General features: G+C 44.0%; 1 protein-coding gene across 2 annotated transcripts; it reads left to right on the forward strand.

Annotated features, from left to right (window-relative positions):
* The first annotated feature begins 30,143 nt into the window (after positions 1–30,143).
* Positions 30,144–100,389, forward strand: Foxo1 (forkhead box O1). 2 transcript variants are annotated; one of them, XM_055596793.1, is made up of 3 exons: positions 30,144–31,183; positions 95,274–96,625; positions 97,188–100,389. In XM_055596793.1, exons 1-2 carry the CDS (start codon positions 30,563–30,565, stop codon positions 96,609–96,611), a joined length of 1,959 nt encoding a protein of 652 aa, XP_055452768.1. In that variant the 5' UTR covers positions 30,144–30,562; the 3' UTR covers positions 96,612–96,625; positions 97,188–100,389. The 2 variants fall into 2 exon arrangements, with proteins under 2 accessions (XP_055452768.1, XP_055452769.1); XM_055596794.1 differs by having other exon boundaries at positions 97,316–97,333.
* Positions 100,390–144,179: the final 43,790 nt, after the last annotated feature.

The raw sequence follows: 144,179 nt of genomic DNA on the forward strand, positions 1-144,179 counted from the left end.
AGACACTGTCAGCCCGCCTGTTTCTGTGTCCCGCAGAGGCAAGGGGGACAGAACACTTACCTCTGGGAGCGCCAGCTGAGACTGGTGTCACCCACCTCAGGGAGGACGGTGAGAAAAGAATGCCATGTGAGCTCAGGTCCTTGGAGGTTGTGAGTTTCTATGCTGCCGTTCGAAAGAGTGTTCCATCGCCGGGTTTACCGCTGCTGTGTGGGCGCTTCAGCTCTGTCAACTGCGAGAGGCAGAGAGGCAGAGGTGCTACCTGGCTGGCTGCGCTATGAAAGAGAAGAGCCAACGCTAAAAGCTCACGGTGGAATGGTGGAGTCTCATCATAAGGTCCTGGGTCACTGGCTCTTCGGGTCCTCCCCTTATACCAGCAACACGGAGTTGCTTAAGAACACACCACTGCCACCCTGCTAGGAAAATGTGGGGACTTCTTTCTTTTTTCATTGATGCCCTGACATTTTTCACAAAGAGCAGCTTAGAGAAGTGTATACTCGTTGGTTTTTTTGTTTTATTTTATTTTTCAAGGATGTGCAGAAAGCAGAAGGAAAGTTTATCATCTGAGGGTTAGTTCTTCATGGTGGGAGGCGTGGTGGCAGGAGCTTGAGGAAGCTGGACACAGCATCTCTGCAGTCAGAAATACCCACCCAGCACCCACATGGCAGCTCACGACCATCTGTAACTCTAGTCCCAGGGGATCCTTTTCTTGTATCTGTGATCATGACACATGTACATGATACACATATTAACAAGACAAAAGAAAGCAAAACAAAGGAAATACCTAGTTGGGAATCCCTCCTAGTGAACGGGTCAAGGTAAATGTGGTTGCTCCAAACAGCAGGCATCGCGCTTTGGGGACTGGGAGTTCAGGCAGGGCTGGGCACTCAGTGTCAAGGTGGGTCTAACCTCCTCACCCTGGAAATGCCCTTCCAGACACTCACACAGCACTGAGTCTCCTTGATGGCTGAGTTAGAAATCCTGTCAAGCTGACAGTGGAGACTAGCCGTCACAACTTGGGTTCTAAAGGTCCGATCAGTGGGCCTGGAAAAAGGGCAAGAGTGGCATTCGAGCGCTGCTATGGACTGAGTCCAAAGAGGTGGAAAAGTAGGGGTGACTCCAGGAAACCGGTCATGACAGACCCTCTTGCTTTCACAGAACTTTAACCTGCACAGGTGTCTGTCAACCCTGATTCCAGGACCATACTGAAAAGGCCATGAAGGGCCTTCGGTGGACAGTGCTAGCGGAACCCAGCCTTCAGACGGTTCCTGTGCAGTATCAGTGCCCTGGATCAATCAACCCACTGGTCAGTTAAGTGTTCTGAGTGGCTTCCAGCAATGCCTCCTGAAGCACACGAGCCAGTTCAGCCTCAACGCCTGACCCACAAAACCATGAGCCGTAACGCGATGGCTGCTACTTCTAGCCACCTATGTCGGTGTGATTTGTTATGCAACAGTGGTCAGCTGGAACACACTCCTAACTAGTATATTTTCTAATCAAGTCGAAAAGGTGACTTAACAAGCGGAGCCTCTCAGTTTGTCACACTTGCGTGTCAACAGCATCTCCTAGCTGTTGTCTGTGGGGAACTCCCAGTAAAGTGGGGACATCTATCACCCACAAAGGCTACTCCGGGAACTTAAGACTCTGGCAGAATAATGATGGGATTGCTGTGAATTAGGTCAAGGATTCACAAAGTGTCTCGCTGAAGCCAAAGCTTCAGCCGCACCTTGGTATTTGTTAGGAATGCAGACTCTCGAATGCTAGCTCAGACTCCAAATTAGAAGTTCTGGGGATATGCCAACAGTACACATCTAAACAAGCCTCAGTGATTTCAGTGCACAGGACAGACGGAAAATCCCACTACGAAACATAATGGCACCTCTGCCTTGTGGATCAGTCCCCTGTAGCCCAGCATTTCTCGGCATCGACATTAAGACCAGGCAGTTCTTTGTTCCCTCCCTGTATGTCATGGGACATTTAGCTACATCCCTTGCCTCTACTCACTGAATCCCAGTGGTGCTGTTTCTCCTAATTTCAACAACTACAAATGTCACAAGATTACCAAATGTCCCCCGGAGGTCTGAAATCGCCCCTAGCTGAGAATTGGTACCGTGACCCTCAGCTGCAGTGTTTTAAAATGTCCTCTGGATTTGTGGCAATCACACACACAGACACATACATGCAGATACAGAGACGACTGTCCTAAGAAAGATGCTTATATCCAGTCTCCCCTAGATGAGCGATCACAGCAAGAGATGGTGGAGCTGGGGGATGAGCAGGGCGACCAGAAATGATTGGTGAGTTTGTGAGTTGCAGTTACCTGTGACAACCAGAGCCTCATATCAAATGTCAGGTTCACTGTTATGCCGTATCTGAAAATATCTGGGCTTTGGCAGGTCCGGAGAGAAGGGTGCCTAAACAGGCAACAGCTCTATCAAGCACTAGGGGGCAGGGGACAACAAAGGGGGGATGTGGAAATTAAACAGTGCAGGGTGGGGACCAGCTGTCCTGTGGGCAGGCAATCAGTTTACCCAAAGAACTTCTTTCATGCAAGAGAATAATCTGGGGGTGACTGTATTGTGGGGCACACCCAGCATCCTTCTTTAAAGCGTTTCACCCCAAGAAGCAAACTGTGCAGATGCCCAGAATGGAAACCTGTCAACTTGACTATCATGGAAATAGACTTCCTGTGTACCAGGGCAGAATTACATGAACCGTTGAGTACTTGGAAAAGGTGAGGACGGCGAACAACTTACACAAATGATGGGTCTTTCTGTTAGTCCTTGCTGGTGCATTTTTTTTTAACCTCCCCATATCGGGGATACCAAGACCAATTTTCATGCACTTGGATGAGTCAACAGTGGATGCTCAGGCTAGACATCACCTTCACAGCCGCCCTACTTGTCGTGTGATGACAGTCCGGGGCCTTCCAGTATCACCGTGTCTGTGCTCTGTGAAAGCATCTTATTACATGATGACGCAGTGGTAACTTTTGAGTGTTTCGCAGATTTAGAAAATCATCTGAAAAAGCATACGAATACACTTAAAACAAATGCTGATGAGAGATGTAGCCACAAAAGGGTGGGGCAAGTGAAAGAAAGGTCCTTTCCATCAAAGAGGTAAATAAGGCCAAGCTTCACTCCAGGGCTGAAGAGACTGATCAGTGGTTAAGAGCTCTTCCAAAAGACCAATTACCAGCACCCACGCCGGCAGCCTACATGGTGGCTCACAGGGGTGACACCATCTCCTGGCCTTGTGGGTGCCTGTGCTCACATGCACATACCCAGCAAAACACACACACACACACACACACACACACACACACACACACACACACACACTAAATACGGTTTTTTATTTAAATTTTGAAAAGTTGTAAAGAAGCTACTTGGCAAAAATTCAATTTCCTCCAGGGTCAGCCCTTCTGGAGATGAGAACATGTCTCCCAGTTGCATCCGACTTTCAAAAGTTTGGGCAGCACACTTTCACCCAATTTTGGCTAACTAACGTTTATTTGTGTGGCTTTTAAAAAGCAGTGGCTCGTATCATCATTATCATTTTGCCAGGTTGGCAGACTAGGGCACCGTCAAAGCCGGTCTTGGGTGGACTCACAGGCTAAGAACGGCTGCTGAATTTTAACAAGTAAAGCACAAACGAGAACTATTTAGCTTTAAGGTGAACAGTTACTTCTAAGGTTGAATCTAAGGTGTTTGATGCAGTATATGGCCCTTTGTGAAAAGGATTGGTCAACCTTGTATTCTTAGTTTTCTTAGGCTAATTTCTCATATGCTTTACCCTCCTGTGAGGGCTAGGTGGGCCTTATAATATCAGTAGCTAACCTATAAACAATATGGCTGGTAACCAATCACTGACCTAAGGAAGCTTCATAACTTAATCATTAGAAAGAAGTTATGAGTCATGTGATTTTAGCATTTTTCAGATGAGAAAGCGGGACCATACATTCATTACTAAAAAATTAATTAAAAACTTATGCATCGTGCCACTAAACTATACATTCCCTACTCTATTTAGGAAGGCTATTAGTTAGAAAACTTTCAGAGTTCCTCATGGGATTATATGTAATTGTACAAAACTTTAGTTCCTAGTGGGAGAAAGTATTAAACGGACAAACGCTGTAGTTGTGGGTCTTTGGTAGCTTTTAGAGCCTGAATGAGTGAAGACAGGAGAGCCAAATGATTTCTAGCTCGTTCTGTGCTATGGAATGCGATGTGTCCAGGATGGGGACTGCTCAGGCCACTGGCAGACAGGCCAAGGCTGCCTGCAAAGTGGTCAGAGGCTTTGTGTTAATTTCTAGGTTCACTGATGAGGGCAATTATCCCACCAAAGATCATAGGGGGTGCATTACCCCATCACAGGAGAACGATCTAGAGGCAGCTATGTGGCCAAGGCCTACCTTGCAAACCACCACTGGGGAATTTGCTCTGATGGTGCAAATTATAAAGTAACAGAAATGGGAACCTATAAACCTATCGCCAAGAAAGTGGGGAATATTAAACAGTATAGACTGGCTAGAGACCACGACCCATTTATATAATCCCTCAAGGAATCAGAAATGGTAGAGATTATTCACCTAGTCCAAAGCCTTTTAAAAGCCAAGTAAGGTCGCTGAAGAAGTCAGATGGCCTCTGGAGAATGACAGCGGATTATAGAGCTAACTAAAGTATCCCCCCTCCCCCGGCCATCCATGCCTTCCTGCCCAACATTACTCTGGCTGAACAACTAACGCAGTAGTAGGGCTTTTCATGCTATCTTAGACCTGATGCTTTTTTTTTTTTTTAAATCATCTTAACTGTTAACAGTGGACCTTAAAGAGCTTATCCAAGTTTCCCTTCATGGTACCACGATCTGTAATGGCCTAGGACTTGCTTCTAAAGTCTGAGTTTCTTTATGTAGATGACATCATGCTAAGCTGGGAGTGTTTTCTCACAGGCAGACAGGGACACCAAAAGGACAGAAGGTAGGAAATAAGTCTACGCAAGGGGCAAGGGCTAGACTCAGCTGGAGAAGTCTTGAGAATATTATGGCCTGGTAAAGGGCATATGACACCTGCCAAAATTATTGTGAAAATTCTACAATAGCTGTGCCAAGGTACTCTCCTAACACTCTTCATCCAAGTTGAACATCATCTGGATAAGTTGATAAACAGGGGTGCCATGTTAGGTTGGCGTCGAGAGGGTCAAAAAGCTTCTGAACAAGCCCACCGGGTCCCATCCAAGCCACTTACAAGAGTGTGCTATGTGGACTGACCCAGGGACCCTATTTGTGGGAAGCACACAGGTGGCGGGGGGCCCCTGACGGACTGGACTGAGCCCCAAGCCCAGGCTTCCACTGTGGGGAGAGTCAGGGCATCACTGGTACCCTGTCCCTCAGAACTGAGGATCCTCCCCTGGGTCTTTCAAGTCCCAGCCCACTGCGCAGATGCAGCAAGTGGTTTGTTGGGTTTTTGTTGTTGTCTTTTTCCCCATTTTAACTGCAAGAAAAGTGCAAGGATGGTAATGTCAGACCCTGCGCTTCCGACCCTGCAAGAGATAAGAAGGGAAGGCAGCGTGAACCCCAGCTTGTAGGCAGTAAGTTAGCTCTTCCAGGCTAGAGTGGAAGCTCTTATGTTGGCACCCACAGGAGTGAGGAGAGACGGGTCCCTCGGGCTGCTGAGTTGAGCAAGTTTGAGGAAGGGGCTGCAGGGCGTCTTCCGGCGAAAGCGTCCAGTGTATCACATCACATCCCCAACCTCAAGCTGCCGCCACCTGACGGGTGACTGGCCACAGGAGAATTTAAACACTTAAATAACCACTTACTCAAGGATAAAATCAGCAGCGCATGAACTTCTACTGCCTCAATAGCCTTACCACATATACACGTGTACGCACACATACATACACATCACCATGTATGCATGCGTATTCACACACACACACCTTTGATCAACTTTCATGAGCCAACCTCAAGCCACCACCGGTCCTACTTCCGGAAGAATCCTGTTGCTAACGCCACACATTCAAATAGAAGTTAACGGAGGAGGAGGACGAGGACAGTCCATGTCCCAGACTTCCTGGTCTTAGCCAACACTGATCTGTCCAAACAAGTTCAAGAGAAAGCTCCTACAGGGCATGTCCACTTGCAACATTTATCTTCCTGTGTCCTGGCTGTGGATCAGTTTCCGCCTTCCTACAATATTGAAACATTACAGACTACAGGGACCAGAAAGTAATCAGCTCAAAATAGCTTCAGGAAGTCCCCGAAACTGACAAAATTCATGAGGCCCGACCTTCCCAAGTACAAACGATAAAGATTACTAAGAGTCACTCTCAGACCAGCCAAGCTGCAAAGAAGTCTCTGAGACCAGACTAGCTGCCTGAATGAAGCAGAAACCAGCTGAGTGCTGTGGAAGAAACGAACAACTGATTCCTTTGAAAGGACACTCCAACCTGTTGAGCTGCCTGCCGGCTGTTCAGTGTGCTCCAGGTTCCCAGCTTTTGTGAGCTGGTGGGTTCTGGTGAAGCATTTGTCTTTGAGTCATTTCTGCTCCTGTCAGTAATCCCAATAATACTCATTGGTTCACCAAGTCGGACTCTGGTGCTATCCATACTTTGGTCCATCCTGGACTCTCTGTCTGGGATGACTAGATGTGTGTGTTGTGTCTCCCCAGGAAAAACCCAGTGATAACATTTGTAAAGCATATATACCAAGTGGATACTGTACTGGAGATGTTCAATGAGGGTCCAGTTTGTGTGTGTGGGTGCGTGGGTTTTTATCCGAACAGAAAGAGTAAAAGCCCCTGATACAAAGTTTTGGGAAGATTAAATTATAAAGCCTTCTTAGGCCAGTGGTTCACTACGTATATCACTTAAGGTCAGCTACTGATATCAGTAAACAAACAAACAATATATATATTGTTTATTATATATATATATATATATATATATATATATATATATATATATAATAAAAAGTAAAACTAGCTTAACCTTACAGAGGAGACTAGGGTCTGAAAGAAAATAACCTAGAGCGGTAGTGGGATCACTGGGTTGACAAACTTTTTTTGGAAAGGTTTGTATACTAGGCCTTCATAGTGTAAGCATGTAAACATGTTAAAATATGCCAGCCTGAACTATAACCTGACACTCACCATGAAAGCCAATAGCTTTTGTTTGCTTACACTTTACACTTGAAAACTGAAGGAGCAGTCTTAGGTTACTTACCCACGTGAAAATAGCTTGGGTTTGGGCCTAGCTTGCCCACCAGGCAAGGGGATGATAACACAGCCACGATTTATGGTTTCTCAGGGCAGCAGAAAGCAATGTAAGCTGACTAAAACTGATGGGAAATGTGCTTCTTGGTTAGCTGTTCCCTTGATAGCTCCATGGGTTACTAAAGAAATGTGTATTCCACTTCTGCCAGATGGAACATTCCATCAATATTTGTCAAGTACATTTGAGTATGGTGTAATTTGACTCTGGAGTTTCTGGGTTCCTGTGTTTTGTTTTGTTTTTTGGTATGGAGAATCCAGGTGAAGGTGAGTGTTGAGGATCACAGCCATTCACTATTATTTCATCAGGCCTGTGGTAGTTTGAATGGAAGTCACATTATTTGAAAGGATTTGGACATGCTGGAGTAGTGTGGCCTTGCTGGAGGAAGTGTGTCACTGCTGTGTTGGTATAATGTTCTTTTGGAATGTATACACCTTACCCTTGTTGATTCAAATGCTGATTTTTCTCTCCCACTATCTGGTTTCAATCCGGACATTGCTTTGTGATACTTATTCTAAGCATCACCTGTCTCAGGTTTGTGTAAATATGCCTCCATCTGTTCTCTAAATTGTCAATTAAAACAGCCAGCCACAATGTTGAGCAATGGAGAGGATAGGGTGGGACATCCTGGTTCAGAGTGGGAGGAGAGGAAGGAAGCAGGAGGAGAGAGGAGGAGCCAGAGGAGAGGAAGGAGTAAGAGGAGGAGAGAGAAGCTAGGAGAGAAGTCTTGGAATGCCGTGGAGAGATGAACCGGACCAAAGATATCACTAAAAGCAAGTATAATGGGTGATTCTGAATGGTAGGAAACTATGCGGGCTTGGAGGTTTAGGATGGAGTAACTATTGCCCAGCATTATGTTCTAGGTTAATTAATTAAATCCTGGTCTCTGTGTGGTGATTTGGTGATTTGGTTTTACAGCTGTTTAGGATTAACCGCGGCTTTACTAAAAAGATAATTAATAGTAAATATTTAATATAATACAATACTGCTGGTAGGCTTTGAGAGTTGAGAAGTTCAAGCCAGGTCTAGCGGCTCACTGTCTCTTCCTGATGCCGGCTGATTGGGTTATAGGACTCTTGGATCCTTCTCCAGTGACCTGTCTTGTGAGCCACCATGCTCCCCACTCTGATGACAGTGTACTAAACCTCTGAAACTGTAAGGCAGCCCCAATTAAATGTTTTCCTTTAGAAGAGTTGCCTTGGTCATGGTGTCTCTTCCTAGGAATAGAATGCTGACTAAGACAAGGTCTAATCTGGCTTTTATGCTCACTAAATCTCTGTTTTATGAAGTTTAGTGCATATATTTACTTGTTGAACATGAAAAGAACTAAAAAGAACATTTTATGCAAGTACAGTATTGTGCTCATTAAAAATCAGATAATATAGAAATATTTTCTGTATAACTTTTCGTGCATATAGATCCATACAACTGATCTGCACCCCTATAGTTTACTAATCCACTGAAAATAATGTATCTTATTTTAGTATTACAGTTGACCTTGAAAGTATTGATATACAGCCGATATGATTATATTTTGTAATTATAGAATCATTTTGTGTACACACTGCCCTTGTCTTGCTTTATATTTGGTTGCTTTAAATTACATTTGATCTTGTTCTGCTGTATAATACAGAATTAGTTTATAATTAATATAAGTGTAGGTTTATATTAGCTAATAAATACAAATTATGAAAATTTTATTTAAATAACATGAAAAACTCCAAAACACCTTCCGCTACAACCAGAATTGAATTTGCCTAAATATATACAGCACTACTAGACTACAGTGAATTTCATTTTTAAAAAATTGAGAAGAGACCAGGCCATTGGTACATGCCTTTAATCCCAACACTTGGAAGGCCGAGGCAGGTGGTTCTCTGAGTTTTGAGTCCAGCCTGGTCTATAGAGTGAGTTCCAGGACAGCCAAGGCCATGCAGAGAAACCCTGTCTCGAGAAAACAAAAACAAAACAAAAAAACAAAAATCAAGAAGAGGCGCAGCAGTTGGAAGCATTGGCTCGTTAGAACAGGAATTGGTCAGTGGGCCCTCTAGTCAGGTGCTTCTAACCACACTGCCTTTATGTCCTTATTCCTCAGACTGTAAGTGACAGGATTCAGGGCGGGTGTGCACAGAGTACAGCCAGAATAAGGTTGAAAAACTGGTTTTACACAGGCAACACTACCTGATACCAGATGCAGAACACGCCTGGAAAGTGTTCTTCATCTACTGTCTTCGGTTGGAATCTACTCGGCGGTAGAGAAAATGTGCACATGTGAGAGGGTGATTGCAGCCAAAATTACTGCAATGCTTGTAGTGAAAACCATGGCTCTAGTCCCCTTGATTGTCACCTGGTGGGCTGAGATACTTAAGAGCTGTGGAGTATCACAGGAAAAAAAAATGATGAAGTTCCTCGGACCCACAGAACGGTAATGGGAATGCCGCAGCTACTTGCAGGAACCCAGATGTCATCCCACTGAGCCATGACTGCCATTATCTGGATTCAAGCACCTTGATTCATGATGACTTCACAGTGTGAGGGCCAGTAGATGGCCACATAGCAGTCACAGGGCAACAGTGAGTGCAAGGGTGGCCATCCCGGTAGAAGTCAAGTCCACAAAAAGGAAGGCTTGCAGAGCGCATCCAAGGAAGGAAATGGAGATTCTGTGAGTAAAAGAACTGACAGCAGAGTGGGAACTGTGACAGGAATGTAGCAAAAGTCCAAAACCGTCAAGTTTCTTAGAAAGAAGTGCATTGGGGTTTGTAGATGAACATCCAGAGTGATGAGCAAAATTATCAGGTGGTTCCCGGTGAAAGCTGCTGTGTAAACAAGTTAAAAGAGAAGAGCGTGTGCAATCTGAACTTTCCAGGAGCCCGAGAATCTCCTAAGCAGAAATTCAGCTGTTCCTGCGCTGTTCCTGCCGTGGGTAGTTACTCCATTTATTCCTGAGGAAGAAAGACAGTGGATTATAGGGGTCAAAGGTGGCTCCCAGAAGCAATTCAGTTTGTGATAATTAAATAAGATTGTGCATATGGGAGTGTAAAATTCTAAGCAGATTTCAAGGGTGCAACAGATCTCAATAAATACTTTCAGTTATTTGAGGAGTATGTGAGAGCTACACACAAAAGGCAAGTAATAGGAGACAGTAAACATTTGTGAAATAACCAACAAAAAATATAGAGACAGCAAATATTTGTGAAATAATCAACAAAAATAGCCTTAACCAAAGAATGCTGAAAGGGACTCATTGGGGAAAGTCTTATAATTATTCCTACCTATTGAATATGCACATATAAATATTTCGATGCCTATTGCCTGCTCAGAAGTGGAACTGTAGCCTGGCAAATGCTTTGTTACAGTTCAAAGGATCAGTAACAACACAAGCAAGGTGATGTTAGTAATATGTAAATATTCTTTATCTCATAACTATTCAGTGACACTGTAGTCAGCTTTCATAATGATGTTGAGACACTTATCGTAAGGATAATATCAGTGTAGAATCTAATTGTTTCTTAGGAGTAGTTACGGAAGTTAAAACTTAAGCAAAGAAATATAGCCGACTTCCAGGCGGCCTCTGGTGTGATCAAGAATCCAGCAGAGGGGGTGAGAAAGTGTGAGGCTGGATATACCAGAAGGACGAATCGTTCTTGCTTTGCATTGTTAAAAGAAACCTGTAGAGGACAGATGTGCGCTATGTTCTAAGAAACACAGCCAAGTTAGTTTCAGGCTTGCATTTTGAAGGAAAACCATCTACTGAAAAGCAGTGGGATAAAGGGGTCTACAATGTAACTAGGATCAGATATGGGTGCACTGGAAAACACGTGCTCGAGTCAGGGGGTTGTGGCTTGCAGCAGTGAGACCAGAATAGGACTGAGTATGTAGTCAGGACCTGGGTTGTGAAGAAATCTGTATTGTGAGCACCTGTCACACATCTAATCGTTTTGGTTTAGTTTTGTTTAGTCATGCAAATGGAATCTTAGTTTAGCTCCCAAACCGGAAGTGTGGTAAACCAAACTCTGGAAGATGTTTTACCTTTTCAGTTTATACAGCGATAATTTATATGCAAGAAACTGTATCTATTTGAATTGTAAAGTTATAGGAGTTTAGAAAGTTGTGTATACCTATAAAACTACCACTACAAACGGCACAAACACACTTGGTTGTATGTAATGTCTTCCTCGGTCCGTTTCTACGCCAGGCAACCACGGGTGTGCCGCCTTTCTAGAGTGCGTCAAGAATGAAACAGGAAAAGAAACCGGTGTCTTCATACTGGAAATCTTTATTTTCATAATACCTTCCTCATGCTGATGGGTATATTCTCTGTTGTACCCTGAGGCAGATGCAGGCCAAAGGGGAGAAAAATGCTTGTTGTAACAAAGATTAGCCTTAACTTTGGGCACTTATGTTCTGTGTGCCTGACCAAGTCACAATCATCTAACCATGTTTCACCAAATGTAATGAACATTATTGTGACATTTGTCATAGCAGCTGTGAAACCTTTTTTTTTTATTTAAAAATATTTAATATTAATTACAGTTTATTCACTTTGTATCCCAGCTGTAGCCCCCTCCTTCATTCCCTCCCAGTTCCACCCTCCCTCCCTCATCTCCTCCCATGCCCCTCTCTAAGTCTACTGATACAGAAGGTCCTTCTTCCCTTCCATCTGACACTAGCCTATCAGTTCTCATCAGGACTGACTGCATTGTCTTCCTTTGTGGCCTGGCAAGGCTGCTCCTCCATTAGGGGGAGGTGATCAAAGAGCCAGCCACTGAGTTCATGTCAGAGACAGTCCCTGTTCCCATTACTAGGGAACCCACTTGGACACTGAGCTGCCATGGGCTACATCTGTGCAGAGGTTCTAGGTTATCTCCATGCATGGTACTTGGTTGGAGTATCAGTCTCAGAAAAGACCCCTTTGTCCAGATTTCTTGGTTCTGTTGTTCTCCTTGTGGAGCTCCTGTCCCCTCTAGCTCTTTCTGTCTCCCTCTTCTTTCATAAGATTCCCTGCACTCTGCCCAAAGTTTGGCTATAAGTCTCAGCATCTGCTTTGATACCTTGCTGGGTAGAGTCTTTCAGAGGCCCTCTGTGGTAGGCTCCTGTCTGTTGTGAAACCTTTAATGTGAGGCCTAGCACGCACTTTGAAGAAAGGCATTGGAACAACTTAATTTATTCTGAATCTTTTCACAGTTCAATCAAAACAAACATTTTAATATGTTCATAGAACATTGTTTTATTAATATACACACACTCAAAACTTTCCCCGATAAAAAACTAGCTTATAAATGAGGATGTATGAAACTCCATAAGGGCAGTCAATTAAAAATAAAGGATATGTTTATGGTTTTCTCTTACATACCTACCGCACGTAGACTGGTTTCTGTTGACCTGGGTCATTGAACAGTCCAGCCAGAGACGCTTTTCACAATTCTGAGGTCTCTAGAGGAAGGATTCCTAGATTTTACAATGCATTCATTGGGAGAAAGGAGCAGTTAATCCCAGTGGTTAGAAAAGAAGAGAAATACCCCTTTTTGATGAAAGACAGAAGAATAGAAATTAATTGACTCCTATAATATTCCTCATACCTAGAAGATAAATTAGAAAAAAGTACTTGTGTTGGTAGCAAAAGGAAATATAGTTAAAATTATAATCGGAAAACTTATAATATGGAAAATATTTCCATAATTAATACTTTCATATTAACATTCTTCCCTAGTATTCATTCTGTAACATTGCTCTGCTCCTTTCACATTCCTCCCTGTCTCAAGTCAACGTGTAAAGTGTAAGTTTTTTTGATGGAAAATCTAATTTGTTACTTTGCTTTTAGACCTCTCTATGGCTTTCTTTGGTATTGAAGGCAGCGCATGACACAGCCGGTGTGTGTGTCTCACTGGTGTCGCTCCTCACCCAAGTGGGCTGCAAAGCCACAGCTGCCTTCTTTGGTGAAGCGTTGGTGGTGCCGGCCTTTGATCTCATCCCTTGGGAGGCAGAGGCAGGAGTATCTCTTTGAGTTTGAGGCCAGCCTGATCTACATAGCAAGCTCCAGGCTAGCCAGGGCTACATATAGAGACCCTGCTTCAAATAAATAAATACAAACATGCATATATACATGCATAGCAAGTGTATTTTCATGTAAAATTATTTTGATTTTTATTAGTGTGTGCAAATCAGTTTTGTACTAGAAATGCTAATTCCTTTTTGACAGTAGACGTTACAAGTATGTTTTCTACTTTGTAGTTTCGTGTTTATTTAATAAAATGTTTGAAAAATATAAATTATAAATTTTGCTATAGTGTTATATAAATTCCTTACTTTCTGTGTTTGTTTTAGCTTCTGCCTCTTTTCTTTTTCTTTGCAAAATTCTTCCATAGGCAAATTATAAAATTGAATATTCCATCTCATGTCTCCTTATGGGAATATCAGCTCAGTCCAGTTCCACCTACAGAAACACCTTCATTTGAGGAAACAAACAGTGGTTATCTGATGAGAAAATGTAGTTGCCAAAATAATTACAAAAACTCTTCAAATATGGAAATTCACGAAAAATTAAAGAACATTAAAGAGAGTAAACATAATAAAATCTTTATTTAGATGCTGTGTAAGAAAGTTCAACCCTTTGCTACTTCCCGGGATCTCACCTTGCCTTTGACTTTTGGGAACTTTTGTTAGGTTGAAATAGCTATGTCCTATAATTCCCAAGGTCTCTTCCACCTTACTTTAAGCTTGTTTCTTTCTGTTCATTAAACCTAGCAACTGCAGATAACATCTCTGAGCCCACTCATCCCTTTTCTATTTTATTTTTTGAGTCTGCTCTTGAAGAACTATATGAAATTTTTCATTCAAGTCACTGTTTTTTTGCTTTGGGGCTGGAAATGGACAATTCAAGTTGAAATTCTTCCTGCCTTCTTCATTTCGTGGGCAGAGCATGCAAGAGAATGAGAAACTCAGGGTCGTCCTGGGTCACTGGAGAGTCTTGTCTCAAAAACGGACAAATAAGCAAACAAACTGTAGGTAATGAATGCTGGTGGTTAAAATATCCCTTGATAATGAGTAATTATTTTATTCTTACTAATTAGTTAATTATTGTCATTTCTGGTTTTTGTTTTTGTTGTTGGTTTTCAATGTACAAAGATTGCCTACCTCTGGTTCCCAAGTTCTAGGTGTGCCCCACTATGACTGGTTTAAGGTGAAACAGCCAGCCAGATGGTGGTTGTACATACTGTTAATCCCAGCATTTGGGAGATTGAGGCAGGAGAATCTCTGAGTTCGAGGCTACCCTGATCTACAGAGTAAGTTTCAGGACAACCAGAGCTACACAAAGAAACCTTGTCTTGAAAACCAAAACCAAAAAAAAAAAAAAAAGGAAAATGAAACAGACCTTTATAATTTTAAAAAACATTATCCTATAAATATTACTTGTTCCACCAGGTTTGGTTTGGCTTTTTTGGTTTTTTTGAGAGAGAGTTTCTCTGTGTTGCCTTGGCTGTCCTGAACTCCATTTATAGACCAGGCCGGCCTTGAACTCACAGAGACCCGCCTGTCTCTGCCTCCCTAAGTGCTAGGTTAGGTTCAAAGGCATGTGCCACTGCAACTGGCTTATTCTACCTGTTCTAAAAAAATAAAATAAAATAAAATAAAATAAAATAAAATAAAATAAAATAAAATAAAATAAAAACTATCATAGTGCCAGTAGAGGGTGATAAAATACTGCTTTCCAATATTATAGAAAACATTTTTAAGGGAACTTTCTCTCTGTGTGTGTCTCTCTTTTCTTTTTGCCAAAGAACTTGACCAGGGCACTGGGAGGGAAAGAGGTATAGGGGAGTGGGTAGGCAGAGGCAAGTGAAGGGATCCGTGTTTGAAACCAGCCTGGTCTACACAGTGAGTTTGAGGCCAGCCAAGGCTACACAGTGAGACTCTGTCTCAAAGGAAAGAAGAGAAGAGAAGAAAAACCAAACCAAACCAAACCAAAACAAAACAACAACAAAAAAAACCCCACAGAACAAAAAAGCAAAACCACAAACGAAACAGCAGATGGCAGATCCCAGTTTAGGATTGGCTGAGGCAATAGAATGGTAGAATGGCCGAAGCAGCCAAGGCCATTCCTGGCTATGTTGACTCCATACAGCCGGCCAAAGCAGCAAGATCAGATCTCAGAAACAAGTACCATGACCTGAAGTTGCAAAAGAATCATGTTCTTTTCTTTCTCCCTCTTTTTCTTTTATGTACATGGGTGTTTTGCTCGAGTGTGTGTCTCTTCCCTACATACATGCAGGAGCTGTGGAAGCCAAAGGAGGCCTTGAGAGTCTCTGGAACTGGAGTTACAGTCACCCGGGACTCAAACCTATATCATCTAACGGAGGAGTCAGTGCTCTTAACCTCTAACCCATCTCTCCAGCCCCAGAGTCCTTGCTTTATACAAACCCAGTGGGACAGCGATGGTCAGTGTGAATGAGGAGCGGGGATCTCGTGGACACTTCACGAGCAGCCTGGTACAGGGTAAATACTGTAGCTCTGTGGCCAAGTTCAGACAAAGGACAAATCGCGCATGACACATTTTGACATCATAAGAAATCTATATTGCACTAGATTCCAGAAAGGTTGCGTAAGGAGCGCTTAGTAGTCCCATTTGTGTCAGATGGTGATGAGCGATCAGGTGTGGAGAGACGGGGAGTGGACAGCCTTGCTCATTGAGTCAGTGCTCCTCAGAAAAAAATAACTATTTGGAGCTTAGATTGGTAGTTTAATAGACAAAGGGCTTGCTATATAAGCATAAGGCTCTGGAGTGGGCTCCCCCGGCACCCACGTAAAAACCAAGTGAGAGGGGCCAGCTCTGGTAATCTCAGTGTCATAGGTATTCAAGAGCCGGATTTGAACACACACACACACACACACACACACACACACACACACACACACACCCTGTGGAGTAGAACTAGAACGCAAGCATGACGTCCTAGGTTCTGTCACTGCCTACTACATAATGGGGCTGCTGCTGCAGCTCATGTGGCAAAGCACGTGCCTGCTTAGCATGCAGGAGAATCTGCTCAGCATCCTCAAGGCCGCAGAACAAAACAAACAAGCAAAAAAAAAAAAAAAAAAAAAAAAAGTAAAAGAAAACAAACTCAAAAAACCCCGTGTTTACAGGCCAAAGGTACCAGAAGCCCTAGAGAGGCCGTTTGGCCATTAGATGGCAGCCGAGCCCCTGTGACCCGCCCGGTCTGGCCTTGGGGGTGTCTCACTGCAGACGTCGCGGTGGGGACTGCAGCTTCAAGCTCCACCCTTGGTGGAATGAGGCCATAAGAAGCCCCTCCCAGCAGAGAACTCTTCTGTCATTTAAAGGAAGATAAAAGGACCAGTCCACGGGGTTAGGGCTGGCTAACCCGGGGGCTAATCCTACCGGCCCCCTCCCGCACGTGCCTATTGGCGTGGCAGTTACTCACCAGGAGAACTTCCGGGGATGGGGGTGGGGTGGGGTTGAAAGTGAATTTAAGCCTCTCGGCTGCAGGCCTAGTGCCACTCCTACCTTGCTGAACTGCCGAGTGCCTGGCGGGTGTGGGGGTTAGTGGTCAGTTAGCGTAGGGCCTGGATTGGTAAGTGAAGATGCCGAGTCTGGGTCACAGCTCTTTTGGAGTTTTCACCTGTGGGCTTGTGAGAGAAAGTTACAATCTCTCAGATTCTTAGGGGCTCACCGAACCTGGAGCTGACCGATTGGCTAGCCTCTCTAGTTAGGAAATCTCTGGGGACTTCTGTTTCTGCCCTGCCGAGGTTATGGGCATGTTGTTGCGGTGTTCAGTTTTTACATGGGTCTGGGGATTTGAACTCAGGTCATTAGGCTTACACAACAATCACCCAAGTCCATCCGTTCATCTTCCTTCCCCAGTCGTCCACACGAAGATGGGGTATCCTCCATCCTGGCCGGCCAGCCCAGGGAGTTGTTTATTTGATTTTTCGATTTTGAGGCTGGTGTTTCGGTATTGTCTGGTCCCCTTCAAAAGGCTCCAATTGAGTGATGGAAATTGTGCTGTTTTCCGGATTCTGCCAGTAGGTGGCACCCTCTGCTCGCCGTTGCTAGCTTTTTTCCCCCTCTGCTCGGGTTCCGCAGTGGGAAGTCCACCCCAGCCTGGCCCTGCTTCACGCTGCGCCCAGGGACCGTCCCTGTCCCGCCACTCCCTCCTAAGGTGGGGGGTTGTGGGGAGTGGGCTCTGGGGAGGAGGGCTGTGATTTACAGAAAGGGCGTCGCCCTTTCCTGAGCTCTGGTCCTTTTTCTACTTCAGGTCTGAATAAATGGAATATCCTCACTGCCCCTCCTTTTTCCCTGAGAAGTCCCAACTGCCCTTCTGGAATCTGTCCCTCGCACCCATCGCCCTTCCTGGGATGTTTGTAAGCAAGTCTTTCCTGACTCTTTGGCAGAAAGGGAAAGGAGGGGTTTTTGGCCTCAGCCCCTGGACACATGCTGAAAGTTACTGTCTTTTGAAGCAGGCTTCCTACCCAGGCACCCTGTTTGGGACTCCAGCACGCACACAGGTTCCCAGGCTCTGGACACTTTTCACTGGTACCTTAGAACTGGAATTCGGGGTGCAGCTCGAAAACCCATTACGTTGTGTACAACTTCTGAGGTTCTTCAAGAGCCTCGTGAAGCATTTCTAAAGCAATTACAAAACAACAAAAACAAAAAAGCTTTAAAAATGTACACCTCATGCTGGGCATGGTGGTACATGCCTTTAATCGCTGTACTCGTGGAAGCAGAGACAGGCGGATCTTTGTGAGTTCGAGGCCAGCTTGGTCTAACAAAGTGAGCCCAGGACAGCCAAGACTACACAGAGAAACCCTGTCTCTAAAAACGAATAAACAAACACATAAATAAAATGTACACCTCTTTTGATACACTGGCTTCATTAAATTTAACTCTTGTCACTCAATCAGCTCTGGACATCTTCGAAAACAAAACCAAAACCCTCCATACTTCAGAGGGATGTACTTCAGAGGGATGTAATCATCGTTATCAAAAGTTTACAATAACCAGGACACTTAAAGGCAGAGAGAGGCAAGCTGCCCTGGCTGCTGCCGGAGCCACACACAAGCAGGCAAGGATTATTCCGGCTGCTGTCAGGTCAGCGCTCTCTGAGCTCCCTACTGCTTGCACTGCTCAGGTCGAAGGGAGAGAAATCCTCCAAAACAAAGAAATGAGGGCCAGGCCCCAATAAAAAGATGCCAGCGCAGGGAGCCACGGGCGCAGTTGCAGACCATAACCTCACACCTAAACGGATAGTTAACCCGAGCCACGAGCAGGTGACTCACGCCTTCTTGGTGGTCCCAGACTGCCCTTTTCCTCCTGAGCAGAGATCTTCCTCGAAAATTAGGCGGCGGCGCCACCACCCTTATCCCCCAAACAGCTGAAATTTCCTCTGCACTTGCTACCAACTCAGCCTAATGGAGTCCCTCTGCCTGAAAATTATTTTCTGCCTCTCCCAGATTCCACACCCAAAACGGATCCAGATCCAGGGACTCTATTCCAGGACTTGCGACAACAGTTTCCCCAGGTGTGTGGGGCCGAGAGGAACCCAACAGGCTCGGCTGCGCACCGCCCACCAGCTGCAGGGGTCTTCCGGCTACAGCCTCGCCGATCCGGGTTCAGCGATATCCCCTAATCCAAAAGACTGGACTAAAGATTGCTCCTCATCCCCGGAGGCTGTTAGAAGCTCCCACCCCATGCCAGTCGGCTTGGAACACACCTTCCCATGTTCCCATATCTGTACGTCCCGGGACGGCGAAGATGCTTTCTCTCCATTCCTTCAAAATTCCCTTAGACTCTTTGGGGAGACATTACAAAAAGGACTTAGCGTGTAGAGTTCACCGCTGACTCCGCTCCGCTCCTGGGCGCAGGTGATCTGCTGGTAGCAGTTGATGGCGTCGCTCATCTCCGCGAAGAAGGTGAAGAGGGCTCAGCGCTGTCAAAGGGAGGTCTCTGGCAGGGTACTGGATTGCCCAAGGAAGAAAACTCTCGACCCTGCCCAAGCGGAAGGCATCCTCGGGATCTCACTCCCCAAACCAAGAATCAGAAACGAGAATTCCTGAGGGTTGGGAATATTGCAGGCTCCAGACACCTGGGTTTGCCGAAACCGCCCAGACCCTTCATTCTGCCACTGTGGGAGACCAGCCTAAACAGGGGAACAGGCTTTCTGGAAACTAAAGCAGACGCCAGCCAGAGCCCTTTGGTTGGCCCTACCAACTAAACCATTCCACCTTTTCAAGTGGAACCAGATAGCGAAGGTTTTTGACTCAAGGCCCTGGGATTTGGGGGAAGGCTTCTAGCTTATCTGTCCAAGTGCATAGGCCTCTGACTGGACATCCTGTTTGTGTCCCAGAACTGCAAGCACTGGACTAGGACGGGAAGTTCACACTCACCTTGGGCCAGAACCTGACCTTAAGGGCTCCCCCATGCTGTGGAAACCTTCCTGAGAGGGGCAAAAGGGTGGTAGCCGCCCATGTCACTCCATAAAGAACCATGAAGAGCCTCAACCCTGTGACACTGAAGCCTGATGACAAGCCTGAGGTCCCTCCCACGACTTGATGAACACTTCTCAGAGTAGCCCCCCAGGACACTCCCTTGCCTGAGGCAGAGGCTGGTCCGTTTACTGATGGAAGCAGACTGGTCACCAGTGGAATCAGGAGAGCTGAGGCAAGGGTGACTACCCAAGGAGCCACCCTGTGGGCACAAGCCTTGCTACAGGGCACAAGGAACGTCTGCCCCCAAAGACATACCTGCTTGCTCTCATTCAAGCTCTACACTGGAAAAAGAACACATGAGTAAACATTTATACATACAGCAGCTATACTTCTATCCTTCATGTCCGTATTGTGAGAGGCCTCTTGACTACAAAAAAAAAAAAAAAAAAACCACTAAAACTGAAACAAAACTGTTAGCCAGGAATGTTAATTCCAGCCCTCGGGAGGCAGAGGCAGGCAGATTCTGCATTCCAGACTGGCCTCGTCTTACAGAGCAAGTTTCAGAACAGCCAGAGGTACATAGCTACCCCCCAAAAGGAGAGTAATAATTTTGTTTGTTTTTAGCTTTTTTGTTGTTGTTTGTCAGAACAAGCGCTGCAAAAATGTGGCTGCTATCCTTTAAAGGGATCAAACAGCCAAGGCACCTGAAGCCTCCGTCAGGCAGCCAGGCAGGCAGCGGAGCCGTGCGTGGGCCCTTTCTGTCTTGCCCCTTGCTTTTCCTGATCCACAGTTCCCTCCCCACCCACCTACTCCACGAAGAAGAGGACAAGGCCAGCTCCCAGGAAGCAACACAGGATTCCACTGGATGGTGGATTTTGGCCAGATTCAAGAATTACCCTTTTGGAGAGACTTTAAAAGAACTGATTATTAACCTCGACAATGATAGGCTCTCTTAAATGGGGCAAAAAGGGGCGGGCTGCCAAACATGATCTCACAGGGAATGAATCCTGTCTCAACAGGTATGTCTTGCCCTGAGAAGGGCCAGGGGTAAAAAATAAAAATAAAATAAAAAATAAAGGCCAGTTTTTACTGGGTTTAAAAGTTAATTTAGAGAGGATGGACTTAGTATAGTTTGTGCCTGAACTGTCCAGAGCTCTGAGGTTAGTAGACTCAGCGGAGTTTCCAGTTACACTCAAGGCCTTGCTGACCATTTGAGCTATGGATAAAGTGAAGACAAGTTCATTATCTGATCCAACTGATGGGGCAGCCCAAATCTAGGAAGAATTTCATGAAAAGGAGTTTTGGGTATCTTCAGAGCAGTCTCCCTGCAGATAAAAGCAAAGGCTCTCATCCATCTCCAGACGATGTCCACAGGCATTAACAGAGACTAGTGGGAGGCAGCTTCATCTCTGTGATGTTAACTTTTTTTTTTTTTTTTTTAAATCAGAGGCTTCTCCCCCTGACTTAGACAAACAGCTGTGACTCTTTTAGGCCTCTGGGTTGACCTGTGTGTGGGAGAGACCCCAAGAAGCAGCCGGGCCATCTCTTGGAGCTGCAGAAATCAGGTACCTGGAAGATAATAACTCAGCCAGTCTGATGGTACACAGAAAGATGGACTGGCACCTGCCTGGAAAAGATCTCACACGGTCATCCAGACCATGCCAGTGTGATGGAGGTTGATGGGATGTCCTCCTGGATTGGTTCTCCTATGCCAAGCCTGTTCCAGACCAGGACCAGAACTGGACCCTCTCACTTGAACCAGATTCACTCAGGCTAAGACTCCCTCACAAACAGGATGGATGGATGGATGGATAGAGAGACAGACAGATAGATCACCTCCATTCTGCCTCAAATTATCTTAGTCGTATCGTTACTCTTAACCCAGAAACTTATTTCACTCACACAGGAACTTGGTTTGCCTGGACCCACCTGCTGTATGACCTATGACCTCAAAACGTATCTATAATAACCAAGAGAGAACAGAAGGGGTCTGCATCTGCCTGGTAACTTGCCTGTGTGCCTGTTTCTCCTCTGATTAGGGCTGTAGGACTTAAGGGAGTACCCCTTGCCACCTCCATTCCTACCATCATCGGAACGAGAAGGGAGCATCCTTCTTGTACAGCCATTGAGGCAGCTAAAAGGGGAATGTGAGGCGGCCCCCTGTGGTGTTGGGGGGGGACATACACATAAAACTGGCTTATTTCATAGCTGCCTCTGCTCAAACGTGCGGCTGAGAGAAGACAGGCTCATCTTTACCAAAGGTCCTCTGTTTGTGCTGGTTTTTTGTTTGTTTGTTTGTTTGTTTGTTGATTTGTTTTTGAATGATCTCTCTGAACACAAATTTCTAGTCCCACTCCATTCCTGAGGTAAGTTTTGCTTTAAAAATACCACTGATACTTATGTCACTGGGCAGTAGAGAAGGACACATCCTGGTTTTCTTGGTGGCCACGACTGAACAGAGAGGAACCACAAGAATTTGGTTTGGTTTGCTCTATTTTGGTTTGCCTTAAGATGGTGAGCCTGGATTTGAGCCCAGTGGTTCGTCAGCAGAAATGAAATGGAGCAATGCCCAGTAGGATAAACTTTCATGGGTTTTATCCTCTGGAACTCAGGGGTAAGGAAGTCTTTTCTATCTATCTATCTATCTATCTATCTATCTATCTATCTATCTATCTATCTATCTATCTATCTACAGTAAAGCACACTCTCTGGTGCCTATGGAACTCAGCTTGATTCAGAATAAAGAAAGTCAGGGAAGCCATCCCAAAGAGCTGGCTACTGAAGCTTTCTGAATAGTCCAGTGCTAGTGGCTAGATAGTCTCCACTTCAGTTGTGTATACAAAGGCAAAATCACCATTATTGTTGCTAACTACATTGTATCTAGGTTTCTCTTATTAACATAAACAAAACTAGTTTTCTTTAAAACAACAACAACAACAACAAGACATTTACTTATTTTAATTTTTAGTGGATGGGTGTTGTGCTTCCATGTATTTGTGGACGGAATCCATGCAGTGTGCTCCAAGACCAGAAGGTGGCGGAGGATCCCCTGGAACGGGAGTTGCAGGTAGGTGTTAATAGCTAAGTGTATGCTTTTTTTTTTTTTCTCCGCAGACGCGCCCGCGCCCGCGCGTGTGTGTGTGTTCAATAAAAACTAGGAACATAGATTTCTAATCCCATCCCATTCCCAAAGTAAGTTTTCCTCTAAAAAAATGATATTTATGCTCACTGGACAGCAGTGGTACTCTAGTACATAGGCAGTTGTGGGTCCTGGGAAGCGAACCCACTCTTGACCACTGAGTAACCTCGCCAGCTTCTTGAGCTGGTTGGTAAGCAGAGCAGACCGCTAATAGTCATGCAAGGAGAGAAAGAAAAGTGCCAAATGCTGTCTAGCATTCCTCTGCTTACCCCTCTGCTTACTTTGTACTGTGTGCTGGCCTGGAGCTGATGTAACCCAGGCTGGACCCGAAGTGGCCACAGTTCTCTGTGTTAGCTTCCCAGGTGCTAGTACTCCAGCCCTGAGCCACATTTCTTTCTCATTTCTTCCAAGTGTAAATTTCCTAGAAAAACCATTTTGAACCATGAAATGAACATTGGCTTAATTTCTAGCGCCAGCATTTTATAGATGCAGGAAGTATAGCACTAGACAGATGAGCTCCGAACTTGGATAACAGTTGGTTCCAGTCAAGTTTGAGTATAGTTTGATCAGCTTCTAAGACAGCCCTGTAAGTAAATCTCTACCTGGGTTTTCATTTCTGTAAAGATAAAACACATTCACCCTGATTGTTAGCATGCAGGCGGTTCAGCTAGCCTGCCTTCAGGGACCTAGCAATTGCTTACATCATCATCTGTTGCCACCACCATAAAAGGACCTCCCGCCAATCCTTCCTCGCCCTCTGTCCTTCTCTGTGCCCCTCCCCCTCTTCTCTTCCCTCATGGCTCTATTCCTGCCTGCCTGCCAACGTGGCTTGCTTGCTATACCTCTACCCTTTCTCCAGGCCGCCCTCTGCCTGCCCACCAACAAACTTCCTTATACCAGATCTGTTCATGGCAAAACTCCTCAGGGGCATATCTTGGCATGGGCCCTCCATGGCACCCCCTTGCTGCATCATTATATATCATAAAACTTACTTTACCGGCTGATTTGAATGACTGAGTCAAAAGATAACTCTAAACCAGGTATAGTGGTACACACCTTCAGTCCAGGGTTCCAGGACAGCCAAGGCTACATAGTGAGACCCTGCCTCAAAGCAAAACCACAGAAGATAGCTGTGAGGTGTCAGGCCTGTAGATACTGTTGAAAGTATAGTTTTTATTGAGATAGATTAAAATGTGTTTCAGATGTATGTAGATAATTCCCCTCCTTGTGCTGTTAGGATCCAAATAAGAGTCTTGTGTATATTAGCTCAGTGTGACATCAGTGTGCTATACCACAGGTTTCATGGGTACATGATGGTTTATGATTTAAGACCTAGAGCGAGAACATTTAGAACCAAGACACGTACACATATACATATTTATTTTAGTTTTTTGAGAAGTGTCAGTAGTTGTGAATCCAGGACCTTTTCCTTTGAGAGACATCCTCAGCCACATCATGTAATGGGTTTTCTTGTTTCAGATGATGCACAAATCAGAAAAACATAAGGAAGATGTCTATCCTGGCTGGTTTGCTGTCAAGCTAGAGTCACCAGAGAGGAAGGAGCCTTAGTTGAGGAAATGCCTTCATGAGACCCAGCTTTAGGACATTTTCTCAATTAGTGATCAATGGGGGAGGGCGCAGCCCACTGTGGGTGGTACCATCCCTGGGCTGGTGGCCCTGGATTCTATAAGAAAGCAGGCTGAGCAGGTAATGAGTGACAAGTCAGTATGCAGACCCTCTCCCAGGCCCCTGCATCAACTCCTGCCTCCGCTTCCTTCCCTGGCCTCAAATTCACAGAGATCAGAATGCCTCTGCCTCCTAAGTGCTGGGAACTCCCCAACTTTCTTTTTGGTCACGGTGTTTTCACTGAAGCAATAGAAACCCAAACGAAGTCAGCATCCAGTTGAGCTTGATTTTGGATTGCAGAGTTTTTCCAAGATTGAATCTTGTAGTGCTCAAACATGCAACATAACTTAAATATCCTGTTTTCAGTTTGTTGTTGAAACATAAGATTATTTAAAGTACATATGGCATCTTCTTTGAGACAAATTAGTTTCTTTCCAGGCACTCTTTCAGTCAACTGCTAATTAGAAATTCCATTTTTAAATGTTAAACCTAAGTGCAGCACAATCCTGTATTCCCTGCCTCCTCAGGAGATGGAGGTGGAAGGACCAGCAATTCAAGGTCATCCCTAGTTACACAGTCAGTCAGAGACCAGCCTGGACTACCCAAGACTGTGCCTCAAAACCCAAAAATAGGTAATGTGAAGCCTTAGAATTTAGAACATTTCCATGTGTTTTTAAAAGTAGTATTTACTGCAAAACAGAAACATTCTATTTTAAAAGAGATATGTATGTCTCTTTATTTTCTGGCGTAGGAAACTTTACATAAGGATGGGTCCTGTGAGTCAGCCAAATCTGATATTTAATAATCTCTCCCTCTCTCTAAAAAACATTTTTTAAAAAAATGTATAGGATGTTTTCCCTACGGGTGTCTCTGTGGCACACTCATGCCTAGTAACTGCAGGGGCCAGAAGAGGGCATCCAATCCCCTGGAACTAAGGGTTGTGAGCCACCCTGTGGTCCTGCACCAGAGCACTCAATTTTCTTAACCTCCGAGTGGTCCCTCCAGCCCTTAAAGTTGATAGTCTATTGTCCGCAGTTTTTACATCATCTCTACAGGTAATCTACACATTATAGAAAAACAATGCACTCTTAACCACACAGCCATTACCTCTTGCTATTATTATTCTTTCAATCAACAAATGACAAGCAATATGGTTACTAGAACAGGCTAGCACAGTGAGAGCCAGTACTAACATGACTAGTGAGTGAGCTTCCTGCCACCAATCCCGAGGAACTGAATTTGATCTCCTCAGGGTCCACAAGCTAGAATGAGAGAACGGAATCAAGAAAGTTAACCTCTGACCTCCACACTCTTCCTGTAATGCTTGAACACTTCCTATAATGTTTTATCATGCGTCTATACATACGCACGCACGAACACACGCACGCTCACATGCACGCACACAGGTAGTAATCCAGGTAGTATCACTACCCTGGACTGTTAGTCACTTGTTTGCAATCACATTTGACTCCCTTGCTGGCTAGAATGCTATACAGGTAGGATGGTTAGATCAGAAAAGAGAAGGAGGAGGGGGAGGGAGAGACAGAAGACGAAGAAACAAGGAGAAGAAGAAGGAAGAAGGAGAAAAAGAAGGAGAAGAGGAGGAGAAGAACTGAAATTATAAAATAGCAATTGATTTCCTACTTTGTAACTTGAACATCCATGCACACTAGTTTTCCAAGTAAAATGCCTTGTTAAAAACTTCTGTCTCTGCCAAAAATGTACTACCATCTGTGTGCTACATGGCAAGATTTTCTTATTTAATACACATGTCCTGCTTTGGGGAAAAGCTTTAATATGACAAGAAACAGAAAGAAAGTAGTGAAAACACATTGTGTTTCAAAATGAATGCAAGGTTTAGATTTGTGACACTGTGAGAATTTGAAATTTCATGTGCTCTCTATTTATGGCCATACTATGAGCCCTCAGTGTCACAAAACATTTTTAAATTCGAACGTGCATGAAGTTTGGAGTTCGGAATTGGTTTATTTAAAAAAAAAATAGTGTAGGGATCTACTATATAAATTTCATCAGATGGTCTCAAAACCTCCATACACTAAAAGTGATCATTGGTAGTGGAATGGAAAGCAAATTTTTGGCCTGAACAAGAGGAAATCTGAATTTTGCATCTGGCCCCACTAACTGTCCAAAGCTTGGGCAGATCATTTAGCTCTTCACTGTCCTTATTTCTAGTCTGGAACACGAGGGCTCCGTGTTAAAGGGACAGCACAGCATCCTTAGGTGACAAGGACCTTTCTGAACTGTTCAGTGTTGTTATCGCTGGCATTGTGGGGATAACATTTCAAAGACTTTTATTTTATTGCAGTGCTAGGGATTAAAGCCAAAATCTCATACACGAGTCACCAAGTAAGCATGCCACTCTGCTATAATCACAGGCCATAACTGTATTTTATTCGCTTATTATTTCTACTTCTTTTCCCTCCCTATACCAGGGACTGAACCCAGGGCCTCAGACAGCAATCTCTGTCACGAGGCTGCATTCTCGGCCCTCCTTTTATTTTGAGACAAGGTCTAATTAGGTCTCCTTCCGGTTGGACTTGAACTCATTCCACAGCCCAGGAAACCTAAAACTGGAGAATCTCCTGCTTCAGCTTTATGAATCTCTGGGACTTCAGGCCTTCCGTCCCAGCTAAAGCATTCATTTGTTCACTTTTGAGCCAAGGTCTCACTATGCAGCCTTAGCTGGCATGGAACTCACTGTGTAGACCAGGCTGGCCTGGAACTCAGAAGAGATTTGTCTGCCTCTTCCTCCCTGAGGGCTGGGCTTGACAGCATGTGCCACACCTGCCATGTTTATTGTTTGTTTGTTTGTTTGTTTTTTACTATAACGCTTTTTATTGTAGTATCGCTCTCTTTTTCCTCCCACTCTGCTTTCTTAATCCTTTCTGTTTGGGGGTGGGTGGGATGGGGATGTGGGGATAGGGTTGGATCTCATGTAGCCCGGACTAGGTTTGGAACTCACCTGCCTCTGCATCTGAAGTGCTGGGGATACTGGTGCGTGTAATCGTATGAGCTGGTCCTGGAACCCAGGGCACCGTGCACGCTTGGCAGGCACACACTACTACAGGGTTAAGTCACAAGCCCTGCTTTCTTAATCTTGTAAGGGATGACTTCACTCACCTTGGCGGAATGCACTGACTGAGATTACCATGATGCACGGTTAGCAGGGAGAATGCACACGACGGCCATTGAGGACAGGTATTGGGGGGTGCCCTGCTTTTCTGCAGCTGCACAGACGACACTGACGGGAAGCTGAGGCTCCCGCCCTGGCGCGTCTCGGTTAAGTGCGGTATTTTCTTTCCTATTAATTGGAGGAGGTCAAAGACAACCTCCAAATGTAATTCCAACAGCTAACACTTAGTAGGGCTACCAGAAAATAAAGTTTAACTGGACATAACTTTGATCAAGGGCAGTTTGCCCGTGTCTTTCAAAATTCCCAAAGCACATTGCCTGTTCTCTCGGTGACTCCTGTTTTTACACACTTCTCCCTACCTGTGAGGATGTGAAATGACAGTTACACAAGGTTTTTCTTTACAGAATAGTTTGTACCAGGCAAAGACAAGAGACAAGTGAGATGTTCTGAAGCACCCTGTGCTTAAGTAACTTTTTTTTTTTTTGACACAACCATGAATAATCACCTATACTAACTTTTTAAAATGCATTCTCATAAAACCTTTGTATTAGGGACATCACACAGGCTCTCTGACTCTTTTCTTGCTTGGTCTCGGGTGTTGAGCTCAGGGCCTCACACATGCTAAGCCTGTGCTGTACCACTAGCTCATACTATGACATTTAAAGAAAGAGTGGGGGACAGTGGGAAGGTGAAGATTTGGGGAAAGCTTTAGGAAAACTTAACCAAATGCTCTCATCTGGGTCTTCGAGAAACTGGAATGGAAGAGAGGTTGTGGCCAAATTCACAGCTGGATTCCATCGCCAAGAATGATCCACCAGTGCTCCGCCTATTTCAGGGTGCGGCTGCTTGAACAGGGGCCCACCTCCGCAGAGGGGCCCACCTCCGCAGAGTGTGACTATCTATGAAGGGGGGAGTAAGAGTTGTTCTTTGTGGTTCTTTTACTCTCACATATTTACTCAAGTCTCCTGGCGGCTGTCAGAGCAGACTTCCCCAGCCAAAATCTGTAAGCCAGGTGAAGAGAAGAGACGTCAATCAACCTCTGTTCTCACCTCCAGTTCAGGATCTCCACCCGTATCACCTTTCAAATCTGTAGGAAGCCTGTCCAGGAAACCGGTTCGATAAAGGGATTATGAACAGGGGCCTGGACTAGAGAGATGCTAGCGACTAAGGAGAAGGAATAAACCTTCGTCTGAAGCCTGGTTTTCTTTAGATGCCTTTTTACGTAAAAGAATTCCATGTAAAAAAGAAGAGTGAAATAAAACAGCAACCAGAAACTGGCAGCTCTCTTTTTAGACATGTTTAAACCTCATGCATCTTCAATTCTGAGGCATGCTAGTCATTAAAAGAAAACGCCACCCATATTTATTCTTAAAAGAAAAAGCAAATTGGAAAATCAGGGGAGGAAACACCACCCCCCCTCTGCGTAAGGCAAAAAAAGATCACTGTCTTTCTACCTTTGATCCTGCTGAACCTATATTGAACATCCAGGTCTGGGAACTCACACTGGGAAAAGTGAGGCGCGGGTGGCGCACAAGCAGGAGGGTTAAAGGACCCTGGGGGTAAGGCTGTGCCCCAACACACGGGGCTTAGCTCCTTTTGCCACTTCAACACCTCATCACTTTCATTTTAAAGAAGAAGAAAAAGAAAAAGAAAAAAAAAAAAAACAGCCAGTTCAACTTAATTGGGGACAATAAAATGCCAAGGTTGTCTCTAAAAGCTCTCCTCCTGACCCTTTGGTCCCCCGGGAAAAGTGAGGCTCCCGTGGCAGGAAAGCGGTTCGCACAGGAGCCTTGAGATCCCCGTGTGCTTGTGCAGCGGTGGCGCCTCCTCCCCGCGCCGCGCCTCTGCTGGGTGCGGGATGAGCGGCAGCTCGGCTGGCAGGTGTGCAGGGGCAGAGGGGACCCCGGGGCCGCGGAGCGACGGGTCCTCCCCGCAGGATCGCCGGCCCGGGGCGGCCGCCGCCTGAGAAAAACATTCCTCCAAAACAAACCCCACGGACCTCCCGAGAGCCCCACGAGGACGCGTGGGCGGAGAGGGGCGAGCGGCATGCACGAGGCGCCCCGCCGCCCACGTCGCGCCCGGGAGCGCGCGGCGGCCCCGCGCCGCCCCCCTCCCTCCCGGAGCCGGGGTCTGGGCCCCGCGGGGAGTACGCGACTGCGCTCCGTAGTAAACAAAAGTACGGTCGCCGCCCCCACGCCGGCCTGCCTCCCAGCGATCCGAACCCCCGAGACGCGAGAGACTCAGAAACACTTGAGGATTGCAGAAAATAATAACGGAGGTTGGGGAAAAAAAAGTGTGTGAGAAAGAAAAACACCCCACTACCCCCCACCAGCCTACTGCCGCCTCCCCGGGGGACGGCAGCGCCCGCCCAGGCCCGCGCTCATTGGCTGCCCAGGCGGGGACGCGGCGCTCCCATTGGTCGCGCCGACTGTCAGTCAAGGGCGGGTCGGCGCGCGCGCGCCGCCGCGGGCGGGGAGCCGCTGCAGATCCCGTAAGACGGGGAGGCTGCCGAGTCGCTGCAGTCCCCGCCGCCGCCACATTCAACAGGCAGCAGCACCGCTGTCGCGCGGCCGCGGAGAGAGAGAGAGAGAGCGAGAGAGGAGAGAGAGAGAGAGGAGAGCGCGGCCCGCGGCGTCCGCCCGTCTGCCCTTGCGTCCGCGGCGGCCCTGTCAACAGGAGCTGCCGGGCCCCGCGGCCTGCTCCGTGCCCCGTCCACGCCACGAACTCGGAGGATCCTGGAACACCGGTGGCCCGGAGAAGTTAAGTTCGGGGCGCGCCCGTGCGCCGCGCCGCGCCGCGCCTCGCTCCGGCGTGCGCCCAGTTCTCCGCGGCCGCCCCGACCCTCGGAGCGACTCCCCGGGTCGCCAGCTCCGCGCCCCCGGTGGCCGCGACTCCCGGTACTGTCCGCCGGTGGGGGAGGGGCGGGGGGTCACCATGGCCGAGGCGCCCCAGGCGGTGGAGACAGACCCGGACTTCGAGCCGCTGCCCCGGCAGCGCTCGTGCACCTGGCCGCTGCCCAGGCCGGAGTTTAACCAGTCCAACTCGACCACCTCCAGCCCGGCGCCGTCGGGCGGCGCGGTCGCCAACCCCGACGCCGCGGCGAGCCTGGCCCCGGCGTCCGCTGTGAGCGCCGACTTCATGAGCAATCTGAGCCTGCTGGAGGAGGGCGAGGACTTCGCGCGGGCGCCGGGCTGCGTGGCCGCGGCGGTCGTGGCCGGCCGGGGCCTGTGCGGGGACTTCCAGGGCCCCGAGGCGGGCTGCGTGCACCCGGCGCCTCCGCAGCCCCCGCCGAGCGGGCCGCTATCGCAGCCCCCGCCCGTGCCCCCCGCCGCCGCCGCCGCCGCCGGCGCGGGGCCGCTCGCGGGACAGCCGCGCAAGAGCAGCTCGTCGCGCCGCAACGCGTGGGGCAACCTGTCGTACGCCGACCTCATCACCAAGGCCATCGAGAGCTCGGCCGAGAAGAGGCTCACCCTGTCGCAGATCTACGATTGGATGGTGAAGAGCGTGCCCTACTTCAAGGATAAGGGCGACAGCAACAGCTCGGCCGGCTGGAAGGTGAACGCCCCGGGGGGGCAGGCGGAGGGTCGGCCGCGTGGGTGTGCGGGGCCGGGGCGCGCGCGCGCGGGGAGAGCGGGCGAGGAGTGGCAGGTGTGGCGGGGCTCGTCGCGGAGACCCGGACCTGTGGACCAGATGCACGCGTGGGCGTCCGAGAGGGCCCCGGAGAAGGCCTGTTTGGGAACTTGAGGGAAGTGCCAGAGCGGGCGTGAAAGTTTTGGAGCGAGGGGTTCCCCTCAAAGGGCTCTCCACTTGACATCCCGGACCCGCGAGGGGTCGGACGGCTGCTCCCCGCCCACACGCGCGCTCACTCTCCCGGCCTTTGGCCGCCGAGGTCTCCCTGGACCCACCCACACGCACACGCGGGGTTCGTGCTGCTGGTGGGAAGGCTAAACGCGCGGCTGGCTGAGCTTGGCACGGGCCCGCGGTTGCCGAAGGTTTCCGAAGCCGGAGCAAATTCGGTTTTATCCAGAGTGGCCTGAACAGGTGGTCGAGCGTTCTCACTCTCCCGGGCACGGGTTTCTGACTCGTCCAAGTGAGCGGCCACTGCTAGTAGGCTCTGGGCCACCTGAAGTTCAAGTGTGACCCTTGGCCGGGGCGGGAGCGGTTGAGGAGGGAGGGACCGCGTGTACAGGAAGCTAAAGCCTTTAAAGGGCCAGTGCCTCCGGGCTGGGAGGCCCCACTTTTACACGCCGGGAAGGGCTTCCACGGTTGGGCTTGCCTGGGGAGGGATGCTTTTCATTGAAAGTTCACAACCTGCTACGCGTGACCAGATGGCGCCTAGTGATTGCGCGTGCTTTTTTTAGTATAAAGCACGGACCTACCCACGAGGGGCAAGGCCGGGAGCTTCTCGTGAGTATTTGGTGGAGGTTTTAAGTAAGGTGCTCACTTTGGGAATTGCCAGAGACCTCCTGCCTCGAAAGAGGATGGCGGGTTTGTAAATTAGGTGTTTAGGGTCCTTGTTTACCTTTGGGAAGGTGGCAGGAAAGGGAGAAACCGGTGACACTGTATGGCCTGCGACACTCCTACCCTGTGGTGTAAGGGCCTGGGGCCTTTTGGAGGAGAGAATTGTAATATCGCCTAGTGGTCTCTCTCAAAGTGTAGCCAGCCCTGGCTGTTACCCTGGCTGACAGTTTCTCAGCGGCTCAGGTGGAACTTAGATTTTGAGAGCTTTCTTTTGGTCTTGGCTATGAGCAGAACAGAGATCAGTGTTTGCTGCGTGATTGTTACAGCGAGGTGGTTTCACATGCTCTTGTCATCCCTGTGGTTAAAGGAGCTAAAGGTCAACTTACATCATATGAAAGTTCTTGGAGAAGGACCCAGGGCTTGTTTTATTTTTGCCACGGTGTGTTTTAAAGATGTATACTAGACCTTACTCTTACATGCAATATTACCAGGTGTTCCAAACTAAAATATCTATTTCACATGCTCTAATTCACAAAATAGCAACTTTCTTTAAAATCCAATTTTACATAACACTTGACTTTAAGTACTTGACTGTTTTATTAATCTATGGAATGTCGTCTGTTACATAAAGCATTGCCATTAAAAACTAACCAACAACAAAACCCTAAAACCCTTTGGGCACCCAAAGTACAGTATGTACTTACGCTGTAATTTTATGTTCTTGGAAAGGGACACAACCTAATTGAGCTGGTGGGCGTGCCTCGCTTTAAGGACGAAGGCGATGTTTGGGGATTTTTTGGTTTTGCCTTTCAGGTGACATTGTGAAGATCCTCTTAACTAGAACCATAACTTGATTTTAAAAATCAGTTCTCAGAAAAATAGGTGGTTATGTCACATCTTTTTAGTTATTTATATCATTCTTCTGATTTCTAATACAAGTATAATTATTTTTTGTACCTTAAACATTTTCTCACTGGAATCAAGAAACTTACATGTGAAGTACAAGCTCCCAGAGGTGAAGGTCCAGCCATGGTTGCTTGAGCAACTAGTAAGTTTTGGAGGGGGAACAGGTCACTGTTTTCAAAGGAGCAGATGCTTGACTAAGAAGTCTGCCTGTGTAAGCTAACCCGAGCAAATGTATTTTCAGTTTGAGTAAAGGGGTATTTTAAGAAGAAACCTGAACGGCTGTAACTCAGAACTTGTCTTCTGGTTAAAGTTTTCAGAAGAACGAGCTGTGGTACTTGTTAAAACCAAGTTTCACTCTCAGATCCGAAAATTCACAAAAGGAAGAAACTATATTATGACTTACACTTAAAATCCAACTCAAAAATGCAAATCAGCCAGAGCTTAGCTGTTTTAGTATTAAGGAGAGGCAGTTTTGAGATGGGATATTTCCTGTGATCAACTGTTGAGAATTATTAATTAAACTGTGTGAGACATTAATTAAGCTGTGTTTTGTCATGTGCTTCCTGGGGCTTGCCTGAGAATCTGAAGGTCTTTTGCAAAGGGCATAATAACTGGAAAGCTGTCAGTGTCTAAACTTTGTAAAAATAGGCATAAAAAAGTAGTTCAGTGGTAGAAAAGTTTCTCAGCATACAGGATTCATTCCCTAACACTTAGAAACAGGGTGTAGTGGCACATGCCATCAGTTGGAGCACTTGTCTGTGGTCCTTGGATATACAGGGAAATGACACATACGTGTATTGACGGGGGAGACATGGAAAATAAGTGAGAATTTTAAAACTGGTTGTAGTGATACTTGCTGATACTATGGCACCCAGGAATTGGAGGCGGAGGATCCATCGTAACCTAAAAGTCATCCCTTCTGCAAAGTGCATCCTGGACCACTTTGGGCTGCATGAAAAGACAAGAAAAGAAAATGAAAGAAAAAACAACTTTCAGTGTTCAGTTAAGCATAGAGCGTACACACCTTTCCTGTTTGTGGATATAGAGTATGTAAGGTGTGTCTTGTATTGGTACTGTGTGTTCGAGCACACATTTGTGAACTACATGCATGTGTGTTGGGAGTATAGTGAATTCTCTCTCAGTCTCTTCTTACTGTGGTGTTTACAGATATGGCCAGACTGTCTTAAAAATGAGCTTGTGGCGGGGGGGGGGGGCAATCTGCCTGCTGGCTTTTACTTTGGTGCATGAAATGGGTCCTCAGGCTGTCAGGATAGGGAGCATTTACTGACGGAGCCAGTTCCCTGGCCGTGTGTCTTTAATGCTGATATTGTGCAGAACAGTCATAAGTAAGACATCAGTAAAACTTACCACTTGGAAAACCTGGGATCTTTGAAACAGCACAGTATTTGTAAATAATGAAAGTTCATTTCCATGACCTGTTTTCTCACATAGAAAACTTTCTAAAGCTTGGGAAGGAGCTTTGTGAGTAGTTTTTTTTAAGTGGCAGTTTTGAGTTGACTCTTGTTTATTGTTTTGGTAGCACACTTAATGCTTTATGGTTGGGGGTGTGGTAGTTGGTAGTGTCTTCCCTAGCATGCAGGAGGTCCTTGATTATTCCAGTGGTGGGAAGAGGAGGCAGGGGGGTAAGTTCAGGGTCATTTTTGCGGTGTATCTACCCTGGGGGATTTGAGACCCTGCTTCAGCAACAACAAAATTGTTACATTGTAACATTTAAGAGTTCAAAGAAGTTTTAGATTAAAAAAAATGAAATAGCTACTTGTTAGTTTTGGGTGAAATTTTTTTATCAATAAAACGATACTGCATTTTCTTAATATCTTCAGATTTATCTTTGGTCTGCAATTTAGACCTAATATATAGGTGAGGAGCTGCAGAAATCCCGCTGGCTGCTGTGTGGCGCGCACTTACCATTGGCTTAGGAGAGCTCTTTTGAGACCCATTGGAGGACTTTATGGGGCCTTTCCTACTTCCAATGTATTATTTTTAAAATGTCTTATCCTAAGTGTACCAGCTGTGTGTGGGCAGCCATGTAGGCCCCAAGAGGTGTTGGATCTGCAGGAACTCACAAATGGTTGTGAGCATGACGGAGGTACTGCTTCCCAAACCCTTGTCTTCTACAAGAGCAGTAACTACTCTTAACCTCTGAGCCACCTCTCCAGCCCCTATTTCTAGTATCTGGTGCTTTTTCTCTTCCTAGTCACTGAAATTACCTTAAAAACCATTCCCTCTACTTGGGGGCAGAGAGATGAAAGGGGGATAGTAAGGAGGTTATGAAGCTAAGTGTGTATCTCATTAAATGCTAAAGCATTTTTAGAAAATTGAGTCATGTACCTAGCCCCACTTGGGACACAAAAGCAGGAGGACTGTGAATTTGACACAAGCCTCTTAGCAAGGTCCCCACCCCCACCACAGTCACCACAAGAGAAAATAGACACCAGATCTGAAAAACATAAGAGCGTTATTGGCATTCTTCACCTATGAACTTTTTCTCAGCAGGAAGGACCTTCCATGTTTATTGTTATTAATCGTACTTTTTGTTGCTTAAGGATTTTTCACACATGGCACATTTTAATCAAATCCACTTTCCACCTCATCTCTTCCAGTGTCTTCCCTGTTTTCTTAACATGTTTCCTCCCAGCTTCGTGTGCTGTGGTATAACAGGCACTACATGTGCTTAACAGCATCCGGGCCTGCCTGGATGTAGGGCCATCTCCTGGAGCATTGGTAGCTTCTCGGGGCTGCATCCCTGTGGAAAACTAACTCTCCTTCCCGTCAGCCGTCAGTAGCTCCTCAGCTAAAAATGGGGCTTTAGGAGCCCCTCCCACAGCCATGCTGCACTGTTGAGTTCATGTGTACGGTGGCTGTTAAAATCTATCTGCCCCTCTTCTAAGATGATTCCTGAGTCTTGAGTGTGTTGGTGGTGACGAGATGTAGGTAGATATCCCATTTAGGCTAGATATGGGTCTTTGCAGTCTACTGCAAAAAGAAGCTACTAGGGTGAGTGTTGAGAGATGAACTAATCTGTGGTTATTAAGATCACTTAGGGGACAGTTTTTAATACGTTCATTGTTCATTCAGCATTATCATTCTAGATTCTTCTTTAGAGTCTGTGACCTAGCCAGCTACCTGTTTTGGCCCTGTAAATAGTACCAGGCACAAGGTCCATTTTGAGAAGTAGGCTTTAAAGCCAGTGAGGAAGTGGTGGTTACTCCACGCTGTTCATGCCACTGCTGCCCCAGTGGGCATGCTCTTTGCAGGCTAGCCATTGTTTAGCTTTCAGGGTTCACGGCTGGATAGGAATGTGCATGACTTTTCTCCTTTAACAGTGTGCATAGAAACTTCAGCACTAGGAAGACTAGCCAGGAGGAATGAAGTGTCCAACTTGATTTCCCCACGTCCTGTGACTTAGTTAGATATGTAGTACCTTTAGCAATAGAGTCTGACTGTCGAGGTCTGGATGGTAATTAAGAACCATACAGTAGCTAACATGTATTGTTTAGGGGAGGGACACTTACGTGACCCTGCTGAGCAGCAATTTGAAATGAGGTAGTCCCAGCCTGACACAGGTTTCTTATTTGGTAGCCTGTGGTATCTAGGAAGGCATTGTGCCACTCCCCCGTTTGTTATAGGGTAATATCTCTTAAATGCCTCTTACATGTGTATTGTAGGCAGCAGCATTAGGTTTCTGTATGGCTTTTTCAAATGTCTTTAGTGTTAGTTACCCTACCCCATGATTCCTCCTACCCTGCCCTCCCACCTCTAGCACAGTTATTTTTCCTATTACTTCCTTTTCTGCCTTCATATAGCTGAGTTCTATTCCCTTCTCTTGTAATTCAAACCCTCTGGCCTCTTGGCTAATTTCCTGATTTCTTTAATTTCCTATTTAAACACATCTAAAGAGTGACAGCTAGCAGTCACATTTGAAAGAGAGCATTCAGGGTTTTGTCTTTCTGTGTCTGTATTACCTCGCTCAGAATGATTATTTCCAGGTCCATCCATTTACCTGTGAATTTTATAATTGAGTTTTCCTTTACAGCTGAATGTTATTTCATTGTGTATCTGCTTCATTTAAAAGTGATGGCTATTAAGTCTGACTTTAATCCCTATGGATTGTGAACAGCTGCAGTGAACATGGGTGAACTAGATGATATGCTAGATCTATTTCTAGCTTTTCGAGGCTGCACCACGCTCCTCGATATCATGGATGTCTCAGTTTGGACTCTGTTTTACATGTTTTTGTTTTTTGTTATGACAGTGTCTCACTGTATATCCCAGGCTGGCCTAAGAACTGACTGTGTAGACCAAGTTGGCTTCGAGCTCAAAAAATCACCTGCTTCTGCCTTTCAAGGGCCAGAACTAAAGTGTTCCATTGAAACACCCAGGTGTAGTTTGTGCTGTTTGGATAGTGGTGCCCTTTGCTGTACAGAATCTTTTAGTTGAAGAGGTTCCATATGTTAATTGTGATCTTAATGCTATAGTCCTTTCCTGGGCCTAAAAACGTAATTCTGCTTCCCTCTTTAACAGGTTCAGGGTATCCTTGATCGTTGGGAGTTGAATTTTATGCGTACTGAGGAGTGAGGATCTGGTTTCATTTTTCTACTTTTAGCTATCCAGTTTGACCAGCACCATTTGTTGAAGATGCAATCTTTTCTCAATATGTATTTTTAACCTTTTTGTCTATAGTTCATTGGCTATAAGGGCATTCTGTCTACTGATCAGTGTGTGTCTTGATATTATTATCCTGTTGTTTATTACTTTAGCACTCTATTATGACTTGAAATCAGAGATGGGGAAGCCTTCAGTACTTTTTATTGATTGTTTTTGCTGTTTTGGGTCCTTTGTGTTTCTGTGCAAGTCTTGAGATTGTTATTTTTTTTTTTCCTTTTCTTTTTGTGAAGAGCTTTTTGAAATTTTAATGGTGATTGTGTTGAATCAGTGGATTACTTTGGGCAGTGTCTATTGTCCCATCAATACTACTCGTCTGTGACTCTGGTAGTCTGTTTCTATCTCATTGTTATGAGTCTGTTTAAATTACTCATCTTGGATTAACTTTGTCTTTTTGAAGTTTTACTAGTTGGGATAAAGATTTGTTGTCATAATCTTTTCAAAAACCCAGTTCATTTCACTGATTCTTTGTACTGATGTTTTTAGTTTCTATTTCGTTAATTTCAGCCTTTTTTTTTTTCAGAGGTTTCAAGTTACTAACTTAGGATCGCGCTCTCTCTCTCTCTCTTTTGTAGTCTTGGCTCTTCCAGACTTGCTTTGTAGACCAGGCTAGCCTCGAGCTCAGAGAGATCCTCCTGCCTCGGCCTCCCCAAGTGCTGAGATTACAGGTGTGTGCCACCATGCCTGGCTAAATCTCTTGTTTTTTTTTTTGTTTGTTTGTTTGTTTTTGTTTGTTTGTTTGTTTGTTTTAAGATAGGCATTTAAAATTGCATATTTTTTTCTTAGGACTCCTTCATTGTGTATCATAGATTTTGGTATGATGTGTCTTCTTTTTCATTCAGTTCCAGGAATTTAAAAATTTCCTTCTTGATTTCTTCCTTGACCCAATTGTCAGTTAAGAGTATGCTGTTTAGTTTCCCTAAGTTACAGTTTCTGTAGTTGCTTTTTGTTGTTGATTCCATTGTGGTGTGATGTTTTCCTTTGTTTCTGAGCTACTTTGTGTCCTATATGATTGATTTTGGAGGAGGCACATTGGCTGCAGAGAACATGTATTCACATTGCTTACTTTTCTGTTGGTGTGAACATGCCATGACAAAGAGAAAAGCTTTTGTGCTGGTTTTTTGTCACCATGATACAAATTAGGGTCATCTGGAAAGAAGGAGCCTCAGTTGAGAAAATGGCCTCCCTCAGATTGACTATAGCAGCTCACTGGGCATTTTCTTGTTTAATGACTGATGTGGAGGGTCCAGCCCACTGTGGGTGCTGCTACCCTTGTGTGGGTAGATGGTTGTGTTGAAAGCAATCCCAGCAAGCCAGTAAACAGCATCCGTTTGTTGGCTCTTGCTTCGGTTCCTCCGTCCAGGTTCTTTTCTTGAGTTCCTTTCTGGTCTTTCCTCTGTTGGCTTCACTTGTTGGGGTTTCTCAGTGTCTTATCACAGTAATAGAAAGAAAACTAAGAGAGGTTTGGTTTTGCCTACAATGGCAGGAGGATAAAGTTGATCATGGTGGAGAAGGAGTGGCAGCAACTAGAGAAAACAGTGCTATTGGAACAAGCAGGCTGGTGACTTTTATCTACAAAGAGGGAGGGGGGAGAGAGAACAGAAAGTGGGAGTAGGGTTAAGGCTATAAACCTTCAGAGCATACTCCTGGTAATATCTTTCCTCCAGAGCAGTTCTTCATTATGAGCCATTACTATAGGACTCATAATTTTTGGAGAAGATATGTTAAAGCTGTGTTTGTTTGGTTGGTTTTTTTGAGATGGAGTTTCTCTATGTAGCCCTGGCTGTCCAGGACCTTACTCTGTAAAACAGGCTGGCCTCGAACTCAGAGATCTGCCTTCTGTGTATTAGGATTAAACATGAGATCCCAATTGTGCCTGACCCATGTCTGTTCTCGTAAAATGAGATGTTTATTCCTTCTTACTCCCCATTTTCTTCCCTTCCTTTTTCCCTTTATTTCTTCTGTTTTATTTTATTTTTTCTTTTAGATTGTGGCTTATGTAGCCAAAGCTGTCCTCAAAGTCAGTATATAGCTGAGTGAGAATCGCCTCAAACCCCCAGTCTTCTGACATTATTCTCCCAAGGCTGAGATAGACGGGTGTGCTGCCACCCCTGGCTGGAAATTCTAACTTGAAGTTTGCAACCTCTAAATACACTTTTGGCAGTTCTGTGAATGAGTTAATGAAATGCTTTGTAATTTTTTAAGTGTGAGCTATTGCATTAGTTGTATGTTAGAAATCTTTTAACGCACTATAGAGGTCTCACTACAGTGTGTTGTTATCCACTAGCCAGAGTACAGGAATGAGATACTTCAGTTGATACTAACGCTGTTAGATGTCAACAGTGCCAGTTGACTAGATTACATACGTTCAAAGCCCCAGAGTAAGTCTGGTCAGCTTGTGATGAACCAAATAGTTTGCTCGCCCTGGGCAAGCACTTTACCACAGGGCTATCTCCCAGTCCTCTTTGCCTTTTTTTTTTTTTTTTAATTTTATTATTAGTTACATTTTATTAACTCTGTATCCCAGCTGTATCCCGCTCCCTTATTCCCTCCCAATCCTACCCTTCCTCCCTCAGCTCCTCCCTGCCCCTTTCCAAGTCCACAGATTGGGGAGGACCTCCTCCCCTTTCGTCTGGCCCTGTTTATCATGTATCTTCAGGATTGGCTGCAAAGTCCTCCTCTGTGGCCTAGCAGGACTGCTCCTTCCTTGGGGGGTGGGGAAGTCAAAGAGCCAACCATTGAGTTCCTGTCAGAAATAGTCCCTGTTCCCCTTACTATGGGAAACCATTTGGTTATTGAGCTACCACGAGCTTTGTCCGAGCAAAGGTTCTAGGTTATATCCATATATGGTCCTTGGTTGGAGAAATAGTTTCAGAAAAAAACCCTGTGCCCAGATATATTTGGTCCTTGTGGAACTCCTGTCCTTTCCATTTCATACTAACTCCTCTTCTGCTGGAGGTTTGGGCCTTTTTTTGAACAGGATCTTAGTGGCTCAGGCTGACATTGAATTTAAGACCTTCAGCCTTCCCAGTACCTGGTGTTACATAAAGCAGTGTGCCATCAAGCCTGGCTGCAGTAAAACTTACATTGTAGCATAAAAGGCATGCATGCAGATGTATTTAAAACTAAGCTATTTTAGACACAGTGAAGCTGCTTTAGTAGTGTATGTATACCACACTAGAAGATATTTCACTGGAAAGACACCCTGCTAGGGAATGGGAGACAGTTAAAATGCAAACAGACTGAAGAGCCCACTCCTGGAAGGTTTTATGTGTGTGTTACCTTTTATGTGGAGAAAATAACTTTTAGAACACACTAGTTACTGCATTTGCATCATGGTTTATTAAACCAGGCTAAAGAATCAACTGATTTAAAACTTTTGAGATGATATTTACTATTTTAGATCCAGTGCAGTTACCCTACCTGTTACCCTACCCTACCCTGCCCCACCCTCTTCAGTCCTCTCTAAGTAGAAAGATAGTATCAAATAGCTTTGACCTTTAATTTGTGTCTCTTCTTGATTGTAATTTGCAGTAGGAAAAGTATAGGGTATAACCTGTTTCAGGGAGGAGAGGTGGAAGTCAGTTTGTATCTAGAGGGAGGAGGACCTTTTCTACCAAGATCCCTACACTTCTGACATATTTAGGTGAGTTTTAATTGTTGGGATAAAAAGGTCTACCTTGTAGAGAGAGTAGTACCTCTGGTGTCCCGTCTACAGCACAACACCCTTGAAAATTGTTGCTGTGGTCAGGAAGCCGAACTTGGCCACACATGGAAACCTTGAGGCTGCCCCTTTTCTCACTATGGTTTAGTTCCAACGACTTTCGATCTCTGCAAATCAAGACTCTGCCTTGGTGTGATATTAGTCTTAATTACAGTGTGTCATTGTGTGCAGCCTAAGTTAAGAACTGATTCTAATGACATACCCAGGACCTCAGCACCATGGAGAACTGCCCAACTTCATCTGATAAAAGTGATACTATGGTTAGGAGAAGGATGAGGAGTAGTCTTCCAGTCTTCTCCTGTTGGAAAAAAGAGATGTCTTGACTACCTGGATTTATTCTTCATAAATTTGGAAAATAGGTCATGGCTTTGTGAGTTTCTGCTTGTATTAGACCAGAAATTTTTATAAGTATTCAGTTGGAGGAAAAAAAAACATTTTTCTTTCTGCTTACAACCATGCTTCTCTGTCTTTTAAGTTGTTAAAGCACTAACTTGGCGGTGTGAGGTACCATCATTATTGAGTTTCCCAGTTAAAACTTTGGAAAGTAAGTAAGTAAGTGAGTGAGTCTGACAGCTGAGCTCACACAACAGGCTCTCTTTTGTAGCTGCTGTAGAGAAGCCAAGGAACATGGTTATCCATGAAGTCAAGTTCAGGTCGTAAGCAGAGGAGAAGCCCAACAAAGGGGGGGGGGGGAAGGGAAACTCTGGTTTAAATTATGTGGGAAGATAAAGAATTGTTTTTCAGTGGCCCAGCATTCTGAGGAATTAGCTGAGGCCTGGAGATGGTGAGCTTTTCCTTTTATTAGCCTCCCTTCCTTTTTATATGTCTGTTTTTGTTTAACAATCCTCCCTCTCCCCAAAACCTTTAAAAATTTTTATGTATGAGTGTTTTACCTGCATGTGTGCAGTGCCTTCGTAGGCCAGCAGAGGGCACAGATCCCCCGGTATTGCAGTTACATATGGTTGTAAACTACCTTGGGTGCTGGGAATTGAACTCGAGTCCTCCACAAGAGTAGCCAGTTGGTGCTGTTAACTGCTGAGCCATCTCTTTCCCTTTGTTTTCATTTTTAAATCTAGAAAACTATTGTCTTCCCCACAGTGCTTTACCCTAGAAGCCTGCCATGTAGGTGGACCAGCGGGGGAAAAAACCTTGCCTGAGTGAGGTCTTCACACACATAGAGGGTCTTTTTGCCTTTGCAGGTGGCAAAGGCAAGAGTTAGAGACACTTCATTCTGTATCCGAGGAGCCGTGCATTGAGATTTTAAGTCTAATTTGGGGAGAGAAATTACAGAATCACTTCCCAAACTTACAAGTAATACATCCTTGAAAGCTTGAAAACAAACCCCTTTAAACATTTGTAAAAGTGTCAGATGCTTGAGACAGTTTGGTTGCTTAAAGTCAGGATCAAGGGAAAAGGTGTAACTAGAGATCCTATTTTGGCAGGTTCTTGAGTTAGTAATGGTCAAATGTTGCCTCTTGATTTGATAAGTTTTACTATGCCATGGCCTTCAATGTAGGGCTGCATAGAGACTGTCAGGTGGTGTGTGTGTTCAGGCACTGTAACTTCCGTCAGATGGTGTAGTTTTATGGCTCTTGCAACAAGGCTTGTAGACTCACAACTGTCACAGAAGTGAGACTACACTGTTTTGCTTCAGTCCTGTGCCTTTAACACAAGCCCAACAACTTTAGGACAGGAGCTACAGTGACCTCCTGTGTGAGTCTCTACAGGGCTGATTGCTGAGAGCGGGGAGGGAGAGGAGGAGGAAGGGGAAAGGATGCCAAGGAGAGGGAAGCTGGTAGAACTTGTAACTGTCTGCTGAGGTTGTCTCTGTGTTGGATCACTAGCAGATTGCATCCCTACATTTAATGGAAGATACTACTTTTTTGAATACAGAGATAATAGAGGCCATCATAAAATTTACATGCAACGAATGAAAAAAAAAAAAAAACCCTGTATACCATTTTACAACCCCTCCCCCTAACGTGTGATTGAGTGGGTTTCTTTCAGTCAGCATATTAGAATTTAATTTTCTCTTTGGTGTCCCATTATGGTGTTTGCATACATCCAATGTGAAAGGTCCTTATACTTTATTCTCTCTCTTTTTCTTTGTGTGTGTGTGTGTGTGTGTGTGTGTGTGTGTGTGTAGCACTTTCTTGAGATGAAGTTGGTGAAAGAGACTGAATTCTGTAGATCTCAGAAGTATTTGTACACAAGCTTTCAGATTATTGTAGAACACTTATTTTTTGTTTATTTAGAGACAGGGTCTTAGGGTAGTGCAGCCTTTTTTGTTTTGACAATGTTGCTCATAGTAGTCCTTCCATATGGTTCTCATTTAGTGATCTAGGCATTCCACCTGAAGGTGAGACCGGGTCTCTGTGGTTCTGCTAGGCGTGCTGCTGCTGTGTATAGCCCAGACGAGCTGGGAACACATGCTTTTCCTGTTCCAGTTACTTAGGCAGGTGCCACCACTCCTGCCTGTGACCTGTGACTGTTTAGTTGAGTACAATGGATGGAAATGAAGGCTCCTTTACTTTTTTCTTGGTTACGCGTCCTGTCCTGTTGAGCTTACTTGTTTGTGGCTTGTTGAGATTATTTCAGCACTCAACTAGAAAAAATTATTTGGGTGGGAATGTAGCTTGTTAGTAAAGGCACACATCAGGCTCTGGGTTGGATTCTCCAGAGATTGATTGATTGATTTTGCTTTATGAGTGTAAACTTACAAAGCTCTGAGGTGCCTTTTGCGGAGCCTTCTGCAGAAAAGCTCTGGTAGAGGATGGGCATCCTTGCTCTGTAGGCTACCTTTGCCATGGCCTCAAGCAAACTGTGGCTATCTTGTCTGTGAAAAGTTTAGAGCACATCATGTTTTAAAATCCACTATACTGAAACAAAGTGGCTTGTTAGGTGGTGATTATTGAGCAAATGAACTTGAGTGTTCCTAGGACAGCAAAGGTTTCAAAACGCTTGAAGCTTTTGGATTTATTATTTTACATTCTGTTTAAAAATACATTGCTAGTGTGTTAGCCAAATGTGGACCATGAGAAATGGTATTCTGCTTGGGAGTTTGACATCCTTCAATTTAAGTGGAATCCCCTTTTTTTTTGTTTCCTGTGATAGCATGGGAAAATACAGACAACCAGAGGCGGAAAAAGATGGGGGTGGTGGGTGGGTAGGGGCCATAAGTCTGGGTTGCACAAAGAAGGTATTGATGACATGACTGGGTGTGGTGAATTGTCACACACTATAGAAGTTTGAGACTAAGAAAATACTTGGTTAAATGTAGAACAAGAAAATTCTGTAATTATATTTGGTTTTATTTTTCAGTTTGGAATTGTTTTTAGGATTTCAGTTAGACTTGAAATCCTTTAATTATTTTGCATTCATATATGTATACATGCATATGTGTTTATATGTTATTTATATATTTATATGGATATAGTCACAAATATATACTTACTCATATATGTATACACACACACATACATACCAGACCATTTCGTACTAACAACAGTGAAAGAGCTGAAAAAGAGCTGTTTTGCTGCTACACCACAGAATTACATCTGCTTTCTAAATTAATCAGAAGGACCATAAATAATTAGTCTTTTTAAATTGTCTTAGAATTCAGATATCCAGAAGTGGAGACAAGTAGTTACGCCAGAGTTCTATAATTACTATCTTCTAAAATCACAAAGCCAACTTTTGCTGAAAGCGCTTTGAACATCCACCCTACAGTGTGTCTGTGGTCTTGCTTTTTGTTTCTCCATTTCTCATCAAAGGCTGACATTCCAGGTGAAACCTGGTGAAACTGCAGGTCAGACAAATCCATGTGTTTTGTTTTGTTTTTTTTTCCTTCGTTCCCAACATGTGGCCAGCCTCTAGGCTTTGGGAAGTAGAAGCTAGGTGGATTGGTAATGAGTGGATTTGTAGCTTCCTGCTTCTGCCTCCATGGCTTTTCATCTCCTCTTTCTAATTTAAAGTATTTGTAGGAGTAAATTTCACATTGCTGGCGGCTAGTGTGAGTTTAAATATGCTGTAATGCCACTGTGTTTGCTCTCAACCTTTGTATCGTTAATAGAATTAATCCTGTTAAGAGACATTTGCATGTAGAAGAGTCAGTGTTTGACAGATAATCTGGGCATTCTCGGTATTGCTGTCACTTGTTTCCGAGTTCATAGGCTATAGCTTAAGGGTTTTTAAACTTACTGAACTTGGTAAAGTATGAAGAGTCATGGCATCAGCTTAAACAGATTTGGGGGTTTTTGTTTTGTTTTGAGACAGGGTTTCTCTGTGTAGCCCTGGCTGTCCTAGAACTTGCTCTCTAGGCCAGGCAGCCTTGAACTCAAAGATCCACCTGCCTCTGCCTCCTTTTTTTTTTTTTTATATGTTTGTTTTTTGTTTTGTTTTAAAGATGTGGTCTCATGTAGATTGCTTTAGTCTCAAATTTGTTATGACCTTGAAGTCTGCCTTCACCTTTTTCTTAAGTTGCTAGGATGACAAGCATGGGCCACCAGAATGGCTGGAACATATCTTTCCTTTTACCCATCTTTCTCCTTAGCGACCCTCTCTCTGGTGTGTGTACACTTAAACTTGGCATACTCCTGCCTCTGTCTCTTGAGTGCTGGGGTCACAAGCATGTGCCATCCTGCTTGACCCATGGATGTCTTTCTTTACATCTTGACGTTTCCTACAGTTTCATTTGGATTTTGTTCTTTCATGCAGGCTTCTGTCAGCCTTTTTCACCCCCAGCCATCCCTCCCTACCCCTATAACCTTTCCTTCTTTCTGTTGGAGGCAGCAGTCTTCACTCATGTCATTCCACTTGAGCTTTGATTGGTGGGGTGTGTGCTTCAGACTCCTGCCTTTTCCTACTTAAAATTTTGAGTGATGATAATTGGCTAGCCAGTGTCAGTGTCTCTAAAGCATGCTTGGAGGTCTGTGGACCGTAGGTGCTGGGATGTTAGGGTCACTTCAGAACTATCAGAATTGCCTCTGACATTTGCTTTTTCATAATACTGTCAAGAGCCTCACACAAAGCTTTACTTTTGTAGGAAATATTAGGAGTCTTAGTCTGTTTCTGGATTGCTAACCTTTAGTGTTCATATTTTGACAGTCACCTCCCAGCTGTAGCAGCATCCTCATCTGTAAAGTGGGATCAATAATGCTACTGGGAAATACTGCAGGACAAGTTGAGACGCTCCAAGAAAGAGGCTGTGGAATTATGCCATGTCATGCTTGTTAGCATTAAAAAAGTACTTGGGCTTCGAATTCAAGGAACTAAGAGTCTGCTGTCTTCAGGAGTCTGTGGAACACTTTCAAATATAAACAAATCAGAACCAAAGAATAACCCATACTACACAGACACATCTTTTCAATTCTGTAGGTTAAGGCTATTCTAGGGCCCTTGTGGGGTTCCGTTGTTATTTGTTGGTTGGTTTTATAGACAGGGCCTTCACTCTGTAAATCTGTTTGATCTGGGCTCTTCTGGAGCTCAGAGATAGAATTTATCTGCCTCCCGAAGGTGGGATTAAGTTTGTCTTACCACTACTGCTTCTTGGAGTTTATGCTTTAGAGGAACGTTGGTTGGGCTGGGGATACCTGGAAACATAGAGAAGGCAGATTATGTATGTGCTTATAGAGAGCCCTGCCTTCTTGAGGCCGAGGCAGGAGGATCATGTGAGCACAGGCGTTTGAGGCCAGCCTGGACAACATACTGAGAGTGGGGAGGGAGGACAGGGATGCAGTTCAGTGATAGAGAACTTGTGCAGCTTGTGGAAGGCGCTAGGCTCAAGCTGCAGTGGAGTGAATGAGAAGACAAGCTGCATAACCAGATTGCTGTCATAGGAAGTGCTGTGTACTCGAGCTGTAGCAGGAAGAAAAACTATCTTAACTTAAAAAGGGAAATTCTAAGGTAAAATAAAATTAAGGGATAGAGAATCCATTAACTCAGAATTTTATAATACATGCACTAACAGTCCTGTCTAGCCCTGACTGCCCTTGGATTTCTGATTGCCCTGTCTTAGATTGCACGCCTGCCCTAGTTGACTAGAGTTTGGGTTTTGGTTTTGTCCATCCTCCCTTTTTCTTTCCTTTTTTTCTTTTCCTTTTTGGTGCTAAGGATTGAATTCAGGGCTTGATGTTTGGTGAGTATATACTGTGACCCTGAGCTATACACCAAGCCATTAACTACATGCTAAAAAATAATAGCCTTGGCTATCCTGGAATTCACTCTTTAGACCAGGCTGGCCTCCTACAACCAGGCTGGCCTGGTCTAAAGAGTGTGAGTCATGGAGATCTGCCTGCATCTGCCTCCAAGTGTTGGGATTAAAGGTGTGTGCCACCCTGGTCTTTTGGTTGTTTGGTATTGGCATCTAGTGATAGGGACCAGAGGTGCTGCTGATCCCACAGTGCACAGGACAACAAGGAGTTACAACAAGGAGTTAGAGGCTGAGAAACTGCTCCAGGCAAAATAACTTTCTTTTTCTTTTTCTTTCCTGAAGTAAAATCTGCTCTGTGGGGCAGGAGAGAGGGCAGGTGAGGTGGCTTAGCAGGTAAAGGTGCATGACACCAAGCCCGGTGACTTGAAGTTTCAATGCAGAAGGGTTCATGAGGAAGGAAACAACCAACTCCGGCAAGTTTGCTCTGACTTTCATTACCTAAAGCTAGAGGAGTAGATGGGACCCCAGGTCTTTGGACACTGGACAGAGCCCTGAAGGCTAGACTGTCACAAAGGACACAGTCGTGGTCTCTGCCTCTGCTGGCAGACAGCGGCATGCTTTCTTACTTGCTGGACCTTCCATTTACTCAGGCTTTTTAAAAAATTGTCCGAGCTACTGTCTTGGGTTTGTTGAGATGATAAGCTGCCTAATCCCTTCCCCAGCCCTCAAGCCCTAAATAAGAAAGAGTAGGACGGAAATGTTTAAACACATTTGCTTTCTGAACTCTGTTTTGTTGCTGTTGCTGTGTTAATAGCCTGTTATTATATTTACCCCTCCCACTTTTTCAAAGGCCTCTCCTTTTGTTTACAGTTTAAACCAGCAGAAGAAGTCCTGTGGCACATGGAGCTAGGTGGTCAGCGTGTGCTGCAGACAGGTCTCCATCTTCCTTCCCTTGCTGTGTGCTCACAGACAGCAGTGCTAGGTTGCTGCTAAGCACAGTTTGTAAAAAACTTTTTAGATGAGTTTGTACCACTAGTAAATTGATAGTACGAGCTATGTGCAGTATGAAGCATTATGTCTCTGTCACTTTCTCTTGGACTTGCTTCCCTTCTGTCACCACCTGGGGTGATGGTCATCTCCTCACTTGGGTGAAGCTGGTAGACCTTGAGGCTCCTCCACTGTCCTTCTCCATTGCCAATAGTTAACCTCCCGCCCCGCCCCTGCCACTGCGTAGCCTTTCCCCTTCCTTGGAAGTTTCCTGTGCCCTGTGGCCTGTGCCCAGCTTGTCATGAGTGTAGTTGGATGTAGTTTGTTTTACATCTCATAACTGTCTTACGAGGGGCACATGTGTAAGACATGCTGCCTTTGGGAGCAGTAGGTCCCGGGGGCATATGTTGGCAAAGCAGAGTCATCCTCACCCTTGCCCTCCTGCCTTTTCTGCTGTTTCCTCCCTGCTGCTGCCCAGGCAAAAGGCAGCCTGGCCCCACCTTCCTTGGGAAGCTTGTATTGAGCTCCTCCCCCAGGTTCCCCAGGCTCCCCACCCAGGAGTCTGCAACAGCTGTGCTCTTCTGGGAACTTTTTGTGGGCAAGTCTTAGCCCTGTTTGTCCCTCTCTGGAGAATTCTCTTTCCTGGCCCTTGGAAGCACCTGAGTATATATACTTTTGCATACAACTGGCAGGAAACAGACATTTAATAAATGACAAAGCACAGTTGTAATGGATAAGGGAACATAAAAATGGCTTACTATTTTGTATTATGTTTTTCTTACTTTACTTTTTACTAGTGTTCCTCTGGGAGTTATCTCACTATGATGTCTGGGACTTGGTTTGACATTTTTCTAGTACAACTTTTAAAAATAACTAGGTCCTTAAAATGTCTTGGCTATTTGCTAGTGTCACACTTAAGGGATTAGGAGCACTTGTTCCTCCTACAACAGACCTGTGTTGGATTCCTAGCACCCACATGGCAGTTAATAGCTGCCTATAACTACAGTTTCAGGGGATCCAATGTCCTTCTTTGAACTCAGGCATCAGGCACATATGTGGTACGCATACATACATTTGGGCAAAACACTCATTTACAGAAAATAAAAATAAATTTAAAGTACAGAAAGTGTTTTGCAGTGTTCTAGCTTTCTGCTCCTGAACTATGCTGATAGAAAAAAAAAATAAACGTCAGGATTTTCCCGTTGTTAATGTTTAGACAGTTTGACCATCGTATACCTCCTCCTCTCCAGCTTGGTATTCTGCATCGCCTGCCTCAGCCTCTTTAGAGCTGAGATTACAGCATGTGCAGTTGGGCCTGAGTTTAAAGAATTTTCTCAATATTCCAAGTAAAGTGGGCAGACAAGGTCATTGGTAGGCAGCTCATAGACTGTTGGTGTAAAGATACGTACTGTCACTTAGAAGTGGCCCTAGGTATGAAGTTTCAAAACTTGAGTCTCATTTGTAATGTCCGCTTCACACAAATGAATGTTTCAGTTCTGGTTAACCATGCATTTCCAAGTTCTCCCTGTAGAGCTGAGGCAGTTAGTTGGCTTGGGTTTTTGCAAGACACATTGTATGGATAGCACTGAGCAGTCTTGTTACTCAGGCAGTCAGCTACATTGTTTTCCTCATTTAAAATGTAAACTACTGGGAGGTTTTTGGTAGAGGTGAATAAAATAAGAAATAAGTGAAAGCTATTATTATCACTGTTTTAACAGAGCGTGGGGGGTGTCTGTGTGTGAGAGAGTGTATGAGGCAGGGTGGGTGGTTTGAGTGGGTGGTTAATGTTTGATAGGACAGCTTAGGCTGAGGGTGCAATCCCAGTGAAAGGACTGTCGAGAGTTGTGCACTGGGGCCAGTAAGAGCTCTTACCTGGATGCCCTCTGCCCATGATGGACATTCTGTTTTTTAAACCTTTGAAAGTTGGGTTAATTAATTGTGTGTCTGTCCAACCATGGCTGTGTGCATGTGCAGTGCATGTGCTTGTGTGGAGTCAGGACAATTTGGAGGGGTTGGTTCTCTCCCACCATGTAGCTGTTGCCTGTTGAACTAAGACTTGATAGTCTTTGATAGTCTTTCATCTGCCAAGTCATCTTGCCTAGTTCTTTAAGCTTCAGCTTTCTCTTATGGTGGACTGATGATGATGGAGGCTGGTGTGAGTTCACATGTGATCTGTATATAGTGCTTAAAGGACAGTGTCTGAAGTGTTGTTTATAACCGCTGTGCTGGCCTCTTCTGCCGTGCTCACGACAAACTTACACCACTGTCATTTACCTGGTTAGGGAACGGAGCTCTGCAGTAAACCAGGATCTTGCCAAGGTTGTGTAGCTTTGTTTGCAGGGGTCCGCTGGACCCACCACCTGTGGATCCATGCTACCATGGGTCTGGGGCATGCAGCCTTTGGCTACCCAGGAAAGAGGCAGCAACGACTGCAGTGCTGCCCATTCGGACAGAAAGGTCTTGGGGAGGGGTTCCCTGAAGCGTCCCTCCTGTCACAGGCTGTGGTCACAGTCCCTCCTCACAGTGGCCAGCCGGTCCAGTTGTAGAAGGCAGTGATTAGAGGGGAATATTTAAAGAACTGCTTATACCGTTACATTAGCTATACTTTTTTTCTGTAAAAATACTGTGCCAGAATTTCTGTGAAGATTTTCATTATTGTCACACCAGAGTATTTGTCACAATTTCAGGATTGTTTGACAGTCAGATTTTGAGTAAGAAGTAAGTGTGAATCAGACTGTAGTTTTTGAAAGATTTATTAAAGAATGTATATAAGGCGTTTTTCTCTTTTCCTCCCCATGGACCGTAATAATTACAGATTAAGTCTCTAACACTGCCCTATATTGAAGGGCGCTTACTTAGAAACATTTAATTGATTTCCTCCTGTTTCATGAAGCCGCCATTGCCATGGTTCTATGAAACTGCTAGTATACAGTCACCTTTAGAAAAAAAAAAACTATCTTCAGTTTGCATTCTCATTTTTCCTAGGAAGAGCCAAGGAGTCAGAATGGGAAGTGGTGTTTTTCTAAACATGTTGTTTGGTTAGTGTCCTTGTTTGCTTTTTCGTTACTGTCATAAAGTAGCAGGGCACTGCCACTCTGGTGCTGCCAGATGTGGTGGCACACCTTTGATCCCAGCACTAAGAAGGCAGAGGCAGGCAGACCTCTGAGTTCTAGGTCAGCTTAGTTTACATAATGAATTCTAGGCCAGCTGGGATGACAGTGAGACACCCTGTTTAACAGTAACCTTGACACAAAGTTAAAAGGCGGAAGGCTTTGGTTGGTTCACCAGTTACCCTGGTGCGCATGCCCGGGTGTGTGTGCTAGATTTATATTTAGTTCATTGAACATGGCACTGTTCATTTGTTAAAGTCTTCATGAAGTTTGTTAGTATGTAGAAAGCCATTATTACCTGTCTGTTACATAATTCTGTAGACAGAAACCAGTTAAGTTGTTGTTGCAGATGGCCAGACCAAAGTCAGTCTGTGCAGGTTTCACTAGAAAAGTTGCACAGCGAAGGCACTGTATCTTGGGTAGCTTGACTAGAAAACTTAACTTCAGTCCTGCCATTAATTCACACCGCTGTGTTGCCAGTTTCTAGTACTGTCATAGACTTGTAATGCAGACTGACAGCTTAAGTGTGTTAAATTTTAGATGCTGAATGGCTCATAAAGGTGAGTGAACCTCAGCATCAGATCTCTAGCACTTCAGTAGTAAGGACTTTGCTATAGTAGTTCTTTTGTGCATTGTTTGGATTGATTGAGCCAGGCTTGGGCTCCCGGCTCAGCCAGGCCTGGAACCTGAGGTGTTTGGGCCTCGGCTCCCAAGTGTAGGGATCATAGACCTGTGCCATAGTGCCAGGCTCTGTTTCCTTTAAAGAATGTGGTAATGTACACAGCTGTTTTGACTTGTACTGTTCAATAGTGTTAAGTACTTTTTACATCTTTTTATAACTATCATTACCATAATTCTTTTATCTTGTTTTCCCAAACTTTGTACCCATTAAATACTAAATCCCCATTTTTTTTCTTCCTCCCAGTCTTGGCAGCTACCTTTGTGCTTTTTTGTTGATATAAACTCCCGATACTTTCTTTAGGATTTGCTAATACACGTTTAATCATTTGAGGATCCACCAAAGAGCTGTTGCAGTGGTTCTGCCATCTTACTGCTTTGCCTATGTCCCCACCTTAGGCAGGTCTTTAACGGCAATAGGAAGATTGGTTTGTGCGCTGTCAGAAGCCATACTTGGCATTAATCTTATCTTACAGATATTTTAAATTAGTATTGCCTTATGTAAAATCACCACAAAACACCCTTTCCTGTTTGTGGAAATTAGACTTTTTGCCCGTATTTAAACCATTGGACATTAGTGTATTATAGAAGCTGTGCTTGATGTCTGACTTTTCCACTGAGTCACATGCAGGTGTTCTGCCTCTGCTGGCCCCCACTGTGAGTGCTGTGAACTGTGGGTAGTCAATAAGCAAGATGGAATTGGCAGGTAAATTAATATTGACATTGGAAGCAGTGCAAATTGTTGATACCATTTTAATTTTCTTTTATTTGGATAGATGCCTGGGATTAACAGATTTTACATGGTACACATTTACTACTTAATCGCTAATAATTTTGTCATTTAATTGTTAGTGATTAATACTTAATCACTAAAAATCAGAATCATCTGTGTCAAGAATTAATAACCATATCCCTTAAAGCATGGTAAGGAAGAGCTAACTGACTTGATCCTGAAGATGTGATTCAAGCAGATCTCAGCATAAGGGCTGTAACTCCCTATGATCTGAAAGCAGAACTTGACTAACGTAGTCAAACACCACAGCACCCTCTCTATTTTCAATGTTCCTTTTCCTACTCTACCTACTCTGTCATTATTTTTAAATGAAATCTTTGTATAGGAAGACTTAAAAAGTAAAGGTGAAATTAGGTCAATTTGTTCACGTATTTGTTTATGTTTGGTGATGGGACTCTGACTCAAGGCCTTGTACTCCTCCAGAGTGCTTACGCCTCAACCCTAGGAGGTTTGTTTTGATTTAATGGTAACCTTTGGTAAAAGATATTTTAGCTAAGAATTTGTCTGCATAGATGTGGTACCAGAGGCAGCATAATAAGGTGATTGGTATAGTCTTAAGTGTTTGAGTCACACCCTTGATTTGGAGAGTCTGTCCTTGGTAGTTGCTTGTTACATAATAAGCAGAGCATTCTTCAGGTGGATGGAGTGGTTAAATTAAGAAGTTCAAGTTAAAAGTCAAATTCAGGTATTTTGGTCTCCCAAAATGTCGTAACTTTGCTGTTCAATACAATGACAGTCTCTCCCTAGGTTCATCACTATTCAGTGTTACGTCATCAGCCACCTAACTCAGCTCTGCAACATGGGTTGCAGCCTTTCAGAGCTGCAGTGAAGGGGGCTTGAATGAAGGAGTTTAAATGGCTTCTGTTAGTGTGACTGCTGTAGTCTTACTCTTTAACCCTGGAACTACTTTGGAAGGTTACCTGCACGCAACAACAGTTGATGTCATTTTAGCAGGCCTGTTATCTGTTGATTTCTGCTTGCCTCTGACGAAGAGGCCTGAAGTGTGATAGCTACCCTTTTAGTATAGCCTTAGCTGTGAGCCCTAGAGCCTTTCCTCGGAGAATGCTACCTGAATTAGAGCTCATTTGTTACACTTACATGTTGTACAGGAAACTTAACGCTTGAATTATATAGGAAATCCTCTAGTTAAGAGAAATAGCTTGGTTTCTTCTTCATCCTCCCTCATTAAATAAACTTTATTGATGTTTCTGTTATATCTTAGTCAAATCTAGATCCTCATACACATACTGCTGGTAAACAAACCATGCCCTGGCCAAGGAGCAAGCTGCGAAAAGCCTTACAAACACTGGGAACCTTGCTTCCCACCCCGCTCTCAGCTCCTAAAACTCTCCCACATGTGCCATCAGTGCACAGCTGTGCTCACAGCCCACGACTGACTCAGGTGGCCCCCGGGTGTGAACACTGCGCCCGAAGGATGGCTTCTCACAGGAGCCCACGCTGCTCCTCTATAGGTGGACAAGAGTGGTTCCTCCAGGCACCCACGGGTGCCACCCTTCTACTTGATTCTCACTGTTCAACAGTGTGATGTGAACAAGCACGCACAGATCCTGCCTTCTCTAAGAGCTTGTTAATTATCTTAGAAGTTAGAAGAGAGGTACCAGCATTTTGAGGCTTATGTGCCAAGCATCTGTGATGTGGGTCAAGATTTCTTTTCTAGCTACTGCAGACATGTTATGTGTCCTTCATTATAAATGTTTGAGCTTTGAAATGTCCTTAGTAACTGTTTACCTTTCCTAGTCATTAGGGATGGATTGTTTTCCTAAATGCCATAAATGACAATGTTTGCCTAAAAAGCATCTAAAAATACCTGCTCAGTTGTAAACAGCGTACGTACGGGGAGAAACTGGATGTGTTTGCGTGTTGAGAGGGATGTGGTAAAGCAGATGCGGATTTGACAGAATAAAAACATTGAAAGTCTGGGTGTGTCTGTTTGCTGTGAGACCTTGCCACTACCAACTAATCCCGCTGGCCCAAGGATACACATGGCATGGCCTAGTTATCTGCCCATCTTCACCCATCACCCTCTTTCTGGCTCCCAGTATAGAGTACTGTGTAGTGTTTATTCTTTTTATTGCTTGGATCTACTTCCAAGTGCCCTTCTGTTGTGCCGCCTTCCTGCCACACCGCCTTACAGCCAGCTCTGAGGCACACCTTTCTCTTCCTCTTCCTGTGCTTCAGTCTTGTTCATCTCCACCTGCTGTAAGTACAATTGCCAGTATCGCCCCCAAACGTCACTGTTTCTGCCTCTTCTTGAGTGCCCTGGCAGCAGCCCCTCTATTGTATTTTCTCTCTTTACGTCTATTGAGTTTCTTTTCCCATCTTTTCATTAGACTTGGCATGGTTTCATCTTTAAGATTGGTTTCTTCCATAGAACTGTACAGAGATACCATACCATCTATGGCTCTTCTTCCCCATCCCCCAACTGCTTGGTTTTTTTTCCCTTCTTTTGGTGTGGGGAATTAAATTCTGGTCTTGTATGTGGTTGGCAGCAGTCTGTCACTAAGTTATACCTCCAAATCCATTTTTTATTACTTGTCTGTTTTTTCTTAAGGGTTTCTGTAAGCAGTAGTGCTTCTGTTCATTTCTTTATTTTTGAGTATACAGTATTGGCTGAACTAAACGTACTCATTTTGGAGAGTTAAGAGCAAATATATCAAATAACTAAAAGCACTTACTAATCCTTTGGAAAGGTTAGTAAGCACATGCAATTCATCAGAAAATTCTGTTATCTTAAAAATAAAGTTATAGGTTGTCTGGTGGTATAGCATATGAGAAATGTATGTTGATTTCATCATTGGGGAACCAACTGACACAATACAGCTATGATGTTACAAGGCCATCACAGTGAGCCTTATGGGGCCGCTTTCATATGTGTGCTCCATCGTTCATTGCAGCTGTGCTGTGCAACACCTGACATATATACACTCCTTTGAATTCTCATCCCATCCATGGCTGCCCCTGCTCCATGCCACTCTTAATTGCCACCAGTGATCCTTGTGCCTCCTGACTGGGCCAAAGGGGACGCATCCCGCTCCAGGGCCTGACTGCAGAGGTTTTCCTGACCTCATTTTTCTCCCCGCATATTCTTGTAGTCACCTGTCAGACCAAGCTTCCGCGTGCCTCAGGACTTTCACAACTGTCTTTTGTCTCTTGTCTGGCTTCTCTTTTACCTCATCTGCATATCATCTTTTCATTTGCACTCCATGTTGTCATTCGTTTTGGTGTGCTGCTTGTTGTTATTTTTTGTAGGAGCAGGAGCTTGCCACAAACTCCCCGAAAGGACAAGCATCTTCTGCTTTGTTCATTCCTTTATTTAGGATATAGTGGGTACTGGACAGACACTGTCACAGAAACTGTTTCACACAGTGTTGAGCCTCTACTTCACTGGGATAATGGTCATGAGAACATTGGCTTTGTAACATACATACAGTGTTTTTTGGCATATTGAAGATCTTCACACTGCTCACATAGGCCTCCCAGCCACTTACCTGTGGTTCTCAAGGTGTGGGGGAGGATTGGAGGCCTCTGCTGTGAAGCTCCCTGAACGCTTTTCAGTATGTTGACAGGGGCTAAGTGCTTTCTGATGGCCGAGGTTGTTGGAAGGCTGGCCAGCAGATGTGAGAGCCACTTTAGTGCTATACTTTTCTTCTTTGCAGGCTCAGAGCCGGGCTCTCACTGACGGACAGCTGCACTGAAGAGTTTCTAACCATAATGTTTCATAATGAAACATGAAAATGTGAGGCTCACTCTCTTACTGTGTTTGTCTGTAAAGTGAAATGGGCACTCATGCCATTTTTGTGTCTTTTATAATTCCAGTTGTGTAGGTCAGTGTCTCAGGGTAGGTAATATTGTCATAAGAATTAAATGTCATAAGAATTAAATGTCCGGCTATGCTGTTGCAGGGTCATGTTTTGAAATGATGTGAGGTCCTATTCTGTACATAGGTCTTTCCTTTTCAAAGTTGACTGGACTCATGGTCAGTACATACCCTAGCGGGCAAATAGCTAGTCTTAAAATTCAAGCTCCTTGAAGAGGTGAAGAAAGTGAGAAGCAATGATAGAAGAGGTAGTTTGGCTTCTCAGGTATCTTGTGTAGAACTGGTCCCAGGCTGTCCATAGGACTTCTTCAGTGCTCCTTTCTATGTTGAAGCCACTGAGATCAGGAACTGAAATTGCTGGAAAATATCTTTGGGAACTTACATTGCAAAGTAGAGAAAAGATAACCAGCAATAAAAATAGCTGTGATGTGGTAGCCCCCCCCTTTTTTTTCTTCGTAGAGGTTGATTTACTTTCTCTTCTTCCCCTTTAAGTTTTTTGTGGGCTCCTAGAAAAATGGCACCCACCTCCAGGGTCCATGGCAGCCAGTGAGGTCAATGATCTGTATTTTCCTCTTGGAGTACCTGTCTTAAACAAGAGCCTAATGCCCAGTAGTCATGCTAATCTCAACAAGGAGAGTCAGGAAATTCAAAATCCATGTCTGTAACTTGGCTCCGCTAACCATGCACATACCTTGTTCCTAATCAGAGTCTGAGAGAATGCCGTAGACAGTAACTGTGAAAGTGCATATGGAAGCTGAGTTGCTGTTGCTGTGGGAAATGCAGTTCGGATATCTCAAAATTTGATGTGATTAAAGTCTTATGTGGTAACTCTAGTCATTTCTTTCTTCCTTTCTTCCAGTGTCAAACAATTTTAAAAAATTGATTTAGATGGGAGGTGGTTTGCAGAACCATCCTAAAGGGAGGGATCCTCTTGTAAAGATACACACACAACTGTTGTCCGTATCCTTATTACCTAAAGAAGAGGAGCTGACAGGCCAGAGTGCTTTACATTTTCCTTCTTCAGATCTCTTAACAACTCCTTACAGACCCTGCCCTCCAGAACACATGCTACTGGATGATGTAAAGATGTGAAGGCAGTTTTCCTTTGCTGTGTGTTCTTGGCTTGATGGCAGCACTGGCAGAGAAGTCATAGCTGCTGCACTAGGTAGCTCTTCTACAGCTCTGATTCAAGACTCATCCTGGTGATCAGCTCACAGCCTTTTAAAATTGTGACTGATATGAAGCTTATTCTTTGTGTCTTGGTGAAAGAAACACAGGACAGGAACGGTAGAGTTGTGGGTCATTTGCTCTTTAGAAAGTTGCTGTAAGTGAGAACTATTGGAGCCTGGATTGCTTAACTTCCTTGGCCCCAGAACCTGTACTGCCCCTTTGCTTTTTTTCAATAGAATTGTAAGCGAAGTTGGATGCTTGTATGTATGCAAATACAGAGAAATACAAACACAAAGTAGAGGGACAGAGAGAAGGCGTTTATCTCTTTTGTTTTCTTTATTAAGAAACCCTGGTGTCATCCTAGTGATTTCATGGAGAACTTGGTACAGTTTTCCCTCACGTTTGCACTTTTCATTCCTTTAATATTTTTGTTCTGTGTTACGTGCCTGTTGTTTATAGGACCCCAGATTTCTGCCAGAAATCAGTTTTTATCGGGAAAATTCAAGGTCTCTTACCTGTGTGGTGTAACAGCTAACAGATGGAAGTAGGGTACTGAAAAAATTGTCACTGCCTTTTCTAACACCTTTAAGAACCTAATGCTGCCCTTGAGTAAACCTGTTAAAGAAAGAAAGAAAACTGCAGGATGAAACAAATCTAGCTCCTTATTCCAAGGATTTATTTTTTACCATTGGTAGCATCAGAAGACTCATTAGGAAGCAGTTTCTGCTTCATAAAACTCACTCACTTACCACAACACATCTGCTGTTGGCCATGTTATGCATTTTTTCCTGTTAGTCCCTTTATGCTAGAGGCTTACAAAAAGGGGAAGGTAAGTGGGTGGGAAGTCCTCCAGAAGGCCTTCTCTTCTCAGTACTGGTTGAAGAAAGGCCAGTCATGGCTCAGTTCTTTATTGTAATAATTCAAAGAAGGTATAGATTTGTTTTTATATACATTGTACAATGAGAACCATACCTGTACATGGAAATTTACTAATCATATTAAAATATATATTGTATACCTAAAATTGGCTGCAGTGATATCTTAAATTTTTGAATATGTTTTAAGGATTGTGGTAGCGCTACATGGTTTGATTAAGAAGCAGGTTTCCATTCTGAAGTGTCATAAATGATTTCTAGACCCCACATTCATTGTCTTGAGATAGGTTACTGCTTAATTATCATAGTTATTCCAGTCCCCATAGGTCTTACTACATTTGCAGCAAAGAGGCCATTGAACGAGCTTCTTTAGGGACCTCGTGCCCAGCTTCCCTATTGCTGGCATTGCAATGTATGCCACCAAGTCCTGGAAGCATTTGTTTTTGACAAAGAACTTTTTTCTCTGACATTAAGTTGAGAGGTCGCAGTAACAGACACTGTTCCCTACAGCTTCTCTGTTACATGAAAACTACATGTAGGTTAGGAGAACCCAGCAACCTTAATGAATGGTAGAAAGATTTGCCTGCCTTTTTAGTCGGGGTTATCAGTTGGATGACCATTTAAATAAGCAGCACTTTCTCTAGATGAGGTGAATGCATTTGATTGGTTATCTTGGCATTGCAGACTGTTTATTAGTTATAAAACTTAGTTTTCTGGTGTTTCTATATTTTCCCTTTTAGGCGTTGAGTTATTGTCTTATAGCCCATATTGAAAACATGCTGTTTCTTTTTTAAATGGATTGCAGTGTAGAGCTTTGTTAATAAAACTAAAAAACTATGAGGCAGAATAATAGTTATTTTTATATTTTTCTGTCAAAACAGCCTCATCTAAGAGAGCCATAATGAACAATGATGTATTTCCTCCATCGTGGTGGAAAATTGGCCATTATTATTTCAGGTCTGACTCACAGTGAACTTGCTGACACTGGGATGTTTTAAAATCATAATCATAAGGAACAGGTTAGGGCAGAAACCTGGACGCTAGGCCCAGGATTACCTGCTCATTATAGTGTTTTACAACTTGGATGGTTCAGGCTTTCTGGTGTAGTGTTCCTGGGCCTTACACACTAAACACTTCTTGCACAGTTACTGCTTGCAGTTTTAGATGGTACCTAATAGACCAGTGCCTCATCGTAATCACCATGTTTTAAATTTCCCTGTTACAGACAACACACACACACACACACACACACACACACACACACACACAGTCATCCTTCTCGTGAAAAGAAATCCAGATGTCCAGTTAATAAAGGTAGGCACCTTAGAGTGGGGATGTAGGAGGGGAATAATGGCATGTCTTCAATGTTATAAAATAACAGAATATAAAGAATACATGAGGTTGCAAAGAAAAACATTTACAAAGAGCTTAAATGCACTTACTAAACTGCCACATGGCCGATGTGTTTTTTCCCAATGTTGTGTAATCCAATTCAGCGGTGGAGAGGTGATGAGTAAACACTACTTTGAACTGTGTGTGGCGGGAGAAAGGTGCTAGGGATTGGTGTGTGTGAGGTAGGTGTTCTGTTAGCAATCTGCAACCCTAGTTAGTATTTTTCATTTTGAAATTTTTTATTATATTTGCTGTGCATGGGGGTGGGTGTGCACATGAGGGCCACAGCACATGTAGAAGTCAGACATGCTCTTGCTCTTCACCTTCTAGTGTCTAAATTCCAAAGAAGAAACTTGGGTCACCTGGTTTGACATTAAGTACGTGCACCTCCCTGGATGGTGTTATTGGTGGTGTTAATCCCATGTTCTACCTGTGGGATCCAGGTTAAAATGTCATCTGTGGCCTTGTGGCTGCCTTTTCCTATGAAGTTTTTGGACATTTTATTGAATATATGCAAACAGTAAAGATAATCACTTAATTGGTCATATGGTTCAGAATTAAAAAGATTCTGTTTTCTTGGCCATTCTAGTCATCTGTGGCTCAGGAGGGGAAAAGTGAGACTTCATTTTCCTAGGAAAATCACCAACAAACATAATGTCAAAAGGTAGATAGATGCCAGGGCTAGAGAAATGGCCCAGCCTTCTCCCTCTGTCTTGAAACTTTCTGTTGATTCTTTGTGAGTTTCACTTCATGTACCCCAGTCCTCCCCTCCAAAAGAAAACTTTTAAATGACAATTAAAACAATAAGTAAGACAGCACATAAAAAATGCCTGATTGTGGAAGCTGTAGTGTATCTCAACAGCACACCCTTTGTCCACACATCTTTACTTGCAAATGTTCATGGTCTGGGTCAAAGCCTCTGGCTTCTGCTACTATCAAATATTGGATCCTCACCAGGACTGCTTAGGTTCCCTGCTGTTGCCCTGTGTCATGGAGGTCCTGCAGCTTTGGATCTGCAGGACCCGGGTTTTTTCTTTTTCAGGGTTTTCTGCACCTGTAACTCTGGTTACATGGTGCTCTCTTTGGCCTTCCTAGGTGCACATGCTCGGACCCACACACAAGCCCACAAAACTAAAAAAAAAAAAAAAAAAAGCTTCAGAAGATGTTTTTGAACATGGAGATACCAGCCAGGTGTGGCACACACCCGAAAAAAAAAGGGATACTGTGCTCCAAGGCCAGCCTGGCCTAAGATGCCCTTGGCCCTCAGGCTCCCCTTCCCTTGAAAGTGGCAGAGCCTTTAAATCTCTTGTCTGTGGTGCAGTGTGACAGACACTTAGTGTGTGACACTTACCCATGACTTCATTGCATAATGTGTTTGTCATCCAAAGATAATTTTATTTCAAGTCTACCGAGCTTCAAAACTTACAAATGATTCTGAGAATTAATTAAATATGAGTGGTTTGAATAGCATTGAGCTATGTACTGTAGTAAGAAAATGTCAAAACTGAAAGAATTTTGCATTTGCATTAGCTGTCATTGTTTAATGTTACACCACTGTGGTAGTCCTTTAAAATAGCGAAAGTGTATTTGAACATTTATTCCACCTGAGGGTTTTAAAGCAGCCTTTTAAAAAAATCATTACTACCTACAGTGAAAGACACATGCACTCCCTTCCCACTGCTCAGTAGGACCCATCACATCAGCTGAGAACTCTCTTTCAACAACTGATCGTGACAGATCTTAATGCTTTGCAGGGAGGAGGAGGAATTTGGTAAGGTGATTCTGAAAGGATAATTCTGTCCCACCCTGTTATATAATAGCTGTTTTATGAACCAGGGAATTACTTGCTTTAATTTGGAGACTTGTTCTAATAAAATGAAATAAAATAGAATAAGAGATGCCACACTAGCTTTGACCTGAGGGACAGCATAACGTAACAGAAGCAGTTTGGTGTGAGGATAGGTATTAGCCAACTGCTGACACATAACAGCAAGCCACAGCTTCTTAGTGCCATGCAAACTGCTTGTGTCTGAGCATACCTAAACGGCCCACTTCATGGTCTGGCTTTGAGGTCAAGACTGTAAGCAAGTGACCCTTGGTAAAGTTTTCATGGAGCTTTCAAATGTACAAGGGCAGGAGCTTGGCCTCACAGTCTTGTTTTGTTTTTGTTGTATTTTTTAAATATTTATTTATTTATTTTTGTGTGTGAGTGTTTTGCCTATATGCTCTCAAATGTGTACCATGTATGGGCCTATGGAGGTCAGGTGAGAGCATCAGGTCCTCTGGAACCAGAAGCAAAAGTGATTGTGAGCTGTCATGTGATTATTGGGAGCTGAACCCAGGTCCTTCAGGAGCAGCAAATGCTCACAATTTCTGAGCCACCTCTGTGGCCCTGCCATCCTGTTTCATGACCTGTCTAGGGCCAATTTCTCTAATATCCCATTGTAAAGTGACCCTGGAATCCAAAAAGGACATATTCTTCTCCCGCTCAGACAGTGAGAACACACATACCAGAGGGAAGTATTAGGATCCATAAGTCTCTTCTGTCACAATCACTGTGTTAGTGACTGATATGAGTGAGCATCTGGCTGTGACGTTATATGGCGCCATCTCACTGCTTTGGTTATGTCATTTTCTATGCCCAATTCAATTTTTCATGTGAATGTGGACTTAGTTACAAATAATCAGTGAGGAGCAAGGTTGAGGCTTACGGGATTGAGGTAAAGCGAGCCAGGCACGATGACATACACCTTTAATCCCAGCACACGGGAGGCAGAGGCAGGCGGATTTCTGTTGAGTTATTGACCACGGTGGTTTATAGAGTAGGACAGCCAAGCTCCACAAAGAAACCCTGCCTCAAAACAAAGAAAGAAATTGAGGCTGATCACTGTTGATGTGTATGGGATAGGTGCTGGGAGGTGAGCCAGGCGGCATGGCTTCCCTGTGGACCCTGTGGCCTCTGGCCTATAAAGTGGAGGTGTGGCTAGTCTGCTGAGCCCTTTGGTTTCTTCACCAATCAACTCCTTAAACAGCAGGTTTCAAACATTGGTACTTTCTGTTCCTACTTTTTGTTGCCCAGTTTGGGGGTGTGCAAAAGCTTGGCCAAAGCCCAGAGTCAACAGGAATCACTTTAAAAGCCAAATATGGTAAGGCAGCTAACCAGAATAAAAAACATTGAATATATGGACATCTGTTACCATAGAGTAGTACTTTAATTAGTGTAGAATGTTGAATTTTGGGGAGGGGAGATTGAGACAGGATTCATGGTGTTGAACCAGGCCTCAAGCTCTTCGTGTGGCCCAGGTTGGTCATACAGTCACAGTCTTCACACCTCAGCTTCCCAGGTCCTAGGGTATGTGCCAACATGCAAAGCTTGGGTAGGATCTCTTGACTGCTGTATTGGGCTATAGCAGTGCCAGAGGCTCTAAGTTCTACAGCGTCCCGTTAATTCATTCATAATATCTGCTATAGTCTCTGCCTGTGACAGTTATAACACATGTGGACAGCACTATGAAAATTAAACATCCAAATGGGGCTGTGGAAGTGGTTCCTTGGTGTCTCCAAAAAGAAAGAATATTGAACTTCTGGTGTCCATGATTAACAACTTGGGTGCACAGCTGTCTGCTTCAGGGGATAGAATGTCCTAGTGGTCCACGGATTGAAACACTAAGACCTTTCACTCTGTTGTGTTGCATCACCAGCATTTTTGTTTGTTTGTTTGTTTGTTTTGGAAGGCAGACATGAAAATAAACTTAGACCACCTTTTGCCAGTATCCAGAAGAAGACAGAGAGGGCCACCCTAGAGAGATAAACCAAGCTCATCTTGAATCTGATCTTGTGTTCATTGAAGAGTGGGGAGAAATGGGCTGGACATGTGGGTTTATGGAGATGCTTCTGGGAAATGAGCATGTCGCAGTAAATTTGGAGGGGCCTAAACACAGCCTGAAGGGAGAGGAGAGAGTGAGATGAGGCTACAGGAGAGGCAGGTTACCCCAGAGGCAGGCCTGTGGTGAGTAGCGTTGCCTCCTGTCTGTGACTGACATTATGTGCATCTGTTTGCCTCTCTGTCCATGCTGGTCACCTGATATCTTGCCACACCAGTATCATGCTCGGTTTGAGGCATCTTGATCGATTTTGATACAGTTATGAAGATAGACATATAGTCCACACTGTATATTCTGAATGTAGGTGGAATTTTAAACTTGTCTGACATCAAACTAATTGTGAACTCATTGGAAGTTCTACATGGTCATATGTGCATACACTAATTAACATATACATATATTGTTATTATTCTTTGTCAAAGGGTTTGTAAGGAGAAGTAAAATTGAGCCGTATACACTTTTGTTTTGTTTTGTTTTGTTTTGTTGAGGCAGTCTCACTTTGTACCTATGGCTGCCTCTAACTCACTTTGTAGACCAGGCTGGACCTGGAACATACCTGTTAGGTCTGATTTGGAGTGCTGGGTTAAACACGTACACCACTTACGCACATTGAAAAAGTTAATCTTAGTTCTTTTGTCTCAGAGTTTCTACTGCTGTGATGAAGCATCATGACCAAAAACAACTGTGGGTGGTGGTGGTGTTTCATCTTACACTTCTTATCACAGTTCATCATCAAAGGAAGGCCAGACAGGAGCTGATACAGAGGAACACTGCTTACTGACTTGGGCCTATAGCTTGCTTAGCCTGTTATCTTAAAACACCCAGGACCATCAGCCTAGGGATGGTGCTCCCACTGTGAGCTGTAGGAGGTACCATCAACGAAGAAAATGCCCTATAGGCTTACCTACAGGCCAGTATTATGGAGACATTTTCTTAGGATTCCATCTCCTCAAATTGCCCTCACTTGTATCAGGTTGACATAAAAACTAGCTAGCACAGCTTCTTAGGTAGTGAGTGGTGTGCTTCAGACCCAGAACCAACAGTTCCAGGTTCTCCCAGCATTCCTCAGTCCCTATCTGCTGCAGAGCATGGCTGGCATAGCCTGCCCTCTACCCTGAACTCTCCAGGGCAGGGGCTTCCCCTTCACCATGTAATCGGATATTTTGGTGCTCTTACTTTTTTCTCTCTTTCTTTTGCCCTCTTGTATGGCGGCCAAGAGCTGCTTCTAGAGAACCCCCCTTTATATACTTCAACTTGCTTTGCATGAGAAGCAGCCCAGCCTCATTCCCACCTTGTTATCCCTTACTAGCTCCTCATTTTTATTTTTTTTTTTTTGTTTTAATTAAACAAAAGGGGAGGAATGTTATGTTGTCCTGCAGGCAATTCAGCTGGCCTGCCCTCAGGGGCCTGTAGGGTCCTGACAACGTCCTTTGTCATCACCTGTGCCAGGTACTCAGTTAATATATAATTTGCCCCCACCATCTCTCTTCCTTGCTCTCTCCTCTCCTTTCTGCCTGTTCCTCTGTATGTCCTCTCACTCTTTGTCTTCCTCCCCACTTTTTATTCTCTCTCTTCTAAGCCCTCCCACTGTCTCAGTTTCGCCTTTCCCATAATACACCTCTTTTTAACCACAACCTGTTGTGTATGTGTAAATAAATAAAGCAATAGTCATAGTGAACAGTTGAAAGGACCTTGAGGGACAATTGCCAGTGCCACAGATGGAAACTGATGAAATGCTCCTGCCAGGTGAAATCACCTTAAAGTGGCTTACCTGTTACAGAGGCAGTAAGTAGGTAAGTTTGGTATGTGTCTTCATGTCCATCTTACATCATGCCAACTCTGGATGAGCGTGGTGCCTCATCCTCCTAATAACCTCAGTTGTAGAGCTGTTTGTCCTGCGGATGTGCTAGGTGTCTGGGATCTTCTTCACATGTGCCAGGTAATTAGGATATGCTGCCATCTGGCTCGGGGTCTCTGTCACGGTCCTGGAAATGCCTTGAATGGTCTTCACTGACTAACATGGTGCATTGGAGTGTTGTAAATTGGCAGGCTACAATGGAACAGAATGCATCATTATGGAATGAAATGGAAACAACTTTATTTTTTAATGTAAATAATCTTTCCACATGAGCATCATAAAAGCTCTGTTGGTGATTCTTCCTGTTCTGGTTAGAAACTGCATTTTATGGTGCTTATGAAATGTCATTCTCTTTGAACTTGAACAAATATATTATATATCTTCCACCCTTCACATTTAATGTCCTATGCTTTAAGTTGGACATAATTCTCCTCCTCCAAAGTGATAACACTGGACAGAAAGGAAAAAAGTAGCTTTTACAAGTTGCAATTTTTTTATAAAAAAAAATTATCTTAGGTAAACATTGTGGTCCTCTTGGTTGGCTGGTTGGTGTGTGTGTGTGTGTGTGTGTTGGGAGTGGGGTTAATGATTGATTTAACCAGAAAACATACTCAAATGCCCTGTCCCTTAGTTGTCCATGTCCTAGTTGTGTGCTTAGATTTATCTTTAGGACATAACGGAAAGACAGTATAACCTCCATAGAGTTAAGGTATAGGTGGGTTGGTGAATTTGGAGATTCAGGTTTTTAAAAGTTCAAATGATAATTAGTTCCTTTCACTAGACCTTCTGTGATGGGGCTAGTTTTTGTGAATTTTGCTGTGTACAGTTTCACCCAGTACATCTTGGTGCTGACAGCTGTGCATATATACTTTTGTTACAGTATAGAATATATTCATATTCATACCCTTCCTCTTCTTACATCACTCAGGCAAGCCTCCAGGTTGCTGCTACTCTTGATTCTCCTGCCTCAGCCCCCCAGGTGCTGGGGTTCCAAGTGCGTGCCACCATGCTTGTCTAGGACTGAAGCGCTTGATATGTTTTCAGCCTCAAGCTGCATTACCCTGAGCATGTAATCTCCACCACTGAACTCTGCCTGCATCTGTGAAAGGTCTTTTGATTACTGGTGTACATTTTTACATGATAATGGTAAATAGTAGATACTGTAAAACAAAAATAGCAATCAGCTGGATCGTGCATGTTGGAGAAAGTGCCAACCTAATCAAATCCATTTAGCTATATAGATAGTGTAATTTTAAAAATTTGTTTATAATATCAGTGTTCATGTAATAAGCAGTTCAAAAAGATAGATTTGTTCAGATTTGCTTGAGGGCTTGAACAAGTTTGGCTTTAAATTTGTATGTGTAATTCAAAATCTAAAGCAGAATAGAGCAACATTTTTAACTGAAACTAATGTTTTTTTCTCTATACATTTTTATTTAAAAGTAACTGCTTAATGTGCATAAAACTTGTAAGCTTGATTTTGATGAACAGTAATAAGTTCAGCAATGAATATATAAAATACCTTGGCAAGTGACTTGAGCAGATTAATCTTTTGTTTTGTTTTTTTAATTAGATTTTATGAGTATAAGCATTTGGCTGCATGTATGTATGTGCAGTGTGCGGGCCTGGTGTCTACAAAGTACAGAAGAGGGTGTCAGATTTCCTTGAACTGGAGTTAATAGTTGTGAGCCTCCATATGGGTGCTAGGACATGAGCCCTGATGAGCCATCTCTCCGGCCCCATCCTAATCTGTTTTTGAAAACCATTTTGTGTGTGAGAGAGAGGGAGAGAGAGCCCGCGCCCATGTGTGGTGCTTTGGAGGTGAAGGTTGTAGGATCATAAATTCAAGGTCATCCTAGGTTGTATATGAAGGTCAAGGCAAGCCTGAACTGCAACAGCGATTGTCTCCTGGCTCACAAAAAAGGGGTACCTTAGAACCTTATTACCTTATTGCCTTAGAGCTACATTCACATTTCATTTATCTTACCTAGTCATAAAAGAAACACACCTCCTCTTGAATTTTTATTTAATGTCTTCCAGACTGCCTTAATAAGCAGGTTTATTTCTATTTCCTCATGCAGAGAATTTAGTACTGTAGGGAGAAGGGAAAAGATGAGGGCACAGAAGGGAAGACAGGGTTAGTTATACTCTGGCTATGGGGTTCTTTCATCTATAGACTGGATGCTTCAGTTGCCTGTTTCTAAACACTTTTCAAACAGTCGTCCTAGTTGCCCCCAGATTCATTTACTCCCTTACTTATTTTTGAGATGCTTCTCACTGTGTAGCCCAGGCTGGACTAGACCTTGTGAACATTGTGCTCAGCTTCCTGAGTGCTGGGACCACAAGCATGAATCACCAGCCTGCTTCCTTTCCACCTTTTATTTGTAAAGGATTTCTTAATGAAGGAGTACTGTTCATTGGTTGAAAATCACCTAAAGATGGATGAGAAAGAAATTTAAATGAAAAATTTCTTAAATGCAATTGGGCCAGAAATTTGAACACCCAATTTAGTGGAGTGCCTTAAATCTCACTGGTGATATGCAAATTAGGTTAGAGCCTACACACTAAAATTATGCTAGGACTAAATTAGAGTTTGGAAGCCCCATTAACTCTTTGTGAGTACTGGGGTACTATTTAGTCTTCCCAAATAGTAATTTACTAAGTTTAGCATACTGAGACTAATTTCCAAGTAATACCCTAAAGAAGCTGGAAGACTTAACAAGATTCCAAGACCTTTTGTGCTTTCGGAGAGACTGACTCGCAGTCACAGAATGGGGCTTGAGAACCTAGCCCCTATTGTGCAGATCTGTGGCCTCAAACTGAAGCTCTTCTGTATCAGTGTTGGCCAGTGTTCCCTTGGTAGTGCTCTGCTTTCTTAGCATCCAGGCCATCACCTTGACGTTCACATGTGGTCTTTGGGGGCCTGTGCACTTCTTGTCTGCACGTCCAGTGTCTCCACATTTCTTCTGAGCTTTGTTCTGATTTCTTGCTTCAGCAGAGATTAAATGGCTAGCTTCTTGTTGCCTAAAACATGTCTTTTACCCCTCTCCTCCACATAATTTTCCCTCCATTTGGTTTTGAATAGTATTCACTACCTTTTCCTCCTTCTTCCTCTTCCTCACCTCCTCTTCTTCTTACATGGCTTTTGATGTAGGAGCCTGGGAAAACTGCCAGTTTTCCTCTCCCTTCTCTGCCTGGCAGCCTATGGTTTCATTCACACCTCTGTTACTGCTCTGGCCTTTCTGTCCTTTGCTGCCTTGAGAGTTGTCTGCTCTAGGTAAGCAGCTACATCATATAAGGCTTTGCTTCATTCTGCTGTTTGTTTCTTCAAACATCATGATACTGGAGTGCTCCCTGTAAAAGAAAATCTAAAGCACTTGTCTAGAGTTCAAGATCATTTAACCCTCTGAAAGTTCAGCTTTTCCAAAGCTTCCCTTCCTACATGTTTCCCAACCATTCTCCACTCTCCTGCCTTGTAGATTCCCGACACTGATCTTTTAGAACTATTCAGAGAAAGAAACCAGACTCCAGGAGGTACATGGTGCATAACTCTCTTTGTAAGAAGCTGGAATGTATGCTAACACTAGCTGTCTGTGAGGATAAAGCCTTCTGACTGAAGAGCAAGGATAAAGTAATAGAGTTTGGAGAATGCACTGGGTAATACTGCAGAACCGCCTATGTATAACACACTTGGATTTTTGAGTATTGTGTAAATTAGATTTAAATAAAGAATGGCTTTATGCCCATCATCTAAAACATTGTGGTGAGGTTTAAATGTCATGATGTATGTATGTGTAGTGTTGAAACAGTGACTGGCTTGAGGTGGGGCGTACCCCATCTTTGTCTGTTGGAGATGCACAGCTGACTTTCTCCCTCCCTAGACTGACTTTGCATACGGTTAGGGCTTGTACACTTGCAGTGCTGGGGACAGAATTCAAGGCAAGCACTTTGTCCCCAGCCGGAAAGGTCTTGTTTCTTTTTCATTGTTTCACTCACTTGACGTTTATTGGCAGTTGCTTTGTCTAATGGATATTTTCTTCTATTTTTTATTGTGCTGTATTTTGTTTATGGTGAGTTAGATCTTCAATACAAATGATGAGAGTGTGACTTAATAGATTAAGCAGTTACCTCTTCACCTGCTACTTAGTGAAGATTTTGTGGCATACTTCTACTATGTCTGCAAGGGCTCTTAGATGGAGATGTTCCGATCATGGAGAGAAGAGCTTTCACATGGACCTAAAAGGGCCTCATAGATGTGCTACAGACTGTTTCTTTCTCTTCAGTGTCCAGAAAGGTCAAGAGTTCAGTGACTTCAGTAAGGGAACATGCAGGGCTGTGGCTTCCTCTTAGCTCAGAATTGCCATTTACATTCAGACTGAGACCTTGTAGACGCCATAGTTAAGGCCTCAGACGGTGATGGGCTCTCACTTTCAGGTTCTGACCTTTTATGTGAGTGTACCTCAAACCGAGAAAATCAAGCCCCAGCAGTCTAAGGATCAGAACTGTGTGTGTAATGGAATTATATGGAGGGTTCTGATACAGACTTTCCATGTTCCTATCATGTTCGTCTGGGAAGATCCCAGACTTAGAGAAGAGGGGAAGGCTCCAAGACTGCAAGATGAGGGTTTGAGTGGCCTTACCCATGGTGATAACAGTCCTGACTAGCACAAGGTTACTCTGGAAGTTGATGGAGGTTGGTGAGAAAGGAAAAGGCTGCATACGAAAGCATGAACAAACTGATTGTGTAAGCACTGTTCTGAGCTCTTGCTTGTGACTTGTACAGCATTCAGCTGTAACCCGAAAATGTGAGCTAAATAAACTCTTTCTCCTCCAAGTCCATTTTGTCTCAGGATATTTTATCACAGGTGAAGAAATTAAGCCTATTAACTAGACACCCCGTTTTGTACCTCATTTTGGTATGGTTAGGAGGTAAAGTGACTGATGTGTCACTTTGAGTGAAGATAGGAAGTCTGAAGTCAGTTTTAGGTGGCTGTCCTCAGCCTAGCTCTTAGAAAGTGCTGTGTGCTATGGTGACAGGGTGCCTGACAATGCAACCCCTAAGTGTAAATTATCTCAGTGGATATAAAGCCTGGATTGTTTGCTGTGTTTTAGTAGATTTTACTGGAACCCTGTAGGTTCTTTATATAACTGCTATTTGGGCCAAATAACAGGGAAAGCTCCATTTTCCCCCTCATTCCTTTGGAATGTGCAGAACCAGCTCGTAGGTTCAGGTGGACTTGAAATACTTGAGAGCACAGTATAGCAGGAAGAAGTTGGTGGTGCCATAGTTTTACAGGATCTCTATAGAAAATAGCAATATTTGGAGAAATTGTGAACTAGTACTTAAAATTGTTCAAGCAAATTGTTTTCAGTTTTGTGTTGCTCAAGTACCCAACGAGTCATATATTTTTCTTTTTGTTACTTTTTGGAGCAGTCTTTGTGTAGACTTGTCAGTCTGGAACTTACTACATAGACCAGGCTGGCCTCAAACGCAGAGATACACCTGCCTCTGGGATCAAAGATGTGCTCTCCCATACCCAGCTTACATAGTTGGTATTTAAATTTCATTACATTTTATTTATTGTCCATGTAAGGGTCTTGGGGTCAAATTCAGGTCATCAGGTTCAGAGGCCGAATGTTCTGTCTGGGCTATCTTCCAGCCTGAACTTTAAACAGTTAGTTATTAAGTTAGATATAATATGTACATTACATATAATGTACATACAGAGTATATGAGTGACTGTGTGTATGTGTGTGTGAGAGAGAGCTATCTCCCAGGCCTGAACCTCAAGAGTGTGTGTATGTATGTGGATGTGTTTATGTGTGTGTGAGAGAAAGAGTGTGGTGTGTGTATGTGAAAGAGTGTGGTGTGTGTATGTGAAAGAGTGTATGTGGAGTGAGTTTGTGAGAGAATATGTGTGTCAGTGTGGTGTGTGTGTGTGTGTGTGTGTGTGTAAGAGAGAGAGAGAGAGAGAGAGAGAGAAAGCTGTCTCACAGGCCTGAACATTAAACAGTGTGTGTGTGTGTGTGAGAGAGAGAGAGAGAGAGAGAATAAGTGTGAAAGTGTGGTGTGTGTATGTGTGTGTGAAAGAGAGTATGTGGAGTGAGAGAATGTGAGAGTGTGTGTGTAAGTCCCCTCTTTGCTGCCGGGGTTCTTTTACCTTCAGCTCATAGAGCTCAGCTTCCTTCCTTAGCTTCTGGGAGGAGGTCAGTACCGATGTACTCAAGTGGGGTCCGTCTTAGCGGGAAACTGCCCACGGCTGTTGTGAGCAGCAGGTCACCAGCTGCCTCTTCTTAGCTGGTGTGCAGAGCAGCACTGTCGAGCTCCGGGTAGAGGGTTTCTAGACTATGAGCATATGTTCTTCCCATACATAGAGTGGAAGCCAGAGAGGGGAGAGCCGGAGCGTAGGTAGACAGTGAGAATACAAGAGACTTTTAAAAGCTGCTGTATAAAGTAGAATTTAGCTTGAAAAATAATGTGATCTTAACAGTTTAATACTTTTGAAGGTCTAGATGTGAATGTACCACCAAAACGTTGGCTGCAGTGTTTACTTATTTACTGGTTTAGAGGGAAGCTGTAGAGAAGGCATTACTTGGGGTATGCAGCTCTTGGTGTGTGTCCACCTCTGTGCCCATTGGGCTTCCACAGGGAGCAAGCCTGGGTGGGCACACCAAGTTAGGGCCTGTGGTTCCAGTTCTGGCGCTGTGCCAGCCTTGGCTCATCTTTGGCATTTCACGATTCTAGGTCTGAACTCTCGTGTTTTCTCTCTGGGGCCACTCGGTGGGCAGCTAAATCGGCTGTGCACCCCTCTCATCATCCCTCTGTTGTGGTTGGGTTACTAAGAAAGGGCCTCTCCTAATTTCTTAATTCAGGTGTTTGCAGCGTTTGAGCAGGACACTGAGTAGCAGAAAGGCTCCCAGGGATCTCGCCTGAGAATGCCAGCTGGTTCTTAGCGTCTTGCCTCACACCTGTTGCTCTGCGAAGGTGTGGCAAGGAAAAGGCAGACAAGGCAGTCTCGATCCTGAGCACACACCCTTGACTTAAATCTGGGAGGAGGTTTGAAAAATGGTCATTTGGGGGGGAAAAGTGTTGGGGGACAGCAGCTACCTGGAATCTTCATGTGAGAAGTAGCCAAGAATCTCAGCAGCAGGTGATAGTGTTGTTTTGGCTACAGTGTAGGTTCCTGTCATTCTCTTTTGCTTTATTTGGCTTAGATACAAGATGCCACTGGTCTAATCCAGTTCACTTTTAATGGAAGAATACACTTAGTTGTCATCTGTGGGGTTCTGTCACTGTTGGCAGTCATCTTAGAAAATGTTATTACACTTTAATACTTACTGTATGCACTGTACAGGGCACACAGTTGCGGGGATCAGAGGAGGCAGTGCTCCTTCTACCACGTGGGCTCTGAGGGTTGAACCCTGTGGGCAGGCTTGGCAACAGGTGCCCTTCCCTGCTGAAATAATGATAGCTTAAATAGTATATGTAAGGCTTGTTTCAGAATTGTTCTTGGGGGAGTAGGGTAGGAACCTTAATGGCAGAGAGAGGGGAAGGGCTGTCATTCTGATATGTATGTAGCCTTTGAGTAAAACTTTCTTTTTCTTAATTGCACTGTGTGACAAAAGAGCAAGGCTTTTTGCAACTCTCCTGTAGTACTTCCTTCCTCACATCTTTGTTCCTGAGTGGCCTTACACACTTTGGTTTGGGCGATGTCTCGTCATGCACCAGTGACCCGCCCCAGAGGTCTGTGAGCTCTTTCTGTGCAGCTCATGCCCACCCAGAGCAGCCGTCAGAGCTGTGCTGCTGACACATCAACGCCCAGTTTCTGTTTCTCAGCTTCCAACAAGGCTGCGGTGATGCTTGGAGATTGTTCTCAAGGATTTGTTAACTGTTGTGATTTATTTAGGATGTAGCAGCATTCGTTATTTGATTTACGTTACTGGTTAATTACCCCAACTAGAACATGTTTCCGCTTTACAAATTGAATGTTGAGAGAATAACAAAGACCAAATATTTTACAACACAGATATTTGAGTTTAACTGTGAAATAGATCTTTGCTCCACAGTACACTTGATACTGTGTGCTGTTTATTTTTAGCAACTTTTGAGTTTTAAGTAAGTCAAAAATTAGCTAAATTGCTTCTAAAAATAATGCAGACTATACTTGGGTTTTTGTTTGTTTGATTTGGTTTTTAGTTTTCTGTGTCCCAATTGGGAAAGAAGGTCTTTCCAGTCTCTTTCAAATTGGCAAGCATTACACTGAGGTTATATTGTTTATGAGAATTATGAGTTGTTTATGAGAATAAATATTTGAAGGTTCTTTTAATACGCATTCTTGCTGTAATTCTTTTAAGTTTTTCATTGACAGAAAAACTGTACACATTTACATGGTAGCAGGTAATGTTTTCATATGCTTGTTTGCATTGTGTAACGTTCAAATCAGGGAAGGAAAACCCTGGCCCTTTACATATTGATTCTTTTTGGTGGAAACATGTAAGGTCTATAAAAAGCTTTAATTGAAATACTCAGCATACTGTCTTCATGTTTTGTCAACCTGCCATACAGTAGACCCCAATTATTTCAAACCCTTTGACTAAGCCCCTACTGACCTCTAGTATCAATACTCTTCTGGAGTCTATTGAGACGAACATTTTTACATTGCATGTACAGGAGAGATTGTGGATCTGTTCTGACTTAATGTGATGTACTTCAGGTCTGTCCATGTTTAAATACCAGGACTTTGTTCTTTTTATAGCTGAATATATTCTGTGATGTGTATATATCATTGTTTATACATTCATCAATTATTACTTGTGTTATGGACAGTAGACACCAGTGGTACTTTGATACTGTTTGTTACTGACTTACTGACAGACCTATCTTTTGTTTTACCAAGAAAGGCTTCGTATGTGCCCACTTGACCTCACTGAAGATTTGGTTAAGGCTTACTCTGATTAAAACTGGGATTTGAGGTTAATAGATTAAGTAGATAGAGGAGATTTTTTATTTTTTTATTGCGTCCTAGTCCCTTTAAATGGTTTCTATTTTGTTGTTTTTATTTAAATTTTTTTCTTGTTTGGGTTTGGTTTGATTTTTTTTTTTCCCCAAGACAGGGTTTCTCTGTGTAGCCTTGGCTGTCCTGAACTTGTAGACCAGGCTGGCCTTGAACTCACAGAGATCTGCCTGCCTGTGCCACCCCAGTGCTAGGATTGAAGGCATGTAACAACATGGCTGACTAAATTTTTTTTAATACAATACATTTTGATCCTGTTTTCCCTTCCCCTTACTCCTCCCTACCACCATACACACCCAGTTTTATGTTCTCTGTCTCTCTTCCTCCAACACACACAGTGACACTTCATTGGAGAAAACTGACATTTCACTTTGCCAGCAGATGCAAATTGCAGATCTCTTCTTGGTTAGGGTTGTGGAGTGGGACCACCCATGTGCTCTCCCCATTCTCAGTGCTGGGATTCTGTCTGGCGTGAACTTGTGTGTGCTGTCATGGTCTGTGAGTTCATATGTGCATCAGTCCTCTTCTGTCTGGAGTTACCCATCACTTCCACCCCATCTCCCTGTAGCTCCCTGCACCTTGAGGGGTGGGGTTTGATGAAGACATTCCAGTTAGTACCGAGTGCTCCATCTGGTGAAGGTGGGGTACAATCTTAATTCCAGCACTCAGGAGGTAGATGCAGGCAGATTTCTGAGTTCAAGGCCATGTTCTACAGAGCAAGCATCAGGACAGCCAGGGCTACATAGAGAGACCCATCTTAAAGAACAAAACAAGTCTCTCAGTGCTCCAGAGTCTCAGCCTGTGCACATTATTCGATTGTGGTTTCTCTGTTAATTGCTGTCTGCTACAAGAGGAAGCTTCTCTGATGAAAACTGAGGGAGGGCACTGATCTATTGGCACAGCAATATGTTCTTAGGAGTCTTTTTTTTTTTTTTTTTTTTTTTGCTATGGTCTCAGAGTAATAATACATTTTCCCCTTAGGCCCATTACTCGCCCAGTCTCTGGTTCTTGGTCACTTCAATGGTGTAGTTACCTGTTAGCTTAAAGATGTGTTCTAAAAAATTTTTTTCCTGGTCTTGATTCTGTTAGATGCTTTTGGTTTGATTGTTATGAAGGAGAGTTTAGTTCCACTTGATGGATGAGAGAGAGAGAGAGAGAGAGAGAGAGAGAGAGATGAGGTTATGAGTTGTTTTACTTGAGACATTCTCTTGGTGGTATTCAGGTTCAGGCAGAGAAGCAAGACTTGCTAGTAAGTGTAGGCAGGTCTGCTTTACAGCCACCTGGCCTTGTTGAGCATGCAGTTGAGAGTATTTTGTTTGCCCAGTTAGCATTTGGATAATGAACTCTTTGTTGTTTACCACGTATAGCTTCTATAGATTAAATGGGTACATACTTAAGTGGAGGATTTCATTTGGCTGAACCTTTTGTTAATTGTTAATGTTTAATATCTTCAGATCTTACTGATATGTTCGCTGTGTCCTATAGTGTGAAAATAATCTCTACTACTTTTTGGTTTTTATTCCAATGGATGCCCTATGCCGATCCCTATAGCTTGCCCTGGAGAGTGAACCTGAAGGCTCACTAAGGCTGGAACCCATTTCATTCACCTAAATTCAGTTTTAGAGATGAGATAAAGGCACTGTGACTGCTGTAGACAGCACATCGATTGGATAGATTTGTAGTAAGTGTCTCTGTAAATAAAGATTTGTGTTCCATTTCCAGAGCATTTGGTAGAAATTGTGAAGGAATGGAGGAAGAGCTTTACATCTCAGTCGGCAAGAGTAGGAACCCATGCAGCAATGCTACAAAATAGACAACTGCTGCCATTATGGAAAGGTGGCTCTTTCTGCAGCCTCGGAAGAGACAGGACTGCCTTTAGCCATTCTTAGGATACTGACGGGCAACACCAGCTTCTCTCCATTCTGGAGGCTTTGGTTTTTGTTTCTGGTTTTTTCTTAAAACAATACCTTTTAATCGATTTCAGTCCAGCTTTGAAGATAGACAAATAAAATTTGGGTTTTACTTGTTTGTTTGTTTGTTTGTTTGTTTGTTTAGTATTTGTGTTTGGAAGTGGAAGGTTAAACTTTTCCAGCTAATTTGGGTAATTAGGACTTTTGCTTGTCAATTTTGTGTCTTCTGTGGATAATCAAAGCCCCCACTGCCTTTTAATGCCTACCTTTTAACTGTGGTCTCAACTATTTCATTGTTTGGAGCCCTTCCAGGCAGAGGTTGGGCAGGTACACTTGCTTTCTGAAAAACAAGGTGATAGGATAAAAGTATGGACTAATAAGCTGTTCTGACTGTCTTCATCAGTTTAACATTGGTACAGTGGGTGGAGTTATTCTTAGAGCCCTAGTTTGAAGATGGTTGTGCAAAAACCCATCTGTACCGCTAGTTGCCAACGTTTCTGGTACAAATATTGTCATTTGCTCTTGAGGCAATCTGCTATTTCAGTCCTAGATTCAGTTTTATAATATGCTGAGCAAAATAGCAGAGAAAAAAATATCTGAACTGTTAGTATAATCTTCAGTTTAAAAACATACAGCGGTGTTTCTAGGAGAGGATTTTTCAGTGTCTCTCCTTAACTCAGCTGTAAGCATAGTCTAAATTTTCATGCTTGCTGAGGCCTCACTCGCTTGTACTGACTGCACATTAGTTAGTTCTGTGCCTGCTGAGAGGAATGGCAGTGCCCACACAGATGAAAAAGGTTGACGCATTTAGATACACTCTGTAAATGTATAACACGTCATGCTCCTTCTTCTGGAAGCACAAATGCACGCAGAAATCATTGGTCATAGGAGTCGGCTCTAGGTTGCAAATAATGAAATTGGCAAGGCTGGCCAGTGTAGAAAGAAACAGGTGAGCTCACAGTTTGGGAGGCCGAAAATCTAAAGGACATGTTCCAAGGTCTGCCGGCAGGCACTCCTTCTCTGCATCCCATCATGAAACATGAGCATGACTCTCTGCTCTTCTTAAAGCCACCAGGAGTCAGTTGCGGGTTCTGTGTGCCACAGTCTGTGTTCTCATCCTTTTAACACACTAACACATGGTGTTGGGGGCAGAGCTCCTGCATGGGTGTAAGGAACAAACCATGTCTGAATTGTGGTCATAGCTGTTGGTGACAGAAATTGTCAGATGTGATGTTACACAGCTGCTCTCTACTGGTGTCCTTCAGCGTCCCAGGCCCTGGGTTACACCTTCATGGAGTGTGACAAACCCCTTGGCAGAGTTTTGCACAGCACCTGTAGAGAGCGGGCGATTACTGGATACGCTGGGGCCTCTCTAGAAATTGTGGGCCTGAAGTTCTGCCACCATGTTATCTGGGCCTTTGCTGCGAAGCCGTTTAGAGGGAGAAGGCGTATCCTATAGGAAGTAGCATGTTTCCTTCTGTTTGTGGCTGCTTTACTTTCTTCCCAGCCTGCACATACAGTACGGCTCGGTACGTTACCCAGGGCCTTACAGAAGAGGGTTATACTTACCCATTAATGGGAAAGGTAGTTGCTCTGCTTTCATTCTTGTAAAAAGTTGCTGGCCCCGACTCTCTCAGTTGATTTTTGCTACTTTATGGGTTGTGAGCTAGCGTTTTAACCAGGGGCAGCCCACATTTTTCCAAGACCTTCAAGTCTTGGCAACAGCCCTGAAGTCAGAAGAGAGGTAAATGCATCTCCATATATGGAAGATTCGTCCCAGGATAGAAATGAGAAGGGAGTTAGTTCACAGTCTCCTCAAAGACACATTGAAAGGTTTAGGGAGTTAATAGTCGTTAAATTCAGTCTCAAACGTGGAACTACACAGTGAATAAATACACAGTGAACTAAACATCTCTGAAAGACAAGTTTTGTCCCGAGTGACAGCCTAGACATTTAAATATATTCAGCCGTTGAAGGTGGGCAGCTATAGGGTCCCCTGACCCCAAGGGACCTCATAGCCACCTATCTGCAGAAGCTTTCACCTTATGAAAGTTACTTCCACTTTTCATTTCCTCAAATATGAATTAACCCATAACCTAAAGTTGACTGGATTTTCAGAAATGTAAAGAAGTTTTGGTGTTGATGTTAGTATTTGATTTTTTCCCCCTCCTCCTTAACCTTTTTCTGAATTGTTGAAATGTGTGCTGATGTGATTGGCTGGAGTAGGACTGGCCCCAGCCAGCTTTCTCTCCCACACAGGCAAGGTCTAACTTTTGCTTGCTGATATAAGGCACATCTTTTCAAACTCTATTGTGAAGTTAGCTCAGTGCGTGGAAAGGAAACACTGCATATTAAAAGGGAAAGCGGGGGAAGAAAATTCCAGGAAATTGAAAGGTGAGGTTGACATTCCACATTCATTAATGCTGCTTCTAGTTTTCTTTCTGAAGAACAATGATGCCTTCAGATTTAACTGGCTTCCTTCCATGTCTTTGTGATTATGTTTTGAGGATATCCTTTCTTAAACATCTAGTAAATTGCCAGTTACCAGTAGTACTGCTAACCTTGTGTTTCTCAGAGTGGATAGCCATGTGATTGCTCCTGGAGTTTCACTCTCTTCTTGTTCAAGCACAGTCCATATGGAATAGCATGGTTGAGCTGAAAAGAATATTGGACATGACGCAGGTCTAAACATTCCCAAACCTGGTGGATGGTTAGTATAGATTCCAGGCTCACTTCACACCATGTGAATCCTAGTATCAGAATGTTTGTTTCTAAAGCTTTCCAACCAGTAACCACTCACTTTCAAGGAGAGGAAAAGGAAATTTGGTTTGTTGTGCTGGATTGTTGAGTTTACAAATAGTGGGAGGAGAAACTCTTCTGATGAGGAAATGGGTTAAGGGTCAGACTTAGTGAGGCCTGTGTCGAATGGCATTTATGTTTTAGGTACTATGTCGGATGCCAGTCAGGCTTTTGCAGAATGAGTTTTGTAGTGATATTACAATCTTGGGGAATGCCCTTCAAGCTTATGTAGTGCTGCTCCTCAGGCTTTTGCCTATGTCAGCTTCACAAAGTAATAGTTGCAGCTAGAGTTCCGGCCTGCAGCCTTGTAAAATATTCCGAACACCCGGAAGGGCTCATAGGCTTATACAATTAGTACCCACAAGTTCTGACAAATAACCATTGGTCTTCCTCTAAGAACCTTCCTACCGAAGGTAGAGGCAGCCATTAAGTCCAGAGCAGGTCCTGGGGATGCTTTCTGAAGCCTGTGCTGGGGCTTAGCTGACAGATGAGCTAATAAGTCCTGTGTAAAACTGCCCCATAGTCTTTAAATTCACAAAGATGCTGTTTAATAAAATCTCATTCAATAATTCAATTTTCTTTTTTAAAAAAAATACCAGCATTATGTTTTTGAAATTTGTCCATGGACATGACTTGGTCCCATATTCAACATTCAAAGCAGGAAATCAAAGCCATACAGCTTAAACCTTTCATAATGAGGCGGAGGTGGAGGATGGCTTTGGAAGTGGAATCTGAGATGCAAGAAGCAGGTGGGAGAGTTGTTGCATTTTTAATATAGAACGTTAACATTTATTTATGGGGAAATTATTAGTTGAATAGTCCAGTATTATTTAATGATAATTGTAACTCATAAGGAAAATTGTTTCTGTTTACAGTGAGTGTAGTTGCTGCACTTTAGTCTAGACAGGTGAAAGTTAAGCTATGTAGCGTCACACAGGAAGCAGATGGGGCTAATGAAAGCTCTGTTGGTGATAAAAGGATGACTGATCAAGGAGCAGCTGGTTTTCCAGTCCGAACACAAATTCATGGTATTGTGTAAGGGTAGCCCCTGCAAGTTCTGTGTCTCTCGGAGGTTGAGGCTGTGTCTCAGCCGTGAGTGGGAAGGCTGTGTGGCTGTATACACTGTGAGACCTGGAGTGTTCTCTTCAGGGCCCTGCAGGAAAGGGAGCCCAGCCCGTGAGGCCTAGTGACACTGTAGCATGCTCTGGCACCTGATACATCACCCAGAAAGGCTAGTGCTCTTTTCTGTGCCCCCCAAGAAAGCGTCCATAGATTTGGCTTTGTGTTTTAATTTGTCCCAGTCTTCTCTTGTGATAGTATAAAAAATATTGGTACCCTGGCCTAAGTGAAGGCCTTTGTGAAACTCTGTGAGGCGTGTGCTGAGTGGCACTCTGGGGACTTTGTGGAGCGTCTGAGAGGTCAGGCTCCTGCTCGTTGCAGCTTTTGTCTATTGTCAGTACTGGCCTCATAAGCACAGAGAACAAGGGCCCTGTGTGTGTTCTGTGTGGACTGTGTGCCGGAACTGGGTTCTCCTCTAATGTGAACAAGGAGGGGACATGAAGTGAGCAGACATTGCCTTACTGAGGTAGGGGCTATACTCTGGTTTGAAACTTTGCACCAGTACTGTCTAATTAATACTTGTAAGTGCTTTGTAAGATCGTCTCATTTTGCAAACAGGGAGATGGAAGCTTGGAGAGGTGCCGCCACTCATCCGGGTCTCAGTTTTTATCTGGCACCTGTAGGAAAAGAAGTTGTATCTACTCAAGCTATAAAATTCTTTCCAACTCCAGGAATACCTGTTGTCTCTTAGGAAGTAAAAAGCTTATGATAGAGGTTGCAAAATACAGCTTTTTGCTTGATAACACATGGATATATTTATATTTGTTTTTATGCATGTACAAATTCATGTGTGTTTCACCAGCTTGTTCTGTTTGCTAGGAACTCTGTTTCTGTGAACATTATTGAGGAAAGGATTTTTTTGTTTCCTGCTACAATAGAATATTCTGTCTAAGAAAGTTATACAAGAATTATTGCTTTCACAACATCTGAACAAATAGTGTACACAGAAATAAAGTAGTGAAAGTCTCAGTGCATTGACTACCCAGAGGCAGTGTCATTTGTAAGGTGGGAGAGGGGTATGGTATGCTAGGGAATGTGGGGGAGTGGGAAGAGTGAATGTGATCAAGATACATCTATGCAGATGGCAAAGAGTGAATATATATTTGGGCTGAGGACATGGCTCAGTGAGTTAAAGGCACCTGCCACCTTGTCTGACAAGAGTTAGATTTTCAAGATCCACATATTGGTAGGAGAAACCTGACTGGTGACCTCCCCATGCTTGTCATAAGCAAACATGTGCCAGAGGCATACATATGCAAATATAATTTTAAAACATTTTAAAGATAATTTTAAGTAATACTAAATAATCATAAATAATTGACTGAGCAATTCTTAAATATTTGTAAGACAGAATTTAATTTATTTTCTTACAATAAATGGTATGTGGTAGGGATGTCATGGATGATACTCACTGTAAGATGTATAGAAACTTTACTGTCCTAGAAGCTATATTTTGCCCATTTGTGTTCTACTTGTCATTGACGGGGAAAGCCTGTATGTGGGTTCCTTTTCTTCTAGATGGAATTCTCATGACTCCAGAACCCATCACATAGCTCGTAATAGCATTTCTTTGTCTGAGTATTGTCACAGCTATGGCTGTTTTGTTATTTGTGCTATATGTCTTAAGATTTTTTTACTCTCATCTTCTCTTTTCAGCCAATCGCCTACTGTCTTTTCCTTCTGTTATTTCCCATATCTGACTTACTTTCCTTCATCTCAGTTAAGCACTTTGACTCAGGCATTTAAAGAGGTAGAAGAGATTTGGTCCGTGTTTCTGTTAAAGACACTGATGTTAACTTAGTTTCTGGTGTTTGGGGAAGCACATGACTGTAGGAATTGCTTCACACTGAAGAATCTAACATGACTTGCATTGACTGGGTCCTCTTCGTTCTTCGAAACCAATAGGCACCATTCTCTCATTTCTACCAGCAAGGACCACAGAATACTGAGGCTTCTTATTCCCTAGGTCAGTGTCCTTTGGGTAAGGAACTTGGCCAGTTGTGAGGCTTTCAGCTCAAGCTCACCATCTGGCCTGGATATACTCCATCTTACAAATGCCTTTGAAACAGCTTCGTGTATTCCAGCTAACGCTCCTTGTCTGGAGTTAGGGCAGGTGAGAACGCAAAAACATGAGTTGGGTTTTTTCTTTTTTCTTTTATTTAATTGTTCAAAGTTAAGAAGACTGTGAAATGTCTCAAGGAACAAAACAGTTTTCTATAAAACTGTAGTTTAAGTTAAAACACACACAACACCATACCATTTAGCAGATGCTAGCCACCGTGGCAGTTACTCAGATTAATTCAGAGCAGTAACACTGGACGATAGGGAGTAAAACAGCAAGAAAAACTTCCAAGTATACACTACTAATCAGACTGGAGCATGCTCATTTGCCACTGGCTGGATTCATCCTGAGAAGTGATTCATCTGGCCCTTTGCTTATTCTTCCTTTGCAGGTTAGTCTGTGAGTTTAAAGGTGGTGCTAACTGTATAGAACCACTCTTCCCCCAAGAAAAAAGCCATGGGTATAACCAGTGTGCCTTCAGAGATCAACACCTTCCTGAAAATGTTATCTTAATTTTTAAAGGCAGCTGTGAAGATTTATTTTTAAGTGTGTGCGTGTTGAGGGTAAAGTGGTGGATACGTGAGTCATCCTCAGAAATGCCGTTGACATCTTTTGAGACAGGATCTTTTACTGGACTAGAATTGCCAATTAAGGTATACTTGCTGACCAGCCAGCCATATCCCAGGGGTCCTCCTGTCTCCACCTCCCCAGTGTTGGAGATACATGGGTTTCAGGTCCTCGGTGCTCCCAAGATGCATGCTTTACCAGCTGTTCTATCTCCCCAGCGCCAGTGTGAGGTTCTTCTCGTCAGAGCTTTGTAAGATTAATCTTGTATTCATTTGTTTTATTTATTTATTGTTTTAGACAGGATCTCACGCTGGCTGTCCTGGACTCACTTTGTAGACCAGGCTGGCCTCAGACTCACAGAAATCCACCTGCCTCTGCCTCCTGAGTACGAGGATCAAAAGTGTGTGCTACCATGCTCGGAAAAAGGGGTTTTTCTTTATATGTTTTGATCATACTCTTCTCTCCTTCAGTCCTTTGTAGAGTCTATCTCCCTACCTACCCAAGTTCATGTTTTTTTTTTTCTTAATTTATGTAAGCTATATGTGCTGCAGTTTATGGTACATACACACATGCACATATCCATCATGTATATAGAAAGTCTAAATAAAGCAGCTCTGAGGATTTAGAGACTGCTGTTGCTGAAAACAGAGTCTTTGCTTAAGCAGATCTTCAGTGAGTTACTAAAAGCAGAACAAAGTTTGAAACTTTATTAAAATTTTGATAGTTTATTAATAAATAAAAGGTCAACACCAAGGAAAATCAATAAGAACTATAACAAAACAAAAAGTACATGCAAAGAAAAAAAACGTAGAGTCCATCTTGTGTTGCCCAACCATTCCTGCGCGTGGTGCCTTGGAGTGTAGTTGATGTGCACAGTGACAGTCCATAATCTTGTACTCTTAATTCATGATTGTAGTGCTCACTTTTTCTTTTTGTTGTTTGTTTTTTCTTCAAGACAGGGTTTCTCTGTGTAGCCTTGGCTGTTCTGAAACTTGCTCTGTAGACCAGACTGGCTTTTCGGAGATCCACCTGCCTCTGACCCGAGTGCTGGGATTAAAGGCATGTGATACTATGCCAGGCAGTATTCACTTTCTTGAAGACACATATCAAGCTACAATGTTAAAGTCAAAGGTCAAATATAAGAAAAACTGCCCCAGGGTTAAGGTTTCCAGGGCCTCTTATGCAGGACCTCAGATAGATCAGAGGCCTTTTCTTCCCCTCTGACTTTCCCTCTTTTCTTAGAGCCTAAGGAATTTATAGCCCTGGGTCATCTGGATCTGTCCTAGTGCATACTGTGCCAGGTGTCTCTGGGCTGCCTACCTTAGGAACAATCCTGGGTGAAGAAGCATTCCCTACTTCCTCGGGAGCTGCTGTGCCTGACCTGAGAACAGCTCTAGGCTGGATGCCCTTGTTGCTCCTTTTATGTTCTCGGAATGCAGCTCACAGCTCAGTTGTTGACTGTGGGGCAGAAACGGGAGGTATGGCTTTCAGGGTGGGCACCAGAGAACGTAAGGGGGTCTTGGGATTTGTCAGCCTTCGAGAACCTTAATAGAAAGGCCATTGTGGAAATACTTGTTTGCTTATGGCCATACTAAGGAAGCATCAGCTCCAGAGAGCCTGTCTAGGAGGAGGTGTGAAGGATGGGGCTGTTGACCTCATGGCCCTGATGTCAGTGGGAAGTCTGGGAACACCCCCCTGGCTTAGGCACATGGTGGTGATAGGGCCTTTTCTTTGGGACAGACCTGGGCAGAGATAGTTTTGCTAATATTGGGTGAGATGATGAGTTATTTTGGTATTTAATTGATTGGAAGCAAAACTTTAGGAATTCTGAATGAAGGCAGTCCCCAGCAGTGACCACTTACCAAGCATGAGGTGTTGTTGCCAAAATAGACAAGCTAAGGGCAAGGTTCTCTATACCATCCATAGGAAAACATTTCGTTACAAAGAATTCACGATTTAACATTATACTTGAAATTTGTTATGCTTTTTGTAATGGATATTATCGTATTAGGGTTCCAAAACAGGAAAAAAAAAAAATAAGAAAGAAGCAGCAGTTTGGCCAGTTCTTAGGGAGCAGACTTTGTGTCTGAAGCATTCGTTCTTCCTCGGATTCTTCCAGACAACAGAATATTTAGGATGAAATTCTAGACAGGACATTCTGTGAATAAAGTATTGTTTAATCTGTTAGAGCTTCAGTGGCTAAATTTATATTCACTGAGTGCTTACCAGCTTAGTAAATAATCTGGGGCACACACCTCTGATGTAATGCATGAGCAGCATAAATGAGACCATGGCGGCAACTCTGACAAAGTTTACTTTAGGCTTTAAACTTTCTAAAAACCTTAAGAGTGAGCTACGCCTTTACGCTGTGCTTCCTTTTATGCCCCATTCAAGTTACATCGGAAGAAAATGGGTCCTGATGTGCTACTTAGTTTAGATTTTTATTTTGTTTTTGTTTTTTAATTCTTGTAGCCACATAGATAAAATAATTAATTAGATTTTAATGCTGTGTGTTTATACAACCACTTTAGAGTAGGGGAAAAATGGTATGGCCTGTAAAATAGACAAGATTTTCATTAGGAAACAGCATAATTGCTTTAGCGGCAAATGAGATTCCTCTTAATATCCTCCTGCAGTGGGGCCCTGCGTGTTTAAAACAGCTACTTGCCATCCGCAGAAGAAAAGGGTTGTATTGTGAGCAGTCAGTTCAGTCTGTGGGCTAGAGAGACGGCTCAGTGTTTGGGGGCACGTGCTGCTCTGACAGAGGACCTGGGTTCTGTTCCCAGCACACAGGGCATCATCACACTTACTGGTTAGTTCCAGCAGGCCACCATCTTCTTCTGGCCTCTGGGCAATGGGAAAGGAATACAGGCAGAACACCCGCACATATAAGAAAGTGAACAGATGCTTTGGAAAGGATGACACCTTAGGTCACCAGAGTCAGGGAATTATGCTCGACTGCTGTAGGCTTGGCAGTACTTGGTATCTTTGCCTCCCTGAGGCTTAAATGCTCTGAGGGACACTTGCATGGTGGAAGGAAGTAGAATTAATCCCAGGAGAGCAAGTTTCCTTTTGGAACATTTTAAGCCCACACATTCCTTTAAAAATAACAGTGGAAGGCTAGGAGAGACCAAGATTTTCGCTGTATCTACCACGGGGACCTTATTAACTAGGGTTAACACTTTATCAGGTTGGCCTTGTTGGATTTTGTTGCTTTTAGGCCAGCCTATAGAGTATCAAGCAGTTGTTCTCCAGTCTCAGGCTAACAGAAGTGTTAGGAGGACAGTGATTAAGATAAGTGCCTGGTAGTTGGACTAAAGGGGTAGATGCCTCTAAAAGAGCTGCTTACTTCAGCCTTCACCTAGGTTTTGAGACTTGTCTTTGGGGCACTTCATTTCTCTTTCTCTTCTAAGTCTCTGAGAGTGTGCTGTGTACCTATCAAGGTATGCTTGCGGCAGTCGAGGCCACGCTTGAACATTGGCTCTTGTTGAGACAAAAGGCTCTCCTTTTGTGTTCTGCTGCACTTGGCTAGGCTAGCAGGTCTGCAAGCCCGAGGGCTTCTTTTGTCTCTGTTTCCCGTCTTCCCATAGGAGCACTGGGTTGTCATGTGCAACTGTGTGTGGGCTCTGGGGTTTCAAACTCATGTCCTCATACTTAGATTAAGCACTTTACCCACTGAGCCATCTCCCCAACTTAGTATTTCATTTCTGCTAGTAGACAAAGCACATCACAGGAGTGTCACACTTGAATATTAAAAGTTTTGTTCTTCCACAAAACTAGTTTCCTCTGATAAAAGGCTTTCCTGTGGGACATGGTTAAATTTTTTTATGGTGAGGGGAAACACCTCTTTTTAAAAATTACTACCTTCTAAGAAGCAAAAACTTGTCAGAATTAATATCATTCAGCACATTTGGAAAAAAAAAAAACTCATCCTGGGCACCTTTCCTTCTATACTAAATGAGGTGTTGGTCTGAAATAAGTCTGTTGGCTAAAGAGCTAGTGAGCCACAGGTGTCTTTTTGTTCTCTCCGAGTTTCTCCCTGCTTTTTAAGGTTGTGGCATCTCTGCTTTCCATCTTTTTTTCCTTAATAGTACAAACCCACCGATTTGTAATTTACCTTCTCACCAAACATTTGTCCTGCAAGTCTTCGTATGTTCTGAACTCTTCATCCCTTCAATGTGCTTAGGGGTTCCTAAGGTTTGTTCTCCATAAAGTTATCTCCTGCACAGCGTGAGTCCCAGAACCCATGAGCAGTGAAGCTGGGATCAGGTGGGGTTCTCTAATTTTACCACAGCCAAGCAACCTGGAACTTCAACACATTGATTAGGTATAGCACAGGGGATGGAAGGGTTAACTAGTCTTCATAGGAGGTCTCTGGCAGGCTTAACAGTGTGAGCCCACACACACAAACTCAAACATGCTCTATCTCTCTTCCCCCCTTTTTCTGTCTGTCTGTCTCTCTCTAGACTGTGTGTGTGTGTCTTTGTGTCTATGTCTCTTTGTATGTCTCTCTCCCTGGAAGCAGGAAGCCACAGTTGCTGGTCTTTGCACATACTGACCATTGTTAGTTCATAAAGACTCAGACTTCCAAGAAAAGTTTTGCCATTTCTCTTCTGCCTGGCCTGTATGAGTAATGGCTTTGCCAATTTCCCGTGGGCCAATTGGTCTTGGAGTCCTTGACAGGTTGCGCCCGTTTCTAAATACGCACTGCTCAGGATCTCACTAACTCAGGGTTCCTCTGCACCCTACACCCCCCGCCACCACCACCCCTTCCTATTTGTTACATGTTCAAGATGAATCTTCACACTTAGTCAAGGTCAGGTTCCCCTCAGTGCTGTGCACTAAAGATGGTAGGAAGGAACTGACAGCTACAGTGTACCAACAGAAACAAATGGTTAAAGGGATTAAAGCCCCAAAGCGCATCAAGGATTGCTTTCATAATATTAGCAATTGAAACAGTCTCATCATAAGCTTTTTGTCTTCGTAGGAAGTATTGATATAATTGGACTATATACGTGCTACCGTTATCGAGTCCAGTCAACCAGGAAATGGACCCAAACCAATTCCTAATTACATCTTTTTTATTTGAAGGAGTTCTTGTCACACATATGTGTTAGTAATCGCTGTGATGTATTAAATCATCCTTAAATTGCAGGGCTGTAGCCCACCCTGAACTCCAGGTTTAGAACAGTGCCCCTTAAAACAAAGGAAATCATTACTATAAACAGGTGCTGAATTAAAAAGCTGTGATCAAGCCTGTCATGGTGGTGCACACCTGTAATCCCAGCACTTGGGGAGGCCGAGGCAGAAGGATCTCTTTTGAGTCCAAGGCCAGCCTTGTCTACAAAGTGATTTCAGGACAACCAGGGCTACACAGAGAAACCATGTCTCCAAAAATTTAAACAAACAACAATAATAAAGCAGCTGTGGTCTGAGGATGTTAGGTCCAGTAAGCTTTTTTCCGTGACCAGATTTCCCTGTATGGCTGATTAGCAGTCATTTCAGAAATAGAACTGTTGAGTTGTTCCCAACCACAGCCCTCCTCATACCTGAAATCAGGCTCTAAGCTGGACCCAAGTGGCTCTTTTTACACCTTCAGGAGAGATACAAGCATATTCTTTTTTCCATGTTGACATGGAGGGTCAAGCTATTTTCTGTCACATCTTTTCCTTTAGCATCTTGGGTCTCGCTGTCTGTTCTATGTCAGTACATCTTCTGTACAATTTTAATCTTTTAATCTAATAAGGCCGTGTCTAAAGAATTTTTCCAGAGAAAGGTTTTGCCAGTTTCCCATGGGCCAGTTGGTCTTGAAGTCAACAGGCCATGCCCATGTCAAAATACACATTTAGCCAGGATGTCACTCATGCAGGGTTCCACTCCAAACAGACCACTGCAATACCTCTATAGTGATCCTAATGATCAGTATTGAGAAAAAGCATCATTTTCATAGTTGCTCTTTCATTTGTCAGCCAGCATGTCTTCCCTCTGCTGAAGCAGTGTTGTGGGCATTCTGATATAGGCTGCTAAAGAAAATATACTAAAAACTCCTGGAATTAAATGTATGATCTTTGTAAGAGGGAGAAAAACACAAGGATTAGAGTTGAGCTATGAGGACATGGAAACAAGCCTGAGGAAGCCTGTTAAACAGGAAGTCTGTGATGAATGACTTAATCAAGTTGGAACCATTCATGATGGCTTAAAAAAATTCCTGTTTATATATTCCTTTACTTCCTATAACAAAGTAGCCAGTTTTATTTCCTTCACTTTGTGTCAAGTGATACCCAAGCCTTTGCACATACTACACAAGCTGTTCCATGTAGTCCTCTGATGGTAGTGGCTGGTGACATGTGAAGAGCCAGCACTCACTGAGACACTGACTCATGCCAGGACCACCACCTTTGATTCTACCTCTTGTGGCATCTCCCAAATGCAGGCGGCTTCCTATGAGTCCCCTTCCCGCTGTCTTTTTGCTGCTATTTTACACGACAGCTGCATCTCCCACATGCTGTGCCCAGTGGAAGACTACAGTAGTTTTCTTTACTCAGGAATGATCTGAGTAGGATAAAGTACTTCAGAGCAAAATGTGAATCCACCACAGTTTGGTAATCTACCATGCCATGTTGGATGGCCTAGAAGGGTCATGTCTGAGAGTGTACATAGGTGACTTGCTGTGTGTTAGAGCTTTTAGGACCATGAGTCTAACCCTCTGGGATCAGCAGAGAAGTGCTAAGACCTTATTTGTAGACGGATCGTGGTTTAAGAGGTATTCAGGTGAAGGTAGGGCTCTGGAGAATAAAATCATCCATGGGCAGGCATGAAATAACTGTCCACAGCAAGTCTTCTGTTACATCATGTTTTTAAGTCAAAATCTGTGCATACTATTGGCAACTTCTCTAATCGCACACCTACAGGCTGTTGAGTAAGTGCCACATAATTTCTCATTTACCAGCACAGTGGACTATTTTGAGTCATTTTATTAGTAGTTCAAATGGAAACTCTATTGAATAGTGATTTTTGCTACTTTAATCTTTAGTTTGTTTTGAGTTGGGAAAGTGTAGGAAGAGACAGTGTAAGAAGGGAAGCAGGAGGAGGGGATCGATACTCTGGGTATCTGGAACAGTCGTTCACAGCGAGAAAGTCCACAAGTTAACACTTTATAAACATCTAGTTTGTCAACACTTTTGAAGGAATTTCCAGACTTTGTACAACCAGGAACTTTCTAGTCATATGTGTGGTCTAGACATGAGGTTCTTTGTGTTGGTTATCTGCACCTCCATGCAGTCAGGTGGCAGCTTGGGAGATGAAGGTCTCTGGGGCCCGTTTGGTGTTTTGTGAGTCCCCGTAGCCTCTTTATGCAGGCTTTCCCTGGGACAGTGCACACCTGAAACTCAGCTGCTGTACATTCTGTCATAAAGAAGAGCCACTGGGAAGTGATTCATGTTGTGTACATGTATTAGCCATTAAGGCAGAACATGGGTTTTGTAAAGTAGTAAATGGAATTATTTCTACTCCCCCAAGGTATATTCATATAAATTTAGTGAGTTGTTTTGATTCTTGATACAAGTGGATACAAAGAGGTAATTTTTGTCAATTTGCAGCAGTGTTGTAAAGTCACCAGTCACAAAGCCTTGCTTTGAGTTCCCCATTGTTAAAGTGGAGCCAATAACATCTGACTCTATGTAGTCCTTCCTGTAGGGTTGTTACAGAGTAGAATATGAGATTTAGCTACAGTAGTCAACTATAAAGTAAGAGCCATGTGTAAGATACACAGGCCAGGATTTCATGAGCCAGATGCATTCAGCGTAAATGCATTATTTATTCTTGGTTGAAAAGAAAGACCAGGATACTTAGAGTAGAAAAATAGAAAGAAATAAGAAATGTAAAAAGACCCTGACTAGCAGGTAATGGCCTTCACATAGTCTGAAAAACAAGCTCAAGTGTGGCTCCAGTTAGACACCAAGATACTGGGAGCCAGGGAGTTGGAAATTGGGGTAAAGAGAGATACCTAGGAAGCACCAGATCCTCCAGGAGTGACAGCAGCTGAAACTAGTACTCAAAGGCAGAGTAGTTTTCTCAGCACAGACTAGGGTGGTGAGAGCTTTTCTAGGTTTAACTGACTCACCTCTGATCTTTATTGGAGATTCAGCATTCCTAGAAGTCTGCTGTGACGGGTGAGTGGGCTCTCAATGTTTTGTTTTTAAGTGGCATACCCTTTTTGACAGGGTTTCAAGTTGTTCATGCAGTCAGATGTATTGTGTGCATTCTGTAAGCACATTGTTGGACATAGGTTTTTTGTGAGGTTTATAACTTCAAAATAAGTACAAGAGTTAAAAGTTTTTTTCTGTACTTCAGTGACTGCCTGCTGGGTGCTTTAGACTGCAGGATAAGAGGGTTTGGTTGGAGTAACAGGGAACAAAATGACCCTGCCTCTGTCTCCAGGGACCCCTTCTCCTACTGCCTAGCTTTTCCACCATAGGACAGTAGATCTCAGTCAGAACAGTCCCAGAGGGGATGCCTAACTACAGTCACTGGAGCAACTCTGCTCTGGCCGGCAAATACTGTGGAAAACTGACTGAGGGACTTGAATTCGGTCCTGAGACAATGTGTGTGTTGAGAAACCACCATAACCTTCCTCGAAACCAGTTGCTATTTCCAGTAAATAACGTGAATCCTTGTAGTAGTGCAAACCGTGGTGTCTGGCCGTGCTGTTGGGAGACAATGGCGAAGCACAGTATCTCGGAGCTCACAGTTGCAGGCAGCTCTTGGCAGAGAATGTGGACATAGCACCTCCCAACCCTGCTGCTCCTTCTTTAGTGTCCCACTGGCTGCATGAAAAACAGGGATTTATGTAACAAGCCCTGCACAGCAAACTTTTTCCTGTGGGGGGGGGGGTCGGGTAGATTGTTGGCAAAGTAAGCATACAGCTCTGTTACTCAGAGTGACCTGAAATGTCCTCAGAAAAATATGTAGTGTGATATTTTGATAAGTAAAGGATTGCTGTGGCAAAAGAAAGAAAGAAAGAAAGAAAGAAAGAAAGAAAGAAAGAAAAAGAAGCCCATGAAGTTAGTAGCTACTAACCCTGAAGTTAGTGAACTGTTTATAAACTTATTCAAAGATTTCATTATTCTGCCTTTTTCAGCCCTGTTGAAAATGCCCCTCCCCCATCTGTACTTGCTGTGTTGAGCGTAAGAACTGCACCCCTTCCCCTGTTTCAGACAGCCAGGAAACTGATCTCTGGGAAGATCTCCTCCCCCAGACTCCCTTCATTATTAAATAAATGTGACAGGACAGGAGTCAAGCTTCCTCTCTTCTAGAGCTTTTATCAGAGCTTATCTCTATGTCTATTGTGTTCAAAGAACAAAATTGTCATGATGGAATATTGTGCAAATGCCCAGACTTCCAGCATGTACATGTCATTGCAGAATGCAGTTACAGGGCTGCCTGTTCTCCAGCCCATCCCAGACAGGCTTCAGCTTTTAAGGAGGAATTGGGAATTTTGGTCACTGATGTTGGTAGACATGGCAACCAAAGCTGTAGCTCTGAGTCATGGGGGTAGCAGGGAAATGGGGACAGCAGATTTTGAAAATACGGGATTGAGATACAACACAAAAGAAGTGTGTGTAACCTCTTTGGGAAATATTTGGAGTTCAAGGCCTGCCCCAGCCTAACATGCCTAGAGTTGAGATAGATGTAGTAAGTAAGAGAGACTTAGCAGTGCCGCATACCCACATACCTGCCTGGCGTCCAACCAGAAAGCGCCTGTTGGGCCATGTCTGACCCACCCTCACCATGCATCCTTGCAAAGGACTTGACACATAGCTGTTGTGTTGCAATCCTCGGGCAGAAGGTAGCACACAATGCATTTTTAAATGTGGGTTTCTACGTTCTCTTGGGTCTCTCAGACTTTTGTTTCTTTTTAGAAAGTGAGATTACTATTACACTCACTTTGTTTTCCATCCCTTGTTGAGAAAAGACATGAATGCTCTCAGGGTCATATGGAAGTCTGACCCTGTGTTAGTCTGCTCTGGTACAGTGGTTGGCACTTTGAGCACCTTCATTCCTTGTCAACAACATGAGGATGTGGGCATTGTGGCTGCCTCCTTGGGTGACCACAAATCTAGCTACAGTCTGTTTGTGGTCCAAGAGGGGCCACCGAGTATTTGGGCAGCTAAGCCTTGCACTCAGTTGGCAGAGAAGGCCAAAAAGTGGAGGAGCCATGTGCATAGCTCTGCTCTGAGGATTATGAGCTAGCCGGAATACTGTTCCTAGACTTGCATTAGGTCCCTGCAGAGCTCCTGGATGAATAGGTAGCAACTGTGCTGAGCCGGAAAGTCTAAGACAAGGTGCCTTCTTGGCTGAGTGTTTTTCACGTTCCCAGATTTGTACCCCAGGCTCCCCCAAAATAGCACTGGGGTTTCCTTGTTTTAAGGAATAAGGGACTGGCCCATACAGTTGCAGTTTGCACACAGTGAAGGAGCATAAGAGCATAACTTAGTTCTCTCTCCTTTACAGTGTCCTGAGGTTAGTGGGTCTGAGTTCTTGAATTTAAATGTTGCATTTTATGGCAAGTTAACTTTCTTAAAGAAAAACCAGGTTTTTCTATTTGTTTGTTTCTTTTTTTTTTTTTTTTTTTTTGGTTTGGTTTGCCGGTTTGTTTGTTTTTGGTTTTGGCCTGTTACAAATTGAATTTAGGTTGTAACTATGGGGGTTCCATTTGTTGATTTGTTGTCTGTTTTAGCTCAAATTGGCCTCAGACTAACAATCCTGCCTTTTCTTCCCACTTGTTGAGATTACAAATCAATAATGCTGCATAATGCTTGGGGTTTGGGAGATGGGGAGCTCGGGTTGTTCCTGAGTAGGGGATTGATGCTGCTTCATCTCCCTTTTCTGTGATCCTGTGGGCCAGTGACATAGAATGTCTCATTTTGTGGAAATAGTGATTATTTCACCTGAAAAAAAATTGGAAAGGGCTTTGTTTTTGAGACAGGGTCAAAACTATACAAGAGATATAGCTGTATGAAAAAATATGTATGTATGCATGTGTAAAAGAATACTTATAGGAGCTGAGGAGATGGCGCTGCAGTTAAGAGCACTGGCTGCTCTTGCAGAGGACCCAGGTTCAAATCCCAGCACCCACGTGGCAGCTCACATCTGTAAATCCAGTTCCAGAGGATTTGATGCTATCCTCTGACATCCTCGACCAATAGGCATGCACATGGCACACATACGTTAAAAAAAAGCAGACAAAATATTTATGTGCATAAAAATAAATAAATCTAAAAAAAAAAACCTGAAAAAAATACTTAAGCAGTTGTGGTTATTTAGTTAGAGAGAAGTAGGTGACTTTTTTTTTTTAATGCTATTTTTCCTACACCAATTTGAGATCTTTTATAGTGAGTTTATTGTACTGTTTGGAGCCAGCGGGATAGCTTTTGCTGTACAAGTTTGATCCTCAGAACCCATATAAAAGTGCAAGAGACTGATTCCATCAAGTTGTCTTCTGACTTCCACATCTGTGCTGTGGCATAAGTACTGTGTTGTATTTGCTCTCCACACAAAGAACTGTCAGGCTGTATTGGAAACTGTATCTCTATGGTCCATGCTGAACAGTAAGCTTTCCAAGCAGGAAGTACCATGCTTCTAACATACTGTTTTGCTTTACAGAACTCAATCCGCCATAATCTGTCCCTGCATAGCAAGTTTATTCGAGTACAGAATGAAGGAACTGGAAAAAGTTCTTGGTGGATGCTCAATCCAGAGGGAGGCAAGAGTGGGAAATCCCCTCGGAGAAGAGCTGCATCCATGGACAACAACAGTAAATTTGCTAAGAGCCGAGGACGAGCTGCCAAGAAAAAAGCATCTCTCCAGTCTGGGCAAGAGGGTCCTGGGGACAGCCCTGGGTCTCAGTTTTCAAAGTGGCCTGCAAGCCCTGGGTCCCACAGCAACGATGACTTTGATAACTGGAGTACCTTTCGTCCTCGAACCAGCTCAAATGCTAGTACCATCAGTGGGAGACTTTCTCCCATCATGACAGAACAGGATGACCTGGGGGATGGGGATGTGCACTCTCTGGTATATCCTCCTTCTGCTACCAAGATGGCTTCCACCCTGCCCAGTCTGTCTGAAATCAGCAATCCGGAAAACATGGAAAACCTTTTGGATAATCTCAATCTTCTCTCATCCCCAACATCTTTAACTGTATCAACCCAGTCCTCGCCTGGAAGCATGATGCAACAGACACCCTGTTACTCGTTTGCACCTCCAAACACCAGTCTGAATTCACCCAGCCCAAACTATTCAAAGTACACATATGGCCAATCCAGCATGAGCCCTTTGCCCCAGATGCCTATGCAGACACTTCAGGATGGCAAATCGAGTTATGGAGGATTGAACCAGTATAACTGTGCCCCAGGACTCTTGAAAGAGTTGCTGACTTCTGACTCTCCCCCCCACAATGACATTATGTCACCAGTTGATCCTGGAGTGGCCCAAACCAACAGTCGGGTCCTGGGCCAGAATGTAATGATGGGCCCTAATTCAGTCATGCCAGCCTATGGCAGCCAGGCATCTCATAACAAAATGATGAACCCCAGTTCCCATGCCCACCCTGGACATGCACAACAAACGTCTTCAGTCAATGGACGGGCCCTGCCCCATGTGGTGAACACCATGCCTCACACATCTGCCATGACCCGCTTGACCCCAGTGAAGACTCCTTTACAAGTGCCTCTGCCCCACCCCATGCAGATGAGTGCCCTGGGCAGCTACTCCTCTGTGAGCAGCTGCAATGGCTATGGTAGGATGGGTGTCCTCCACCAGGAGAAGCTCCCGAGTGACTTAGACGGCATGCTCATTGAGCGCCTGGACTGTGACATGGAATCCATCATCCGGAATGACCTAATGGATGGAGATACCTTGGATTTTAACTTTGATAATGTGTTGCCCAACCAAAGCTTTCCACACAGTGTCAAGACTACGACACATAGCTGGGTGTCAGGCTAGGAGTTAGTGAGCAGGTAAGTTCCTTCACTCCTGTATCACAAGGCCTTTTGAAAAAGAGAGGCAGTGCCATGTATCTTGATGGTTAGACATTTAAAAACTTGATTAAAGACAGGCTCTTACATAGCCAGCATCCCACACGTGGCTGATGTGCTTGGACCTCTCCCGGGACAACTCACTGGCAGAGCTGCGCCCGGGGTCATGTTAGGCCTAGTTCTAAGGTCACCTAACTGTTGCAGAAAAACACCTGTCACTGCTCACTCTCCACCCCAGTTTATCAGTTTGCCTTTTGAGGTTAAAACAGAGTGCAGATTCCTTAACAGCTTTTAAGACTTTCTGTTCACTGTAAGGTATGTCCTTTCTACCTGCTCTTGAATAAATGAACACATTTGATACAAATCAGATGTCAAAGGTCCCTCCCCCCCCCATCTCCACATTTTATTTCAATAAAGAATTTTCCCCACAGAATGATTTTGGAGCTGTTTGAGAAAGTTGTAGCTTACCCTGCCCCCAAGTTGGTTAAGTACAATTGAATTGACTTGAACTGCATTTTCATTGTGTGTGTTTTTCCCCCTTTAGGCTACATTTAAAAGTACTTCAGACTGTCTGACAACAGGAACTGAGAAGCAGTCCAAAGATGCCCTTCACCCCTCCTTTTAGTTTTCTTGATTAAAAAAAAAAAATCCTTCCTTTTCTCCTTTCGTCAGACTTGGCAGCAGAAGCACTTTCCTGCACAGGATGTTTGCCCAGCGCTCACAGGTTCTGTGCTCCTGTAGATAAGGACCGCTGTGCCATTGGGAGTCATTGCAATGAAGTGCCAAACTCACCGCACCATCTAACTGCAGAAAAGACTTTCAGATCCTGGTGTGCTTTCAAGTTTTGTATATATACAGTAGATACAGAATTGTACTTGTGTGTGTGTTTTTAATATCTACTTGGTCCAAGGAAAGTTTATACTCTTTTGTAATACTGTGATGGTCTCATGTCTTGATAAACTTTACTTTGTACTACCTGTGTTCTGCTAAAGTGATGAATCATGAGCTAAGATCTCCATTCTGCACTCCTGCTGAATGACTTTGAATCTTCTCATCTTGCCACAGGATTTGTATGAAAACCAAGTAGCCTGTGATCAATCTGCTGAAATAATGGACTCATCAAACTTTGGGGCAGAGTAAGATTAAGTGCCAGCTTTGTACAGGTCTTTTCTATTATTTTTGTTGTTGTTTATTTTGTTATTTGCAGATTTGTACAAACACCTTAAAATGGTTCTAATTTCTGGATAAATGACTTTTGATGTTAATGTTAGGACTCGATCATTTTTGGAATAGATACTGAACTGTAATGTTTTCTTAAAACTAGAGTCTACTTTGTTACATTGTCTGCTTGTAAATTTGTGGAATCTGAGGTATTTGGGGGCAGCATTCATAATGGTCATTTTGTATTTCTAACTGGATTAGTACTAATTTTATACGTGCTTACCTGGTTTGTACACTTTGGGATGCTACCTGATGATGTTTCTGACTAATCTTAAATCATTGTAATTAAATTAGTACTTGCATACTCAACATTTCTGGCCGTTAGGCAGGAAACTGATGTATAGTTACAGACACTTTGTGTTTTGTATGTAGATTTAATATGTTTTTATGTGTGTATTTTAAAGAAATTTCACCTGCTTCTATTACCCTGTGATTTGTGTGTCGTGCATAGCATCAAGTCTTCATATAGATTTCCCCGTGTTGAGTTCTTACAGCTCCTCTGGGGAGACCCCTCCAGACAGATGCCCTGTGTCACATTGCCACAGTTTCTATGGGGAGGCCCAGCCAAATGATGCCCAATGCCATGTTGTCACAGTTCCCATAGCTCAGGAAAGGAGAACTTCATCTAAAATGTTTGTCTAACTGGGGTTTTCCTTATATTTTGAGCTCTTATTTTGTCCAGGATGAAGATGGTTTTATGGCTGTGTCCTGAAGAATCTTGTCACTTTCCAGTCTCATCATCTGTCTCTTTGGCTCTGAACAGTGTAAATCTAAGGAGGAAGTTTACAGATAGGACTTAAGTGATTTATGGAGTGCTTTGTATGTACAGATAGTGGCTACCACATAGAACCAAATAGAACTAGTTCAAAATTGGGACAGTAAACTTGAAAAACAACCAAGTATAAGTGTACATTTGTTTTGAAATCCTTAGCTTGAAATTTGAGAGTTTTTTTAGTCCTGAGCAGCCTAACCTGTATCCCAAACATTGTTTTTATACTTTCTTGTTACCTGAAACGGACAGACCGGGATAATTGGTTTTGCCTCCCATTCCGTCCATCCGCATTTCTGACTCCTGTTGAGTGTCTGGAGCCACCACAGTTGGAAGAATAGGAGTACAACAGCGTCATCTTTGGTTTGCCCTCTTGAGAAGGCCTGGTTTTCATGTACAAGCCCAAATTGCACTTGCTGGTTTTAGTAAGTTTCTCATCTCTCCCGTTGTAGTGTGTGTGTGTGTGTGTACACGTACGTACGTACGTACGCACGCACGCGCGTGTTAACAAGAATAAAACGTACCTGATTTTCACAGTTGGCCAGCTTTGTCACAAGCTTCCTACTGTGACTTTCCCTATTTCAAACATGTATGGAGCCACTGCCCCCATGATCATCCCTTGTTTGGGCACTCCAAAACAGGCCTTAGTTTACAACTAAGTTCCTCCAAGCAGAGCCTCCTACAAATGGAGTAAAACTTACTGCTGTCAAAGAACTGTGCTCTCTCTTCTTTCATAAACCATTTCTTCACCATTGCAGAAAAGCCCCCTAATCATTCAACACAGAGGCAGCTACAGCTATAATTGGTGGTAGGTAGACTTGCAGAACATCACTGAGGGACCTGAGGTGTGTCTTCCTTCTGTAAATCTCAACAGCAACCCCCATTTTTCTTAGCGTTAAGATCATAACGTGAATCATGGCTAGTTGCCTGGGGCACAGTGAAGTCCAGGAAACGCTTCTTGTCTGTTTTGAAAGTAAACATCTTATGGCCCCCGGGAGTTCTTTTTTGTGAAAATGTTCAGTTTCTGGAGTATCTGGTATATTATTGTACATGATTGCTTTGTGAGAAGACTTCACCTATGCAGCCTTGTTTGATTTATTTCTTCTGGTTTGTACTGTTATTAAAAGTGCATTGTATTATAGAGCTATTCGGATATTTTAAATATAAAGATGTATTTGTTTCCATAATATAGATGTATGGAATATATTTAGGTGATATATGACTTGGGAAGTTCTGCTTGGACAAACTGACTGAATCTAAGTTAATTAGCAAATACCACATCCTGGTGAGCAGTAAATCCTGGAACATAACAATAAGAGGATAAAGACACTTAAAATGCAAAAGTTTTCCCAAAGGCATACAATTTGAACTTGTTCAACCACTGAATATGACGCTCCTTCCTCTCTGCCCCTCCCCCCAACTTCGAAGTTCTTAGTTTCAGCTCTTAAAAGTTACTGATTTTAAGTGAAATGTTTCTCTGTGGTTTCAACTGGGGAGTGATCATTCAGCATAATGTGCATTGTGGTTTATGCAAACAAAACAGCCTGGCATTGTGGCCAGTGATAGCCTTGTAAGTCCCATCAGGATGGAGACACGCCCTCCCACATACTCTACCACCTGAGTTGAGTAACAGTGCAAATTTCATGCTCCTGTTCCAATACTGAGAAGTGCCTGATGATGATGTTGTACTTACAGATACAAGAACAACCTTTACTATAATTGTATAAAGCCATAAATGTACATAAATTACCTTTAAGTGGCTTGGTGTGTTTCTTTCCTTAGTGTTCAAACTCTTGAGCAAGTAAGCTTTTGTTCCGGTATCAAGCAATTGAGATAGACCCTGTCAGTCAACCCCACTGTTGATGGTGTACTGAGCTCTGGCATTTCCTTTGGAGGAAAGAAGGCTCAAACCATGGGCCCTAATGTGAAGAAGTGCAATCTGAAATTAGTCTAGAACAGTGGTTCTCAGCCTGTGGGTCAGGACCACTTGGGTGGGTCAAATGACCCATTCACAGAGGTTGCATACTAGATATCCTGACTATCAGATAACTTACAGTTACAAAGTAGCAACAAAAATTATGGTAGGGGCTCGCCACACAGGAGGAACTCTGTTAAAGGGTCTCCACATTAGGAAGGTTGAGAACCACTGGTCTAGAGTCCGGCATGGTGACCTATGCCTTTAGCCCCAGCACTTGGGAGTTGGAGACAGATTCCCTCAGAGTTAGAGGCCAGCCTGGCCTACACGACATGTTCCACGATAACCAAGAGTACATAGATCTTAACTCAAAAAACAGCCTATAGTTTTTGTTTCTTGGAATATCTGGAATCTGACTTCGGCCAGATTGTAAGCATATGAAACCCTGCTTAATAACAGACTAGAGATAACTTGGGGTTGGGGAAGAATGGAGTCCTGGTTAGAGTAAACACTAGGTTATGTGCAGACATGATGGCCCCCTACTAGACAAGCAAATGGATCAGTTAATGTAACAAAGAAATGGGGAATTCTTTTATGTTTAGACAACAAAATGTCAGTCAGTTTGGGGTGTCCTCTCATCTCTTACAGCAGAACCTTTTAAGATGTGGTAGCTAAAAGCTCACTACATAAAACCCAATACCAAACAACAACTAACTAAACCCTGAGGCTCATGCACACATGAGTTTTGAAAGCTTTTGATATGGTCCAAATGTAGAACTTGATCTGTAAATACTAGCAGAACTCAAATCTGCTGGCTCCTTGTAACATTGAGACCAGCCATCAAGGGGACATTTCTTGATAATAAGAAGACAGATTTTCAACAGCATTTGGGTCCTGCTGTGGGCTAGAGATGATGGTACAGTCTGTCTATACAGGTGTACCTAGGGTTGCTTCTGAACTTGGGCACGGCTACCCTACAGACTTTGTCTTGGCTACTGTTTCTCCGTAGCTGAAATGACCTGTCACTGATGGAACTAGTTCATCGTACAGGAGTTGATAGGTTGGATTAGGTCAGAAAGCTGACCCAACATCTGTATTAAGCACAAATAAGCGCATAGTGTCCCATACACATTAAACCTTCCATCATTTAACAGTGCCCAGGACAGGCCTATTGGCCTATAAAGGATAGGGGGCTTTGGTGATAATGTGTATGCATGGGCTTAAGGAGGCTTTCAAGTTCGAGAACTGGGAAATGGGTGAAGAAGGAAAGGGAGAAGATAGCACATGAGGAAACCAGGCATTAAAGAGAGCCACCAAGACAGGAGCAGTAGGACCAAGGATCCTTTGACTGCAGTGGGGCATGTCTAGGAGTTTGGAGACCTGGATCTTACTGTGACTACACAGTCCTAGAACCTTCTGGCCTGGATGCTGAGATTACAAATGTGTGCCCTCATGCCTGGTGGGCTTTCAGTTTCAGTCAGCTGAGAGGATCTGTGCTGGCACCTGAGGAAGTTCATGCTGAGAAGTTAAGGCTGCCCTCAAATATTCCTACCAAAGACAATTTCAGGCTGTTAACATGTTTACAGTGTTCACATGCCCCAGAAATGAAAGTCTTGAGTGTACTGGAAACCACCAACTGAAGGAATAGATTTGCAGAATCCAGGATGAAAGCTGGCGGCTTTGCAACAGGCTTGTCTGCAATTTGAGAGTCTTGTTATATAGCACAAGCTAGCTTAGAAGCAGTGATTGTCCTGCGTGTCGGGGTTGCAGGTATGCCCTCCTGTACCAGCACTTACAAAAGAGTATAAAATTATTCAAAAATTTGGTTGCTGAAGTAAAATGACAAGATTTTGGCTCACCAGTTTCAGAAAATTCTTTGCTTATCCTGGCAAGCGAAGTATGATGAGTAAGACTTAGGGGAAGAGTGGTTGCTGCTGCTGGCTTTCCCTTCTTTCCCTTTTATATATTCTGGACCCCTACTCATGAGAAGGTACTGTGTATTCAGAGCAGTCCTCTTCCTGTTACTCCTCTGTGATTTCTCTTGCAGACATAGCCAGAAAGGTCTGCTTCACCCATCTTAGTCGATTGTAAATGTGCAAGCATTCTTGTGTACAGAAGGACAGAGGACAGAACTCTACCCGGGGCCTTGTACGTCTCAGGCAAGAAGAGCTCTACACTGAATTCTACTCACAGCCAATCCTAAGTGATCTGAACTGCACCCAAACACAGATGGAAATTAACCATCCCTGTGTAAAGAGATGCTGTGTTGGGCTCTTAGAGTTCCTGGTGCTTCTCTGTTCGTGTTAATTTACTGAAATGTCTGCATAAATGAGTTGACCTTAGTTGAGCCAGCTGTTCAGAGTGTGCTTTTTTATTTTTATTTTTTAAATGATCATCTTAAACCAGAGTTTTCTGAGTGATGGATTGAGACAGAGGTCTATTTGCACTTCAGTCCTTGGCTTCAGATATACCAGAGATGCCCATTACTCTGGAAACACTGGAGCATCTGCATTAAAAAACAACAATAACAAAATACTTGGGTGGTGATTTCCTTCAGCTAGGTTACCTGCCTCAGGTTTGATGTCAGGATTAAAGAATGAGGTAATGTCTTCCAGAGACTTCCTGTGTCAGGGAGAAAAGACTACATGCCAGTTGTTTTTTTTTTTTTTTTTTATCTTAGGTCATGGTAGACTTCCAGAGATTTATTTCTTTAGGGGGCCCCTGGGATGGTCTGCATCTCGCCACGTTATAGGTTGGAAAGTTGGCCGGTTTGTTGGTTCATGTCCAGTGTTTTCTGTGTTCTCATTTGCTGCCTCCCATCTTAAGCAAGAGGTTGTGCGATTTGCCAGGCCCATACTCTAGGACAGTTTAATAATCTTCTGTTGTCTTGAGGACTGCAGAAGTACCGGCTAGGAGTTATAAATCTGTCACATCCCAATTATGAAGTGCTGGTATTTGTTTTCCAAAAGGCTACTCGCCATGGGCCAGTCCTGTGACCCTTCGAATGCCGTCTTCCTTAGCCTTGCCTAGACTAATGTTGGCTCTGGATCTCCATCCCTGTGCTCCCTCTTTCAATATGGTAGAGAGCAGGAAAAGAGAGAAACTCAAGTTAGGGTCACTGTGGGCTATTGGAATCTACGCACCTTCCCAAGAACTGACGGCTAAACTTGAGAGTTTTGCTTGCTGACTAAATACTCAAATTATCGACAATTCAGTTATATGCACATACTATCAAATCATCTGTAATGTTGGCTGAGTTTGGGGCCAGCCTGGTCTACAGTGTGTCCCTGACAACAAAAAACAAACTCATTTTTGCAAAACTCAGTTGGCTTGGTGGACTCTTATGCTGAAGAGGATTGGTTACTTTTCAGTTACCTCATTTCTTCTGTGTTAGTGTTGTGTAAGGAACACAGGAGTGTGGGCATGCCTACAGAGCAGGTGGTGGGGCCTTTCCCTGCACATCACTGACTGGGTGTGAAGGTACTGGGAAACCAGGGGTTTGGTGGCACAGGTTTGGGAGAATGGAAGAGAGGGCACGGAACTGAAGGGAGGTTGTAGATGGTTGGGGCATCAGTGTGATGCACAGCTCCACTGCACGTGTACTGGATGGAGGGTGCTGAAGCTTCAAGATTGGTTGCCATTGTCCTACTAGAGCTCAGAACCAACCAAAGAGGTGGAGAGTGCCCCTTCTCTGTACCTTTAGTTGCGGGAGAGATCTGTGTTAAGTAGCAGATGAATGGCTGGCTAGAAAAGGTACTCCGTGTGGTTAATACAGGCATCAAACATGACTTTCCTGTGAAGGTGGGAGGGGCAGTCTTTGGGGTTAGAATACGCAAAAGGATGCCAGTTCTGTTGTTGGTTGTCTGTAAGTAGGATTAACATCACGGCTTGCTGGAGGTACTGTGCTAATTAATAAATAACTGAGTTAACCCCCATCACAGTGCCCTGCATTTAGCAAGGCCTCCCCTTCAAAATTAGGATTGCCCAAACATTCTGGTTTGCCCAAGACCAGCTGTCATCTATCTGTTCTCATACAAACAAAAACCTCTTGTATTAACTGACCCTAGAACCCTCACAAACTCCTCACAAGTGGGTATGCAGACACTCCGTGGTGTGAAAGGACCAAGGAGTCTACTGAAACACTGCTGTGGAACAGAGGGTTATTTGGAAGGAATGGGAGCTGTCTCAGCCCATGCTATGGTTTGGAAGTGTGTATGCCTTCCTAAGTTTACAAGTTTGAATCTTTGCCCTCAATGTCAGCACACGGGAAACGGGAGCTTTGAGAGCTGTTCAGATCATGGTAACGCAGTGATGGAACCCTCATAAATGGCATTTAGCTTGATTTTATGAGACCTCCTCAGGTGGGCCTTTCACCATGGTGGGACAGGGTGAGAGGATACTGTCTGTGAGCCCATAAACCGGCTCAGAACCAGACTGAGTCCTTTACCAGACTGTCTGCTTGATCTTGAACTTCTCAGCCTTCAGAACTATCATAAATTTGTACCTTTTTAAATCACATGTAGTATGTGTGTGTGTGTGTTTTCAAGTTATCTTTTTCCACTATGTAGGTCCTAGGGATCAAACTCTGGCTGTCAAACTTGGCAGCAAGTGCCTTAACTCTCTAGGCCTTCTTAGCAGTTCCAGTTTTGTGTTTTTTATAAGCCACCCAGCCTGCAGCAGTTATTCTAACAGCTTTATAGGCTGAGACATTATCAAAGGCTCTCTCAACTTTCCTTTGCGTTTGTCTCACCATATGCATGCAACACAGCTTATGCTTCTGTCCTCTCTGTGTGCCGGTGAGTCTCCCTATCTGTAACACATTCACCTCGCTCCCCTGGGAGTCAAGGTCTTGTTCTTAAAAGGTACTAAGCCTCTCAGAGTAGCTAAGCAGGTGAATGGGATGAGTGCAGGACCTCTTTTCCAAATACAAGCCTGTAGCTGGGTATAACTCTGGACATACGGCAAAGACTGCTCACAGGCAGCCCTAAGGCTTGTGGGCAAGACCTCAAGGCTGGGCCTAATGGATCACCCCCCAGGTTCCCAATGAGTCTAGAGCCAAATTTGACCCTGGACTCAGCCAGTCTGTGTCTGCCAACATCACAGCAAATTAGATGTGGAACAAGGAACCAGAACTATTTTTGACAAGTCTGGAGCTGCAGTTCATTTCATTCTACCAAGGAAAGTACAAAGGCAAAGGAGGAGAAGATGGACGGCACCGTGGCTAGAAGGGCCCTTTGCCTGTCTTTCAGCTAGCTGCCTCCTTTACTGTAGAACTTTGCTTTAACCTCGAGGACAGCCAACCTTTTGCTTGGCTCTCCTCTCTAAAATTGCTGTTAGCAATGTCTGGGCAGGGAATGCCAGTTCATCTGCTGCCTCTCCGGATTCATTTCTCCGGGAACAACCAAGTTGTTCTGTCCCCGGCCCAGGCACATCCTCTGAGTTAAAACGAGGCAGATGGTTAACTGACGCTTTCATATCCTACCTGAGGAAGACAGAAACTAGCAATTTATAGCTTTAATTTTTTATTTACATTTCTTTGGTGTGAGAATTTGTATGTGTTTGTGTCAGGAGAGAGAGAGAGAGAGCACCATGGGTGCGCCATCTTTATTTGGTGCTTCATCTTTACCTGCTGAGTCATCTTGCTGGCTCCATTTGTAATTTTTGCCCTGCGTTGTATTACTGAAGTTCCAGTACTTTTCTCCAACCAATTGGGAGTACATAAAAATATGTAGGTTTTATATTCTGATATTTTAAAGATATCCTGAAACATTTAGAAATTCAAATAGTTGGGGTTTTTTGTTTGTTTGTTTGTTTGTTTAATATTTTGAAAAGAAGTATTTGGGGTAAAGGAATTGACTCTCCAAGTTTTGCCTTCTTTACAATCTCACTGCGCCTACGCGGACACCTACGAGGTGGCAGTCATGAAGTTGTGATGAAACGTACCCTGGAAAGGGAATTTCACTTATTATAAATACATGTAAGACCTCAGAAGTTCTGAGAGATTTATGGATTATATTTTAAATCAATTTAATCTGTAAGTTTCTAGCGCCTTCTGACTCATTCGAGAAAGGGTGGTTCTTAAATAACACTTTCTATTAAGAGCATAGATATGGTTTTCAAAACCCTGGATGGAGCCGCCTACAGGCACTCCAGCTGTTCAGAATCACATATGACCATAAAGTGCTTTTGGGGGGAAACAGCAACTGAGCAATTGTCCTTGGCCTCTGTAAGGCAATCACATGATTACAAAGTAGAGGGCCAGCAATAATTCTGTTATCGCTCAGCTACCCGCAGGAATGGAGAAAGGGAAGAAGAAAACTGCAGCCTCAGAGCCCTCAGCCACAGGGCTCTGCAAACCTTGGAACAAATGACTCCCTTTGTCGTTTGTAAGTGACTGAAAAGACACTGGAATGCCTTCAGCCTGCATGCTCTGTTGTGTAATGCTCTCAGAGTCTGTTATTTTATTTGGTTTCACAGTTTCTCCAAATCTACCCATCTCCCCAATATTGGATCTGAGCGTTGGGTAACTGGTGTGAATTTCATGAATAAAAAAATCAGTCTTCTAGGGACAGGGAGACCCCTTTGAGGAGTGGACTTTTTAATGCTCTTTGACAGCAAAGAAGTTTACGTCAGCCTGGGGTCCTAAAGGTGCTGTTCTGTGGGGAAGTGCTCTGAGATAAAGCTCTTCATTCTGCCCCAATGTTGAACGTAGGGAGAGAGCTGCAGCCTTGCGCAAGGAGACCCAATCGCTTTGTAGATCTCAGAGAAGGACTTCCACAGAAATGAAATGTTTTCAAGCAAGACTGGCCATTGGCTAGCAAAAAGAAAAGAAAAGAAAAAAAGATAAACGCTAGACTTGAGTGTGTCTCTGCAAAATATGCTGATATTTTATTTTTATTTTCCCAGTACAGTTACAAGACTTGAGAGAAAGCTGCATTTGTAAAAAGTAGATAGGGGCCAGCAAGAGGGCTCAAGATGGGGTATGAAGTTTGTCAAAAGACTAAGAACTTGGAATTGACTTAGACCCTACATAAAGGTAGAAAGAGAACCAACTCCACAAAGCTGATCTTCGTGTGCACAAGAAGCCACACACATACATCATATGCACACCCAAGAGCAGTGAATGCAAGTTTTTTAAATTTTTTTTATATTAATTACAGTTTATATACTTTGTATCCCAGCTGTAGCCCCCTTCCTCATTCCCTCCCAATCCCACCCTCCCTCCCTCATCTTCTCTCTGCCCCTCTCTAAGTCCACTGATAGGGGAGGTCCTCCTCCCCTTCCATCTGACCCTAGCTTATCAGGTCTCACCAGGACTGGCTGCAATGTCCTCCTCTGTGGCCTAGCTATGCTGCTCCTCCCACAGGGGGTGGGGAGGTCAAAAAGCTAGCCACAGAGTTCATGCCAGAGATAGTCCCTGTTCCCCTTACTAGGAAGGCCACTTGGATACTGAGCTGCCATGGACTATGTCCGAGCAGGGGTTCTAGGTTAGTCCCTGGTTGGAGAATCAGTCTCAGACAAGCCCCTGTGCCCATATACATTTGGTCCTTATGGAGTGCCTGTTCTCTCCAGGTCTTACTAACTCTTTCATATGATTTCTTGTACTCTGCCCAAAGTTTGGCCATGAGTCTCAGCATCTGCTTTGATACACTGCTATGTAGAGTCTTTCAGAGGCCCTCTATGGTAGGTTCCTATCCTGCTTCTCGTTTTCTCCTACTTCCAATGTCCATCCCATTTGTCTTTCTAAGTAAGGATTGATCTTCTTAGTCTGGGTCCTCCTTCTTGTTTAGCTTCTTTAGGTGTACAGATTTTAGTATGTTTATCCTATCTTACAGGTCTAGTATCAAACGCAAGTTTTTAAGTGAATGGATTGTTAGGAAAGGCTTTCTCTTCAAAAGGCTTTCTGATTTGAGTGGCACTTTGCATTTGTAATACTTCCTGTTAAAGGGAACCAAATTCTTCAACACATATTCATCATCTTCCCTCTGAACTGAAGAGTAGTGCAGACCCAATCACCCTGAACCACAGGCTGCAAAACCCTGTCCCTGGAGGGAAGATGGTGATCTACTGGGGACCCGGAGGAAAGTGGAAATGACACAAGGTGAGGCCTCTTGGGTTGAGTAAATACTGGGCCATTCCCTCGGTGGTGGACAGCTTAGCCTCCAGCTTGTTGGGGGCAGCCTTAGCCAGGTCTGGCAAAGTGCCAGCTCTGGAATGACCAGTAACCGGATAATGCTGTGGAGGAGCAGGAAAGCGGCCTGGAGAGCGGACCTAAGCAGGCCCACCGGAGCCAAGTGGCTAAGTGGCTGAGCTAAACATCCAAGTCTGAGGGGAGGAACATCTAGGTTTTGTTTTCCCCATCCCCCCTCCTTGTGTGACCCCAAGCTCAAGGATGTGAGAGCTTCCAGGGAATGTAGGCTGGGAGGAGCTTTGCCCAGGAAGTGATGTGGTTCCGGCTGCTGATTGAGCCAGTGGCTGGGCGACCCCTCCCTCACCCAGCCCAGTAAAGAGCTGTCCCAGACAGAAATGCTCCATGATAATAACAGTGACAATTCATCTGGGTGGCATGGCCCGCTGAGCACTATTTCACACTAGGGAACATTCTCTATCTCTGGAAGTCACCCTAGATTTTCTATTTGGTTTGTAAAGTGTGTCAATCTTTGTTGTAAAGGCAGAACCCTATCCAGTACAGACTGACCTTTTCTCATGACTCAGGGTCATTAGGAACATAGGTGATTAAGCACTTTGTGTGCAGCCCTGCCCTAAGAGCTCTTTCGGAGAACATCTCGTGAACTCTGTCCTGGTCCCTTTCTCCCTTCCTCCCTCCCTTCCTCTGCCCCTTCTTCCTTCCCTTCTGCTTCCTCCCTCTTGTACTCTTTTCCACACTCCTTCCTCTTCCTCGATTCTTTCTTCCTCTGTCACATAAAGAGATTTAAAAGTATAATGAGAGGTTGGGAGTGTAGCTCAGTGGTAGAACATTTGCTTACATTCTAGAGGCCCTGGAGTTTAAGCCCCAAGGTCTGTCTATAAGTCTGTCTGTCTGTCTGTCTGTCTGTCTGTCTGACTGTCTCTCCCTCTCTCTCACACACACAGTATAATGTACACTCATCACAAAGATTGAGTAATGATGAGTTTATAGCTAAGTTTGTTTGATATCTGTTCACATTTAGCACTATATTTTTTGAAGAAAATGTCATGTAACTTCCCCAATAAGTACATACTCAAATGCATGAGGTATTCTATAATACTTAATGATTAGAGTGTCTCAAGTGTTAAAAGTGTGTTTACACATAAATTGTATACAATCAAATCTTCAAAACTTAAATATAACACTGAGTCACTTGAACAACTGCAAATCAAGTTCCCTTATATTTTTGTTTGTTTGCTTGCTTGCTTTTGAGACAGGATTTTTCCGTGAAGCTCTGGCTGTCCTGGAACTCACCGTGCATGCAGAGGAGGCTAGCCACAATCTCAGAGATCTGCCTGCCTCTGCCTCCTGAGTGCTGGGATCAAAGGCTTGTGCCACCACCGCACAGCAAGTGACTTTATATTTTCCTTGCCCATTCTCTATGTCCCTTTGCTACACCATCACACAGCCTTCAGGGCTTGACCTGACTGGAGGCATCAAGGGGATGAAGGGAAAACAGATATACTTGAACATGTGGACTGAAGAGCTGGGACTGGGTGAATTGGGCTTTCTTATGGAGAAGTCTCAGCACCATGGAAGCTCAACATATTTATTATGTCATATTAATTACATTATTACATATTATTTTTATATGTTGAACAGAGAGGCAGGATTATTGCATACTGTTGAACAAGGAGGTGGGGTTATTACATAGAGCTAAACAAAGAGGCTGTCTCCATAGGTAGCAGTTGTCAGTCCGTAATATGGGATGGGGGAAGAGGACTAAGATGGACACTTTCTGCACAGGAGCCAAAGGAAGGCTTTGCCATCCCTCTGTGCTCGCTCCTTGGGGTGGGGAGCTTTGAAGTACTTGTCCATGTCAGCGATGCACTCAGGGCTCCTCCCTCTGTCCCTCACTTCCCCTGTCAGTCAGTTCCATTGGCTGAGAGCGGAGCACTAAAGTGATTTCCGCGCATTTCCCATGTTGATATCCCTACGGTAATCTGTGAATGCAGATGGTAGAAGCATTCGGTATCATCGTCCCTCTCGTGTCTGATCTCCGCAGCAATTGATCCTGGTTGCCCCCTGAGGGTGGCATTCTAATTCCCTCACTCTTTCCAGATTACATCATGGAAACCTTCCAGAAAAAGACTTCTCTGAAACAGCAGTTTAGATACCTGTGAACTCACTGGATCTTTAATAGTTGTGGGAAAGCAGGTGGTTTTAGAGCTCCTGCTCTGCCTTGTCTCTCGTGGTAGTAGGTGTCTCTGTCTTCCCTGTGGCTGGGCTGAGGTAGATGCGATGCCATGGTTTTTCCAGGTGCTAACTTGAGCCCTCCCTGAATCCACTCAGCAGATCCTAACGGGTGCCATCTGTATTTATAAGTCTCCATGGCTTTTGCCCCAAGGTAGTTGGTCTGTCTTTGATCTTTGTTGTGGGTTCCTTCCAGGTCACTGTCTCTAGTATGGATTCCAGAAGAATTCTCTTCTCTTTTGACTCCTTACATTTAAAATACATTTTTTTCTACCATAAATGCCTTTCTCTGTTCGAAATAATAGGAAGCCAGGATAAACACTCAAATAATAGGATGTTGATGATTCCCATTAAAGTTGAAAGAGAAGGACCATAGTTGGAGCATGAGTAATACCACGTCTCTTTGCTTACTGAGTCAAGCCAAAAGCTTAAGCAGACCATTTGCCCTCACAAAGGCTCCATTTCCTCCTCAGTGGAACAGGAGAGAAATAATACAGGGTCATGACTTTGTGCCGCTTAAACGGTATTTCCCTCTACAGATGAACTGAAGTCAGCTCTGGGAGCTGGTGGGAATCACAACTGCCTCCAAATGAACGTGGGAGAGCAGCATCCTGGAGATCACACCCTGCCTGCCGAGAGTCCCCCTCTTACGTCCTTCATGGCTTCATGTCTCTTAAAAGGAAGTGATCTAAGTGACTAGATATTTGAAGGAAATTATTACGCAGAACACTTAAAATTGGGTTTACCTTAGAATAAAGTGCCGAGGGCTCGAAGAACTTGGGAGCACACGCAGCATAGCAACCCCTCTGCACAGACATGTGCCATCCAGCTGGTTCTCACACGGAGCTTCCGTCCTTCTCTTTGATGGGGTGGGATTGTGTATGTGTTTCTCGGATTGTGCCTGGATCCCTTGATTCTTTTCCACAAGAGTGTCTCTCAGCCATCCAGCCATTCCTGTGCCGTAGCATATTCATTCAGCCATATCTTTATTTCCCTTCAAACTCCACTGAGGATGACTGGTGGCTTTCCTGAAGATAGTGCTGTTTCTAGTAAACATTGCCTACCTCAGTTGTTTAACATGCAATGGTTCTGCATCCCAGTTTACTAGGACAGTCCCAACCGGGGCTTTCGACTCATTTCAATTATGAATAAGTACTTTATTGTAAAGTTATTTATTTATTTATTATCTGTGGGCACACACACACCACAACATACTTGAGAAAGTCAAAGGACAACATTGTGGGATTGGTTCTCTCCTACCTTCTGGAGATGGACCTCAGGTCTTTGGGCAGGTCCTATAGGACAAACACAGTCAACTAGCAGCCATCTCTTCAGCCCAGTTACCATCTCTTTCCTTCATAAATGTCCTGGTTTGGATCACAAATCACAGGCAGCCACATTAGGCACAATGGTTACGCCAGGCATGAAAATGGTGGGAGTTGGATGCAGGGAAGAATGAGGACAGTAGGCATCCGGTTGCATAGATGGCTTCCGGGATACTCCTAAATAAATAGATTGCTTTCATCATGCCTCATGGCTGTCCCTTTCTGATCTTAGTCCACATGTGACTTTGGATAAGTAGGAAACACAGCTGTTTTTAATCTGGAGCCACTCCATGCCACCTATTCCGAACCACGTCAGCAATAAATAAGTATATCAGCCTATCTGTGTGGATATGAGTTTCTGCCCTCAGAAGGAGGCTAGACACATAACCTGACACAATATCCTAGAACCTCTTGGCCTAGCCACAAGAAAAATTACTAGGAGTCACCTGAGGCATGGTGGCACACATTAAGAATCCCAGAATTTGGGAAGCTGAAGCATGGGGACCTCAACAAGCTAGGGGCACTCTTAGGCTACAGAATAAGTTCCAGGCCTCAAAAAAAAATAAGACCTTGTTTCCAACAACAAAAGGTCTGCGGAGCGGTGGAAGTTGTCCCCCTTCCCTTCTCTGTGATACACCTAACGGCAAGATGTACAGTCCAGACTAGAAGATGAAGAAGGGGAAGTCTCCACGGTTTGGCAAGCAAATAAAACAACCTGTGCTCTTCTCACGAAAGTATTAGCCTTAATCAGAGATATGCCTGGACACAGCCAAGTAACAAAGAGTTTCTCTGAGCAGGAAATCCAAAATCAGAGGAGGAAAGAGAGGTAAAGAGTTCCGATTTAGATACCTTTTCTGGAATAAAAATAAATACCATTTGTCAACTATTCTGGACAGTATTCATTCAAATAGTCAAGCCATCTAAGAGCCAGTGTAATTCATCTGATAACATTTCAGAGGTGAAAATGTGTATTTTAACTAATGTAACATTATCACTTATGGGAATCAACTATACTGCGACGTGGTGTTAAGAGTAGTCCAACTGAAAGACCAGTAAGACACGATTCCTACCTTTAAAAAAACCTCAAGGGCACAGTGGAAGGCCATAGGGTCAATCCCTAGTCCTGCAAAAAGGAAACGAAACAAAAAGCTAATTTAAATTACAGCTGCCAAGGTAAACCTCTAATGGTTGGTAGCAGAATAATTTGAGCAAGTGTTAATTCCACGCCTATGAGGAGAAAGACCATGGACCCAAATCGTGGCCAAATTAATTAAAGCAAGCTTTATTCGTGCACACAGTCTGCCTCCCCCTAAGACACTGGACATGGGTTTCAGGAGAAGGAGTAGGAGGTTTCCACATGGGTCATTTGGTAGGTAGAACTTGATGCCTCTCTCAGAGGGGGAGGCAGAGAGACAGACAGAAGACTCTTGCCCCACAGGGCTACTTCTTCATGGACATGGGTGTCCCTGAGGAACTAATTCTGTCTGGCCTCAGTTCTCTGCTGGCGTCACCTTTCTGCCCCAGGTCTCTCTTGCTGAAGGATGGCTTAGTTTTCAATATGTTACTGTATCGTCAGTGAAAACTAGTCATGTTCAGACTCCTGCTTCTTGGGAAAGAGTTCTGGCTCTGGGTGCTCTCCAGATCCTGAGTTGCCAGAGTAGGCCTCTGTGGTGAGCTTGAATCCTGTCGCTCTGGATGGAAACGCTGTCTTGGGAGCTTCCTCAGGTGTTGGAGACCAAGTCAGACCAGGAGACGAATGTTCCTCTAAAGCAGTGTGCTTGATTCTTACGTCATGGCTAGACAGCCCCCGATGAGTCTGTTTGCCACCCGTTTCCCTCTGCTTCCGAGTTCTGTCAGAAGATCTGGGGAATCTCTGACTCATAGTAAGTGACTGTGGCCTGTTCTACAGAAAGGGATGACCCTAGGGATGAGGCAACTTCGACCTAGGTAGGCACAGTCATGTGGCTTCAAAGTATGACAAGCTCAAGTGGGACTTTTTGTGCAATGGAAACCGTAACATGGTTCTTGGGAGCAGTTCCATGTTGGTGGAAAGGACACTTGGCTCGGCTCGTGTTTAATCAGCCTGAAAACAACTATACAGCTTAAAGGGCATGGGGCGTATCTGACCCCCGAGGATTTGGGGACTGGAGGATCTTGAGACCAAAACTCCGGCTGTATGGAATTTAACCAACGGGGCATGTAGTTTGTGAAAGAGGCTCTTATGCTTTCTGAACTCTTGGATCTGGTAGCTTGACTCCAAGCAGACCTTCCGTTCATTAATTTTCCAAAGGGAACAGGCTTTAGGTGAATTACCGTATTGTTTTAGAAAGTGACCCTACATGTCAAAGAAATTCCCAGTCACCTTTTGGGAGCCTGAGATTTCTCCACAGTGGTACTAGGCACCCCATGGCTAAGTCCATTGAAAGGTGGCAGTTAAAATGGGGAGGAAGCTGAATCCGGGTCCAGCCTCTTCTTTGAATCCATGGTCAGGATTAATGAAATCACAAGGACTGGATGAGACCTAAATGTCCTGCCCTGCGTATAACTCTGGGCCAATCTGTATCCCAGGTTGGCGCTGGGAGTTTACAAGCGTTGAATCTGGACCCAGTGTTAGAGCTTGGCTTAGTCACTGAACAGTTATGTAACCTTGGGCTACTGCCTTCGCCAGTCGGAACTTTTCTTTCCTTGTTGACAAAGTGGGATAAGAATATCGTGTTTTCCAGATTGCCCTCGGGATGAAACAGCCCAGTGTCTGGAAACCGTGGCCGTCTGAGTCCAGTGTCGGGGAGTTCCCGAAACTGCGCGGCCCTCTCGCCTGCGTTCCTGGGAGAGGACGCAGAGGATGTGGCTGGTCATCGGTGGCCTAGACAAAGACTTGACTTCTGTCTGCCTGGCCCTTCCTTCCGTGATGCCACCCCAGCTCTGAAGGGTGACAGGCCCAGAACTGTAAACGCTCAGAGGTCGCCACAGTCCAGTGAAGTCCTTTTAAACATCGTTGCCATTTCAGGACGATCACTTGGAAACGTGTTTGCTAGACCCGCGCCCCGCCAGCTCGTCCACAGCACCTTGTTTCGTTTCGAGTTTCTGCTTAGGAAACAGGCCGCACGGTTCATGCCTAGCTCATTCTCCTGGGTCTTGGCTTTAGGAACAATCACAGCTACGCGATTCTTTAACATCCTCTGTGCCGGGCACGGTAGGAAAGAGTCTTGTCTTGGAGCGTGGCTCAGCTGCAAGAGCGCGAGCTACTCTGGCAGAGCGGGTTCCGGCACCCGGTTGCTACTGACAACCAATCACCCTCTTCTGACCGCTCCGGGCATCAGGCACACCTGTGATGCACACGCGTCCGTGTCGGCAACGCACGCACATGCATTAAGTTAAAAACGTGTGTTTCTTATTTTATCCCTGTGTCTATATGAGGAAATTTATTTTTAATGTACTTATTTCAGCTAGACATAGTAGAGCATACCTTTAATCCCAGTTATCCGGAGGCAGAGGTAGATGGCTCTCTGTGAGTTTGAGGCCAAGCCTGGTCTACACAGCCAGGTCTAAGTTAGCCAGAACTACAAAAGTAAGACCCAATCTCAATTCTTTAAATGTATATTTAATGTGTATATGCTAGTACCTACATGTACCTGTGTGTTTAGCCTTAGACTCTAAGCCTCCTTGCTTCAGACAGTATAGTAGCTGGAATAAAGAGTATGGAGAACCATTCTCCCGGGAGTTTTTACTGGATGAAACCTTTTCTTAAAGTGTTTTTTTTTTTAATTAAAGTATTTAATTCAAATTAATTATTTTAAATTTTAATTGAATTTTAAAATTTTAATTGCTTTAATATTTTTGTTAAAAAATAAATTTAAATGTATAAGTATTTTGCCTGCATGTTTGTATGTGCACATATACCTGCCTGGTTCCCCAGGAGGACAGAAGAGTCCCTTAGAAATGGAGTTAGAGACAGTTGTGAGCTATCATGTAGGTGCTGGGAACCAACCTGGATCCTCTAGCAAGAGCAGCCGGTGCCCTTAGCCACTGAGCCATCTCACCACCCTGAAAAGGTAGTTAATATAAAACACATGACCAGGGCATACGATTACTTCAAATTCAAGACATTTGGATTTGATTTCGTTTAACTGTTTTTACATTTTTGTTTCCTTCCTCTACTTTGAATTTATTGCTCCTTTTTTAAAAAATAAATTTTGTTTATTTAGTGTGTGTGTGTGTGTGTGTGTGTGTGTGTGTGTGTGTAGGCCAGTTGTGCTAGGAGTCAGTACTCTCCTTCCAGCTTGTGGATCCTGGGGATTGAACACGGTTATTTATTATCAGGCTTGGGGACATGTGCCTTTCTGAGCTGAGACATTTTGCCAGCCTGGACCCTCTTATTTTCAGTACACACAATAGTCTTAGTCTAGGTGTACCAGGACTACCACAATGTGCTTACTGAAGCCAGGTTAAAGCTTTTCAGAGATTCACTAAATAATAGATAGCAGCATCACTGGGTTTTAAAGTCACTTGAAATAGCCTGTCTGGGTGATTTCCTCGTCTAAGAAATACAATTTTAGTGTTTTTTTTTCTTCATTTCTCTCCCAATTCTTAGGAATTTTCTATGTTTAACGGTTTCACTGAGCCATAATTTACATATAATAACTAACTCTTTAAGCATATGATTAAATATTTTTTTAGCCAATTAATAGAGTTTAACACTATTGCCAAGGTCCCATTTTGGAAAATTCATTACCCCTCAAAGAATTCAGGACTATCTTTTAGAAGAATCATCTCTGTTCCTTGCAACCTGTTGAACCGTCTTAGTATTTTTGTTAAAAATTAATTGACCAGAGCTAGATATACAGCCTATGGATAGAGCGTACATTTGCTTAAAGAAAACTTCAGCCTACATTAAGTAGGAAATCTCCCCACTACACACGTGGTGGTGCTGGAGATGAAACCCCAGTACTCACAAAGATCTCATGACTTAAAGGGGCGGTGGGGGGGGAGGGAGTGTGGAAATGGGGCTGCAGAGATGGCTAAGAGCATTAGCTGGTTTTTCCAGAGGTACTGGGTGCCATTCCCAGCAGCCACATGGCAGCTCACATCTGCCATGTCTGTAGTCAGTTTGTAGACAGTTTCTTGCTGTCATCCAATGTGCAGATGTTCCTTTAGAGGGATTTTAATCCAGCAACACGGCTGCTCTGGCAAGGAATCACATCCAAAGACCTAGGTCTGTATGATCTGGTAGGAATGCAGACAGGCCCTTAGCACACACCTTTAATCCCTAACAGCGAAGGTCAGGTTAGTTTGTAGGAGGAAGCAGCCAGGTTTGGAAGTGATGTCTAATTGAGGGGCAGACAAAGTGACGAATCAAAGAAAGATTTAATAGAATGAGAGATGGGGTAGGCCCAACTCTCGGGAGAACAGACAGGAAAGAGAGGCAAATTAAGAGAGCAGCACAGCCGGAGGGAGGGCGGTTCAGGTGAGCTCAGGCAAATGCAGTGAAGGTCAGCTCAGTGCCGTTCGGACAAATAAAACTTACATGTTCACGCAGACAAAATATCCATATACATAAGTAAATCTTTTAAATCAATCTTTTTTTTTAAAAAAAAAATCCCTTGATTCTTAATTCTTTTTCAGGCATCTATATGGCTACCCTAGTTCTCATACTGTCTTGTTATTAGCATTTTATGCAGTTTCAAATTAGGCAAGGTTGCTATTTTGAAAAGCTACTTGGAGTAAAGACATCAGTGCAAAGGCAACAGAAGGAAACAGTGTTGTGCTCGCCATGGTGGGCCTGCTCTGTTCAAAAGATTTGGCTCATTACAGCTCAGGAGTATTTTCACTTAAATTTGTTGTTTAGAATTTTTTTTTTTTTTGCCTACATTGTCATAATCAATTTGCTAATGTTCTATTGAGAGTTTTTATGTCTATGTTCTTGAGAGATACTGTATATAACTTTTGTTTTCCGTTTTGTTTTGTGACAAGCTCATACTGTGTAGCCCTGGCCTGGAACTGTAGAGATCCTCCTGCTTCTGCCTCCCTTTGTTTCTCTTCTTTTGAAGAAAACAAAACAAACACTAATGAAACTGAAAATATAGCCTCAGACATGCTAAACTTACTCTGAGTTCATTTTCCGGGTCTTTTGTAATTTATTTATTTTTAAATTTTATTATTTTATTTTTTTAACTCTAGAGCCTTGCTAAGTTGCCCAGGGTGAACTTGAACTGTTTTGTAACACTACTCTTTCTTCTGCCTCCCAAGTATCTGGTATTACAGGGAGGGAACAAGAGGCCAAGGTTTTGTTAAGTTTCCCAGATTGGTTGCAAACTCAAAATTCTCCTGCTTCAGCCTTCTGAATGCTAGGATTTGAAGTACGTACCACGTTTGCCTGGCCAGTTTTCCTCTCTTGGGATATCTTTTCTCTTCTGCTGGTAATGCAGTCACGCTCGGAGGTGTACCTTTTCTTAGCATCTCTGGTAGAAAAATTATGTAAAATTTAATTTTTTTGATTAAATGTTTGGAAACTCACCGTCTAGCCTGACATTTTCTTTTGGTGAAAGTACTAATTATATATTCTGTTTCTTCTTTTCTTTTTTTTGAGGCAGGGTTTCTTTGTGTAGTCCTGGCTGTCCTGTAACTCACTGTAGACCAGGCTCCTCTCTAGAACTCAGTGCTCCTCCTGCCTCTGACTCCCAAGTGCTAGGATTAAAGGCATTCACCACCACATGCAGCTAAATTATAGTAGTTTGTATCATTTAAAGAATGGATTCTTTTTATCTAGCTTACCCAATTTGTAGTCATAGAATTTTTTTATAACATAACCTCATGATTTATTTAGTGCCTGTGAGGCTAATAGTGATACCTCTCAATTTTATTTTATTCTTATTTGAAACAGAGTCAGACACTGTAGTCTATACTTGCCTTGGCTTATGGCCGCCTTTCTGCCTCAAGTCTCCTAAATTCTGCGATTACAGGCATGAGCCACTGTGCCTACAATTTTAAATATGTTTCTAAATATTATTATAAGTAGTTGTAAAGAATAGAATTTCCTACAAGTTATATAATCTATTACTTTTGTTGACTATTAAATGATTATATCATCTAATGGAATCTAAACACTATAGCAATTACTATAGCACTAAATAACCATTTATTTAAAATTATGTAAACACAGTTGTCTATATATTATTTTGCTTTTTTATTTTTTTAATTGACAAAAGCATGTATTTATTATGTCAACGTGGTGTTTCGAAACAGCTGAATCTCAGTTGAGCTAATTAACACATGTATACTTCAAATGATAAATTTTAAGTGCCGGGAACACTTAACATTCCATTTTCTCCTTGAACTTGTGTCTCCATTCCATTCATCCCCCAGAACTTTATCCTAATAATAAATTACTTTATGCTTGAGAACATTGACATTTTCTTATAACACGAAAAGCAAAAAAAATAACGTTTAGGTATTGGCAGTAAGAAACTAACTCTATGTTCAACTTCCCATCTTATTGAAAGCAGTGTTATGAACTGATTAAACTTCAGAAAGGTATTAGGGTAGCCACGTGAATTATTACGCTTTCTCCAGGCCAGCCTCAACGTTGCATATGAACCTCTTCTAACACGCTGAAAATTTTGCATGCACAGTGCATTGTTATTTGGATGAGAATATCGTCGTGAAGTGGAAAAGGGACCTGTTCCCATAGGTAATTTGAGCAAGTGGGAACACATAAACCTCTAACTAGTTGTTGAAGCCTATAAAACTGAGAGAACTCATTGTATTCAGGCTTGGGAAAGAATGAAAGTGGATCTTGAGGTTCTGAAAGTTATGTCCTTTATGACTATCCAGGAGCCTAGCTATGTCTTGGAAAGATCTTATGAACCTCGGAGCTGGTACACTGTTTTGAGGATCTTTCTAAAAATTTGTGACAATTAATTTACAAGGAGAAAAGAATGATCTGGGCTCATAGTTGCAGTCAAAAGCAGGAGGACTTTGACTCTGGGCCTCAGGGAGACATGCCAACTACCCTCTGTGACCTAGAAACCTCTCTTATGGCCATACCTCCCAAAATATTGCCACGCAGGGTCCCAAGCTTTCAACACGTGGGCCTTTAGGGACACTTTTCCAACCATAATAGCACTCTTAATATGATAAAGAGCAGTTCAAGGAGAAGGAACTACAAGGCAAAGGTTATGTAGCACAAATGAGTAAGGATGTTACAGAAAAGCAAAGAGGCCAACGTCGGTGAATGAGGGATGTCATGGGAGGATATGAGGCCAGAGAGGCCGTTAGGAGTATGCTAGGTCTTGGAATTCAAGGCAGGACTTCAAGGTCAGAGTCCAAGGTGTCGTGGGTGAGATGAAAAGAGTGACTTTGCTTTGGAGGGTTTGACATTGGGGGCAGCAGTGTCCAGCTGTTATTTTAAAAGACTTGCTCCAACTGCATCATCAATTGTCCCCTGGAAATGTTGCTACTGTGAGTTAGCATTTCCGGGTAGCTTCGCGACTGTACTCTCTGAGTTCAGAGCTGTGAGCGGCAGTTTAGCTGAGTAGAATCATGGAAATATCTGACCCCTGAGGAATTTTGGCTACTAGTTTGCTTGGGTGTGGTTCTCTCCATTTTATAGGTTTCAGAACTCTTGCTACCTTGGACGCCCGAGCCTTGCCATCTTCCACATCAGCTGTGGTGGCTGTGAGTGACCCCTGGAAAAAGGATATCGATCTGGGTCAATAACTGTTCCCAGGGAACGATTTGTCTATCGATTCCCAGCTGCGAAGACTCCAGGCGACCTGGGGAAGCAGTGATTCAGTTTTGGAAGGTATTTGAGTGCTGTGCCACCACAGAGACCCTTACAAGCGCATTACCAGCAGGCCAACACTGGACACTGCCACTTTGAAGCCAAAGAAAATGAGACCTAGAGGGCTGACAAGATGACTCAGAGGGTGTCTGCTACCAAACCTGATGATGTGAGCTCAACCCCAGGACTCACGCGGAGGAAAGAAAGAGCCGCCTCCCACGAGTCATCATCTGATCTCCACGTGTGTGCTGTGGTATGCACACACACGCACACACGTACATAAATTGAATACATACTTACATAAATACACAAATAGATGTCTAAGAATTAAAAGGAAAATGAGGCCCAGAAAGAGTGAAAATATGACTTACGTGTTAACAACCTTTTTGCATATTAATTATGAAACACAAGTTGACCTAGACTCATCCCTCGTTTTATAAAGGATGCTATGAAACATATCCTAAAAATTTTCAGTTATATTAGCGTTTGTGCTGCGGATGTATTTTTATCTCTCGGAAACAACTCCGCACTTAAACATTAAGACAATCAACAAGTTCATTTCTCACCCCCTCCATTCAGTTTTCTCCATTGGCCCACACACTGTCCATTACAATGAAAATCTAGTCTGGGCCTTCAGCAAAAGCAGGAACCAATTCGTAACCCTGAAATAATTTCAAGCAACTGAAGCATACAGCATGAAGCCGTGTGACAGTGTGGGTAATGGTAAACGTGTTCTTGGTACACAACAACCCACTCTAAGTCACACTCAAATGCGGAATGATTCTGAGGCGCTTCCGGCGGAGTTTGCCTGTGTTGTGTCATGTGACTTCACTGGTTCTGAGCACGCAGCACCTGTGCTCTGCACTGCATATTCCCTCTCCACAGAAGAAGAACCAGGGTCTCCTGCGGCATTCGATTTAGATTTCAGACCGCTTAATGCTCTGAATTACGGTGTTCCTAGGAATAGAAATGTAGATATTTCATTGTGGGGAACAAAGGCTTGTAGTACTTTCCTGTCATCATTTGCAGTGTATGTCAGATTAGTATATGCTTGGATTGGATTGTGTTAGACAAGTAAGCACAGCCATTCCGTTGGTATGTGGGTTTCCTTGAATTTCTGTTAAACGGTAGAACTGTAGATTAAAGAACTGTTTTCAATTTCTTCATGATTTATTATCAGTAAATGTTTGGTTTGCATACCTATTTTATGTACCTACATACCTAGGTATGATGTTTAATCACAATAGTCAGCCTGACGAGTGATGGAAGCAGCTAGGAGAATTGCTTCTGGCCATGACTTCGAGGCTTTGTCTTGATCAGGTTAACAAAGGTGAGCCGATCTGGCTGTTGTGGATGCCACCCTTCCCTGGGATGGGGCTCTAGACCATGTGACGAGGAGGAAGAGTGCTGAGCACAGATAATCATCTCTCTCTGCTTCCTGACTGTGGATCCCGGGAGACCGGCTGCCTCGGGCTGCTGCTCCCTTGCCTTCCCTCCGTGCTAATCGGGAGTCACGACTCTTCCTTCTTTAAGTTGCTTTTGTCGGGGTATTTTATGACAACAATGAGAAAAGAAGGTGAGACATCAGGGTTGAGTGAAAGGGGTTGTGAGCAGAAAATCCTTTTTGGTGGGTGGGGGGTTGGAGACAGGGTTTTTCTGTGTAGCCTTGGCTGTCCTGGAACTCTCTCTTTATATATAGACCGGGCCGGCCTTGAACTCAGGGATTTGCCTATCTCTGCCTTAGAGACATGTGCCACCACCTGGCTTAGGAGTAGAAAATCTTTAAGCAGCCCTGTTTTTCAAAAAGGCAACAAAAAAGGACTTTGAGTGATTTCACAAAATAATAAGTGTATGAAGAGCTAGATATGCTAGATATACTTAATGTGAGTTTATTATTGTACCATGTATACGTGCAATAAAACCCCACATGGTTTCCCAAAACAACGAACAATCTTTCTGTATCAATTCCATACTAAACATATGAGTAAAAGAAAAATTAAAGACAGAAAAAATAATGCAGTAAGGAATACTAGAGAATGATTACTTTTCTTGGGAACATTGATAAATTTGTGGGTATGTCATCTTTATATATAAAGACCAATGCCAAAATGTTATGAAGTGATATTAAATCATTGAAAATACTCCAGAAAATAAGGGGAATAAATAAGAATATCAAAATGCTAGTGGAAGGTGTTCGTTGAGTAAAGGGAAGTTAATTTTTAACCTTTTTTTTTTACTTACCTGTACTTAAAATTTTCCATAATAAAAGTATTTTTAAAATTATTTTTTTTTCCCTGTCTGGCTTTGAATTCTTTATTCTATTTGACAGAAGCAAAGCAAAGCAAAACAAACAAAAGAGGAAAAATAAAAAAACAGAAAAACAAAACAACAACAGCAAAAGCAGGTTGCCTCACTCGAAATGGAACCTCTGACAGAGTAACTGTCCTAGGTTAGGGTAGAAGCATAGCTTGGCCTGTGGAATTGCCCAGCTGGTCCCAACTGATAAATCATCCTCTGGGGTCCACAGTGGATAACCACAGGTATGGCAGCAGGATGCAGGACCTGACCAGCAAGCAGTCCTGACCTCAAAGTCTGAGCTTTGTGACCCTTCACTGGCTCAAGCTCTCTCTTTCTGTCATTTGTGAACAGGCACTTGCTCAAGGATTAGAAAGAATGCATAGGATGTATCTAAGGCCTAGCTAAGTCTAACAGGAGCAGCTGTGGTTGCTAACAAGCCATCCTGGGAAACGGTCTTGCTTTGGCTCCTAGCTCTGGATGTTTCTAGACTTTGTTCATAGAGTCCATGTCGCTCTGAACTTCTATTGTTTTTAAACTCTTTTATACAAGCTTGTCAGTCTTTCTTTAGAATTCAGGTTAAGAATTGGAAAGAAATGTTTACTTTAAACATAAGAATTTGGGAGAGAGCTTAAATTGCCTCTAGCAAACTTTCATGATTGGGTGAGTCTTTAAATTTTTTTCTTCCTCTGTAGTTTGGAGGTCACATAGAAACCACTCAAGGATCCTGATTCTTGTCAGGATTCTATCTCTGTCTTGTAAGATGGTGCCATGGTTTGAATGAAAATGGCCCATAGGCCCACAGAGAGTGACACCATTGGGGGTTGTGGCCTTGTTGGAGGAAGTGTGTCACTGGGATTGGGCTTTGAGGTTTTATGTGCTCAAGCCAGGCCCAATGTCACTCTCTCTGCTGCCTGTGGATCAAAATGTAGAACTCTCAGCTTCCTGTCATGACAAAAATGGACTAAATCTCTAAACTGTAAGCCAGCCAATGAAATGCTTTTCTTTGTAAGAATTGCTGTGGTCATGGTATCTCTTCACTTCAATAGAACAGATGGAAAATTTATGCCTCCTTTCATATTTTTTCTTTTTTATTTCCATGTACTTTATATTATTTAATGTAGTATTTGAGGGTTTATGAACATTCACAAATTTATACATTAGTTCAGTTTCTTAGAACAAAAATAAAACAGACTCTAAAGTTTCACACCATAGTCCGGCTAAATAACATTAAACTCCTAACTGTGAAGTTAATAATAAATCATATAGAGTGTGTCTTATTATCCCTAGAGAACTCTTTTTTTTAACTTTTTTAAATTTTTTTATTAATTACACTTTATTCATTTTGTATTCCCCCATAAGCTCCTCCCTCCTTCCCTCCCGATCCCATCTTCCCTCCCCTTTCTGCATGCATGCCCCTCCCCAAGTCCACTGATAGGGGTGATTCTCCTCTCCTTTCTGATCTTAGTCTATTAGTTCTCATCAAAAGTGGCTGCATTGTCCTCTTCTGTGGCCTGGTAAGGCTGCTCCCTCCTCAGGGAGAGGTGATCAAAGAGCAGGCCAATCAGATTATGTCAGAGGCAGTCCCTCTTCCCATTACTATGGAACCCACTTGGACACTGAGCTGCCATGGGCTACACCTGTGCAGGGGTTCTAGGTTATCTCCATGAATAGTCCTTGGTTGGCTCCTTTCAAATTTGAGCTGCATGACAGTAATATCACTACACATTAGTATTTGCCAGTAATATTTTTATTAATCTTTTTGCTTCTAAAAGTAACATAACATGAAAATCTATCTAGTTCTTAATGTTTTAGTTTCATTTCTGTTGCTGTGGTAACATACCCTGACAGAAAGCAACTTAGAAGAGAAACGGTTTATTTTAGCTCACAGTTTCAGTTTATAGTTCATCAGACAAGGAACGTCAAGGGGCTTATTGGGGAAATCCAAGGAAAAGCAGCAGGTCGCATCACATGCACAGTTGAGAGCAGAGAAAAAGGAATGTATGCATGCATGATTGCTTGCTCTCAGTCTAATTTCTTCATGGGAGGGTGCTTTTGGTTTGGTTTTTGGTTTTTCAAGACAGGTTTTTCTGTGTAGCCTTGGGTGTCCTGGAACTTGCTCTGCAAACCAGGTTGTCCTTGAACTCAGGGACTCACCTGCCCTCTGCCTCACCAGTGCTGAAATTAGAGGTATGAGGCGTCACTACCTAGCCAATTTCTCCATTCTTATACAGTTCAGACTGACACTCTACATAAGGAATGGGGCTGCCCAAGGTGGGCCAGGCTGTCCCATACCAACTAACTAAATTAAGACATCCCTACCCCAGACATGCCCATGGGTCAACCCAATGTGGCCCGTCTGTCCTTGAGTCCCAAGTGATTTTAGGTTGTATTATGTTGACAATTAAAGCTAGTATCTCATTATATAGACTACTTCCTTCGTACTTTTTCAGTTAATATTGTAGAGTTCACTTCATGTCCTTGATCCTAACCATACACCTTCATGAACTAGAAAGGTGAAAAAAGAAAGAATGTCACTTGTAGACAAAGAAGGGCAAGGTACAGGATTTCATTGCAAACACAAGATCTACCTTCCCCCCAGGATGCTATCAATCCATTCACAAAATCCAGGCTTTTTTGTGGGCTGATTACAGTTCACCCACTGGTTTTGAAGTCAGTTTCTCAGCTGACAGCTGTTACCTGAGCATGAGAATTTCCCAGAGGACCCTGGCCAGCACTGACTAAACCACCTCTAACCTCTCGCAGCTTTGCCTCGCCTACATTGATCACACTTGAAGGAGATCAAAAGTAACAACTTCTTGGGAGAAGGCTAGGGTCTCACCCCATGGATGCTGTGCCCCCCCCCACCCTGTGCACAGTTCTTATTCAGACTCACAGGATCCCCAGGGAGGACTCAGCAAAGTGTCCTGGCACTCTCTGTGGGTGTGACAGACTTCAAGTCTGAACACCTGAACTCTTTTCAACACCAACACTTCTTCCTCACTGTAGAGTCTGCTCATCCTCCCCACAGGTCTCTGAGGTCACCAGTCTCTGGACACCCTTTTGTTGGCACTTACTGGTCTTTATTGGTTTGATCCGGATGTTGAGAAGACCTACCATTTATTGAATTGTGTGTCATGTGCTGAACCAGATAACTAGCCTATCAGCAATTACACAGCCCCTGGGAATGTGAAGAAAGCTTGTGGAGGTTTATACTAGAATGGAATGATGGTCACTAAATGTAACTGAGTCATGGCAAGGAGCGGAAGGAAGCCAGGTTGCTTTGGCATTGCTGCAATTAATGCCCATAATACCTCTGGAAGCCAGGCAGGTGGTTCATACCTGTAATTCCAGCACTTGGGAGGCTGTGAAAGGCGCTCCATGAAGTCAGGCTAGATAGCTTGGGCTGCAGAGCAAGACTGTATTTCTCCCCCCAAAACAAACAAACAAATAAACAAACAGGAAAGCCAAGAGCTGGTAAGCAGGTATTTCCATCCTTCAGTTTTCAGATAGCACAATGGAGGCGGTGAAAACTGAAGAAAGGGAATGGAAAAAATGAAATAAACAGGAAAGGGAAGGACATGACTGCTCCAGGTATGGTGAAGGAGAAAGTTTATTATAGGTAAGTGAGAGAGTATAGCCAGAGGCGGATACATCTGGGAGAGTCCAGAGTGGTCATGACTGAGCCACGTGAAGAGTGGGGGAGGGGAGGGAGAGAGGAGAACCAGGTACAGCAGCCAGGAGGACAAAGGTACAAAAGGGAAGGTAACCAAAATGCCTGGATTATATAAGGAAAAGCCTCGGGGCAAGGGCAGCCCAGCCCCTGGGCTGAAGAGCTTGTACCAGCCGTACCCTGTAACAGGTGGGGACTGAGGGATGCTGGGAGAACCTAGAGCCCAGGCCTGCTCTGACACTCTAAATAGGTACCTTAGCCGGTTGTCTGGACTTTGAAACCTAACAGTGAGGAAAGAGGAGTCTGAGATTTTATCCCTGAGCCACCTGAAGCCACAAACTTGATGTGCCTTCTACCCTGCGTGTTATCCTTGTCCAAAAGACAAGGGCGCTCACACACGGCTGGTGAAACAGAAATAGGCTGTTCGGGTGTTCGGCCGTCTGTCTTAAACTTGGGCGTACCATTGCTACTGCAGGGAGCAGAAGGCCTCAGGAGGCGGAGACGCTTCTCAAACGACAAGCGAATTTTAGATTTTATTCCTTAGCTTTACTGAAGAGCAAGCCCCTGGCCCACAGCATTCCCTGGGAGGTACCAGTGGTATCCATTCAGAGCCCTGCCCCTGACTTGTTCTCAAGCCTGCACAGCTAGAACAAACAAGCCAGTGTGTTTGGAGGGAGGGGGTGCGGGATGGCGAGGGTTCATCGCTCTTCCCATTTCTGCAAGAGGGTGTGTGGCGATGGCTGAGGGTTCCCTATGACTCCTCACTGGTAGACGGTCACGTGGTTGGGCTTGGCGATTGTGGTGTAAAGGGGGAGACTAGAGGCTCTCTATATCTCTACAGAACCTCTCAGTGGTGAACCTGAAAGCGGATGCGGAAACTCTAGTGCATTCAGCAGTTGATCTGGTATCTTCCAGGCTCTCTTCATCATCGGAAGCATCTAGCCTCTGCTACAGAGTTGAGAGACAAGGTTTTAAAACTGTATTATTGTCATAGCATGTAGAAATTCCTTCTCGTTCTTGAATATAATTTTATTTCTGGATATAATACATTTATCTGTTTACTAGTTGACAGTCATTTAGTTGTTTTTATTCTATGTTTGTTAGTAATGCTGCTATGAAGTGTGAACAAGTTTTTTGTATGTATGTTTTACACACCTAAGCTTTGTCCTGCCAGATCATGTGGTAGCTTTTCTTAACCTTTTGAAGAACAGCGAGATTTTCTTTTTCTAAATAATGCTTGCTCTGACTAACAGTCCTATTAATGTGTATGGAAACTCCAGCCCTCTCATTCTCGCCAACACTGAAGTGGCAACATGTCTCCTCATTTCTACTGCCCAACGTCTAATGATACTGAGAGTTTCCTCACATACTATTGACCGTTTAGATGTATTCTCAGGAGAAATGTGGATTCACATCTTTCCACTGCTTATCAATTAGGCTATTTGTCCTTCATTATCACTGTAATTTTTTTTTTTTATCTGCTGCTGTTACCTTATCTGATATAGGACTTACTGGTTTTCTATCCATTTTTTTAAAAAAACATAATTTACTTATTTAGTGTGTGCTTATATGTCCTATGTTTGTGTGGCACGGCCCGTCTGTGGAAATCAGAGGACGATTTGTGGGTCTGGGAGATTGAATCTAATCCTCAGGCTTAACAGCAGGGGCCTTTACCCTCAAGGTCCTGCCTGTACTACACAGGGTCCTGGAGACCCTGCCTCCAGGAGGACAAAAGAAAAGAGTGTGAAAGAACAACAACAAAAAAGCCATTATTGGCTCCTGTGGAAAGCACAACAGCACCTGACTATTTGTCTACTACTGTTGCAAGCACATTACTCACTCCCACAGCGCCTGTTAAGATGTGGGTACTAATCACAGATGCATGGGCCAACATACGGAGAGGTGAAAAACCAGCCCAGCTGCTGGCTTGGAGAGTCATGATTTGAACTCAGCATCTTTTTAAAAAAAGCTATTGTTGAGAAATTTTTTTTTATATATATTCCCCACAGGTATTGTTCACATGATCACGCATACACACACACACACACACACACACACACACACACACACACACAAACCTGTCTTCCTGAAAAATTGACTTTAGTTCACTAAAACACTTACTCTTTCTAGATTTTTCTCTCTGTTGCACACCTTCTTCTGCTTCCTGAAAACTCAAATTTGGAAGATCAGGAAGTAGAGCCAGGCCAACAGCTTGGGCTAGTGGATGTGCTTATGAGGCTCACTCCCACTTCTGTTTGTACTGAGTATTTCCAGCCACTGTTGTATGCAAGCAGTGTTCAGAAACACTTCCTGTGTCCCTCATCTGACCCATCTCTGCTGGGATGGGATCTAGTTCTTCCTCACAGTGCTTTACTGTGTTAGGTAACCTCACTACAGCCGGGGCTCCGACCTCAAGTGCACCTTGCACTGCTCGTGCTGTTGTCCACGCAGTGCTGGAGATCGCGCCTCACACACGTGTGCTCAGTTTTATGAATTGCAGTGTTTTTGTGGAACATACCATTTCCTGCTTGTACAGAAACGTAACAGCTTAGCTACAAAACATTAAGACTCTTCGTCACAATGAACACTTGCCAGCGAAGAAGTATGGACAAAAGGGTACACCGTGGGACACACTGGGACACGCTACAGCTTCCACGAGAGATTTTTTTTTTCTTCTCTGTTGGTGGGGGAGGGGAGAAGGTTGCAAGGTTTGAGGGTTGGTACGAGGGGAGGGGGAGATGAGTGGGAATTGGGATGAGTGATGTGAAATTCACAAAGAACCAATAACAAATTAAAAAAAACAAAAAGAAAACCCTAAGACTTTTTATACTTTCCTACTGCCGTTCCTCTAAATTTATTAACCTTTGGGTTGTATTGTGTTACACACAATACAGGGCACAAGCGTCTGTAACAGTCACCTCGACGGTATGCTAATTTGCTTTTGTCTTTAATAAATGGTAATTTATAGGAATCAAAGACTTGTTTTTCTTCCTGCTTCTTCCTCCCCTCTTACCTCATCCCTGTCTCTGTCTCTGTCATCTCTGTCTCTCTCTGTCTCCCCATCTCTCTCTGTCTCTGTCTTCTGAGCAGGGTCTTATACAGAGCCTGAGCTGAAACCTTGCTGAAGGATGACCATTAGCAACCCCCTTCCATGTGCTAGAGTTACAGGCATGCACCAACAGGCTTGGCCTTAACTGCATCATCAAACTTGCTTGTCAGTCAAGGTTTGATTTGTCTATCTGTTTCATATACATATATACTCAGAATCCCACAAAATTATTTCAGAGGAAAGCGGGACAAAGTGGGAGAATTTCAAGGCCCCTTCTCTTCTCCACTCCAAGTCAAAGAACCCAGGAGACAGTTGCCTCTCAGTAGAGTAATCTGCTGAAATACTGTCTGATAAGAAACGTATACCTGCTCTCACATGTTAGAGATAGATATCTGCAAAGAACGTTTGTGAAAAATATTCCTGTCCTGGACGAGAGCGGCAAACCAGAGTTTCCGGCACAGTGGTTCTCACCCCTCCTCATGCTGTGGTGACCTCCCACCATAAAAGAATCTTTATTGCTGCTTCATAACTGTAGTCTCGCTACTGTTGTGAGTTCTAATGTAAATATTTTTTGAAGATAGAGGTCTGCCAATGGGGCCGTGACCCACGCGCTGAGCCCTACTGCTCTAGGCAGTGAAGCACACTTTTGTGACTGGAGGAGGAAAGTGACCCTCAAAAATTGTCCCCTGATAGCAACAGTGTGCTGTGGCTTGCCTGTATCCACACAATCCCCCCCCAATACACAAATACATAAATAAATAATAAATAAATGTGATTTTAAAAAAATTGCCATTTACGTTGGCGACCTTACAGGAACAAAAGAGAGCTAAGTGCCTGAGAATAATAAGGTCAGAAGAACTTATGGTGTTGAGCAAAGCCTTTAGGTGGCATTGTGATAGGTTGATGTTGGCTAGCAAGGCCCAAAGGACGAAGGCCTGGGCGCTTCCTCTCTGTATGGGAGTGTGTGCTGACCCTGTATCCTGCCTGGCTGGCTGGTGCAGCAGCCAGACTGTGAGTAAAAATGAAAATATCCTTCTAAGGGTATTTCAGGTTCAAATTCCTGGCTTGTGGGAGGAAAAGGCTATTATCTGATGACAGATAGTGGAAAGCAACACTGGACGATTACTCACAGACCCAACAAACGCTGGGAATTCCAGAGAGGTGCGTTTCAGAAAGCCTGCATCCGAGTCCTTGACTACTGTAGGGGAACAATGGGGCATTGAGAGCAGAGGGCGTGTATGTTTGTGAAGCCAAATATTCATCTGTAGTTATTGGTTAAAAAGCCACGCCACCATTCCTCAAAAGCTTGGGAATTCCTTGGAAGACAGCTGCGGACAATGACGTGCGTCTATCTCTGCCTTGCCTCACTAGTTTCTCTGTCCCCAACAGGTGTTCTCCCAGGAAGTGAACCTAAAGTCCATTTAAAGACATAAAATGTTAATAGCGGTGCTGTTTTGAGAAAGAATGACCTGGCAGAGCTGGGAGCTTTTCAGTAGTTCTTTGAGAGTTGGCGTTAGCTGAGTTCTGGTGAATGAGTTTCAACCGGGAGTAAAAATGGATGTTTAGAGTGAGTTAATTTCAGGTTCCAGGACCTTCTGGATCGTGACAAATCTGTTTCCATTTTACTCTGCTCTCAGCACAAGCCTTGCTGCTCTGGGGGTCTGCTCAGGGTGAAAGTACCCAGAACGGTCGGGAAAGGTCAGGACTCTCTGTTACTAATCTTGTAAACTATCTGTTGGGAACAAAGCTCCCCAGTGGCTCCTTCCAAATTGGTCCATGGCTGCGCCGGTAGTGAGGAGGCCTACACAGCAGTGACCCTTAATCTGGGGCCAAAGCACCAGCTGTTGGAAATGTTGCCAAAGGCAGAGCGCGTTTCGTTTAACCCAAACTTGAGCAGTGTTTCTGCTGTTGACAGCGCATGCTCCACTCTCAAGGAAACCCCACTGGTCCAAACCAGTGAAAGGTCTTTCAGAGCTGTAATGTGAGTAAATTTTGAAACAAAAAGCTATGAAATAAGTGCTTTGTGTTCTTCCCACGCTGGAAATGTGAAGGGAGTTATGTGCTTTACGGTTTAATGGTTTGTAGCAGAAGTGTAGGACATTTGACGACAAGAGGCACAAGCCGTTCAGTAGAGTGGTCAGAAAGAGCAGCTGAAAAGACTCCATATGTACGTGTGGGGAGGGGAGCAACTGTGCGAACGAAGGACCAAACAACTGGACGAGGTCCCATAAGAAGAACTGTAAATGGCGACAAGGACAATTAGCTGTAGGATTGCCCCTGTTAACTCCAAAATTAGCCAGCCTTCTCCTTTGACGTGATTGTGAGCCAGTTCCTAAAACACGGGTGACTTGAGCACAAGAGCCATCAGCCAACAAACGCCCCCACAAATGCACATTTCTTTCCCTTTGAAAATAGGTAGTATGAGGCCCAGTGTGGTGGTGCATGCCTTTAATCCCAGCACTTGGGAGGCAGAGGCAGGTGGATCTCTGTGTGTTCGAGGCCAGCCTGCTCTACAAATCTAGTCCAGGACAACCAGGGCTATACAGAGAAACCCCGTCTTAAAAAACCAATAATAATAATAATAATACTGATAATGATAAAATTAAAAAGTAGGTAGTAGGGATTTTCATATGCTTAAAAGAATAACTATGGGGTATACTTAACTTCATAAAAGCGATAAGTCAGTTATTTCTTGAGTAGGTTCAAATTTATTGTTATACTTGATAGCCTCTCAAATCTCAGATCTTCTTCCAAGGGAAAGGCACAACCACTCTGTGTCTTTGACGGGGCTTTCTGATGTCACAAGTGCTGGGTTTTTGTGAATTCTGATGCTTGATGTTAATGCTTGTTGCTGGCAATGGTGATGACTATACTGATAGACGGTAATAATTTATGATAATAGTGGTGGTGTTGGCACTGATGGCGTGATGGTTGCTAATAATGGTGACAGTAATTGATCCTCTCTTGAGTTATTTGTGTGTCAGGCTCTTTATTGTTTCCTGAATTCATGCGTTCATTCAATCACTACTTTGATAGACCAGACATCCCAGCTGAATTTTATAGATGGGAATACCAAGGCACTGAAGGTGTAACTAACCAGTTTATGTCTGCTTGGCATGTAAGTGGCCGCGCTGAGGAAGTGACTCAAGTGTTTCAGACTCTAAAGGCCAAGGTCTTCATTGCTTCACTGTCAAGAGTTCATGGTATTGATGAGCTGTGATAACTTTCAACCAGATACCTATCAAACCATACAAATAAATGGAGACGCCACTGCTGCTTTAAGAGATGTATCTCACCTGCCACGGAGGGCCTCTGAAAGCCTCTGCCCTGCAGACTATCAAAGCAGTTGCTGAGACTTATGGGCAACTGTTGGGCAGAGAGCATGGAATCTTATGTAAGAAGTGGGAAATAGTAAGAGCTGGAGAGGACAGGAACCCCACAGGAGAGCAACCCCACAGGAGAGCAACAGAACCAGAAAACTTGAACACAGGGAACTTCCCAGAGACTCATACTCCAACCAAGTACCAGGCATGGAGATAACCTAGAAGCCCTGCACAGAAGTAGCACATGGCAGTTCAATGCCCAAGTGGGTTACATAGTAACGGGAAGAGGGGACTGCCTCTGACATAATCTGATTGGCCTGCTCCCTCCCTGAGGGGGGAGTAGCCTTACCAGGCCACAGAAGATGACAATGCAGCCACTCCTGATGTGATCTGATAGACTAAGATCAGAAGGAAGGAGAGGAGGACCGCCCCATCAGTGGACTTGGGGAGGGGCATGCGTGAAGAAGGGGGAGGGAGGATGAGATCGGCAGGGGAGGAGGGGGGGCTTATGGGGGATACAAAGTGAATAAAGTGTAATTAAAATAAATAAGTTAATTAATTAAAAAAAAAAGAGAGATGTATCTCAGAGACTGGGTGGTGGACCAAGAGGCAAACTGTGAATCTAGACTTTACTGAGATGTGTGTTGTCAGGTTCTAGAGAATACCTTAAAACCTCTCTTCATGTTGCCATTCATAGATACCCGCTCTCCTTTCTATCTACTGAAAGAAAAAAAAAAAACCGGAAATCCAGTCCAGTGAGCAGAATACGTCTGAAGTGGATTGTTCTGTTCTAGTCTGAAGCTCCCGACTGGAAGGCTGTGTGATTAACTCCAGGAAGCCTGACACAGTGTGCTCTGGGAGAGCCACGGGGATCGGACTCTGCTCCCTGCTCAGCAGGATGGAACAGGGTTTAATGTGGGGGGAAGTGATTTTAATCTGTTAGTCGGAAGTTGTAACGCAGCGTGCACATGGCTTTTCCTACCCTAAAATATGTGAAGAAACAGATTTTTCAGATTAAGCACCTAGATACGTGTATTTTTAAGCTCATAGACAATTTTATTAGAGTTTAAAAGGAAAAAGAAATTCAGGCAGGAAAGCTGGAAAGCTCAGCAGCTGCCAGAGAAGGAGACCCTCCTTTAAGCTAAAAAAAAAAAAAAAAGAATCCTTCCTAAATGGATAAATGGGATAAATGGAAGCACATATTATGTGGGAAAAATGAGTTGCTTGAGATAGTCCTTCAGCTGATGACCACTGCCCTCAGTGCAAATGTCCAGCACTGGTGTGGGGAGGACGGGGGATGGCCCGGTCATCCATGTGGTCTTATGTGAACAGAGAGCAGCAGCCCTTGAGGGCAGCCCCAGAGCAAGACACGGATCCACACAAAACCGCCGACCCTCAAGGGAAGGATCTGCAAAGGACACAGGACTGACCACAGTTGGGAAGCTGCTAGTGACCGCAGGTCTCGTACTGCTTGTGGCTTTGTTTTGTTTGTTTGTCTCCTTTTGGGTCTCTATTTGGGTCTTCTTGGTTGGTCTTCTTTTTGGGTCTTCTATGCAGCGCGTGCTGATCCCGAACTCTCAATACTGCTGACTTGGAGCTGGGATTGCAAACCGGCGCCACCACACCTGGCTTAGTCTTTTACTTTTTAAAACAAGTGTGCCTATGTTTCTTCATCCTTTCCACTTCCTGGACATCTGTGGTGGGTGTGGGTGATATAGACAGCCTCCAGGTTTGTGGGTTCAGAGAGTTCAGCCAGTCTGCAGTTAGCTAGTTGTGTGGATCTAGCTCTGAGTCCCTCTGCTGTGAAACCGTTCTGTGGAATGTGGTCCTCAGCTCTGATGTCACAAAAACGCCCTGATGCAAACAGTTTTTCTGAAACACTGGCTTCTAAGGGTTATAGAGAAGGACAGTTTTGTTTTGTTTTGTTTTGTTTTGTTTTTTGATTTTTTTTTCAGGACAGGTTTTCTCTGTGTAACAGCCTTTGCTGTCCTGGAACTCTCTTTGTAGACCAGGCTGGCCTTGAACTCACAGTGATCCACTTGTGCTGGGATCAAAGGCATGGGCCATCAGGCCTACAGTTTTAATACTGAATGATTAAAAATGAATTTGGTTGGCCAGGCACAATGGCACAGGCCTCTAATCCTAGCTAGAACTAGGGAAGCAGAGGCAGGCAGATTTCCGTATGTTCTAGGCCAGCCTGGTCTACAGAGCAAGTTCCAAAATAGCCAGGACTACATAGAGAGACCCTGTCTCAAAAAACAAACAGCAACTACAAAACAAAAACAAAACAACAAACAAACAAAAATATAATTTTGCTACAAAATCCTACATATGTGTGATTTGTTCTTGTTAATGGGTCTAGAGGGTCCAGACCTGGTATACTATTTCCCTTCCATTGTGTGTGTTCACATGCATGAGGGTACGTGTGTGTACTGTGTGTATGTGTGTGTGTGCTTAGAATTCTGGAAGCAGAAGAGGACCAGCAGGAGGAGAAGCAGTAACGGGGATAGAGACAAATCTGACCACAGTGTGTCACTTACGGGTGTATGACTATGTCATAATGAAATCCACTCTCGTATGAAGATGTATTCCACTATAAAAGTATATGGAAAAAAATAAAATAAATCCATTTATAGATTTTTGTTTTTTTTAAAGATCACTTAGAGGCTGGGAGGGGTGAGTTTGTCAGGTGCTTACTGAGTAAGCATTAGGACTTGAGTTTGCAGAACTGCAAGAAGCCACGGAGAGCTCTGAGTGGATTTAACCCCTTCTTGCCTGTGCTTATAAGCAGAGCCGCCCAGGGGCAAGCACAGAGGCTGGACCACAAAGAATCTCCATAGTGGTCTTCCCGAATCTTCTGGGCGGTTCCTTTGGTCCATTGCTGCTGTCCCGCTGAGATTGTAGCTGGCTGCGCATGTCCTGAGCACACACCAGCTATCAGCGAGAGCCGAGAGTCTGGTGTGCTGGAGACCTTTCCTCCTTGGGGTGAGACCTGGAAAAGCCAGAGCGAACAAGCTAAAAGCTTTACCCTGAGAGGAGTAGTCTGATTTAGGATGTCACTTAGCTATGGATAGTTTCCGGGATCCCAGGGGGAGAGGGCGGAGGGAAGACAAATGGGCACTGAGGGAGATCAGAACTTGGTGCTCAGACTTTGTGTGGACGTTGACTCTGACAGTTCAAGTGACTCCAAGCAGCCACGTCTTCTGAAGAAAAAGTTAATGCATGTGCAGCAGTACCTTGGAAGGGCACTTCTCTGTGAGAATTAAGAACCTAGACTCTGCAGCCAGTGTCATCTGGGTTCAAATCCAAGCTGTAGCATGTGCTAGCTGTGTGACTTTGGGTGTGTTACGTGACCTCGCTGTGCCTCAGCTTCTTCACAGCACACAGTGGGTAACGATACCTTGGTATCGTTGGGACTCAGTGTTGTTCGAGAGGGTGAAGTACTGAGAAGAGCCTGTGGCAGCTACCTATGTCTCTTGAGATCATGTTAGGGCAGCGATGTGAGAAATGATGTCAATCAGTAGTCTCTGGTCTCAGGGTGGCAGGTCTGACAGGTTTACAGGCAGAGGTGAGGTCAGGTGAGGCCGTGTCCCTAATCTTTCTGGATTATTATCTCTTGGCCACATGGTAGCTTTTCCTCTAGGCCGTGTCTCTCTGGGAACCGGTTGAGGAAGAGCGGGAGATGCCACTGGAACCTCATTATCTGATCTCATCAGAGCTGGAATTACTCTGACCCAGCTACCTCTCCGTGGGTCATTTTGGTCCCGTCTGCTGTCATCGCTTTGGGTGACAATTCCAGATTCTCAGGAAAAGCAGCCCAGCCCAGCCTGGGTGCCAGCTCTTGCCAGCAGGAGTACAATCATATGATACAGACAGGGTGAAAGGGCTCACGATGGAAAAGGGTGGAGCAACTAGTTATTGGTGTGCGTTATGGGGGCACGAGAGTGGTGAACCAGACCTAACCCTGGCTCTTCAGGCATAAGTCCGGGGCCTGCTCACTGGGAGGCTGGGGAGGCTTCAACCTGTCTAGCCTTTGACTTTTGGATGTATGGATGGAGATGTTGGGAAAATGTATGTTTCTTCCCTCACCAGACAAGGACAAGCTATGTAGCATCCCGCTCCAGTATGAAATGAAAATGTCACAAGAGAGTGACTGGAAAGCATCGAAGCCGTTATGGAGTGTTTTTAAGTGTGGGGCTCTATGGCTGCACAGGTGTCATGCCCAGGAAGCCTACTTGCATGGCTGTTATAAAGACCCACAGCAAGGCCTTGAGTGAGGAGGTGGCCCCATGGGCAAGAGCCCTTGCTGCCAAGCCTAATGACCTGAGTCCCATCCCTGGAAACCATGGTAGTAGGAGGGAATAAGCTTGTCCTGACCCTCCATGTGGGCCATGTACATACATCACACACACATACACACACACACACACACACACACACACACACACACACACACATACTGTTTCTAAAGCCGTGTAAGAAGGTAATGTAGGTCCTTTACTTATGCATTTTGTTGCTTAGTTGGTTGTTTCTGTCTTTGTTTTTTGTTGTTGTTTTGAGACAGGGTTTCCCTGTGTAGCCTTGTAGACATAATGTTATTGTGCACTGTGTAAAGATTCAAATGCTGATTTCTGTGTACCATACCTGGTTGCATCCTTGTTCTGAGAATCTCCTGTCTCAGTTTGTGTAAACATTGCTCCCCGAAATGTCAATGAACAAGCTTTATGGCGCACACACACACACAACCAAAAAACAAAACAACACAACTGAGCAGTATTAATCTATTTTGAACACTCTAAACATTTGCCTTCTTCCCAGCGTAAATCCCCAAAATACTTGCACTTTTCAGCTTTCACTGCTCCAGCTGCTCTCCCATGTCTCCTGGATCTCTCCTTGTGGCTGAATCCCCACCTCCTCTCTCTCTCTCTCTCTCTCTCTCTCTCTCTCTCTCTCTCTCTCTCCTCCTTCTCCTCCAGCTGACAGGAAGTCCAGCCTTATTCTCTCCCCTGCTCAGTAACTGGCTGTTAAGTGTTGTCTCCTCCTCCTTCTTTGGTTTTTCAAAACAAGGTTTCTCTATGTAGCCTTGCCATCCAGGACTCACTTTTAGATCAGGTTGGCCTTGAACTCACAGAGACCTGCCTGCCTCCGCCTGTCTGACTGCTGGGATTACAGGCACGCACTAAGGCTTTTCGCTGTTAAGCTTTTTTATTGAGTTATCAGGGAACAATTGGGGAGCAATGTTTACACAACATTGAGACAGGAGATTCTCAGAACAAGGAACCAGCCAGGTATGGTGCACAGAAACAAGCATTTGAATCTTTACACAGTGCACACTAACATTATGCCTACAAGCCAGGCTGGCTTCAGACTTAGAGATCAGCCTGCCTCTGCCTCCTGAGTGCTGGGATTGAAGGTATGCGCCGCCATGCCAGGCCTTAACTTAATTCTTTTTTTTTAGAGGGAAATCTGACTGGTGGTTATGGAGGGGTCAGGATGGCATTGCCTGACCCCTCAGTGAATATGCTGTTGTACTGATGAGTGTTTTCAGTGACAGCCACATGCGCAGCTCACCAGAACAGAGGCTAACTGTCTCTAGGCCATCCTTTCCTGTTTTGTCCTTCACCATCCCTAGTGAAATATAGACACCGTGGAGCTAGGGTTCTGTTGGAGGTCACATGGAGCCCTCCATACACCTGGGGATTCCCCAGCTGTACCAGTCTCCTTTGGAGAAGGAGGGCGGCCTCTTCATCTTCACTATAGAAGAACCATTTCTACTCTGTTCTTTTTTTATTCAGTCCCACCCAAAACTCGCCGACAAGTACTGTAGTTCCTAGCTACTCCACAGCAGATTGGTTCCTAGCTAGCCCACAGGCAATCGGTTCTAAAGAATCTGAGGATACCAACGTCTGCAGATGCTCGCATCTGCTATATAAAATAGTTCAGTGTTTGCGTATCTCTAGGTAATTAGGTAATACTCAATGCAATGTAAATGAGCCATAAGCAGTTATACTATTTAAGAAAATTCAAGTCCACGAATGTTCAATATAGACACATTCTCCATCTGTGGTTGGTTGAACCCACCGACATGGTTCCTTCATATATGGAATGCTAGCTGCACTCTTACGGTCCACTGCAAAGCTCAGCTGTCGTCCTTTTTATAGTCTCTCCTTGTCTCTTCTAGTCTGACTTCTCTGTCAGATTTCTAATCCAAAGGCCTCTAGCCAGATCCCTTGCTCCTGGATCCTGCCTTTCCTCCTTACATCTGCCTTTTAATCTTGGTTTGGAGAGCTTATTGAAGACTGCCCCAAGCCTGTTCTTTTTTCTTAGTATCAGTGCATTCTAGGCAAGCACCTCACTCTGAGCCCCACTGTCCCCACTTTCTCCTTTTAAAATGTTTTTATAATTAAAATAGAATTATACCACTTTTCCTCCCTTCAGCTCTCCCCAAATACCCTTTCTAACACCCCTCTCACATTCTCTGCAACTCTTGAGTTGATAGTGTCTTTTTATTTGATTATTCTTGTTAGAAAAGAGTGTGTGTGTAATGTAAATACAACTTGTGGAGTCTGTCTTCATTGTCTGTGCATATATGGTTTGAGGACTAACAATTCTGCACTGGACAACCAATAATGTGGCTCATCCCAAGGAGGGGCTAATTATCCTTCTCCCAACAGTAATTAATTGCCTGCAGTTCTTTGTCTAGGGCTGGGACTCTGAATTTTTTCCTCCTCCACGGTAACAAGTGCATTGATACTGGTCCAGTCTTGTTTACACAGCCGATTCTAGGAGAGACTGTTTCACAGAAGCACGTTTCCTGGTGTCCCGGCACTTAGAACTGTTCTGCCTCCCTCTTTCATGATAGTTCCCTGAGCTTTGATGAGGATGGACTTGTTTGGGCTAAACTTCCCATGTTCTGCTGATCTCTGAGTTTGTCCAGTTGTGGTTTTCTGCAATTGTCTCCATTTGCTGTATGAAAAGGCTTCTTTGATGAGGAATGGAGGCCACACTTACCCAGGAAAGGAGGCTTTCCCACAAACCTCTTACTCATTTATTATTTATACAGTATTCTGCCTGCATGTATGCCTACAGGCCAGAAGAGTATACCAGATTTCATTATGCATGGTTATAAGCCACCATGTTGGTGCTGGGTGCTGGAAATTGAACTCATGACCTTTGGAAGAACAACCAGTGCTCTTAACCTCTGAGCCACCTCTCCAGACCAACCTCTTACTTTTTTTTTTTTTTTAATAGGGTCTCAATAACTTGCCCTGGCTTGCCAGGCAGTGGTGGCACACACCTTTAATACCAGCACTCGGGAGGCAGAGGGAGGCAGATCTCTGAGTTTGAGGCCAGCCTGGTCTACAAAGCAATTTCTAGAACAGACAGGGCTACACAGAGAAACCCTATCTTGAACCCCCCCCCCCCCCACAAAACAAAACAAGTTTCCCTGGCTGGCCTTAAGTTCTCTGTATAAGACCAGTATTATGGTATGAATATGGATTCTTTCTGTAGATAAAAATTTTTGAACCTATGTCGGTCTCCAGAGGGTGAGACCATTTTGGAAGATTGGGAAATCTTTAGGAATTGGAGCAAGTGGAAGAAGTGAGTCACTGAGGGCGGGTTTTGCAGGGTATAGCCCAGTCTCTGCTTCCTGTTCCATCACAATATGAGCAGTAGTCTCCGGGCACACTGGCACCATCTGCCAGCATGTGTCCCTACAAGACGGACCTTGTCACTTTAAGACGTGACAAAATAAATCTTTCTTCCTCAGGTTATTTCTGTCAAAGCAGCAAGAACAGCAGTAAAAGTAATTGTCTTAGTCCTATTGCTGTGAAGAGACACCATGACCAATTCTACAAAAGAAAGCATTTACTTGGGGGCTTGCTTATGCTTTCAGAGGTGTAGTCCAATATTATGGTGGAAAGAAGCACACAGGAATGGAGCTGAGGCAGTAACTGAGCACACAGGAAGATGGCAGAGCGGCAGAGCATGGGCTTTTGAAACCTCAAAGCCCACCCCCCAGGGACACATATGCCCCATCAAGGCCACACCTCCTCCATCAAGGCCACACCTCCTCCAACCAGGACGCACCTCCTCCAGCAAGGCCACACCTCCTCCTCCAGCAAGGACGCGCCTCCTGATCCTTCCAGACAGTACAACTAGGGACGGAGCAAGCAACATATCAGCCTATGGATGCCTTCTCGTTCAAGCCACCACAGCAACACAGAATACATAGCAGCACAGAATACACAAAGCGGTCTTGGATTTGTGATCTTTCTGCCTCAGCCTCCTGTGTGGCTGGGTTTACGGGCCCTGCCACAAGGCTCAGACCTGAAGCCTTGCCTTGCTCTCTTCTTTCCCACTGTCCCGTTTCCATATTCTACTCGCGTCCGACCCGGTGCCCATCACCTACCTCACACTAACCCTCTTCTGTCTGCAGAAGCTTATCTTTGACTTCCTCTTGTGGATCCATGTCAGTCAACGTGACTTACCAGCTATTAGACGTCCTAGGGGAAGAGACTCAGATAACTACATTCCACACCTTTGAAATAATGGCGGCAAATGGGTAATATTTCATGGTAATTTCCTTTTTACAAATGGCTCACATTCCAGACCCTAAGGCAGCCATGACCTCAGAACTCACTTCCCCCAAGGAAGACTAAGTCTCCTGATGACTCTCAGGCTGCAAAAGCTCGAGAGAGAGGACCCAAAGTGCTACATTGATTATCCAGGTTGGTGACCCTAGCAATGCTTCTAACACTGTGTCTGTGGTGTGCGGATGGAATCTGTGCCTCGTGCTAGAGTGCCAGTGACTGCTGGCAGAGGGATGCCATCCTCCAGGTTACAGCAGCCTGCATCATTAAAAATGTTCATTCCTTCTGAAGGGCCTGGATAGGAATATCCTCATAAAGGTTCCTTTTTGGTCAGACACATCCTAATTGACAACATTTCTCTGTGGAGGTAAAGGCTGTTTTTTAAATGTCCCTGCTATCCCATTGCTCATAAGAAGCGCCTTAGAACATTATTCTGTCCCCTCCCCCTTGCAGAAAGCCCATTAGAAATGTTTAACTATTAACAATTTTTATTTCTGCATGTACGTGGTTTGGCCTCCTTGTACGAACTATTGGCATGCCTGGTGCCTGCAGACGCCAGACAAGGGCATTGGATTCCCTGGGACTGCAATACAGATGGTTGTGAGCCACCACATGTGTCCTGGGAATTGAACCCAGTGCTCTGGAAGAGCAGCCAATGCTCTTAACCACTGAGCCATGTCTCCAGCCCCAGAAAAATCCATTTTGTATGCATTTACTACAGTTACAGACCTCCAGAATTTGACTTTTTTTTATAGTGATGATGAATACAGGCAGAGTCTTTGAAGAATAAAGTGTTTTTTTTTGTTTTTTGTTTTTTTTTTTGTCTTGTTTGTTTTTGTTTTTCAAGACAGGTCAGCAGCCATCCCAGAGATGTTCCAGCACTTCTGTCCTGGGCTCCTTGCTTGGACCTGCATCCTTGGCTGCTGTTTGTTTCAGTTCCTCTCTAGGAAGCTAAGCAGATGCAGATGGATTTAGAATTGTCAGCTTGGAACTGACTCCAGTGGCCAGGAGCCCCAAGACAACTTTGAGGGCCTTGACAGAGCCGCCCTGTAGCTCTTCTCAAAAGCCACTGCTTGGCTAGTCCTGTCCCCACAACCATGTGGGAAATATCTCTCTACTTGAGACCATGGAAGATAAAAGCAGAATTGCACATTCATTATTGCAAAGTGCCTTTTACTTTCAAATGTGCAGTGCTTGCATTCATTACTTATTCTTATTTACAGACAGTGCTCAGGCGAGGTGGGTCAGAAGCATTACCCCTCTTTTCTACCTTAGAGGAAATAACACACGGAGCTTTAAAAGAGTCCCTGGGGAACCTGGGGGAAGTTGGTCTCTCAGACAGTTAGGTTTTCAACTTGGTGTGCCTGGCTTCCCCATAAATTATTGCCTCAACCAACATCCTTAGACTTTTTGTCTATTTTTGTAAAACAACAACAACTTGCCAGGGGCTTGGAGGCTCCAGTGGTCAGAGTTGCAGCTCCAGTTATAGTTCCATCCAAAACAAGGAAGCTTCTTGTTCCTTCATCCTCTAGCAGAGGCAGGCTTGGGATGAAGGATGCTCGAACAGACCCTCTAGCTCATTGGTTCTCAATCTTCCTAATGTTTTGACCCTTTAATACAGTTCCTCATGTTGTGATGACCCCAAACCATAGAATTATTTTTGTTTCTACTTCATAAATGTAATGTTGCTACTGTTATGAATTGTAATGCAAATATCTATGTTTTCCAATGGTCATAGGCCACCCAAGGTACATTCATTCCCCCAAGGCGGTCATGACCCACAAGTTGAGAACCATTGTGAGTCTAGCTTCTCATCTTTATTCAGTGACTAACTGTTAGCAAAGGATTTTTAGGTGGTAGGGTGGCAGGGAGGGGAGACCCAGGCAGCTCCTTGCTGCTCCTTGAAATCTCATCCTCTTGTGTGAAATGGAAGCAGAGTAGAGCAGACCCTGCAAAGAATGTCATCATCATATGGTCATCGCTTAATCCTTTCTTTTTCTTTGCTTCCTCACATTAGGCTACATCGAGGTGGCATTTCCGCAGCATATACCCCACTCCCCAACTGAAATCTTTCCTAGATTTGGCCACATCCCCACAAAGTTGTCCTAGACCCTGAGGCCAATAGGCAGCTGAGGAACTGGTGGTGTAGGCCTCTAGATTTCTGCCCTGTACTTCAGGACTTCTGAGTTGGCAGGGCCTCTTAGAATAAGGA

The sequence above is a fragment of the Psammomys obesus genome, unplaced genomic scaffold (genome assembly GCF_907164565.1).
Source record: "Psammomys obesus unplaced genomic scaffold, mPsaObe1.curated_primary_1811, whole genome shotgun sequence".
NCBI lineage: Eukaryota > Metazoa > Chordata > Mammalia > Rodentia > Muridae > Psammomys > Psammomys obesus.

Bases quoted from the DNA above. Each gene is read 5' to 3' on its own strand.
- Foxo1 (XM_055596793.1), top strand. From the start codon at position 30,563: ATGGCCGAGGCGCCCCAGGCGGTGGAGACAGACCCGGACTTCGAGCCG. The intron at 31,184-95,273 runs GTGAACGCCCCG...TTTGCTTTACAG, and splicing joins ACAGCTCGGCCGGCTGGAAG to AACTCAATCCGCCATAATCT.